A 133,101-nucleotide genomic window follows, 5' to 3' on the forward strand; every position below is an offset into this window, starting at 1 on the left:
AACCTCCTCGGCCTCCCAAAGTGCTGGGATTACAGGCTTGAGCCACTGCGCCCGGCCTTTTGTTTTTAAGAGATGAGATCTTGCCAGATGCGGTGGCTCAAGCCTGTAATCCCAGCACTTTGGGAGGCCGAGGCGGGTGGATCACAAGGTCAAGAGATCGAGACCATACTGGTCAACATGGTGAAACCCCGTCTTTACTAAAAATACAAAAAATTAGCTGGGCATGGTGGTGTGTGCCTGTAATCCCAGCTACTCAGGAGGCTGAGGCAGGAGAATTGCCCGAACCCAGGAGGTGGAGGTTGCGGTGAGCCCAGATCACGCCACTGCACTCCAGCCTGGGCAACAAGAGTGAAACTTCGTCTCAAAAAAAAAAAAAAAAAAAAAACGAGCATTGAGGAATCTACATGGTGACGCTAGATGCTGAGGGCAGGGCTTGATGTCAAGTGCGGAGTGGTGATGTAGTTTTCAGGCGTGCAGAGGCATGGGTGTGTTGGAGCTCCTGTCGACCAGCCTTACAATATATATCTATTGTTATCATATTTTTTTTTTTCTTGAGGCGGAGTTTCGCTCGTTACCCAGGCTGGAGTGCAATGGCGTGATCTCGGCTCACCACCACCTCCACCTCCTGGGTTCAGGCAATTCTGCCGCAGCCTCCTGAGTAGCTGGGATTACAGGCATGCGCCACCATGCCCAGCTAATTTTTTGTATTTTTAGTAGAGACGGCGTTTCACCGTGTTGACCAGGATGGTCTCGATCTTTTGACCTTGTGATCCACCGGCCTCAGCCTCCCAAAGTGCTGGGATTACAGGCTTGAGTCACCGGGCCCGGCCCATCTTACTGTTTTTCTAAACAGAGACAGGGTTTCTTTCAGCATCTTGGCCAGGCTCCTCTCGATGTCCTGACCTCAGGTGATATACTGGGCTCAAGCTCCCAATGGGCGGATGATTGAAAGCATGAGCCACCAAGCAAGGCTATGTATTTATTGATTTATTTACCTATTAATTGATTTATTTAGAGGCAGACTCGCATTTGTTTATTTACTGACGTACTTATTGTAAGGGTTATTGCCGAGTTTAAAATGAGGAAAGTGAGGCCAGTAGAAAATTAAATGCCAGTTTATTCAGCTCCTGGGTGAGGTTCTATGGTCTGGGAAAGGGGCCAGAGAAGTCGCGTTGACTTCTTGGGGTATGGGGTTTTTAGGGCTATGAGTAAGGAGCAACAGCTGGGTGCTCTGATTGGCTCCAGGGGAGCGGGATTGGGAAGGGGCGGGCTTTTCTAATACAAGAGCCGGCCAGGGTTGCATCAGCTGGGGCTTTCCAGGGGAACTGTGTGCTGAGCCAGGTGCTGGGAGCAGAGGCCAGTGCCAAGTGCAGAGGTGGGTGCCGGGTCCGGAGTCAGGTACCGAGTGCAGAATGGGTGGGCGTGTCCGGTCTCCCGGCGAGGCAACCGGCCTTACATTCGGTCCCTTTTGATGATACAAGACGTCGCTTCTTTCTGGCTACTTCCTGCTGAATAGGGGCGGAGTGAGGGAGAAGGGTCAGTTGGCTGGTGCCTCCGTTGTTATTTTTTATTAATTGGAAGAGATCCACCTCTTTATTTTGGCTGTGCTCCTACCCAAACTCTCATCTTGCTTTGGGATCTCCATAGTGTTCACCTGTGAAGCCAGAGACCAGGTGGTGGTAATAATGAAATCACTGGCGCAGTTTCCGTATGCGAGGGAGTTCTCGCGAGATCTGATGGGTATGTAAGTGTTCGCTGGTTCCTCCCTCATTCAGTCTTCCTCCGACAGCCTTGGGAGGTGGTGTCTGGCTCTCCGTCCCCTTTATCAGTCCCTGTGAATGCTGGCCTCCGGAGGCTTCCCCAGTCGTGCAGAATGCTGAGTCAGTTAAATTTTTTTCCTCTGCGTCCTGGGTTAAAGCGAATCTTCCTGCTCAGCTTCCTGAGTATGTGGTCGCCTGCCGGGTTAATATTTTCGTGTTTTTAGTAGAGACGGGGTTTCATCGCGTTGGCCGGGTTGTTGTCGATCACTTGAACTCATGAACTCATGATACTTCGGTTTCAGCCTCCGAAAGTGCTGGGGGTACAGGCTTGAGCCGCCATGTGTAGCCTTTATTTATTTATTTATCGTAACGGTTATTGCTGAGTTTAAAATGAGGAAAGTGAGGCCAGTATGAGAACAATTAAATGCGAATTTATTCAGCTACTGGGCGAGGTTCTGTGGTCCGGGAAAGAGGGGCCAGAGAAGTCACCCTTGACTTCCCCAGTCGTGCGGTTTTTACAGCGAGTGAGGGTGTCTTGATTGGTTATGAGGGAATAGGATGTGGACCGGGCAAGCTGCTGTTGTTGGTAGTCGGGATTTCTGGTGACCGGGCTGCCCAGGGGGAGCTGGACGGGGCAAAATGCTATTGGGCTGCTTTTGGCGGTGCTTCTTTCAAATTTTGGCAGGCTTTTCTATTGGTGGGTTAGGTGCCGAGTGCAGCGTCTGGTGTTGAGTGCAGATTGGGGTGCGGAGTGCCCAATCGGGCGTTGGGGAAGCTACGTGGCCGGGCTAGATGCTGAGTGCAGGGCTTGATGGCGAGCGCGGCGTGGTGATGTTTTCAGGTGTGGAGAGGGATGGGTGTGTCCGAGCTGGCAGGGACCGGCCTTACAATATGTATCTATTGTTTCCATTTGATTGTTTTTCTAAAGAGAGACAGGGTTTCTTTCACCATCTTGGACAGGCTTCTCTCGGTGTCCTGACCTCAGGTGATATAATGGGCTCAAGCTCTCAATGGGTGGATGATTAAAAGCATGAGCCTCCAAGCGAGGCTATGTATTTATTGAGTTATTTATCTATTAATCGATTTATTTAGAGGCAGACTCGAATTTGTTTATTTACTGACGTACTTACTGTCTGTAGTCCCAGCTACTTGGGAGGCTGAGGCAGGAAAATTGCTCAAACATGGGAGGCAGAGGTTGCAATGAGCCGAGATCATGCCATTTCACTCCAGCCTGGGTGACAGCAAAACTCCATCTCAAGAGAAAAACAAAAGAAAGAAAAGAAAATGAATTTGTGGGCAGCTGAGAAAAATCGAGGAGACACAGAGACTAAAGATGACAGGCAGCCAACTGGACAGCCACCGCCTCCTCAAGCCCGAACATGCAGAGGCTGGCCTAGGGGGGTGACACAGAAATGGCCAGGCATGGTGGCTCATGCCTGTAATTCCAGCTTTTTAAGAGACCTAGGAGAGCAGATCACTTGAGACCAGGAGTTCAAGACCAGCCTGACCAATGCGGTGAAACCGTTTCCACTAAAAATACAAAATTAGCCAGGCATGGTTGCAGGTGCCTGTAACTCCAGCTACTTGGGAGGTTGAGGCAGGAGAACTGCTTAAGCCTGGGAGGTGGAGGTTGCAGTGAGCTGAGATCACACCATTGGACTACAGTCTGATCAACAGAGTGGCTCTTTCTCAAAAAAAAAAAAAAAAGAAAGAAAAGAAAGAGAAAAAAAAAAGACACATAGATTCAATTTTTTTTTCTTTTTCTTTTTTTTTTTTTTTTTTTTTTTGAGACAGAGTTTCGCTCTTGTTACCCAGGCTGGAGTGCAATGGCGCAATCTCGGCTCACCGCAACCTCTGCCTCCTGGGTTCAGGCAATTCTCCTGCCTCAGCCTCCTGAGTAGCTGGGATTACAGGCACACGCCACCATGCCCAGCTAATTTTTTGTATTTTTAGTAGAGACGGGGTTTCACCATGTTGACCAGGATGGTCTTGATCTCTTGACCTCGTGATCCACCCGCCTCAGCCTCCCAAAGTGCTGGGATTACAGGCTTGAGCCACTGCGCCCGGCTAGATTCAATTTCTATGCAGAATTTGTGAGTGAGTGTCTCTCCTTTTGGGGGCAATGTCAGGGGATTTCCGGGATCTGAGAGTGGCCACTGAGCATGTGGCTGAGAATCCTGGACAGCTGCAACATCCAGATGTACTTAGCAGAGGAATCCGGGATGTGCCTGACTGGGGTATCAAAAAAGCTGTCAATTCCAGCTGGCTGTGGATGTTGATGCTATACATCCTGTATATGAATTCTCCCATCAGAAGCTCTATCTAGTTAGAAAGGCAAAGAAGAAAGAAAATCATGCTCCCGTTCCCCAAAGGAAAGGGCAAGGAGGCGGGAAGGTGGAAGGGAACTTCCTCGTGCTGCGGCCTGAATCTCTGCTTGTGCTGCTGTCTTCCCCACTAGACTGTGTACTTTCAGAAGGGGCTGGAGATGGGCGCAATGCCAGCCCCTCCCTTCTATCCAGAAGTGTTCCGCAACCCTGACATTCACAGTAATTACTTCTTTCTGTTCGTCTTTTTTTTGAGGCAGGTTCTTGCTCAGTCACCCAGGCTGGAGTGCAGTGGTGTGGTCATGGCTCACTGCAGCCTTGACCTCTTGGGCTCAAGTGATTGTCTCCCCTCAGCCTCCTGAGTAGCCGGGACTATAGTCGTGTGCCACCATTCCTGGTTAATTTTAAAAAAAACTTTTTTTTTTTTTTTCCTGTAGAGACAGGGTCTTACTATGTTGCCAGGCTGGTCCCAAACTCCTGGGCACAAGCGATCCTCCCTTCTCGGCCTCCCAAAATGTTTGGCGTTACAGGTGTGAGCCACCACACCTGGCGTCTTTGTGTTTCTTTAGAGTAGAGCCGTCCTAGTATGCATCTCTAGCCCATAACTGTTCCCCAGCATTGTTATGTCTTTTAAACCTCTTTAAATCTCCCAAGTTTGTTGGCTGGGTGAGTCCTCACACCTGTAATCCTGATGTGATAGGATCATTTAAGTTCAGAGGTTTGAAACCAACCTGGACAACACAGGGAGACTTCTATCTCTACAAAACCTAATTTTCTTCTTCTTTTTTTTACCCTACCCAGGCTGCAGTGCAGTGGTGTGATCTCACCTCACTGCAACCTTCGCCTCCTGGGTTCAAGTCATTCTTCTGTTTCATCCTCCCAAGTAGCTGAGATTACAGGCACGTGGAACCATGCCCAGCTAATTTTTGTACTTTTAATAGAGCCGGGGTTTCACCATGTTGGCCTGGCTGTCCTCAAACTCCTGACCTCAGGTGATCTGCCCACCTCAGTCTCTCAAAGTGCAAAGATTGGGATCACAGGTGTGAACAACCATGCTTGGCCAAAAACTAAAATTTTTAAAAAGACAAAATCTACAAGTTTCTCCTCTATTCCTTTTCCTTTTTTTTTTTTTTTTTTGAAACAGAGTCTTGCTCTGTCACCCAGGCCAGAGTGCAATGGCACAATCTCAGTTCACTGCAACCTCCGACTCCCAGGTTCAAGTGATTCTCTTGCTTCAGCCTCCTGAATAGCTGGAATTACAGGCATGTGCTACCACACCTGGCTAATTTTGGTATTTTTGGTAGAGATGGGGTTTCTCCATGTTGTCTGGCTGGTCTCAAACTCCTGACCTTGTGATCTGCCCACCTCGGCCTCCCAATGTGCTGGGATTACAGGCGTGAGCCTCCTTGCCTGGCCTATCCCTTTTCTTTTCTATGAATTTTGGAAGACTCCACACTGTTGGGCCTGTAACATTTCTCAAAGTCTGGATTTCCCTGGTGCAGGTGAACCCATTTCTGTCTTTTGTATTTGTGGCGTATTTGCAGCTGGATTTATGCTCACCCCATTAGATTAGAGTTTGATCGTGTTGGCAAGATTCAGTGGGTGATGTGATTGATCTCTTATTGGTGATGAATACTATCCTATTTTCTCTCTTACTTTGTTAATTTTTTAAATGAGTTTTTTAGAAATAGGGGTCTCATTTTGTCACTGTCTGGAGTGCAGTGACTCCAACATAGCTCCCTGAAGCCTCAAATTTCTGGGCTCAAGTGGTCTGCACACTGCAGCCTCCTAAGTAGCTGAGACCACACACCACCACACCCAACTTTTTTTCTTTTTTGAGATGAAGTCTTGCTCTGTCGCCCAGGCTGGAGTACAGTGGCATGATCTCAGCTCATTGCAAACTCTGCCTCCCAGGTTAATGCAATTCTCCTGCCTCAGCATTCTGAGTAGGTGGAATTATAGGCAACTGCCACCACACCCAGCTAATATTCATATTTTTAGTAGAGATGGGCTTTCACCATGTAGGTCAGGCTGGTCTGGAACTCCTGACCTCAAGTGATCTGCCTGCCACAGCCTCCCCAACTGCTAGGATTACAGATGTGTGCCATCGCACTGTACCTGGCCAATGCCCAGCATTTTCTTTTTTTAGACTGAGTGTTGTTTTGTCACCCAGGCTGGAGTGCAGTGGCGCCATCTCGGCTCACTGCAATCTCCACCTCCTGCGTTGAAGCGATTCTGTTGTCTCAGCCTCCTGAGTAGCTAGAATTACAAGCACCCACCACCAGGCCCAGCTAATTTTTGTATTTTTAGTAGAGACGGGGTTTTGCCATATTGGCCAGGCTGGTCTTGAACTGATCTAGTGATCCACCCACCTCAGCCTCCCAAAGTGCTGGGATTCCAGGCTTGAGCCACCACGCCTGGTACCTAATTCCTATTCACTGGTCATGGATGGGAGCTATGGAACCTTTCCCCAGAATACATGCTGGCCCCATCAGAACTTCAGGGTTCGGTCTCCTAAGAGATGTTCCTCTGTTTGTGCTACACACCCAAATAATCCATCTCAGTCCACTGTCAGACAACTTCCAGGAATGACAGTGGCTGTAGTCTAGCTGAAGAAACACTGAAGTAGGAGTCAGCAGACCCCAGGACTCTTTTGACTCAGCTGCTAACAACTTAATGTGGCCTTGGGGAAAAAAAAAAAGTTGGAGCGACCATGCCTGTCATCCCAGCACCTTGGGAGGTTGATGTGGGAGGATTGCTTGAGCCCAGGAGTTTGAGAGCAGCCTGGGCAACATAGCAAGACCCCATCTCTACAAAAAATTTCAAAAATTTTTCCAGATGTGGCAGTGTCCCCCTGTAGTCCCAGCTACTCAGGAGGCTAAAGTGGGAGGGTCACTTGAGTCCCGGAGGTCAAGACTGCAGTGAGCCAAGGTCATGCCACTGCACTCAAGCTTGGGCTTCAAAGTGAGACACTCTCAGAAAAAAAAAGCTGGAGCTTTTGTTTCACATTTGTAAAAGGTAAATGTTATTATCTCCCTCATGGAGTTACTGTGAGGATGGAAATACAATTATTTTTCTTCCCTCTCCTTTTAGAAATACAATGAGATAGGCATAGTGGCCAGCTGAGGTGGTTCATGCCTGTAATCCCAGCACTTTGGGAGGCTGAGGCGGGTGGATCACCTGAGGTCAGGACTTCAAGACAAGCCTGGCCAACATGGTGAAACTCTCACTCCACTAAAACTACAAAAATTAGCCCAGTGTGGTGGCATGTGCCTACAGTCTCAGCTACTCGGGAAGCGGAGGCAGGAGAATTGCTTGAACCCGGGAGATGGAGGTTGTAGTGAGCCGAGATCATCCCACTGCACTCCAGCCTAGGAGACAGAGCAAGACTCCATCTCAAAAAACAAACAAAAACCAAAACCCGGTGTGGTAGCTCATCCCTGTAATCTCAGCACTTTGGGAGGCCGAGTTGAATGGATCACCCGAGGTCAGGAGTTCAAGACCAGCCTGACCAACATGCAGAAATCCCACCTCTACTAAAAAGACAAAATTAGGCAAGCATGGTGGCATGTGCCTGTAATTGCAGCTACTTGGGAGGCTGAGACAGAAGAATTGGTTCAACCTGGGAAGCAGAGGTTGCAGTGAGCTGAGATTGCACTCCAGCATGGACAATGAGAAGTAAACTCTGTTTCAAAAATAATAATAGTAATTAGATAGGCATAGGCCCTGCGCGTCGGTGGGATTCGAACCCCTGCACCTCGGGCGGGGGAGACACTTGGAGAGAAAAGCTGAGTCCCACGCTTCGGGACCTCGGGAGACTGAAACCTGTCCCGCGGGTTATTGGGCCAGGTTGGGGAAGCAGTGCCCGGAGGCCTCCCGCCAGGGTCCCGGAAACAAAGGCCAAGTGTTTGCTCTGTGGCTGAAGGGACAATGGCGTCGCGGATCTGTCACCGCGGGGGGGTGGCCAGGGGTGCGCTCCTCCCCAGCGCGTTTCCTGGTTCTCTGGCCAAGCACTCTGAACTCCGAAGTAGACCCTTGTTGGGGCCCAGGGGACAGCACGAGGTCCCCGTGGGGTGTCTGCCAGCCCTGGGTGCCATGTCCAGTGGGGTGTCTGCCAGCCCTGGGTGCCATGTCCTGTGGGGTGTCTGCCAGCCCTGGGCGCCATGTCCTGTGGGGAGTCTGCCAGCCCTGGGTGCCATGTCCTGTGGGGTGTCTGCCAGCCCTGGGTGCCATGTCCTGTGGGGTGTCTGCCAGGCCTGGGTGCCATGTCCTGTGGGGTGTCTGCCAGCCCTGGGCGCCATGTCCTGTGGGGAGTCTGCCAGCCCTGGGTGCCATGTCCTGTGGGGTGTCTGCCAGCCCTGGGTACCATGTCCTGTGGGGTGTCTGCCAGGCCTGGGTGCCATGTCCTGTGGGGTGTCTGCCAGCCCTGGGTGCCATGTCCTGTAAGGTGTCTGCCAGCCCTGGGCGCCATGTCCTGTGGGGAGTCTGCCAGCCCTGGGTGCCATGTCCTGTGGGGTGTCTGCCAGCCCTGGGCGCCATGTCCTGTGGGGTGTCTGCCAGCCCTGGGTGCCATGTCCTGTGGGGTGTCTGCCAGCCCTGGGTGCCATGTCCTGAGCAGCTGTGCTGTCAGTTACTTAAACGTGTGTGGCACTTTCTGGTTGCCAGGCCCTCAGCAGCATGCAGATAAACCTAAACGGTTCCGTAAACGGCCTGTGAGGGAGGGGCAGCCGCGCGGAGTCGCCTGCTGGAGGCCGCACAGCCAGGAGGTGCCGCCGGGGTGGGGTTGGGTGTGGCTGCTGCGTGCCAGGGGTGGCGGCCAGGCCGAGGGCACCTCCATCTGGAAGCTGCCGCCCGTCACAGTGCAGTCCACAGGTTCCAGACAGGGCTGTGGGGGCAGCGTGAGGGCGAGAAGGCTCCCGGGGGTCAAAGGAAGAGAAGGTGCCTGTTCCGGGGACCCCAGAGTGAGCTTTCCAGGCAGAGGGAAGCCCGGGGCCGGTTGTCATGGGGGTGTCTGAATCTCTAGCTGGAGTTACTGGGGCAGGGAGGTCGGAAACGGAGGCCAACCGGTGTGAGCCTCCGCCTGCTGAGAGCCCCTGGGAGGGGCTGGTGTCCTGTGACCCTGACCTTCCACCGCGGGGCAATTGCAGGAGCCTCCTCCCTGGTCTCTGCCGTCACTCACAGCAGCGCCAGCCGCCCTTGTGCCCCAGCAGAAGCTGGGCTCTTACAAGGCATCCCGCTCTGCCCCAGCGCTCGCCTCTCCAGGCACCGTCCCGGCTCTGGGCCCCTGCACTGCCCGTTCTGTTCTGCATTCCCTCCGCCTTTTCTGCCCTGTGAGGCAGACCTCTGCTGTCTTCACTGCTTTATTTCCCCAGACTCAGCCAGCATCGAAGGCGTGCCGTGTCCTAGGACCCTTGCAGCTGGCATGCAGGGAGGAGTGTGAGGCTCCCTGTCCCTCCTCAGGCTCTCAGAATTCAGAAAAGCCACGCTTTTTTGTTCTTACCCTGCTGGGCCAAAGACGCCCTGCCTTCGTTATTCTCTGGGGTAGACACCCTGCGCTTTTGTTGTGCACCTGCCGTGTGGAACAGGGAGCTGCCCCGGGCCCTGCCCTCTGTAGCTGACTACGGCTTCCCTGCCCACCCTGAGCCCAGCAGGGCCCCGGGAGCCCCAGTGCTGTGTGACACCTTCCGCAAGTGTGGAATTGACAAGAATGTGCTTTTCGTCCCTGAGTTACCATGTGGCTGGCTTGTGCCCTGGCACGAGGGTCAGTGGTGGGCAGGGGCCAGCAGGAAGGCACCTCCGCTGTGCCCCTGCTTTTGCCTTTTCCTGACTTCTCTGGCCAGCTCTTAGGTTGAAATAAGTCCTGCCTGTTTTAACAGATGTTTATTAAACATCTGCGCTGGCCAGGCTCTGAGCAGCCTCCAGGGTCTCTGTCCTGAATACAATAGGCCCCTCCTGGTGCTGGCGGGTGGAGGCGAGGAGATTAAGTCCAGTGTCCCACAGGTGACTGCGTAATTCCACATGGGGCAATAGGGAGAAAGAGCAGACCTTCCCTTTTATTTTTATTTATTTATTTATTTATTTATTTTCTTTTAATAAATTGAGACAGAGTCTCGCCCTGTTGCCAGGCTGGAGTGTAGTGGCACGACCAGCTCACTGCAACTTCCATTTTCCGGTTTCAAGCAATTTTTCTGCCTCAGCCTCCCGAGTAGCTGGATTACAGGCACACGCCACCACGCATGGCTAAACAGACCTTTCCTTTTGTGAGAGGGATGCTGGTGGGGACAGCCGGGAGGGGAGATGAAACTGAGCGGAAGTGAGAGTCACTTTGGTGCCCAGCACGTTGTCTCACACCTGTAATCTCAGCACTTTGGGAGGCTGAGGCTGGGGGGTCGCTCTAGCCTGGGAGTTTGTGACGGGCCTGGTCAGCATCAGACCGCAGTCTCTACTTTTAAAAATAAAAATAAGATATTCTGGGCAGAGAGAAGTCCCTGTGCAAAGGACCAGAGGTGAGTGTTTGCCCGTTTTTTTTTGTTTGTTTGTTTGTTTTTGGGGCCGGAGTTTTGCTCTTGATACCCAGGCTAGAGTGCAATGGCAGGGTCTCCGCTCACTGTAACCTCCGCCTCCTCGGTTCAGGCAATTCTTCTGCCTCAGCCTGCAGAGTAGCTGGGATTACAGGCACGCACCATCATGCCCAGCTGATTTTTTTGTGTTTTTAGTAGAGACGGGGTTTCACCATGTTGACCAGGATGGTCTCGATCTCTTGACCTCGTGATCCACCCGCCTCAGCCTCCCAAAGTGCTGGGATTACAGGCTTGAGCCACGGTGCCCGTCCTTGCCCGGTTTTTCAAGGAGCAGAGGGAGGGTGTGACGGGGAGAGGGCCTGGGGAGTTCGTGCTCATCTGAGGGTGATGGGAAAGGAGTGTCGCTTGGGCCTCCCACGTGCTGTGAGAAAAGCTCTTCCTTGTTGGTGGGAGCAGGCCTCGAGGCCAAGGCGGGTGTGGGGGCCCCATGGCCCAGCTGGTTTGAGAACCTCACAGCTCCCAGGCCCTTCTCCCCCTCCAGCCTCCCTGTCCTTCGCTGTTCTGTGTCGCTGGTGAACACCCCGTATAACCGAGGATTTGACTGTGGGGATGACTCCATCCGGTACCCCTACCGTCCAGACACCATCACCCTTGGGCTTATGGCCGGGGTCACCATCACAGCCACTGTCATTCTTGTAAGACAGGAGGGATTCAGAGGGACAGGGAGGGGGCGGGATGGGGTACAGCCTAACCCTGGGTTCCTGATGGAGGTGGCCTGGAGGTCTGTGGGGGGCTGGGGGACACAGCCTTGCCCCGAGTGGTACTTGTGGGTAATAGGAACCCCCTTTTGGCCGGGCACGGTGGCTCAAGCCTGTAATCCCAGCACTTTGGGAGGCCGAGGCGGGTGGATCACGAGGTCGAGAGATCGAGACCATCCTGGTCAACATGGTGAAACCCCGTCTCTACTAAAAACACAAAAAATTAGCTGGGCATGTTGGTGCGTGCCTGTAATCCCAGCTACTCAGGAGGCTGAGGCAGGAGAATTGCCTGAACCCAGGAGGCGGAGGTTGCGGTGAGCCGAGATCGTGCCATTGCACTCCAGTCTGGGTAACAAGATCGAAACTCCCTCTCAAAAAAATAAAAATAAAAATAAATAAATAAAAAACACAAAAAACAACAACAACAAAATAGGAGGAACCCCCTTTTGTCTTTTGAGATGGAGTTTTGCTCTTGTTGCCCAGGCTGGAGTGCAATGGCAGGATCTCCGCTCACTGTAACCTCCGCCTCCTGGGTTCAAGTGATTCTCTTGCCTCAGTCTCCCCAGTAGCTGGGATTACAGGCATGTTAATTTTTGTATTTTTAGTAGAGACAGGTTTCATCATGTTGGTCAGGCTGGTCTTGAATGCCCGACCTCAGGTGATCCTCCCGCCTCAGCCTCCCACAGTGTTGGGCTGGCAGGCGTGAGCCACCGAGCCCAGCTTGGGCACCTTTAGAGTCTCCAGCTCTCCAGCAGCCTTGGGGAGGCCCGTGGGGAGGACTGAGGCCCACTAAGGGCCTATGGGCTGACCAGGACCCCCTCTGGTCACCGCGGCTGCCCCACACGCAGGTCTCGGCAGGAGAAGCCTACCTGGTGCTCACAGACCGGCTCTATTCCTGCTCTGACTTCAATAATTACGTGGCTGCCGTGTACAAGGTGCTGGAGACCTTCCTCTTCGGGGCGGCTGTGAGCCAGTCTCTGACGGACCTGGCCAAGTACACGATCGGCCACCTGCACCCCAGCTTCCTGGCCATCTGTGACCCCGAGTGGAGCTGGGTCAACTGCTCGGTCTATGTGCAGCTGGAGAGCGTGTGCAGGGGAAAAGCTGCTGACGTCACCGAGGCCAGGTGGGTGTGGACGAGCAGCCTTCACTCTGAGGGCAGTGGGAGCTGAAGAAGCCGCAGAAGCCAGATGGTTAGCAGCCAGCAGGCGGGGGGTCAGGCAGGAGCGGGGCCTCAGGGCTCCAGGCGCCCCACAGACAGCAGGAGGCCGCGGGGAGCGTGCTGTCTCCCTTGACTCCCTTGAGTCTCAGCCCTGCCCTCTTCTGCACTGTCTTTTTTTCTTTTTAAAGATAAGGTTTCACCATGGTGGCCAGGCTGGTCTTGAATTCCTGACTGCAGGTGATCCACCCACCTTGGCCTCCCAAAGTGCTAGGATTACAGGCGTGAGCCACTGCACCCAGCCATGCGCTGTCTTCTTACCATTTCTACTGATAGGCCCTTAAACATTTCAACTCATCATTGTCCTTTTTAAAAAAATCAAAATATTGACTGACAAGCCTAGGGTAATGTCGGACCAGAATAAATAAATAAATAAATAAATAAATAAAAATAAAATTTGTATAAGTCACCATTTCTTCCATTTTAATGTGTACAGTTCATTTTTAGTACATTCACAATGCTGTACACCATCTCCTCTACCTAATTCCAGAATATTTTCATCTCATCAGAAGGAAACCCCGCAGCATAGGTAACATGGCAAAACCCCGTCTCTACGACAAATCAAAAAATTAGGCCGAGCTAGGTGGCTCATGCCTATAATCCCCACACTTTGGGAGGCTGAGGCTGGCAGATTACCTGAGGTTGGGAGTTCGAGACCAGCCTGGCCAACGTGGAGAAATCCTGTCTGTACTAAAAATACAAAATTAGCCAGGCATGGTGGCACACACTTATAATCCCAGCGAATACCACACCATGAGCAAGAGAACCCTGCAGTGCTCTAGTTGCCATCACGGGAGTGTTGCCAGGACGCTATGGGCAAGAGGGTCTTGCAGTGCCCCAGCGGCCAGCAGGGGGCGTGACCCCACTCCACCGAGAGTAAGAGTGCCCAGCAGCACAGGCACCACACTGTGAGCAAGAGGATGTAGCACTGCCCTGTTTGCCAGCAGCGGGCATATTGCCACTACACTGAGCAAGAGGGCCCTGCAGTGCTCCAGCTGCCAGCAGGTGATGCCAGTCACCACACTGTCAGAGGGCCCTGCAGTGGATCTAGCCAGAAGGGGGCGTGGGCACAGCATCGTGAGCAAGAGGGCCCTGCAGTGAAGGCCCCCAGTAGGGGCCCCCACACCCACCTTTCAGATTCTTGAGGCTCCTCCACCCATGTACATCCTGTCACATCACCAGCGTGCATTGAGTCACAGCGGTCTGCAGAGTTGCGTTCTCCTCCTTACAGAACTGGGGGGCATTGTGAGGGTGGAACTGCGTCCTCCTCAGCACAGACCTTAGGGTGGGGTTCTTACTCCAAGAGGGGCTTGCAGTGGCCCCAGCTGCCATCAGGAGGGGTGCAGACACAGGACCATAAGCAAGAGGGCCCCCACCGCCTGACCACCAGCAGGGGGCGCCCGAGCGTGCATCGCATCGCTTCAGGGCAATCTGCGGAGCTGCGTTCTCCACGGCACAGATGTAGCGGGCACAGCCTCGGTTTGGGACAACTCTGGGCCGTGTCCACGGTGAGTAAAATCCTTCCTGTTTGCATTCCTGACTGCTGAGGGTCAGAGACTAGTACGAAGAGCTCTGTGTGGGAAACTGGACACGAAAAGCCCCTCTGAACCTTGCGCACCTGGGTTCTCCCGCCCAAGGCCAGGCGGCTGCAGTGTGAGGTGCACCCAGCAGCCTCAGAAGACAAATGGAGCGTTCCTGAGGCAGAGATGGCCTCTGAAATACGGATACAATAAGCCCAGTGCTCAGGTAGGAAACACCTAATGCTAATGCAAGGCCTCAGTCCAAACATGTTACTATAAAATCCGCACTAGTCATGTGGCCCTGCCAGTACCGCAGTTTCAATACTCAACACGGACATATCAGTGCAAACGTAGAAACTAACGTATGGTTAGGGTTTAGGGTGAGGATTAGGGCTAGCGGATAGGGTTAGCGTTCGGGGTTACCAGTTAGGGGTTAGGATACAGGGGTTAGAAAAATTTTAGGCAAACTTGAAGGAAGGAATGATGCATGAATCATGCCTGAAGCACCAGAACGGAAAACAGGGCTTGGGGCTTCAAGCTCTTAGCGGTGGCAGCTGAGTGAGGTTTCTCATGGGCTCCAGCTGGGTGACCGCCGGTTGTGGGGATGGTTCCCTCAGTGTCAATAGTCATACAGCCAGCTGGCAGCTGGGCTTTTTGTCATTAACTAATTGGTTTATTCATGTTTTTAAGTCAGTTTGCACGCCTCGAAGTTCGGTTTCCGTTTGCCTAGGCAAGACCTCAGGCTAACGGCTTCCTCGTTTTTTGCTTTAACATATCAAAATCATAATTCATTTTCATTTTATTTTCCTGGCATTAGAAAAGTAAGTTCACATTTTTGTTGTCATTCAGAAAGTCAGTTTAATTGGCAGCCTATTTGTGATTTGCGTAAAATAATGTCTGTTAATTATTAGCATCTTAGATTAGATGAAATGTTTATTAAGCTTTGCTATTAAACCATAACAGGAGTTCAGTTGCTTTTTTTTCCTCCTAGGCTTTAACCAATTAAAATACACTCAAGCATCTCCTAACAATGTGGATACTGTCTGAGAAATGTGTCCTTAGTGATTTCATCTTTGTGCAAACACCATCGAGTGTCCTTATAAAACCTGGATGGTGTAGCCCCCTTCACACGTAAGTGATATGGTATAGCTTCTTGATTTCAGGCTACATACCATACCTGTATAGCTCATCTCTGTACTGAATGCTGTAGTCAAATGTCACACCATGGTGATTGTGGATTGTGATCCCAAAATATCTGAGTCAGGTCTCAGTCAAGTAGAAAGCTTATTTCGCCAAGGTTAAGGACATGCTCGTGACACAGCCTCAGGAGGTCCTGACAACATGGGCCCAAGGTCGTCAGGGTAGAGCTTGCTTTTATATATTTTAGAGAGACAGGAGACACCAATCAATATGTGTAAGATGTAAAGTCATTGGTTCAGTGAGGTGGAACAACTAGAAGTAGGAAGGCGGGGTAGGGGGTGGTTTTAGGTCAGAAGTAGATAAAACAAAAGTTGCATTCTTCTCAATTTTTTGATCAGCCTTCCACTGAATACAATTTAGTCTGGTTCAGTGAAGTTGCATTTTTACATAGACAGTAGGGCAGAGGAATGGTGTGATCTTGGCCTAGCGTACCCGCCTCTGCCCTGGTTTAAGCCATTGTCTTGTCGCATCCTCCCCAGTAGCTGGGATTACAGGCATGCACCACCAAGCCTGGGTAATTTTTGCATTTTTAGTAGAGATGGGGTTTCTCCGTGTTTGTCAGGTGGGTCTTGAGCTCCTGACCTCTGGTGATCCGCCTGCTTTGGCCTCTCAAAGTCTTGGGATTACAGGCATGAGCCACCATGCCTGGTCAGGAAGCTTATTTTGATTCTGATATTGTCAACTATATTTCAGGTATAACTTGTTTTCCTTGGAGCGTTAAATACTGCGTTGGTATTGTATTACACAAATAAAACAGAGATCCCTTTTTATCACATTCATTGCTAGTGATATTGACAACTAAATTTAGATACATTCCAGAGTCTGGGCTTCCAGTAATTCTTGGCGATCCTCTGAAGGTAAATTACTTTTTCTCACAAGACACAGTGACATCTAAAGTCGCATTGATTGTCCTGCCACTTTTGTTTCTCTAGTTTCATCGATTACTTCAAAGCATCTTTGGGGGAATAACTTTGACTATCCCTTTAAACTTTTCAGTGTTAGAAAGCATCGTCATGAAACATTGAATAATTGTGGTCACAAATTCCCTTTACAGTCTTCCTTTGAATATTTTTTCCAATGGCAAATATTTGCTTTTGTTGTATTGTAGCTAAAAGGAATGCTGGGAAACAAAACAAAGACAAGCATTCATTATAATAAGTGATTCAGTCACAATCAATTGCTATTTTAATTTTTTTTAAAAAAGTTATATTTTTGAAAATGTCCCGCTGTAAATTGAAATAGTCTCCAAAATCTGAAGTCTTTCCTTGGTTCTAAGGTGACCAGATTTCCTAGAGAGTGAACCACACCACAAGAAAAAAGATATGATAAATATGTTTACATGGATGTGTTATTTTAACATAAATCTTGTAAAATAGGCATTTCATTGAAATTATATATGTTTGCATAAATTACTTTGCAGCATAATAAATGCCCTTGTTTTGAAAAGTAGTAGTTAGTGTCAATTACTACTTATTAGTACAAATAAGTAAGCAGATATTTTTAAAAATTTATAATTTTTAAATAAAGGTTTTATTTTAAATTGGTTTTAGATTCACACTGAAATTGGGAGGAAAATGCAGATTTCCTGTGTAGACCCAAACTAGTTTCCCCTCGTATTAACATATCAACATGTGTCAGATACGTTATTAACAATTTTTTTTTTTTTGAGATGGAGTCTTTCTTGCTCTGTAACCTAGGTTGGAGTGCAATGGCAGGATGCTGGCTCATTGCACCCTCTACCTCCCATGTTTAAGTGGTTCTCCTGCTTCAGCCTCCCAAGTAGCTGGGATTACAGGTGCCCACCAGCACGCTTGGCTAATTTTTGTATTTTTAGTAGAGATGGGGTTTCGCCATGTTGGCCAGGCTGGTCTGGAACTCCTGACCTAGATTATTTACCCGTCTAAGCCTTCGAAAGTTGTGGGATGACAGACATGAGCCACCATGCCCAGCCTACTATCAGTATATTTGCTTTGGTTAGGTATCTGTTCAGATATTTACCCAGTTTTAAAATCACGTATGTATTTTGTAATTATCTTCTCACATCTCTCTTGTCTTTTTGTTCTCTGCATACAGTTTTGCACAGTAGAATACTTAGTTTTATAAAGTCTGTGTTATCAATATTTTCATGAATTGGCATTTGATGTTTTGTGTTACAAGTCAACACCAAACTCAATGTCATATAGATTTTCTTTTAGATTTTTTATAATTTTGCATTTAAAATTACCGTCTCTGGACTATTTTGAGTAGGTTTTTGTTTTTCTTAATTTCTGTATTTATTCATTTTATTCTACATGGCTTCCAAAGTCTTCCATCACCATCTTCGGGAAGGAATGGCTACAGTGGGCTTCATTTTGGTTTGAATTTCTAAAATTATTACATTGAGTAAACTCAATATTGAATTTTATAGGTATTTCAGGACAGCCAGGCGGGGTTGCACATCCACCTAGAAACTCAGCAAGAGTGTCTGTGCTGAGCTCTGGCATCACCAGAGGGTGCATGAACCCACCCCTGACCAACTTCCCTCTGAGGTGCCAGAAGCGGCAAGGAGCTTTATCTTCCTCAGGGCAGCATGAAGGTCATGTCAACTTGGTGGTGTTCATTGGTGAGTAACAAACTTCTGTCCAAAGCCCTGAGTGCAGAGGAGAGAGTCTTTAGAGAGTACTCAGCAGAGGAAGGAATTCAGCTAGACAAAGGAAACCCTCACATCCACTGTTTTGACTACACTCTGATCTTGTCAGTGTCCAAGACACAGCGGCTGCTAATAAGTATTCTCACAAGTATTCTCACAGTGGTCTGTAATATAGTAATCACACCGTGCCCTAACACCAGTATAATATTCACACCATGTCCTAACACTAAGATCCATATCATGCCATAACACTAACATATCCACACAGTAGCTTCTAATACTGGTAAATACAGTAGTATCTACTAAGTGAACTCTGTTGACATGGAGACTTTTATAAGGATTTCACAGCTTTGGTTGAACTATAGCCTCTATAATGGATTTTGATGAGGTCTTTGCTTTCCTGGCATGGTATTGATATGGTTGTTCTAAAAAGTAGTTTGTTTCCAATAATGTCATACTTCTAAGAATCTTCCAATAGCAGTACAAAGTATAACCTCTTTCTTCTCTTAGATTTGCAGCAGTTGTTGCTGTACCAGATTTACAATGTCCCAGAAAATACTTCAGTATATTTTGCCCAAAGTACACTCTCCCAGGTAACCACCACATAACCCCTAGATCAGGAAATTAGCATGGTTCCTACATGATAATTCAGTCTACAAACTCATTTCACTTTTACCTTCTGCACCACCTGGAAGTATGATGTGTTTTTTCATTGTTCTGATCCAGTTTTCTTTTCCTGGCACTGTTCCCCAGACTTTCCTGCATATTTATCACCTTGACACACTTAAAGAGCATACAAGTTTTTGTTTGAACACCTGTCTTCAGTTCTTTACAGTATACGCCGAGGAATGGAATCATTGAGTCATATGGCAAATCTATTTGCACGTGTTTGAAGAAACACCAAATGATTTTACACATAGGCTGGACCGTTTAATACTGTCAGAAGCAGTGTTTAAGGGTTCAAGTTTCTGCACATCTTTGTCAACTCTTTTTTGTTTGTTTTTTAGTATAACTATTCTAGTGTGAAATTATTTGAATTTTTTTTTTTTTTTTTTGAGACAGAGTCTTTCTCTGTCACCCAGGCTGGAGTGCAGTAGCACCACCTCAGCTCACTGCAAACTTCACCTCCCAGGTTGAAGTGATCTTCCTACCTCATCCAGCTAAGGAGCTGGGATTACAGGCACATGCCACTATGCCCAGCTAATTTTTGTATTTTCCATAGAGACAGGTGTTCTTCATGTTGGTCAGGCTGGTCTTGAACTGCTAACGTCAGGTGCTCTGCTCGCCGCAGCCTCCCAAATTGCTGGGATTACAGGAGTGAGCCACTACACCCTGCCACTCCCAGACATTTTGGTTTTCTTTCTTTTTTTCTTTTCCAGATGGAATCTTGCCGTTTCAGCCAGGCTGGTGTGCAGTGGCTTGATATCAGCTTACTGCAGCCTCCACCTTTTGGATTCAAGCAGTTCTCCTGCCTCAGCCTCCCAAGTAGCTAGGATTCCATGTGCATGCTAGCAGGCCCGGGTAATTTTTGTATTTTTAGTAGAGATGGGGTTTTGTCATATTGGCCAAGCTGGTCTAGAACTCCTAACCTCATGTGATCTGTCTGCCTCAGCTTCTGAGGCGAGTGGATCATGGGGTCGAGAGATCGAGACCATCCTGGTCAACATGGTGAAAGCCCGTCTCTACTAAAAATACAAAAAATTAGCTGGGCATGGTGGCACCTGCCTGTAATCCCAGCTACTCAGGAGGCTGAGGCAGAAAAATTGCCTGAACCCAGGAGGCGGAGGTTGCGGTGAGCCGAGATCGCGCCATTGCACTCCAGCCTGGGTAACAAGAGCGAAACTCTGTCTCAAAAAAAAAAAAAAATTGAATATAACTTAATTCTTTGTTACTAAAAGAATGCTCAACTCAAGGGGACACAAATCACTCATTTTGACTTCATGAGCTATGGCACTTAGAGACAAATTTTTGAAAATACACAGCTTAAACTGTCCGTGCTTTAAGTGCTAGACAAGTTTTTTTTTTTTTTTGAGGCGGAGTTTCGCTCTTGTTACCCAGGCTGGAGTGCAATGGCGCGATCTCGGCTCACTGCAACCTCCGCCCCCTGGGTTCAGGCAATTCTCCTGCCTCAGCCTCCTGAGTAGCTGGGATTACAGGCAGGTGCCACCATGCCCAGCTAATTTTTTGTATTATTAGTAGAGACGGGGTTTCACCATGTTGACCAGGATGGTCTCGATCTCTCGACCTCGTGATCCACCGGCCTCGGCCTCCCAAAGTGCTGGGATTACAGGCTTGAGCCACCGCGCCCGGCTGTTTTTAAGAATACACAGCTAAAATAGCTAAAATGGTCCCCGCTTTAAGTGATTTAGGAAAATGGATTTCAGGCAAGGCCAGGCACATCGATTTCAGAAAAGTCGATTTCAGACAAGGCACATCAATTCCAGAGGAACTGATTTCAGGCAAGGCCAAACAAGTCGATTCCAGAAAAATAGATTTGGGCAATGCCAGGCAAGTCGATTTCAGAAAAGTCGATTTCAGACCAGAAAAGTCAATTTGAGAACAGGCCTGGCAAGTCCATTTCAGAAAAATTGATTTCAGACAAGGCAAGTCGATTCTAGAAAAGTCGATTCAAAAAAAAATGGCAAGACAAGTTGAATCCAGGAAAAGCGATTTCAGGCAACGCCTGGCAAGTCGATTCCAGAAAAATAGATTTCAGGCAAGGAAAGTTGATTCCAGAAAAATGGATTGCAGACAAAGCAGGTCGATTCCAAAAAAGGAAAGGCAAGTTGAATCCAGGAAAACATGTTTTAGGCAAGGCCAAATTGATTTCAGAAAAATCGATTTCAAACAAGGCCAAATAAGTTGATTCCAGAAAAGTCGATTTCAGAAATGTCGATTTGAGAAAAGGCCAGGCAGGTCGATTCCAGAAAAGTCGATTTAAGAAAAGGCAACGTAAGTCGATTCCAGAAAAGTCGACTACAGACAAGGCCAAACAAGTTGTTTCCAGAAAAGTCAATTTGAGAAAAGGGTTAGGGTTAGGGTTCAGGTTTGGCATTAGGGTTAGGTTTAGCGCTAGGGCTAGGGCTATAGCACTTAAATCAAGGACAGTTTTAGCTGTGTATTTTGGAAAAGTTGTGTGCTCTACAAAGAAAAAGCAACTTTTGTTCTTTTTGGTCCCCAGGAGAAATGGGAGTCTTTTTCAGAGAGCACAGGAGACACATGAGTCCTTTGCAGTCCTCTTGTCTGCCTCTAAGGGTGAAATGAGAGTGTGAAGCACTTTGGGAGGTGGCCAGGCACACAGCTTGGATGGCTGCAGAGCAGAGCTTCTCCCTGGAGGCGTGGTCCCAGTCATCATGAGCCATGTCTGAAAGAATCACGTTTTATATGCAAGCATGCTTTCCATTTGACTGTGCTGTTATTTTAAATGAGAGCATCATCGACAATGCTTTATCCTGATAGCCCTGCCTAATTTTGTTCTACTTAGTAATGCGTGGGCTTGAGGAGAAGGCAGCATTGGGGGATAAGGAGGGAGAATGGACATGTGAATTAGGGAAAGGTGTCTCTTCCTTTGGAGCATGAATGACTTCAAAGCCCTCCTCATACTGCTAAGTATCTGGCTGGACACTACCAGTTGTGTGTTTAGACTGTTTGTGTGTGTGTGTGTGTGTGTCTGTGTATCTGTGTGTCTGTCTTCAGGCGTGAACAGCATCTCCTTCCTGTGGTAGCATGTTACTCAGAATCTTGGATAACCCCCAGCCTTCTGAAAAACACAATACATGTATGTTTTAAGAAATTTTATCTTGATGATTAGTCAGAGGGTGGTGATTGAAACCAGCTCATTTCCTATTGACCACTGAGGTCAGCTCACCTTTGCTGAAAATGGTTCTTGACTCTTACTTTGTAGCAGGAACTCCTAAGTTAATCAATCCTTTTCAAGAGTTTCAGGCTGAAAGTCCAGATCTCTCAGGTTAGACCCAGTGTTAAAATATTACCTGGGCAAATTCTCGTTAGAGACAAGGGGCCAAAGACTGTTCCGATGTCTTTTAATGTTGACTTCAATCGAGTAAAGCCCTTGTTAAGCTATTTACCTGTGAAACTGGGCCTTGGGGAGGCAGTGCACCCTTTGAAATTAGAGGTCAGGAGATTTGGATTTGATTTCCAGCCCTCTGCCAGTCAGTCAGCCACTCACTTTCAAGTGACAAGCCTTAGGCGAGTCCCTTTCTGTCTCTGTTTCTCGATTTCTGCACAGGGATTTATGTGGGCCTTAAGGCCCACTGGGAAAAGATCCCTCTTCCAGCTCAGTGCCTGGTTTGTTGAGTATACTTGTCAATCTGGACTTTAATACACCTATGGTTTTGGATTAACTATATTACCTCTGCTAGAAATTAACACAGAAAATTCACAGTTGATTGACAAGAATGAGAGTCAGTTCTAAAGAATTCAAATAGAACTTAATCCTTTATTACTAAAAGAAAGCTCAACTCAAGTAGACACAGATCACTCATTCTAATTTCATCAGCTATAGCACTTAGAGACAACTTTTTCAAAATACACAGCTAAAACTGTAGCAGTCCCCCAGGGCACCCTGGCTGCTAGGGACTCCTTGGCTAGGAGGCTGTGCCCACACACAGCCCCTGGCCCACCCTGGCTACTAGGGACTCCTGGCTAGGAGGCTGTGCCCAGACCCCTCGCCAGAGGGCCCATAGCAGCCCCCGGCCCATCCTGGCTATTAGGGACCTCCTGGCTAGGGGGCTGTGCACACAACCCCATCCAGAGTGCCTACAGCAGCCCCCCAGCTCACCCTGGCTGCTAGGACCCCCTCGGCTATGGGGCTGTGCCGACAGACCCCAGTAGAGGGCCTGTAGCAGCCCCCCGGCCCACCCTGGCTCCTAGGGACCATCTGTTTTGAAAATGTTGTGTAATATGATACTTAGAACCATATCATAGGGCGATCATAATGTTATTCTGGTTTTTTTTATATTAAGCACAATAACACTAGTTCTAGTTACATGTCTTTGATATTGACAAAAATGTCATCCTTACCTTCCTTGACATTAGGATTGAAAGCACAGGGGGTTTTCACCCCTTGCAATGTTTAATTCAATATAATTTTGTGTGTGTGTGTGTGTGTGTGTGTGTACATTAGTGACCATATGAGAGCTTGATGTACACCTCTTGCCATACTGAGAGTAATTCCCTATGGGCAGTAACATCATCCTCTCCTTCCCTGGATATTAGGAACAACATCACAGGACGGGTGTACAGCCCCAGTCAGATTGTGAGTATTATTATCTGTAATCCCTTAGTTATTAGGAACAATATCACTGGGGGTTTGTGTACTTCCTGAGATACTTGGAGTAACATCCTCTCCGTTTTTGGATGTGTTAGAAACAATATTACAGTGGTGGTGTACACTTCCTGCGATATTCAGGGTACTCTCCCCAGGATATTAGTAACCACATCACAGAAGCGTTGTACACCGCCTGTGATAATGGAACAGTCACGGAGTGTACACTTGCTTTCACAGTGAGAGTAATACTTACTTAGGATATGATGGATAATATCACAAGATATACACACATGGGTGTATACCCACCCTGATATTAGGAATAATTTTTATCTAATATACTAAAAATAATATCCCAGAATATACTCATAATGTGTACATTTATTGGGATATTACAACAAATGTATATAATATGTACCATATGTACCTTTGCTGTGATGTACATATGTGTACGCAATACATATGTACAATAAATGTACATAATCCATACAATATGTACATTTATGTGCACATGTGTATGATATATACATTATTGTAATATCACAATGATATATGTAATTACAATTATATATATACAATATGTAATATGGTAAATATACAGATTGTACACATTATGTACTTTTAATTTATTTTGGTATTACAATGTGTAACCATGTACATAATGTACATATGTACTATATGTACATGTGTACATATTTGTGCACATTATGTACATTATGTACAGCTGTACAAAATATACACGTTTACATAATGTGCACATTATGTAAGGATGTACAGTATGTACACAGGATGGTTGCTCAAATAGCCAGACAAGGACTGGGAAAGGAACAGCCCCACAGGTGCTCTTACAGTCCTGGAGCAGGAAAGCTCGTCTCCATCTGAGGCTCGCCGTTCCTCAAAGATGAGGGCTGGGCCCTAACCAATGTCATGTCTCCTTTCTTGCACTCAAAGAATAAACCTCACCATGTCCCAGGGCTGTTTCCTGCCTTTAGTCAGTCCAGTGGGGACAGGGAAGTCCTCCCTGCTGTCCATCCTCTTTGGGGCGCTGTCAAAGGTGGAAGGGTTTGTGAGCATCCAAGTAAGGCCACCCCCTTCCTGTGTGCTAGGATGTCCCTATCATCCTGAAAGTCCCCCTTCCTCACTGCCTTTCCACCCCTCCCAATCTCAGCCAAGCTCACTTTCATTCTCTCAACCACGCACCCACCCACCCACCCAGAGCCCGGCTCCCACTGCTCCTCAAAACCTGTCATACGTCTTTCCCCATCATCCTTCTGTGACCAAAGTAAGTCGTGTTTTAGTGTTCAGTGGCCTACATGCTCCAGGAGGCCTGGGTAAAGAACACCTCTGTGGTGGAGAAAGTGTGCCTCAGGCAGTAGCTGGACCCAGCCTGGCTTGGGAGAGTCCTAGAGGCCTGTGCCCTGTGGGCCAGATGTGGATAATTTTCCTGGCGGAGTCCACACTTCAATTAGGGAGAAGGTGAGAGTCTCAGGGTCTTTTGGGTCAGGGAGGCATTGCAGTTGGGGGTCATTTGGGTCTCTGACTCATCATGGGCACCGTGATGGAGAAATGCAGGGAGTGGTCAGGGAAGTGAGGAAGAAGAAGGGCTGAGCTCATGGTCAAGCACATACTAGGTGCTCAATGAATAATCACTAATCAATAAATAGAAATGGACACAAAGAGAGACTCAAGGAGTCATGGTAGGGATTGGCTGTGAGGGTCTGTTCGACAACTGAGAATGAGGTGACTAGAGTCCTGTCTTACTCTGCCCTGCCTTGTTGGGTGATGTTGATCTAATTGCTTCCCCTCTCTGGGCCTCACCAAAGGGTCTGTACAGAGATGTCCAAGACACAGAATATATGCATCTGGAGCTATGGCTTGGGCAGGAGCTTGCAAACTGTGACCCCCAGGCCAAATCCAGTCCTCCACTTTTGTGTGTGCGTGTGTGTGTGTGTGTGTGTGTGTGTGTGTGTGTTTGAGATGGAATCTCACTCTGTTGCACAGGCTGGGGTGGTGCAATCTTGGCTCACTGCAACCTCCCCCTCCAACATTCAAGAAATTCTCCTGTCTCAGCTTCCTGAGTAGCTGGGATTATAGGGACATGCCACCACACTTGGCTAATTTTTACATTTTTAGTAGAGACAGTGTTTCACCATGTTGGCCAGGCTCATCTCGATCTCCTGACCTCAGGTCATCTTCCCATTTTCCTCAGAGTCAAAGCCCAAGTTGTGATGATCCCTGGCAAGGTCACTGTCACCTTGCTCTGGTATCTGTCATCCCCATCTTCCTTCATCATCTCCTGGCTTCACTCCAGCCTCCAGAGTCTGTGATGTTCCCTGATCCCCTGCAGCACACTCTGTCCCCAGGGCCTTTAAAACTGCTGTTCCCACTGTGGGAAATCTCTCCCCAGGAGTTCCCAGGGCTCATCCCTCACTTCTGTCACATTCGCAGAGAAGGCTTCCCAGATTACCTTATCCACCTCCACCACTGCAACCCTGCTCATGCTAGTGCGCCTTACACCCACACCTGCTTTGCCTTTCCTTTCCTTTCCTTTCCTTTTTCCTTTCCTTTTCTCTTTCCTTTCCTTTTTCCTTTCCTTTCCTTTCCTTTCCTTTCCTTTCCTTTCCTTTCCTTTCCTTTCCTTTCCTTTCCTTCCTTTCTTCTTGAGACAGTCTTGCTGTGTTCCCCAGGCTGGAGTGCAGTTGTGCAATCTCGGCTCACTGCAACCTCCGCCTCTCAAGTTCAAGCAATACTCCCGCCTGAGTAGCTACGATTAAAGGCAGGTGCCACCAGTTTTGTACTTTTAGTAAAAATGGGGTTTCACCATGTTGGTCAGGCTGATCTCGAAGTCCTAATCTCAAGCGATCCACTCACCTTGGCCTCCCAAGGTGCTGAGATTACAGGCGTGAGCCACCGCACCTGGCTGTACCTACTTTAGTATTTATTCTTCATAGCACTTTCCACCTAATGTGCTGTCTGTGTTACTGGTTTGTTTGTGCATTGCCTGTATTTCTCCCTCTCATTAGAGTGATGGATCCATTCAGATAGCAGAAACTGTTTCGTTCACTGCTGTTTCCCCAAAGACTAGAACCCTGACAGGGATATGATAACCAGGCAGTAGTTCTTAATGGAATAAATTAATGTAAGAATGAATGAATGTGTCATCTGAGTCTAGATTACAGAGAGAAAAAAAAAAGAATGAATGAATGGCCGGGTACAGTGGATCATGCCTGTAATACTTGGGGAGGCTGAGGCGGGCAGATTGCTTGAAGTCAGGAGTTCAAGACCAGCCTGACCATCTCTACTAAAAATACAAAAATTGGCCAGGCATGGTGGCACACCTGTAATCCCAGCTACACAGGAGGCTGAGGCAGGAGAATCGATTGAACCCTGGAGGTGGAGGTTGGAGTGAGTTGAGATCATGCCACTGCACTCCAGCATGGATGGAAGAGCGAGACTGTCTCAAAAATAAATAAAAATAATTTTAAAAAGGAATGCATGAAAGACAAGAAGTCCTAGATAGAAGGAATAAGTGATAGTAATCAATACTACACAAGGGAAATCATAGTGAATGAGAATTTATTTGTAAATTTCAAGACAGCTAGAAGACAAGGATTGTGGTGTACTCAATACAAAAGATAAATATTTGAGGTGCTGACTATCTCAGTTACCCTGATATAATCATTACATACTCTCTACATCAGGGGTCCCCACACCCTCTGGCCATGAATCAGTACCAGTCTGAGGCCGGTTAGGAACTGGTCAGGCAGCACAGCAGTTGAGTAGGGGGCAGGTGTATGAGGCTTCATCTGTGTTTACAGCCACTCCTTATTGTTTGCATCACCACTTAAGCTCCACCTCTAGATCAATGGCAGTGTTAGATTCTCATAAGAGCACAAACCCTAGTGTAAAGAGCACATGTGAGGAATCTCAGCTGCCTGCTTCTTCTTCTTCTTTTTTTTTTTTTTTTTTTTTCTTTTTTTTGAGATGCAGTCTCACTCTTTGCCAGGCTAGAGTACAGTGGCACATGCTTGGCTCACTGCAACCTCTGCTTTTTGGGTTCAAGCCATTCTCCTGCGTCAGTCTCCTGAGTAGCTGGGATTACAGATACATACCACCACACATGGCTAATTTTTATATTTTTTTAGTAGAGACAGGTTTTCACCATGTTGGCCAGGCTGGTATCAAACTACTGACCTTGTGATCCACCCACTTTGGCCTCCCAAAGTGCTGGGATTACAGGCATGAGCCACCATGCCCTGCAACTGCATGCTTCTTATAAAAATCTAATGCCTGATAATCTATCACAATCTCCCAGTCTCCCATTGCCCCCAGAGGGACCATCTAGTTTCAGCAAAACTAGCTGAGGCTCTCAATGATTTTACATTATGGTGAGTTGTGTAAGTATTTTGTCATATTTTACAATGTAATAATAATAGGAGCAGGCCAGGCACAATGGCTTATGCCTATCATCCCAGCACTTTGCGGTGTGAGGCAGGAGATAATCTGAGGTCAGGAGTTCGAGACCAGCCTGGCCAACATGGCGAAATGCCATCTCTACTAAAAATACAAAAAATCAGCCAGATGTGGCGGCAGGCACCTGTAATCCCAGCTACTTTGGAGGCTGAGGCAGGAGAATTGCTTGAACTCAGCAGGCAGAGGTTGCAGTGAGCCCAGATCATGCCATTCCACTCTAGCCTGGGTGAGGAGAGCAAAAATCCATCTCAATTAATAATAATAATAATAATAGAAGTAAAGTGCACAATAAATGTAATGTGCTTGAATCATCCTGAGAGCACCCCCCTGCCCCCAGGCCCATGGAAAAGTTGTCTTCTACAAAACCGATCCCTGGTGCCAAAAAGGTTGGGGACCACTGCTTTACAGGTCTCGAAATATCACCTGTGCCCCTCAAATAGGTACAACTATTACATATCAATAGAAACTAAAAGAAATCTATTAAAATTTAAAATAAAAATAAGTAGGACTGAAAAGTTACCACTGGATCATCGAATAGGGAAATGAATGGTGTCCTCATTAAAGGTGGTCTCAGTGGAGAAAGGGAACAGAAGTTGGACTCAAATGGATACAGAGAGTGAGTAGGAGACAGAGTAGCTTGGGAAGCACAGGTAAGCCAGGAAGTGTGCTGGGAAGGGAAGAAGCGAGGCCGGTAAGAATGTAGGGAATGCTGGCTTGGGAGTGAGTGCCTTTGAAGCTGAGCATGTCCCCAGGGGAGAGACATGGGGAGCTACACCTCACCCTGATGGGCAGTTGCACCCCAACCTGCTTCTGCGTGGGCTCCCCAGTTTCACCCTGTAGATGTCCCTTTTGTGGCCACAGGACATGAATCTCTCAGGGGCCCGAAGCAGCAGCTGAGCCTCGCCCAGGCTGTGTACAGAAAGGCAACTGTGTACCTGCTGGATGACCCCCTGGTGGGCTTGGATGCCCACCTCACTTAGCACATCTTTAACCAGGTCATCAGGCCTGGCGGGCTACTCCAGGGAACAGTAAGTTTGGGAACATGTGTCAGAGGGCACAGGGCAAAGGCAGAGGAAGCCCTCAGCATTCTGTCCTAACCCAAGTTTCTCTCACCGCCACCTTCCACTTGAGTCCAATTTTCCTCTTTATTGGTCAGCTTTTGCTGTGATGATGCGACATAACAAACAACCTGTCAGATTCCATCAGCTTACAACATCTGTTTCTTGCTTATGCATCTGTGGTTTAACTACTACAGCTCTGCCTTGGATGATTGTCCTGGGTCAGATGGACTCCTTGTTTTCTTGAGGTAGGCTGAAGGAGTCCCCTCTGTTTCTCTATTTGGAAATGCTATTTTCAAGAAAGATAGCAGGAGCACAAGGAGGGGAGCTCTCCCAACTCGGAGTCCAGGGACAATACTCCCACCCCTACCCCCTGCTCCAGAGGTTGGCCAAGCACATGTTTATGACTTTTCTTTTCTTACTTTCTTTCCCCTTCCCTTCATTCCTCTTTCCCTTCCTCTCTCTCCCTCTTTCTCTCTCTTCCTCTCTCCTCTCTCCCTCCCTTCCTTCCTTTCTTTTTGATGGAATCTTGCTCCATCACCTAGGGTGGAATGCGGTGGTGCAATTTCAGCTCACTGCAACCTCCACCTCCTAGTTTCAAGTGATTCTCATGCCTCTGTTTCCCAAGTAGCTGTGACTACAGGTGTGTGCCACCATACCAAGCTCATTTTAGTATTTTTAGTAGATACAGGGCTTAGCCACAGTGACCTGACTGGTCTTGAACTCTTGGCCTCAAGTGATCCACCTGCCTTGGCCTCTCAAAGTGCTGGGATTACAGGCATCAGCCATGGAACGTGACCACATGTGTGTTAACTCCTAACCCTTCCCTGCCCAGACACAGACTCTTGTGACCCATGCACTCCACATCCTGCCCCAGGCTGATTGGATTGTGGTGCTGGTGGGTGGGGCCATTGTAGAGATGGGTTCCAACTAGGAGATTCTTCACAAGAAGGGGGCCTTCACAAGTCTTCTGGATCAAGCCAGACAGCTAGGAGATAGAGGAGAAGGAGGTACTAGGTGTGCTCTGCTGATTCTCTGTGACTGGCTCTTGCCAACCTTCAGGAAAAAGACTCAAAGGGTCCTACTGGCAAGAGTGGATTGCTCTGGTCACACCCTCCCTGCAAACTGATGCCCAGAAGCAGATGGCTCTCCAATAGGTCACCTCTCTCCAAGAAGAGCCAATAACACCATCTATGAGCCAGGGGCTGTGCTAAGTACTTCTGTAAAAAATACACTATTTGCATTTGATTCTCACCATACCCTCAGAGGCATGTGAAATTACTGCTATCATTTTATGAGCAAAGAGAGTTAAATCAGTTGCCCAAGGTCACCAGATTAGAACTTGAGTGTGTCCGACTCAAGTCTATGCTTGCAGTTGCTATGGAGACAGCACAAGAAGGTTTTGGTGCCTAGAAAGCTACAACATGCCAGCTAGAGTTTCTAGTAATCCAAAGAACACGAATTGCGCTGGATACATGACAAGGTTCTAGAAGTAAAGTTGCCAAGCCAAGCTCACCCACAATGACTGAAAAGTAGCGACTCATAGCACATCACATAAATTAGCTTACTGAATCAACTTAATGCCCTCGTGAGGCTGGTACTTGAATCATTTCCATTTCACAGATGAGGAAACTGAGGCCCAAAAGTTAAGAAACTAGTACCAGGTTACATAGCTTATAAGTGGCAGCACTGGGATTTGCACCCAAGCAACTTGATTCCAGAGAATGTGTTTTTTAATCAATAGACTTTTTACTACCCCTGCATGACAAAGCAAAGACTCACACCCAGGTCTCTCTCAATCTCAGATGTTGTCTCTTCTGAGAACATCTGCTTAGCATTGGCCCACCCTGCCTAAAAACACTAAGCGTTGATTCACTGTGTCCCAGTCCTGAAACTTGAAGCTAGAATTTGCCTGTTTGTATTGGTCAGCTTTTGCTGCAATGATGCTTTGTAACAAATAGCCCCCCAACTCTCAACAGCTTACACTACCAGCTATTTCTTGCTTACAGGCCTGTAGTTAAACTTCTATAGGTCTGCCTTCAGTTATTGGCCATATCTGGGGGATAGTGGTGGGCAGGTGCCCTTCCTGGCAGAGATGGTACCTGAGGGTTGGTGGGAGTTAGCCAGAAAAGAGCATTCCAGACACAAGGAACTGCTTGAGCAATGCTGTCAGGAGAAACAGAGATAACGTTATACAGTGTTCACTACTGTTTTTCCAACCTCAAGTTCACAGCAGGTGCTCCATTATATTCACTGATTGAAAAATTGAATGAGTGAGTGAATAGCCTGAATGATGTTCCTGGAAGAACTCAGAGTGGGATGTTGAGGTTGCTGGAGAGGTGGCAGGAGGCAAGACAGGGAAAATGGATGGTCAGAGCAGTTAAGGCCACATGGTCAGTGGGTGTCAAAGTGAGTATCTGAACCATGTTGTGTGACAGGACTCTCTTGACCTTTTATCAGATTGTGAAAACAATCTGGTAAAAAGAGATGACAAGATAAAAATTTAAAGTGATATGCAGAAAGAAATCAGCATGAGGCAATTTAGTTGGGAAGGCCTAAGCCTTAGATTTTTGGATATGGACTGATTCAAAAGAAATATGCAACTACCCTTTCACCCCAAATTCCTCAAACATATGGTTGACAGTAATTGATTTTCACTCATTTCTCTTTAATATGGCTCCTAGTCCTTGTACTTTACTGTAAATGTCTTTCCTGAGCTTATCAGTGACTTCTTTCTTGCCAAATTTAAGAGACTTTTTTTTTCAGTCTTCCTATTGCCCAATCATTTAATTATATTTTGGAAGGGTTATCTTACATTTCTCTCATTTTACTTTTGGTGTTATAAATATTCCAAAGGTAATATGTGTTATTTGCAGTGAAATAGAACATACAGATTTGTTGATTTGTGATAATCCAGCCTAAGGTGTTAGTAGAATTTTTCCTGGCTTTTAAGTACATTTTTATATGTTGTATATGTATTCTAAATAAAGTCAATTGAGAACAGAGACAGGAATCATTATTACATTAATACTCAGATGTCAGTGGCTTTTGCTCCACGTGCTTGCAGATGACATTAGCTACTTCTACAATGTTTCTCAAGTTTTTCTAGGGATCCCTGGAGGTGTATCTTGTTTACTTATAAATAAGTCTTGTCTTAAGGGTACTGTTACTGCTCTGTCAAATATCTACCTCCACCAGACATCATAGACACTGCTCAACACCAGCACTAGCTCTCTAGAGCCCGTTAATTGTAAAGGCAAGGTTGATCTCTCAAAGCAAAAAGGTGGGGAAAAGATATACCAGCAAAATTAAAAGAATGTCATGTTAGTTATATTTACGTCAGGTAACACTGACAACCAAAAAGCATTACTAAAGATAAAGAGATTATTACATAATAATTAAAAAGTTCATTTCACCAGCATTTAAACCTTGTTTCCTTCTATCACATTTTCGTTCTTAGATGTACATTTTTTTTCACATTTTATTATATCTGAAGTCAGAAAGCATCTTATAGTCAGGTAAGCAGCAAAAGTAATATCATCATTGCTTGAACATTTACATCAAAACTTGTAGAATGGGTGTTAGAGGCATGGAAGAAAATTCTGGAGAAAATAGTGATGCACTTTTAATAAAGGCTGAACAACAGTTGATGATACAGGAAACTACTGTATGAAGAAGGGTGGACATGGATGACTCAGTCAAAAAATGACTCAAGTAAGTCAAACTGAATTCAAGGAAGATTGAGGAATAATTTAGCCAATTCACTTTTCCCTAGTTTGATTGAGGAATAATTTCCATGCAATAAAATTTACGTATTTTAAATGTAACATTTAGTAAGCTTTGGAGTTTACACACAGTCATGTATCCATGACCATAATCAAGATATAAATCATTGCCAGAAGTTCCTTATGGCCCTTTGCAGTGAGTGCCTTCCTCCAATTCCCAGTTCTAGGCAGCCATCTATCTAGTTTCAGTCACTATGGTTTTACCTTTTCCAGAATTTAGTATTAGTGAAATAATACAGTATATGGTCTTTTGTGTTTGTCACAGTCTTCCATTTGTTTGGGTAATTACCTGGATTGCTGTGTTGTACTGTAAGTATATGCCTATTAGAAAGTGTCAAATTACTTTCTATATGGTGTGATATATGGATCAAGATTAGCTTTTTAAAAATATGGATTTACTATAAAAAACTAGCTGGGCGTGGTGGCGCATGCCTGTAATCCCAGCTACTCAGGAGGCTGAGGCAGGAGAATTGCCTGAGCCCAGGAGGCAGAGGTTGCTGTGAGCCGAGATCGCGCCATTGCACTCCAGCCTGGGTAACAAGAGCAAAACTCCGTCTCAAACAAAACGAAACAAAACAAACAAACAAAAGAAATATGGATTTACAATTATCCCAGCAATATTTGTAAAAAAAACTATTCTTTCTCCATTTCATTACATTAAAATGTTGGGGTCTACATCTGGACTGCCTCTGATTTATCTGTCTGCATTTTTTTTTTAATCAGCAGTACACTGTCTTAAATACAGTACTATTGAAATTGGATATTGTGAATTCTTCAACATTGCTATTATTATTCTTTCTGGAAATTCTTTTGGCTAGTTTTAATCTATTGTCTTTCCACCTAATTTTGGAATCAGCTGATAAATTTCTACAAAAATTTTGCTCAGATATTGATTGGAGAGAACCGACATCTTAAGAATATTGAGTTCACCAATCCATGAACACAGTATATCTTTCTGTTTATTTAGTTATCTGTGATATTTTCTGATAAGTTTTGCAGTTTTCAGCATACAGATTTTGTACATGTTTTGATTGATTTATACTTAAGCATTTCATATTTTGGTGCTATTGTAAATAGTGCTTCATGTTAAAATTTGATTTCCAATTGCTCATACTAATTATGAATGTACTAATTATGAACAATTGGAAATCAGATTTTATAGTATATAAAGCTACAATTAATTTTATAGAACAGAATTTTATAGTATAGTATATAGAACTATAATTAATTTTTGTATATTGACCTTGCATCCTAAAACTTTGCTAAACTCAACAAATAGTTTCATTCATTTTTTGCAGAGTCTTTGGTATTTTCCAAGTACAAATCATGTCATCTATGAAGAGAATGTTTTATTTCTTCATTTCCAAGATTATTTATTGAATGATTGACCTCATTATACAAGGTGGAACCTTCAGTTCTTCAGTATAATTATAAATTCTGGTGACAGTGGAAATGCCTGTCTTGTTTCTGACATTAAGAGAAAAGCATTTGATTTTTTTATCATTAAATATGATGTTTGATATAGGGTTTTTTGAGATGCCCTTTATTAGGTTGAAGAAGTTCTCTTCTGTTATAAGGTGGATGAGAATCCAATATTTTAGTCTTCCTTTTTGATAAACTCCACAAACTAGACATTATTATTAGTAGGACTTTTAGAGAAAAATTTTTTCCTTTTTTTATTGCATTTTAGGTTTTGGGGTACATGTGAAGAACATGCAATATTGTTGCATAGGTACACACATGGCAGTGTGATTTGCTGCCTTCCTCCCCATCACCTATATCTGGCATTTCTCCCCATGCTATCCCTCCCAACTCCCCAATCCCCACTGTTCCTCCTCTATTTGTGCTGACAGACCTCAATATGTGATGCTTCCCTCCCTGTGTTCATGTGTTCTCATTGTTCAACACCTGCCTATGAATGAGAACAGGTGGTGTTTGATTTTTTGTTCTTGTGTCAGCTTGCTGAGAATTATGTTTTCCAGGTTCATCCATGTCCCTGCAAAGGACACGAACTCATCATTTTTAATGGCTGCATAGTATTCCATGGTGTATATGTGCCACATTTTCTTTGTTCAGTCTATCATCGATGGGTGTTTGGGTTGGTTCCAGGTCTTTGTTATTGTAAACAGTGCTGCAATGAACATCGGTGTGCATGTGTTCTTATAGTAGAACGATTTATAATCCTTTGGATATATACCTGGTAATCGGATTGCTGAATCAAATGAAATTTCTATTTCTAGGTCCTTGAGGAATCACCACACTGTCTTCCACAGTGGTTGAACTAATTGACACTCCCACCAACAGTGTAAAAGTGTTCCTATTTCTCCACATCCTCTCCAGCATCTGTAGTCTCCAGATTTTTAAAAAAATTTTATTACATTTTAGGTTTTGTGGTACATGTGAAGAACATGCAATATTGTTGCATAGGTACACACATGGGAGTGTGATTTGCTGCCTTCCTCCCTATCACCTATATCTGGCATTTCTCCCCATGTTATCTCTCCCCAATTACCCACCCCATGCTGTCCCTCCTCTTTTCCCCTGAACAGACCCCAGTGTGTAATGCTCCCCTCCCTGTGTCCATGTGTTCTCATTGTTCAACACCAGCCTATGAGTGAGAACTTGCGGTGTTTGACTTTCTGCTCTTGTGTCAGTTTGCTGAGAATGATGGTTTCCAGGTTCATCCACGTCCCTACAAAGGACACGAACTCATCGTTTTTGATGGCTGCATAATATTCCATGGTGTATATGTGCCATATTTTTCCTGTCCAGTCTATCATTGATGGGCATTTGGGTTGGCTCCAGGTCTTTGCTATTGTAAACAGTGCTGCAATGAACATTCGTGTGCATGTGTCCTTATAGTAGAATGATTTATAATCCTTTCGCTATATACCCAGCAATGGGATTGCTGGGTCAAAGGGAATTTCTATGTCTAGGTCCTTGAGGAATCGCCACACTGTCTTCCACAGTGGTTGAACTAGTTTACACTCCCACCAATAGTGTAAAAGTGTTCCTATTTCTCAACATCCTCTCCAGCATCTGTTGTCTCCAGATTTTTTAATGATCGCCATTCTAACTGGCGTGAGATGGAATCTCAATGTAGTTTTGATTTGCATTTCTCTAATGACCAGTGATGATGAGCATTTTTTCATCTTTTTGTTGGCCTCCTGTTTGTCTTCTTTTGAAAAGAGTCTGTTCATATCATTCACCCACTTTTGAATTGGCTTGTTTTTTTCTTGTGAATCTGTTTTAGTTCTTTGTAGATTCTGGATATTAGCCCTTTGTCAGATGGGTAGATTGCAAAATTTTTTTCCCATTCTGTTGGTTGCCGATTCACTCTAATGACTGTTTCTTCTGCCGTGCAGAAGCTGTGGAGTTTGATTGGGTCCCATTTATCTGTTTTGGCTTTTGTTGCAAATGCTTTTGGTGTTTTTGTCATGAAGTCCTTGCCTACGCCTATGTCCTGGATGGTTTTGCCTAGATTTTCTTCCACGGTTTTTATGGTATGAGGTCTTCTGTTTAAGTCTTTAATCCATCTGGAGTTAATATTAGTGTAAGCTGTCAGGAAGGGGTCCAGTTTCTGCTTTCTGCACATGGCTAGCTAGTTTTCCCAATACCATTTATTAAACAGGGAATCTTTTCCCCATTGCTTGTTTTTGTCAGGTTTGTCAAAGATTGGATGGTTGTAGATATGTTGTGTTGCCTCCGAGGCCTCTGTTCTGTTCCGTTGTTCTATATCTCTGTTTTGGTACCAGTACCATGCTGTTTTGATTACTATAGCCTCATAGTATAGTTTGAAGTCTGGTACTGTGATGCCTCCTGCTTTGTTCTTTTTGCTTAGAATTGACTTGGCTATGCGGGCTCTCTTTTGGTTCCATATGAAGTTTAAGGTGGTTTTTTCCAGTTCTGTGAAGAAGGTCACTGGTAGCTTGATGGGGATAGCACTGAATCTATAAATTACTTTGGGCAGTATGGCCATTTTCATGATTTTGATTCTTCCTAACCATGAATATGGAATGTTTCTCCATCTGTTTGTGTCCTCTCTTATTTCATTGAGCAGTGGCTTGTAGTTCTCCTTGAAGAGGTCCTTTATGTTCCTCGTTAGTTATATTCCTAGGTATTTTATTCTCTTTGTAGCAATTGTGAATGGCAGTTTGTTCTTTTTTTTATTTTTTATTTTTTTAATGAGACGGAGTTTCGCTCTTGTTACCCAGGCTGGAGTGCAATGGCACAATCTCGGCTCACCGCAACCTCCGTCTCCTGGGCTCAGGCAATTCTCCTGCCTCAGCCTCCTAAGTAGCTGGGATTACAGGCACGCGCCACCACACACAGCTAGTTTTTTGTATTATTAGTATAGACGGACCACGTTGACCAGGATGGTCTCTATCTCTCGACCTCGTGATCCACCCGCCTCGGCCTCCAAAGTGCTGGGATTACAGGCTTGAGCCACCGCGCCCAGTGGCAGTTCGTTCTTGATTTGGCTCTCTTTCAGTCTGTTATTGGTGTATAGGAATGCTTGTGATTTATGCTCATTAATTTTGTTTCCTGAGATTTTGCTGAAGTTGCTTATCAGTTTCAGGAGATTTTGGGCTGAGACGATGGGGTCTTCTAGATATACAATCGTGTCGTCTGCAAATAGAGACAATTTGACTTCCTCCTTTCCTATTTGAATACGCTTTATTTCTTTTTCTTGCCTGATTGCTCTGGCTAGAACTTCCAATACTATATTGAATAGGAGTGGTGAGAGAGGGCATCCTTGTCTAGTGCCAAATTTCAAAGGGAATGCTTCCAGTTTTTGCCCATTTGGTATGATATTGGCTGTTGGTTTGTCATCAATAGCTTTGATTATTTTGAGATACATTCCATCAATACCTAGTTTATTCAGAGTTTTTAGCATAAAGTCCTGTTGAATTTTGTTAAAAGGCTTTTTCTGCATCAATTGAGATAATCATGTGGTTTTTGTCTTGGTTCTGTTTATGTGGTAAATTATGTTTATAGACTTGCATATATTGAATCAGCCTTGCATCCCCAGGATGAATACTACTTGATCATGGTGGATAAGCTTTTTGATGTGCTGTTGCAATTGGTTTGCCAGTATTTTATTGAAGATTTTTGCATCTATGTTCATCATGGATATTGGCCTGAAGTTTTCTTTCTTTTCTTTCTTTTTTTTTGAGACGGAGTTTCGCTCTTGTTACCCAGGCTGGAGTGCAATGGCGTGATCTCGGCTTACCGCAACCTCTGCCTCCCGGGTTTAGGCAATTCTCCTGCTTCAGCCTTCTGAGTAGCTGGGATTACAGGCATGTGCCACCATGCCCAGCTTATTTTTTGTATTTTTAGTAGAGACGGGGTTTCACCATGTTGACCAGGATGGTCTTGATCTCTTGACCTCCTGATCCACCCGCCTCGGCCTCCCAAAGTGCTGGAATTACATGAAGTTTTCTTTTCTTGCTGAGTCTCTGCTGGGTTTTGGTATCAGGATGATGTTGGTCTCATAAAATGATTTGGGAAGGATTCCCTCTTTTTGCATAGCTTGGAATAGTTTCAGAAGGAATGATACCAGCTTCTCTTTGTATGTCTGATAGAATTCATCTGTGAATCCATCTGGACCTGGACTTTTTTTGGGTTGTAGGCTCTTAATTGCTGCTTCAACTTCAGATCTTGTTATTGGTCTCTTCAGGGTTTTGACTTCTTTCTGCTTTAGGCTTGGGAGGATGCAAGTGTCCAGGAATTTATCCATTTCTTCCAGGTTTACTAGTTTTTGTGCATAGAGTTGTTTGTAATAATCTCTGATGATGGCTTGTATTTCTGTGGAATCTGTGATAATATCCCCTTTATCGTTTGTTATTGAATTTATTTGATTATTCTCTCTTTTCTTTTTTATTAATCTGGCTAGTGGTCTATTTTGCTGATATTTTCGAGAAACCAACTCCTAGATTTGTTGATTTTATGAAAGGTTTTTTGTGTCTCTATCTCCGGTTCTGCTCTGATCTTAGTCATTTCTTGTCTTCTGCTAGGTTTTGAGGTTTTTTTTGAGCTCGCTCCTCTAGCTTTTTCAATTTTGACCATAGGGTGTCGATTTTAGATCTCTCCTTGCTTCTCATATGGGCACTTATTGCTATATATTTTCCTCTAGAGACTGCTTTAAATGTGTCCCAGAGATTCTGGTATGTTGTGTCTTTGTTCTCATTGGTTTCAAAGAACATCTTTATTTCTACTTTCATTTCTTTGTTTATCCAGTCAACATTCAAGAGCCAGTTTTTCAGTTTCCATGAAGCTGTGTGGTTCTGTTAGTTTCTGCATTCTGGGTTCTAACTTGATTGCACTGTGATCTGAGAGACTGTTTGTTATGATTTCCGTTCTTTTGCATTTGCTGAGGGTGATTTACTTCCGATTATTTGGTCAATTTTAGAGTAGGTGCAATGTGGTGCTGAGAAGAATGTATATTTTTTGGATTTGGGGTGGAGCATTCTGTAAATGTCTATTAGGTTTGCTTGGTCCAGGTCTGAGTTCAAGTCCTGGATATCCTTATTAATTTTCTGTCTCGTTGATCTGTCTAATATTGACAATGGGGTCTTAAAGTCTCCCACTATCATAGTGTGGAAGTCTAAGTCTCTTTGTAAGTCTTTAACAACTTGCCTTATGTATCTGGGTGCTCCTTTATTGGGTGCATATATATTTAGTATCATTAGCTCTTCTTGTTGCATTGATCCTTTTACCATTATGTAATGTCCTTCTTTGTCTCTTTTGATTTTTGTTGGTTTAAAACCTATTTTATCAGAAATGAGAATTGCAACTGCTGCTCTGTTTTTTGCTCTCCATTTGCTTGGTAAATATTCTGCTGTCCCTTTATTTTGAGACTTTGTTTATCATTACATGTGAGATTGGTTTCCTGGATACAGCACACCAATGGGTTTTGGCTTTTTATCCAGTTTACCAGTCTGTGTCTTTTGATTGGAGCATTTAGCCCCTTTACATTTAGGGTTAATATTGTTATGTGTGAATTTGATCCTGCCATTTTGATGCTAGCTGTCTGTTTTGCCTGTTAGTTGATGCAGATTCTTCATTGTGTTGATGCTCTCTACTCTTTGGTATGTTTTTGGAGTGGCTGGTACTGGTTGTTCTTTTCTATGTTCAGTGCCTCCTTCAGGACCTCTTGTAAAGCAGGCCTGGTGGTGATGAAATCTCTGAGTACTTGCTTGTTCACAAAGGATTTTATTTTTTCTTCACTTACGAAGCTTAGTTTGGCTGGATATCAAATTCTGGGTTGAAAGTTCTTTTCTTTAAGGATGTTGAATATTGGCCCCCACTCTTTTCTGGCTTGTAGGGTTTCTGCTGAGAGATCTGCTGTGAGTCTGATGGGCTTCCCTTTGTGTGTAACCCGACCTTTCTATCTGGCTGCCCTTAGCATTTTCTCCTTCATTTCAGCCCTTGTGAATCTGATGATTATGTGCCTCGGGGTTGCTCTTCTTGAGGAATATCTTTGTGGTGTTCTATATTTCCTGGATTTGGATATTGGCCTGCCTTGCTAGGTTGGGGAAGTTTTCCTGGATAATATCCTGAAGAGTATTTTCCAGCTTGGATTCATTCTCTCCATCACATTCAGGTAAACCTATCAAATGTAGATTAGGTCTTTTCACATAGTCCCATATTTTTTGTGGTCAATTCGGCTGTTGAAACTTGTGTATGCTTCATGACATTCTCTTGTTGTGTTTTTCAGCTCCATCTATTCACTTATATTCCTCTCTAAGTTGTTTATTCTTGTTAGCATTTCATCAAATCTTTTTTAAAAGTTCTTAGTTTCTTTGCGTTGAGTTAGAACATGTTCTTTTAGCTCACAGAACTTTCTAATTACCCACCTTCTGAAGCCTGAGTCTGTCAATTCATCATATGTATTCTCCTCATCCAGCCTTGTTCCCTTGCTGGTGAGGAATTGTGATCCCTTGTAGGAGGAGAGGCATTCTGGTTTTGGGTGTTTTCATTCTTTTTGCACTGCCTTCTTCCCATCTTTGTGGATATATCCACCAGTTGTCTTTGTAGCTGTTGACTATCAGATTGAGTCTCTGAGTGGATGTCCCATTTGTTGATAATGAAGTTATTTCTTTCTGTTTCTTAGTTTTCCTTCTAACAGTCTGGCTTCTCTGCTGTAGGACTGCTGAGGTCCACTCCAGGCCCTGCTTGCCTGGGGGTCACCTGCAGCAGCTGCAGAACAGTAAGGGTTGCTGCCAGTTTCTTTTTCTGCTATCTTTGTCCCAGAAGGATACTTGCCAGATGTCAGTTTTATCTCTCCTTTGTGAGGTGAATCTTGGCATATACCGGGGTCAGAGAGCTGCTTGAGGAGACAGTCTGTCCTTTATAGGAACTCAAGTGCTGAGCTGTGAGCTCCACTGTTCATTCAGAGCTGCTAGGCAGGTACATTTAAGTCTGCTGCAGCAGAACTCATAAACCACACCCTTTTTTTTTCTTCCCAGGTTCTTTGTCCCAAGGAGTTAGGGCTTTATTTATGAGTTTCTGTTGTGCTGCTGGCTTTTTTTCAGGGCTGCCCTACCCAGGGAGGAGGCAGCCTTGTCACTGTCTGCCTGCCGAGGCTTTGCTGAGCTGCTGTGGGCTCTGCCCAGCTGCCATGTGAACTTCCCTGCAGTCCTGTTTCTATGGGTGTAGTTAGAACTTCCTTGGCATTGGTGGCCCACCTCTATAATGGCCGACTCTCTCTGTAATGGTGGACTGCCTCAGGAATGGCAAACTACCTCTGTAGTGGTGGACTGCCTCAGTAATGGCAGATGCCCCTCCCCCCCAGAGTTGGGCCTTCCCAGGTTCAGCTGTGCTTGCTGTGAAACTCTCAATACAGAGTGTTTCGGGTTGCTTTTTTTTTTTGTGGAGGTGGGACCAGCTGAGACTGATCACCTGGCTCCCTGCCTCAGAGCCCCTTAAAATAAATTATTTTTCTTTCATTAACGGTAGACTGTCTCCCAGGTGTTCCAGTCACCTGTTGAAAAGGCGCCGGGATCTGTGTGATTTCCCATGCGGTGACCCACTGTGCCAGCTGAAACAGCAGCACTGAGATTCGTGGTGCTTTTTTGCCTGAGACTCTCCTGGTCTGGCTCCCTGTTTCAGTACCCTTTTTAATCAGATGAATGGGCGACTTTGCCTTCCCAGAGCTCCAGTCACCGGCTAAAATGGCATCCGGACCTGTGTATTTTGTATGGAGAACCGCCATGCTGGGGCACCAGCAAAACAGTTGCACTGGCAAAAACAGCCATGCAGGGCAAAACAACTGCGGGGGCCAAGACAGGCATGTTGGCCACCCATGGGGCTCCTCCGCTTGGGAATCTCCTGGTCTGTGAGCAATAAAAATACATCTGGAAATGCAGCATCCACTCACCCTCCATGCTTTTCCTGAGAGCTGCAATCCTGAGCTGCTCCTAATTGGCCATCTTGGATGCCCTCTCTAGATAATAGTCGAGAAGAGATTTGATTGTTTACCCTTGGGTAGATGAAGCGTTACTGAAACATACTGTCATTCACTCCAAGTTTCAAAACCTCTTTGTAGTGCTTCAGTTTCTTGTCATGAAGGAGGTTCAATAAGTTTTTATTAAGAATTAGGTTTGAGGCTGGGCGCGGTGGCTCAAGCCTGTAATCCCAGTACTTTGGGAGGCCGAGGTGGGTGGACCATGAGGTCAAGAGATCAAGACCATCCTGGTCAGCATGGTGAAACCCCGTCTCTACTAAAAATACAAAATAATTAGCTGGACATGGTGGCACGTGCCTGTGGTCCCAGCTACTCAGGACACTGAGGCAGGAGAATTGCCTGAACCCAGGAGGCGGAGGTTGCAGTGAGCTGAGGTCATGCCCTTGCACTGCAGCCTGGGTAACAAGAGTGAAACTCCGTCTCAAAAAAAAAAAAAAAAAAAAGAATTAGGTTTGATATGAATAATGCACTAATACAAAGGTGAGATTTAACTTTTCCCTGTGAACAAGATTTTCATGTATTATTTTAAAAATGAAAAATTTTTGCCTGACCTTTTGAATAAACTGGAACAACAGGAAAGGGAAAAATATATATTATTTGGAAAGTGAAGTCATCCCTCTATTAATGAGTAAAGGTTTTTGTCTTTTTAGAATTTTTGAGTTATCACTTTGGTTAATGAGTGACTTAAGATAACCTGGGATTTGATATCTGAGAAACTTGTAAAAATCAAATTATAAATCACTTGTTTTTCTTACATACATATCTTTTAGATATTATATCCCCTAAAGTACATAAATGACATTTGGCTTATTTGGTATAAAAACCATAGAGGAAGAATTGTCAGAAAGCATTGTCAGGTCAGATACAGTGGCTCCCATCTGTAATCCCAGCACTTTGGGAGGCGAGGGAGGGTGGATCATCTGATGTCAGGAGTTAGAGATCAGCTTGGCCAATATGGTGAAACCCCATCTCTACTAAAAATACTAAAAGTTAGCCAGGTATTGTGGCAAGCACCTATAATCCCAGCTACTCAGGAAGCTGAGGCCGGAGAATCACTTGAACCCAGGAGGTGAAGGTTTCAGTGAACAGAGATTGCAGCATTGCACTCCAGTCTGGGCAACAAGAACAAAACTCTATCTCAGGAAAAAAAAGAAAGCATTGCCAAATGTGAAATGGTGTTTCATTTTCCTTGGACTGTATTTGCATAAATATGTTATCCTAAGACTTCTTTGTCATCCACAGACATTTGTTGTCTTGTTTTAATCCTCTTTGAAAGGTGACTTATAATCTGCTATAGGACATTGGCAGGTGCTCCTAAATGCAGGTTTCTGATAACTTTGGAAATTTTGTCATTAGCATAAAGAAAAAACTTTCAGGACTCTCATGGAGACCTGAAATGTTCAAGAATATAAAGCAGAACAGGAGATAACTGCACGGAGTGAACTAATATAGACTGAAGTAATCTTTTTGGCTTTGCTTAAAATATTACTGATCCTTTGTTTTGTTTTTCAGAGTTCAGGAAGCTTATTTTGAGCTATTTACAGCTTTTAGCAATTGAGTAAAATATACTCCAATTGAGTAAACAAAATTAGAAGCATATTTGTTTCTCTCTATTTGTTTACTCCAGAATTTAGAATCTATTTGTGAATAGATTCTTAACTTATGGAAATATAATTTGCATAACTGCAAAAGAATGTTTTCTTCTGCAACAGGTCACAATTGGAGAAATTAGTTATTTTGGCAAGGCTTTGACTGGAATGGCATGCTTTCCCTAAGGAATCAAACTTGATGTATAGAGTCAATAAAAACCCTTTGGGAAAACTGGCTTCATACCTTGTCTACACATTCCCTGTAAGTAACTTGTGGTAAGTAAATAATGTCACTTCCTGACAGGCTTATGAGACCCAAGTTATCCTGTGACCTCAAAAGAGAAATTTATGCAACTCATGTAGTTATTTGAGGGGACAGACCCATAGCTGGGCTCAGCTTTAAAAAGTCTTATCTGAGATTCACTTTATGAAACCAAGTTTTATGAAATCCGATTTTGAAAACATATTAAAAATAATTATTCTTGCTATACTTTATACAAATATTCAGGCCAGGTATAATAGAGACATTTGGTCATATCATGATTTTTCCTTAGTAAAAATGGGAGACTGGAGAGAGAAAAAAATTATACTTTAAGAACTAAGGGCCGGTAGCGGTGGCTCACGCCTGTAATCCCAGCACTTTGGGAAGCTGAGGTGGGCGGATCACAAGGTCAGGAGATTGAGATCCTTCTGGCCAATATGGGGAAACCCCATCTCTCCTAAAAATACAAAAAAATTAGCTGGATATGGTGGCATACACCTGTAGTCCCAGCTACACTGGCGGCTGACGCAGGAAAATCACTTGAACCCAGGAGGTGGAGATTTCAGTGAGCCAGGATTGCACCACTGACAGTGTGGGACTCCGTCTAAAAAAAAAGAGGTCCAGGTTCAACCTCCAAGGGTTGGCCTCTGTCTGCAGGAAACCTGGAACCCCCATCTAACAGAGGAGGCCCCAGGCTGGAGTCAGGAAGCCTTCAGAGTCACCAGGTGAGTAGATCAGAGCTGGAAACATAGAGCAGGTGGAAGCCCTGGACTCTTCTAGTGAGGGCTGAGAAGCTGGGGTAGGAACACATTCCATGGGCAAATGCACACAAGGGGTCCCTGGGCCCCTTCCCCTGCCCAGTGACTGCCAAGTTCCTAAGGAACTTCTGAGGCCTGAGACCCAGGGACATACTACCTGATCATCACCCCCACACCTTTCTGCCAAGATGAGACAATGCCCAGTGCAGGCAGGTGATCTGGGATTGGGGTCTGGGGTGGGGTGCATGTTCCTAACTAGCAGGTGCCCTTACATAAAGCTGCCTGAGCTGGTTGCACCATCACTTGTTAGTCTGCCTATGTGTGGCCTAGATTCAAAGGCCCAGTTGTCCATTCTGGCTATGCCATTCCCTGGATCCTCTGCCAGACCCAATAGTGTATAAGGAGTTTGAATAACTTTGCTTTTAGATCCTGAATAAGAAGCTTTATTGTTACTAGATTTTATCTGTAAAAACATTTTCTGCATTTTCAATGAGATTTGACTTACTAATTTTGGATAAAATCCAATTGGTTAATTTTAAAAATTGAAAAATTTTTGTTTTTTAGGTAATGATTTTCTAAAGTGCCCACAGAACTTGGCAAATAGGCTTGCCATGTTACACTATTAGTATAGGCTTGCTGAATTTGAATTTTTGTAAGAGGCACTATTATTCTTATGGTATTAAATCCATGCACTTTTACAACTTGAGACCTCCCCATTCCAATCAAAGTTGCAATTCAGTCCAAATACAGAGTGTGAGTGCTATTATGAAGTAAAAACAGCCACTCCACTAAATCCTGATTTTTGAATAATAACTCCTAAGAGATTATTACTAAGAGAGTGTAAGATAGTGTTAAATAGAGAAAATTAATAATGTTAAAGGCTTGTTATGATTAATTTTACTTACTTGAGCCTTATGAATTTTTTTCTTCAATTACTTGCAATTCCATTTTAGCTTTTTAAGTTAATTCTTGAGGACTATGCAGACTGGAATCTTCTCAAAGAATAGAAAACAAATTACTCATAGCATAAGTTGAAATGGCTAAAGTAGGTCTTACCTAATTGATATTTCAAAGTAACTTCTGGAAATTATTTAGAGTTTTTAAATTATCTCTTCTGATGAACACCTTTTGAAGTGACATAGTGGGGGGTTTTTTGTCGTTTTTTTTTTTTTTTTTTTTTTTTTTTTTTTTTTTTTTTTACCAACATGCACAAATACGAATAAGGTGTTGTAGTTTGAATTTTATCTGGAGCTACTATTAACCTAGTACATTGAATGGATTTCTTTTTTTAAATGGTTATAGCATTGTATAAGTAACTCTTTATTTGGTGCAGTACAAAGAATATTATATAATGAATAATATAGCACTGAGGACATTTTTTTCTAGTGGGCTTAATAGCTGTGTCCACATAAGTTTGACAAACTGTGGAACTGTTTAACATCCCTTGGGGAAGCACTTTTCAATAATATTTTTAGGCAGGTTTTTGATTAGTATAATAGGAAAAGTGAAGGCAAATTGCTTACAGTTCTTTTCTGCCAAAGGAATCGTAAAAAAAAAAAAGAAAAGAAAAGAAAAAAAAGAAAGTCCTTCAAATCAATAATAGTAGTAGACAATTTTTTTGAATCATAGTGGGTAAAAGTAGTATAGCTGCATTAATTGCTCTGAGATCTGTTAACATTTTTTATTTTTTAGATTTCCTTTTTATTACAAAAATAGGACAGTTTTAAGCTAAAAATGTGGGAACTATATGTTCTTTTTCTAATTGTTTAGCAACTACATTTAAAAAAATCTCCAGTTTTTGTACGTGGCCATTGTTCTATCAAAATTGGTTTATTATCTAACCATTTTCAAGCTATTGGTTTTGGAGGTTTAACAATGGCTGTCATTAAAAATGATATTCTAACCATGTTGAGAACTTTGTCCCTTAACTTCTAATGATTCTTTTAGACCCTGTAAATTTTTTTCTATTCCCATTTCAGGCACATAGCCCATGGCCTCCATTATTTGTTGATTTTGGGAGCTATACGATTGTTCAGGTATTAAGACTTTGGTTCCCCACTGCTGTAATAAGTTTCTTCCCCACAAGTTAATAGGAATCTGAATTACAATAGACTGAATGGGGCCCTTTGCATGGTAAGATAAGACTGCTTTGATAAACTTCTGAGGCCTACCCCACTCTGACTATATTAGAGTGAGCATTTTATACAGGCCAAGAAAAGGGTCAGTGCTGAACAGAAATAATTGAGATATTTGTGCTAGTATTAACTAAACGTTTAAAATTTTTTTCTATGAATAGTGACTTTACATGCTGGGTGTTTATCTGTAATTTGATATATCCAGTATGCAGCTTTGCCCTGCTTATTTGTACTTCCAAATCCTCCAATTCTTTCATCTTTGCTTTGACTTAATTTGATGTAAGGTAAAAGTAAGATTTGTGTTATGCGTTTTTTAGGTTTAGCACTGCAAGTATTGGAAAATGACATACAATTTGCATTCCCCCTGTAAAATTACTATTAATAGCTTCTGTATGAAATTTTATCCCTTTAGTATTAAGGCTAGGTTTTTCTAAAAGCAAAACCACTGTTTCTGTAGGTAAGGGCTTACAAACTCCTGCTGGTATTTTTTCGTGGAGGCTCCCCAGGTAAAATATTTACTTTCTGAGTGCTACACAAATTTGCTGCTGCGCTTTTATTGGTGGCAGGGGACAAACATTGTACAGAGATAAGAGAGTAACTTAAGCAGGATAGGACCCAGTTGGAATCGGGTTCCCTTCCTTATTAAATTTTGAATGACATTGATTAGCCCAATTATTTTTCTTTATTTTTTTACACTTAGGGCAAATATCTGGTTTAGTATTTTTTGTTGTTACCCTCAGCTGAGGTCCTGTTCTTAGATTTTGTCTGCAGTCCTTTTGGTGTGTTCCTTTTTTCCAGAATGGAAACAAGCTCCAGGAAATGCAGCAGTCCCATTGTTTACCCTCAATCCTGCCATAGTTGGCACTAATAATGTAGCCTTAGGTAAATTTCCTCCATTGCCATCATGAGCCTTAATATAGTCCATTAAATGAGCTATCCCTTTAAAAGGCTGCTTAGCAACATGACATTTTGTATTAGCATTATTGATTGCTTGTTTAAGTTTCTTTAGAAATTTAAATGGCATTTAAATGGAAAAGGCTTCAATGTTACCTAAAACTGTCCCTGCTCATTTTGGGGTGCATTATAACTGGAAACTGCTATCCCTCTAAATTTTCATCTTTACCAGCCTGCTGAATCCCAGCCTGAATAGACAATTACTGCTGTGGAAGGCCGGTATAGAGCCACTGGAGCAGCAAGCTTTGCTTTTTGAACAACGTTTAAGTTTTCCAACAGGGAAATATCAGGTAGGTTTGGCCATTTTACTTTTTGAGAATGGGCTTAACAGTTTTACTTTTTAACTTAACTGATATTACTTCCATTTGGTTTAAAGCTTTTCTTTAAAGGGTGTAGTTTTACATGCTTAGCTTCTACTTGCTTTTTAACTAATTTATGGGCTAGATGTAATTTCTTCCCCTTTAGAAGCTACTGCTTTAATTAAATCAGATTTTAAAAGAGTTATCTCAGAGATAACAAAGAAATTATTATTAGAATTTAAATGTTACTTAAACCTTAGCGGAGAATTACAATTTTGGATGTTACTTGTTTACAAAGAACACACAAAATTTTGCTGTGGAACACCTGCGGAGAGCAGCACGCAGCTATTTGGACCTGGCCCCACATGGCTGCTGCTTGCTGCGTTCTGCTTGTGTTCTGCTTGTGGTACTCACTACTGAGCCTGGGCCACAGTTGTGGCCTTGGGCTGAGTCTGTTCGCTTGAACGCTGCTTTGACCTTTCTTTGCTGCTGAGCTGTTACCATTTTTTTCTTTTTCTTCCCTGCCTTCCCCACCCCTGTAATGCTATTAAAGTTAGAAATACCTGTAATGCTATTAAGGTTAGAAATCTAGCAAATGAAAATCTGTTGATTCTTAAAAATGTATTTTAAATTTCTGGGCTTAAATGTGTAACAACATAAACATTTGACTAATTCTGCTGCCATAATTAATATGGAAGCTTCAGTTTAATACAGTTACACAGATCTGAAAAAACAATTGCTCTAAAGCTAACAACAGCAATGAGAAAATTATCAGAATAATTACCGTCGCGTTAATATCTGCACACAAAATGTTTAGAATAGTAAGCTAGGATTTGAACCTAGGCAATTTGGTCTCAGAGAGAAAAAGTGTTCTGTTCCCAGTGAGTTCATAGTCAAATAGGTGCTGGGAGAGGAGGAAAACGAAAATGAAGTCACACAGATGAATGCATGCTGTAATTCTGGACAATTTTAGGAAGGAGTGGTATATGCTACTAAAAAAGCCTGAGGTTGCAAGATTTGACTTATCTAGAGGAAGATGAAGGCTTGGCTGTTGCCTGACTTGTGAAGAATGCATAGGCCTTTTTAACTAGATAAAGCTGTAGGGTGGGGGCCTGGAAGAGCTTTCCAAGCAGAAGACTGAGCTTCTGCAAATGGCCTGTGGCAATCTGTTTGCTTAGCCTGTATGAACAGAGAGAAAGAAGGCTATCCTGGCCAGATGACAGGAAGTAAAGGGAGCTGAGTCCTGAATGAGGTGGGAAAAGGTGGAAGCCAGACCAAGGTGTGAACGTTTTGTACTGTATTTCCATAAGAGCTCTGGGCAATATGTTAAGCTCTGGGTGACTTGGTAAGATTGATGTTCCAAATGATAAGTCTGGCTCTAATGGAGAAAACAAGTTGGAGTAAGGCAAGAGTAGAAGCCAGTGACCTGGTGTGAGAATAAGATACTGGAGTAGACTGAGGTTTGTTGTTAGGCTCTTAGGTGACAGGTGTGATGAGGGGTAATGGAGGTAAGTCGAGATATTTCACATGTATTTAGGAGATAAAGGTTTTAAAAACGATGCTGCATTGAATGTTGGTATGAGAAGGCAGGAGATTGAAAGACCCCAATGTGTCTATATATTCTTTATCTTTTCCAGCCTCTGGGATTGATTATAATGTCTTTGGAGTCTTGTGAAATAGTGCTTCTTAAACTGAAGCTCTTGATTCTCCTTACTTCTGTGGAGATCCTGACTCAGGAGGTTTTGCTTGAGGATCTAAAATTTGGAAATTTAGAGCCATTAGTCTTCTTTTGGATTTTTGAGGTATCTTGTTTGAACATTCTTACGTTCAAGCACATTTGGAAAATGCTGATATAGACAGTGTGTAAGATAGTCAGTGATTCTCAATATTGGCTACACATTAGAGTTGCCAGGGATGCTTTTAAGAATATGTATGCCAGGGCCCTACCTGAAACAATTAAATCAGAATCTGTGAGTTGAGCCTGGATGTTGATATTTTAACAGGTGATTGGGATATGCAGCCAGTATGAACCTCTGAGTTAAATTATAATTTTAGAAAGCATGTGGAAAAAAAACTGGGATAATATGAAGATAGAAGCATGCCAGGCATATATTAAAAATGATTTGTAAAGCACAACATGGACAAATTACTCAAAATAAAATCAATAAAGTAGTAAAGGTACTGAATTATGCTGTGTCCACTGGGATATTTTCAACCTTTTCCAAATGACTATATAAAATTATTCTTCCATCTTCCTGCAGGAATTATTAAATAGTGTATATAGTACTTGATATACTTCTCTAAATTGGACATAAAGCAAATGTCTTAAATTGAGAGAAACTCTTCATGAAAAGAATCAAAGTATTCAAATGAAGATAAAGTAACTTTGGCCATTTAGCATGATCTGAGGTTATTTATAAAATAAACCAGGCAGAACTATAATTTCTGTACTCGTAAGCTTTGTATTTTTACTTCTCAGTAAATTTTATGTTAAAAGACATTAATACTTGCTGTTTGTTATTGGATACTTATGTCCATTGTTGAGAATGCTTTGCATTTAAAGCAAAGCACAAATAAAAATATAACTACAAAAATGATTTCTATAATTAAGTTAAAAAATTAGAATGCCCGAGACCTAAAAGTTATTCTCATTCGCAGGTGATATAAAGAGAACAACTTAGTTAGGTGACCCAAGCTTTAGAAATGCAAAGGTCTCTAGAGGGATTCCTGGCTTTACATTTCTATCAGTCAATCAATCTGGCTATCATTCATCTATCAATCAAGTTATACTCAATCCTCAAAAACTGCATATTTAAAAGTTAAATATATATATTTAAATCATAGAATGTAATGTTTTGACATATTTATAAACTTGTGAACCCCTTGCAACAAAAATAATGAACATATCCTTCAGCTCCCAGAGTTTACTCATGTATCTCTGCAATCCTTTGCTCCCACATTTCCTCATTCCCCATTCTTCATACATACAGAATATACTCCTTTTTTGTCCTGTTTTTTGTTTCATCCAGAAAAAATATTTTGAGATTCATCCATATTGTTGCTTATACTGATAATTCATTTCTTGTTATTGCTAAGTAGTAGTCCATTACATATAATCACCTCAGATTTTCTATATTTCTTGATGGATATTCAAAGCATTCCTAGTTTTTGGCTATTACAAATAAAACGGCTATGAACATCCATATACAACGTTACATACAAGGTTAAAGGAGAGCAGTATCAGAAAGAATATTTTCTTTCAGAACTTTGGAGTAGAATGGCTGAATCAAATGGTAAGTGTATGTTTGACTATTTAAGAAAATACCAAAATATTTCATGAAGCAGCTGTATCATTGCACATTCCCACCAATGTTTTTCCCATAGACAAACCCTCCAAAGGCCTGGATGGATAAACCTGTCTGTAAATATTTCAGAATTCATGTGAGGGAGGGAGACTGGATCTGGTACTCTCAGTAAACCCAGTTTCTAGCATGGCACCTCACTTCAGCTTTTACTGTGCCTCCACAACCTGGATTCTGACACTCTTTGACCCAGTTTCTACAGAGAATAAATTAATTATCTCCTGAGACATAAAAAAGAGGAAATTACTTGGTTGCATGAAGTCAGAGAAAGAGACACAGAATCCAGTTGTCCTTTTACAGACACCTAGGCAATGCTTCATTTTCAGTGTCATGATCCTTAAGCCCCTATAACTTCAGAAATACCTGGCATCTTCGATGTCTAAAATTTTCCAGGATTCTAAAAGATAAGTTAGCTTATTTCTCATTGGAATCTTGCTTAGCTTCCACTTAGGCAACACCTTTCTCCTTTCTGTAAAGTCAGCTATCACCTAGCAATTTTTCCTCTTCCAAAAGTTGGTTAACATCTCTTGCTCTGTCACTTAATATGGTATTATATTTCTCTTATTGCTTAGCTGACACTTCAGCAATGTTTGGAGAGGGAGCAGACATAAACAACTGTATTGTTACATCTATGCAAAGTAAAACAGCGAAAACCTTTCATGCATGTTGGTTATTAGACTTGGCTACTCCAAGTCTCCTGCCCCTTCTAAGATCTCTGAATGTCTCCCATGATTTAGCAACGAATGAGGTAATGTCTTATGCAATAGGGGGGCTTCTAGGCCCCTGATCTAGCACTTAGCTGTTTATTTTGATTGGGTGGCATGTGTTCTGATTGATCTGTAAGTTTTCTTGAGTAGTTGGCATCTGGTTCTGATTGATCCTGTCCATAATATACTCTGCTAAATAATTTTGATATCACTCTTGAATAAAGGAACTCTAACCCATATCATCTGAGGAGGAATTGAATGAAATGAAGTATGAGGTTAAGAGAGTAGAGTTAGGAAGGATATTTTAATTATTTAAAAATACAGTAGGACTTAGTGACATGTTCAAAATAAACCATAGATTTAGATGTAGGGAAGAATTAATTTCAATATGAACATGAAACTTCTAAAGGTTAAACCTTATCAAAGTTCAAATGAGCAGTTCTATTTTTTCCCTAACTTTGGGAAGAATAATGTAGCTACAATTATATCTATCTCTAATATGTTATATACAACATAATACATGATTTTAAAATATAACATATATTCTACGTTTAGACTATAAGAGCAATGCAGCCTTTTACAGCAGCACGTGCTGAAAAACTTAGCATAGGAAAGTCTGAATAAGAGGCTGGGCATGGTGGCTTATGCCTGTAATCCCAGCACTTTGGGAAGCTGAGGTGGGTAGATTACTTTAGCCCATGATTTTGAGTGGGCAACATGGTAAATCCCCATCTCTACTAAAATACAAAATAATAATAATAATGATAATTAATAACAAGTAGCTGGGCGTGGCAGCCTGCACCTATAATCAGAGCTACTCAGGAGGCTGAGGTACAAGAATTGCTTGAGCCTGGGAGGTGGAGGTTGCAGTGAGCTGAGATCATGCCACTGCACTCCAGCCTGGGCGACAGAGTGAGACTGTCTCTCAAACAACAACAACCAAAAAAAAAAAAAAAAAGGAAAGAAAGAAAGAAAGAAAAAAAAAGTAGGAATAAGAAAACAGAAAACTCTGTCATTTTATAACTGAGAAATGATGATGATATATTATTTCCATGTAATTAATTTTTTTAGTAAAATAAATAAATTTGTCCTTTGAGGTTTTCCTACCTTATGTATTTGACATTTGAGACCTTATTTAAAATATCTACCTTAAAATGATTTTCGATCACAGGAGGCAGTCCATTCTTTTATCCAAGAAAATTCTGGAAATCCCTAAAATGTATGTATACAATATGCATAACATGTACTGCAAATTGACCCATTGGCTGTGTTTGGGAGTTGTTTTGTTGGATTGTATTCTGATTTTGTTTTAAATCTGTGGAATTCTTAGAGTACTTCACTAAATCCAGTGGTTTCTCTGCATCATACTCTTCCTCCATCAGTTTACTTACAGGATGAATATAAACCCCTCATTTAATTTCCCCAAATTATATTTCAGGTGAGGCTATGCTGTGTCATAGAACTTGAGTAAATGCAGATACATAGAGCAAAATAGAGGAAGTATATTGCACTGCTATTAGAAATAGTTTCTCTTAGTGTGTAGATACTAAAGAAACCAGAGAGTTCATGCCTTCCTCCTGGTAGGTTGCTGCTCAGTCAGGGACATCTCAGCTCCATCAGAAAGTAACTTCTGCCATCTGGTACCACGTATACCAGGAGACAATCTTCCTGGATGCCAGAAAGAATAGCAGGTCCCCTCCCCTGTTGTCCAAGGAAGTCGTGCTTATTTAATGATCTCGTATGTTTGACAGTGATAGTAGCCATTCCTTCATAAAAACCGCATACCCCACCTATGATGATGTGGTTAGACTTTCCTGACCCAAGAAACACATTCACGATAGTCGCTATACATTTCTAAAAGATAAAACTATTTAGTCTTAACTTCATATGTAATACCAACATACGACTAAACATAGTTCATACTATGTTTAGTTTGGACTGAATATATTTATGTGGGGATGGGGGGAAAAGGATCTAACTTTCCAAAGGCAAGTGATCCTAAAAGTAAGAATACTCAATTTACATTCACATACAGGATATATAATATTTCCACCTGCAGCTTCTGCACTGAAAATTGTTGAGATTCCATAGTTTTTCAAAGTCCATATACTTGCTTTATATTTGTGTAACTAAAGAATCTAGTCCTGTGAGTGTTTTTTTTTTCTAAAACACTCCATTACAGAAGTAAATTAAAGTTTTTTCCAAGGAAAAGAAAGCTGCTAGAAATGTGTTTTTTTTATTTTTATTTTTAAATATGTTTATTGAGTTATAATTCATATATCATGCAATTAATTCATTTAAAGCATACAGTAATAGCTTCTAGTGTATTAATAGATGTGTAGAACTATCACTACAGTCAACTGTAGTTTTCATAATCTGAAAAAAGTTTCCATGCCCTTTATTTATACACTCCCATTGCCCAATGCCTCCATCCCTAAGCAATCCCTGATATATTCTCTGTCTCTGTAGAATTGTCTATGCCAAACATTTCAGTAAAAATGTTGTATAGTGATGTATATTAGTTCATTCTCACATCTCTATAAAGAACTGCTCAAGACTGGGTCATTTATAAAGGAAAGATTTAATTGACTCACAGCTCTGCATGGCTTGGGGGGGCCTCAGGAAACTTAGAATCACGGTTGAAGGGGAAGTAAACACGTGCTTCTTCACACGATAGCAGGAAAAAGACTTGTCAAGCAAAAGGTGGAAAAGCTCCTTATAAAACCTTTGGATCTCACGAGAATTCACTCACTATCACTAGGACAGCATGAGAGTAACCACCCTCATGATTAAATTACCTCCCACCAGATCCCTCCCACCACAGAGAGGGATTATAAGAACTACAATTTAAAATGAGATTTGGGTGGGGACACAGCCAAACCATATCACAATGTAAGGTCTACTTGAGTGACTCCTTTCACTTGGCATTATGTTTTCAAGGTTAAATTTGGTGTGTATCACTACTTTTTTACGGATGATAACCATTGTATGGCTACCACATTTTAAAATTCATCAAGGTGACATGTGGAGGGTTTCTACCTTTTGACTACTGTTAGTAATATTGCTATATAAATGTAGGTACATATATTTGTGTGATCACAGATTTTTATTCCTTTGGGTACATACATAGGAGTGAAATTTCTGGGTCATATGTAAGTGGTAGCATAAGTTTCATTTTTCTTAAAGGTAAAATTATGATATGTACTTTGGTGCCAATTTTATACGTATGTATATATACACACATGTATCTCACATGAGATATATGCTATTTATAGTTAAAGAGAAAAGAGAGAAAAGGATAGAGATAAAAAGCACTGATAAGCCTACCATTTTGTAAAATATACTTTCAGCTCTTTCAGGTGTACATATCAATAATACATCCAAGTTTCTGTCATAATGTAGATAGTTTTAGATGCTTCCTTCGATGCTTAACATGATCATGGAAAATGGATTCATTATTACATCATGCAAATGTATCATAGTTTATTTAACTGATTTCCTACTACTGGACATTGTGGTCATTTCAAAACCTGGTATTATTAATACTTATTTTAATATATAGAGTTGGTGCATACATTTTGGTCCTTGGAATAAATTCTCAACAGTGGGATTGGTGGATCAAAGATGAACATATTGCTACATATTGCCCATTTGAATCACACAATTTTAAGGTCTTGTAAAACAAGGTCTTGTAAAACAATTTTTTGTTTGTTTGTTTGTTTTTTGTTTGTTTTTTGTTTTTTTGAGACGGAGTTTCGCTCTTGTTACCCAAGCTGGAGTGCAATGGCACTATCTCGGCTCACCGCAACCTCCGCCTCCTGGGTTCAGGCAATTCTCCTGCCTCAGACTCCTGAGTAGCTGGGATTACAGGCACGCGCCACCATGCCCAGCTAATTTTTTGTATTTTAGTAGAGACGGAGTTTCACCGTATTGACCAGGATGGTCTCGACCTCTTGACCTCGTGATCCACCCGCCTCGGCCTCCCAAAGTGCTGGGATTACAGGCCTTGAGCCACCGCGCCCGGCATAAAACAAGTTTTTATAAAACCTGAATGAGAAAACATATGAAAGGGCACTATCTAAACCAGGGTAGTCCTCATGTAATTATTTGAGCAATTCGAGTTGTGGCGAGAGAGTGATATTGTGATAGAAATTTAAAAAAAGAAAAGAAAAGAAACGATGTGAAGCATCAAAGAGAAATGGTGAATAATGGAAGCAATGCTGATAGTTTGACTCAGAATGGTAGAAACTAAATGGCAAGAGAGATGATGTGGAGTTGGCTGTAGTAATCTTTTTCTAATCTTGGTTTTCTAACAAAACATCTGTGCTATTTTTAATATAAGCCACATTTAATTAAGTACATGTAAATACAAAAACATATAGCAACTGTTCTTTAGCAAATGATGGTGGCTCTGTTGGGTTGTCCACAGAGAAAATATGTCTACCCTTTCAGTTTATGGAGAAAATACAGCTAAATCTTACCCTAATGAACCAAGGTAATTGGAAAGGAAGTCAAACAAAAAGTAACAAAGTCTTTATTTATTTATTTATTTATTTATTTTTGGCGAAGATGTGTGTGAAACAAGAGAAAATTCTCATACAGAAGACAATAATTTAAAAACCAGTAAGCATTGCTTCAAGTCCTAAGAAGCAAAACCTAAAATATGGAGGAGAACGTAGATCTTATATCTATGTTCTAGATCTTAGACCTATGTTATTATAGATCTGTGTTCTCCTTAGATCTCAATACTATTGCAATATTTCCTAAAGTTCTGAAGAAGTTGGTTCAACAGAAGGAATGTAGCAAAAACATTAAAGTTCGTCAATGTTTTGTTTTGGAAGTGGGTAGCCTTCACAACTTTTATTTGCATTATCTATGTTTGTCTCACTTGTGAATGTATATATTCAATGACATTTTTATTGCTTACTTTTTTTAACTTCTATGTTATGAGAACTGAAATTTTTCAGACATGCTTTTCCACACCTTTTTTTTAGAAATACAATTTCTGTGTTTGAAGACGTCTGTGTTGGAGAAGACTTCCCAGAGGCAGGACGGACGTAAGTTGGTTTTAAGGATGCATTTGCTTCCCTAGCCTAAAAATCAAACGATACATGAAGTAAACCAAAGCTCTGTTCTCAGATTTGGAACACAGCACTTCTGGGACTGTTTCTTGGCAGCCTCTATAAATACATATAAGCTCACATTATAGTGTGGCATAGCAGGAAATTCTAGAAGTCAGTGGTCAGAATTAAGAGAAAGAGCCAGATGCAGTGTTATGAACCTGTAGTCCCAGCTACTCAGGAGGCTTGAGGTGGGAGAATGGCTTTAGCCCTGGAAGTTGGAGGCAAGCCTGAGAATTTGAGACAATCCTGGACAATACAGTGAGACCCTATCTCTTAAAAAAAATTAATAAAATGAAACAAGAAGAGGATCTAATGTAGGTGAATATTGAGAAAGTGCAGAATACGCAGAGCCCAAAAGGGGAGATATTTTACATAGGCAAGTGACTCGAGGCATTTTCTGATTGGTCTTCTCCATGCTCCTTGCCCAGCAATCTCCATGGCATTCACCTGAAAGCCACCATGTCAGTGAGTAGTTATGGGTGAAAGGCATTCTGGAGGTCTTGGGGAACATGGCTAAAATGGGCTTATGACATTCTCCCAATTCATGTCACTTACTTCTCCTAAATCCATTTTCTGTTGTTGGTACCACTTATATTACTTCTTCACTAAGTGTCTGCATTCATAAAGTTCCTACCATAAAAATAGGAATCTGTTTTCTTTAGAAGATCACAGATTCTCAAGGAACAAAACAATGTAACAGTGATTAAAAGTTCATATTCAAAAGGCAGTTACTGGATATTTCTTTTCTCAGCTAAATGTAATGTTCACTTATCTTGACTTTTAAGTAGCAAAGAGTAGGGATCCTTAACATAAATCTCAATGTCTAATCTCTAAATTAAATGTATTTAACCAGATTGTCAATAAAATTAATTTTAGCTGCAAATTCTGATGATCTTGTGTGATTTCCTAAAACAAACACAGGATTATTCAAGTATTGAACTCTGATAAAAAAAATGTGCACTGGCTTCCAATTGCCCTGGTTTTAGACTGGCATTTAAATCTATTTGACTGATTTGCCCCCAGTCTTCTATTCTAGCTTGCTTCCTACCATTTCTCAATATAAATCCTCCACTGACTCAGTCAGTCTCCTAGTTATTCTACAAACATAACTTTTCTTCTCTTTTCATCCTGTGTGCTTTCTCCTTCCTGTAACACTCATTTTCTTATCCAAATACTACTATTTTTATTCTAGAGCCATATTAATCTCTTCTTTGCTCTTTGGGAAGACTGGGACCTTGGAATGAGAGGATCTTTAGTAGTGTAACCACTTTGGACCAGTTATTTAAACTTCTGTAGGCTTTAATTTTTTCATTTGAAAAAAAAGGGGCTCATAAAAGTACCTGGCTCATAAACGTTTTGTGAGATTTCCTTGAAAACACTTAACTTGTTGGCACACAGTAAACATTCAGTGGATGATGATGTTGAGAAAGATGATGAATCTTGGCTTATGTAATTGTGTATTTGGTCTTTGTCAGGATAGACATGCCTTATGTTTTAATTCATATCAGTATGAAAGATCAGGGGGTCTCACTGTATTGTTAAATTTTTCTTTCTATACACCAGTATGTGATTTTTTTAAAATTTTCCGAATATCCCCTTCCACCTTTGTGAAAAAAATAAGCTAATCTCTATGAGAAAGAAAGTCTCTCAGTGTTTGACAGAAAGCAGCCAATTTCAGAACTACAACTTCTCTGGCTGTCTCCTTAGCTGTGCTTTATTTCTCAGAGTTCTGAGCCCATTCCACTTTCTCTTCAATCCTCCCTGGCTCACAGTAGTAAACTGAAGCATGATTTATTAAAGTGGAATGAAATAATTATATCATGCTTCTTGCCTGCAAGCACGTGAGTTTTGATGCCTTTCAAGATGTATTAGACGGGCAGGTGGTTGGTAATCATCCTACTCTGCCTCATCGGGTGACATTTAAATAATCACACTCAAATCTGCAGTAACTACAGAGGAGCTTTTCAAGTGAATTATTATTTACTTCATACTACAGTTTATTAGGCATACAGATAAATAAGGGAACATTTTCATGACATCCATGCTATTGAATGCAGTGAACATCGAGAAAGCAACTTGATTTCTAAAAATTCTTACAGTTACCAGTGAACAAAAAGAATACAACTGAATGGGGAAATTTTCAATTCTTTTCCAGGTTCAGGTTGTCTGGCAGCTTATTTTTAGAGATGCCTAGGACACTGAAATAACCGATGATTCATAGGCAGATTCTTTTTTGACTTGCAATTATGTCCACAAAAAATATAGAGTTAAAAAAAAATTAACCTGGACTACTAGAATATTTTCCCTGAAGATCTCTCAGTAGAATGGGGAAGACATTTTTATTTTCAGTAATTATTTATGTGGGTTCTATTACTATTCACCATGTTAAAAATTAATACTGAGAAATGCTTAAAATATGTGTACAGTTATCTTAATATAATTTATATTTTAAGTGTCTATGAAAAATAATTTTATTTTTCAGTAATAATGATGAGTAATATTTTTATTGTATAAATGTAAGGTGTACAACATGTTTCCATATACATCTGCATGGTGAAGTGCTTTTAACAGTCAAATACTTTAATAAATTACCACATTATCTTCCATAGTCACCTTTCCTTTTGACGTGTGTGTATGTGCGTGTGTGGTAAGAGTATCTAAAATTTATTGTTTTAACAAATTTCCAGAGTATACAATGTAATATCATCAACTATGATGCTTATGCTGTATGCTAGTTCTCTACCCATATTCATCCTGTGTAAATAAAAAATTCATACCCTTTGGCCCACATCTCCCATTTCTCCTGTACCTTTCCCAACTACCATTCTACTCTGCTGCTTTGTGTTTATGATTATGTTTTTAAGATTCCACATATAAGTGAGTTCGTGTAGTATTTGTCTTCCTATATCTAGCTTATTTTACTGAACATAATTCATCCATGTTGCTGAAAACGGCAGGATCTCCTTTTTAAGGCCAGATAGTAATCTGTTGTATATGTATACCATGGTTTCTTTATCCATTCCTCTATCAGTAGATGCTTAGCTCATTTCCCTACTTTGGCTTTGAGAATAATTCTACAATAAGCATGGACACACAGATATCCTTATAAGGTGGTGATTTCATTTCCTTTGGGGATATATCCAGAAGTGGGATTACTATGGTAATTCTACATGAATTGCTATATGGTAGTTCTACGTTGAATTTCTTTTAGGAAGCTCTGTAAAGTTTTCCAAAGTGGCTACCTAAATCTCCATTCCTACCAACAGTTTGTAAGTGTTTCCTTTTCTCTACACCCTCAGCACCACTTACCTCTTGTCTTTTTCATAATAAGCGTCCCAACAGATGTGAGGGGATAAATCATTGTGGTTTTGATTTGTATTTCCCGAAAGGCTAGTGATGTTGAGCACGTTTTCATATACTTGTTGGCCATTTTTATGTCTTCTCTGGAGATAAGTCTGTTCAGGTCCTTTACCTATTTTTTAATCAGGTTATTATTTTGTTTTGCTATTGGGTTGTTTGAATTCCTTACATATTTTAGGTGTTAACTTTTTAAGAGAGACTATGGTTGGTAAGTCTATACTCCCAGTGTTTAAGTTGTCTCTTTAGCTTCTTTACCATGGTTTCATGATAAAAACAGTGTTGAGACAGACATATATCCAACATGGTCATTGTGTGTAATTTCTTTGATGTGTTCTTGAGTTCATTTTGTGTGTGTTCTCTTGATGGTTTTACCATCTATGTTCCTCTTAGTGGCCTGTAGTTTCCTTATTGTGTCTAGCTTTGACATAGGAATGATGCTGGCCCAAAAAATGGGTTTGACAGTATTCCCTCTAGTTCTAAGCTTTAGAAAAATTTAAGAAGAATTTGAGTTATGTTCTATGAATATCTCGTTCATTGCACGTTTTTAACATGATGGGATGTTAAATTTTATCAAAGGCTTTTTCTGCATGTATTGAGATAATCATTTGATTTTACTCCTTGGTTCTGTTTATATGGTATGTTTATTGATTTGCATATGTTGAACCAGCCTTGGATCCCAAGGATGAAGCCAACTTGATTGTGGTGGATAAGCTTTTTGATGTGCTGCTGGATTCAGTTTGCCAATATTTTATTGAGGATTTTCACATTGATGTTCATCAGTGATATTGTCCTGAAGTTTTGTATTTTTTGTTGTGTGTCTGCCACATTTTGTTATCAGGATGATGTTGGCCTCATATAATGAGTTAGAAAGAAGCCTCTCCTTTTCCATTGTTAGGAATAGTTTCAGAAGGAATGGTACAGGCTCCTCTTTGTACCTCTGGTAGAATTGGTCAGTGAATTTGTCTGGTCCTTGGTTTTTTTTTTTTTTTTTTTTTTTTTTTTTTTTTTTTTTTTTGGTTGGTAGGCTATTAATTACTGCCTCAATTTCAGAACTTGTTATTAGTCTATTCAGCGATTTGACTTTTTCCTGGTTTACATAGAGGTAATATAGTATTCTCTAAGTTTGTACTTCTGTGGCGTCAGTGGTGATATCTCCTTTAATAACATTTTACTGTGTCCGTCTGATTCTTCTCTCTTTTCTTCTTTATTATTGTAGCTAGGGTTTATCTATTTTGTTAATTTTTTTCAAAAAATGAACTCTTGGATTCATTGATATTTTGGGGGTGTTTTTATGTCTCTGTCTCCTTCAGTTCTTGTCTGATCTTAGTTATTTCTTGTCTCCTGCTATCTTTTGGATTAATTTGCTCTTGCCTCTCTAGTTCTTTAAGTTGTGATGTTAGGTTGTCGATTTGAGATCTTTCTAACTTTCTCATATGGGCATTTGGTGCTATAAATTTCCCTCTTAACACTGCTTTAGCTGTATCCCAGAGATTTTGGTATGTTGTCTCTTTGTTCTTGTTGGTTTCAAAGAACTTCTTTATTTCTGCCTTACTTTCATCCTTTACCCAGGAGTCATTCTGGAACAAGTTGTTCAATATTCATGAAATTGTGTGGTTTTGAGTGAGTTTCTTAATCCTAGTTCTAATTTGATGGCACTGTGGTCTGAGAGACTGTTTGTTATGATTTCAGTTCTTTTGCATTTGCTGAGGAGTGGTTTAATTCAATTATGTGGTTGATCTTAGAATAAGTGTCATGTGGCACTGAGAAGAAGGTATATTCTGTTGATTTGGGGTAGAGAGTTCTGTAGACATCTACTAGGTCCACGCGATCCAGAGCTGAGTTTAGTCCTGAATATCCTTGTTAATTTTCTGTCTCATTGATCTGTCTAATCTTGACAGTGGGGTGTTGAAGTTTCCCACTGTTATTGTATGGGAGCCTAAGTGTGTGTGTGTAGGTCTTAGGCTCAAGAACCTGTTTTATGAAACTAGGTGCTTCTGTTGTGGGTGTATATATATTCAGAATAGTTAGCTATTGTCGTTGAATTGTTTCCTTTAGCATATGTAATGCCTTTCTTTGTCTTTTTGACCTGTGTTTAAAGTCTGTTTTCTCAGAGACTAGGAATTGCAACCCCTAATTAATTTTTTTTTTTTTTTGGCTTTCTAGTTGCTTTGTAAATTTTCCTTCATCCCTTGGTTTAGAGCCTTTGTGTGTCTTTGCATGGAACATATCTCAAAATATTAAGAGCTATTTATGAGAAACCTACGGCCAAAATCATATTCAATGGGCAAAAGCTGAAAGCATTTCTTTTGAAAACTGGTACAAGACAAGGATGCCCTCTCTTACCACTCCTATTCAACATAGTATTGGAAGTTCTGTCCAGGGCAATCAGGGAAGAGAAAGAAATAAAGGATATTTAAATAGGAAGAGAGGAAGTCAAGTTGTCTCTCTTTGCAGATGACATGATTTTATATTTAGAAAACTTCATTGTCTCAGCCCCAAAACTTCTTGATCTGATAAACAACTTCAGCAAAGTCTCAGGATACAAAATCAATGTACAAAAATCACAAGCCTTCCTTTACACCAATGATAGGCAAGCAAAGAGGCAAATCTTGAATGAACACCCATTCATAATAGCTACAAAGAGAATACCTAGGAATACAGCTCACTAGGGATGTGAAGGACCTCTTCAAGGACAATGACAAATGGCTGCTCAAGGAAATAAGAGAGGACACCAACAAAGAAACATTCTATCCTTATGAATAGGAGAAATCAATATCATAAAAATGCCACACTGCTTAAAGTAATTTTTGGATTCAATGCTATTCCCATCAAACTACCGTATATATTTTTCACAGAATCAGAAAAAAAAAAAAAAAAAAAAAACTATTTCAAATTTCATATAGAACCAAAGAAGATCCTGTATACTCAAGATAATCTTAAGCACAAAGAACAAATCTGGAGGTATCATGCTACCTGACTTGACACTGTACTGCAAGGCTACAGTAACCAAAAGAGCATGGTACTCTTGCCAGAATAGACCCACTGACTAATGGAGAAGAGAGGCCTCGGAAATAACACCGCACATCTACAACCATCTGATCTTTGACAATCCTGAAAAAAACAAGCAATGATGAAAGGATCTCCTAATCAGTAAATGGTTGCTACTTCAACTTTTTTTGTTAATGGTTTGTTGAACCTTTTTGTTTCTTCTTGATTTGATCTTACTAGGTTGTGTGTTGCTAGAAACTTATGCATTTTCTCTAGGTTATTTAATGTTGGCATATGACTGTTTATAATAGCCCCTTATGATTCTTTTCATTTCTGAGGCATCTATTGTAAGGTCTCCTCTCTAATCTGTGATTTCTTTTCTTTTCTTTTCTTTTTTTTCTGAGACAGAGTCTCGCTTTGTTGCCCAAGTTGGTGTGCAGTGGTGCCATCTCGGCTCACTGCAACCTCCACCTCCCAGATTCAGGCAATTCTCCTGCCTCACCATCCTGAGTAGCTTGAACTACAGGGGTGTGCCACTACCCCTGGCTAACTTTTTTTAATTTTTAGTAGAGGTGGGGTTTCGCCATGTTAGCCAAGGTGGTCTTGGTCTCCTGACCTCATTATCGCCCACCTCCGCCTCCCAAAGTGTTGGGATTACAGGCGTGAGACACAGCGCCTGGACTGTGATTTCATTTATTTGAATCTTCTGTCTGCCTTAGTTGGTGTAGCTAAAGATTTTTCACTTTTGTTTATTTTTGCAAAAAAAAAAAAATTTTAAAAACCCACTTCTTTGTTTTATTGATATTTTTCCCATACTTTTTCTATTCTCATTTGATATATTTCTGCACCGATCCTTATTGTTTCCTTCCTTCTGCTATGTTTGGGCTTAGTTTGTTCTTCTTTTTCTAGTATCTTTTGGTGTAATGTTGAGGTGATCTTTGTTCTTTTAGATGTACATGTTTATTGCTATAAATTTTGCTTTTACAGCCGCTTCTGCTGTGTCTCGTAAGTTTTGGTATGCTTTGTTTCCATTTTTATCTCTGTATATTTATAAATTTTCCTTGTAATTTCTTTTTTTTTTTCCTTTGGCACATTGGCTGTTCAGATGCATGGTTTTTGATTTCTTATATTGAGAATATTCCAGGTCTTTTTTTCCTGTTATTAATTTCTACTTTTATACCATTATAATCAGAAAAGATTTTGATATATTTTTAATCTTAAATTCGTTAATCTTGTTTTGTGATCTAACATATGATATATCCCGGAGAATGTTTCATTTGGGCGTGAGGAGAATATGTATCCTGCGAATGTTCTACATATATCTCTTAGGTCCATTTGATTGAAAGTATAGGTGAACAAAAAAAGTATAGGTGAAGTCCAACATTTTCTTTTTTTTTTTTTTTTGAGATGGAGTTTCACTCTTGTTACCCAGGCTGGAGTGCAATGGCGTGATGTTGGCTCACCACAACTTCCGCCTCCTGGGTTCAGGCAATTCTCCTGCCTCAACCTCCTGAGTAGCTGGGATTACAGGCACGTGACACCATGCCCAGCTAATTTTTTGTATTTTTAGTAGAGACGGGGTTTCACCATGTTGACCAGGATGGTCTCGATCTCTTGACCTCGTGATCCACCCGCCTCGGCCTCCTAAAGTGCTGGGATTACAGGCTTGAGCCACCGCGCCCAGCCCAACATTTTCTTATTAATTTTCTCCTTAATCATCTTCCTATTGCTGAAAGTGTAATACTGAAATCTGTCCCGACCTGCAGGACAACAACAGGAGCTCGAAGGGAGGGAGTGGGGATGGATGGGCAGGAGACACGAAGAATGGAGACAAGACAGGAGTCTGATCAAGTCTCATTTATTGTTGCTAAGCTCACAGCTTAAATAGGCTCAGGCAGAGAGGCGGGGCAAAGGAAGCTTGCAGTTGGGAGATTCCGGCCTTCATAAGTTTCAAAACTGAAACTTACCAGCAGGAAACAGAAACTGAAACATTCAGTGGAGAAACAGAAACTGAAACATTACTGAAACTTATCTGCGGGGGGGGGAGGAACAAAGACTGAAACTTGTCAACAGGAAACATTAAACTGAAACTTGCCGGCAGGAAACATTAAACTGAAACTTATCAGCAGGAAAACAGGAACTGAAACTGAAATTGTGCAAACTGCAACAGATCACAAAATGGCGGCTATTGCTGCCCAAGAAATCTCCTTCAATTATTGTATTGCTGTCTATCTCTCCCTTCATATCTGTTAATATTTGCTTTATACTTTAGGTGCTCTGATGTTGGGTGGTGCATATGTATTTATAATTGTTATATTTTCTTTTCTTACAGTTTTGAATATAAAGCCTATTTTATCTGATAAATAGCTACTCCTGCTCTATTTTGATTTCCATTTGTATGGGAATTGTTATATTTTCTTTTTTTACAGTTTTGAATATACAGCTATTTTATCTGGTAAACAGCTACTCCTCTATTTTGATTTCCATTTGTATGGGATATCTATTTTCATAATTTCATTTTCAGTCTACGTGTTTCTTTACAAGTGAAATGAGTCTCTTTTAGGCAGCATGTAGTTGGGTCTGTTTTAAATTTATGTAGCTGCACTGTATATTTTATTAATTTTAGACCATTTACACTTAAAGTAATTATTGATTGGTAGAGATTTACTATAGATATTTTATTTATTGTTGTCTGGATATTTTATAGATTATTTCTTTCTTCTTGCAGTTTTTCTTTGTAATTATGCAATTTTCTGTAGTAGTATGCTTTGATTATTTTTTTCTCTATTTTGTATCTACTATAGATGTTTGCCTTGGGGTTACCATGAGGCTTATGTGAAACATCTCATCGTTATATCCAACTTAACTGCACTCACATAGAAGAGGTGGAAATTTCTAAATGAAGCTTACAACTGGGAGTTCAGGTGTTTATGTTTTAGGAACCTTCAAAATTTATGAGATCTCTAGAGCTGTAGTTGCCACTGTAATGAGCTGCAAGGATTCATTTCCTGCCAAAGGGTAGCTTAACCACCTCTCTTATGGAACCCAACAGTGACTCAGACATTCAATCATTTCTCTGGTCATTCATTTACAAAAGATTGATTAAACTACTCGGGGTCAGACACTGCTTCATGGCTTAGTGATACCAGTGTAAACAAAGCGCATTTGCTCCATTGTAGCAGTTGTATGGTGGTATAAAAGCTAAACATGATATTGGAAGCTTTTCAGAATTAAAATTGTGACCTTGGGCAAATCTAAACCTCTCTGATATTAGTATCTTCAACTATAAATTGGGATAATATCTGTCCAAATAAATTGTCTTTAGATAATCAGATATGCTAAGGTATGCTAATGCATGTGAGAATACTTTTTAATGTTTTAATGGGCTTTTTTTTTTTTAATTTGCTTTAAAAAAAAACAAAAACAAAAAACACAGACAACTGGTTAAGTAGCATTTCTTTTCAAGTGTCCAACGTGGTAAAGAAACATGATGACCAGAATGTCAAAGGGTTGAGCATGTCTTACGTGTTTTAAAACTAGATTTATCACTAGAACTGTTCCCAAAAGAAAGCACATTGACAATAATGAATTTGAGATCTGTCAAAACACAAGTGATAGAAATTCATTTTCACATTTTTAATGCTCTTATTAGGAACTTTTATTTTTCCCAAATGAAACATGGCTTTACCTTTTTGTAGCTGTTCCAACATGTTTTTTTTGTTTTGTTTTGTTTTTGTTTTTGTTTTTGTTTTGAGACAGAGTTTTGCTCTTGTTACCCACGCTGGAGTGCAATGGCACGATCTCGGCTCACCGCAACGTCCGCCTCCTGGGTTCAGGCAATTCTCCTGCCTCAGACTCCTGAGTAGCTGGGATTACATGCACCCGCCACCATGCCCAGCTAATTTTTTGTATTTTTAGTAGAGACGGGGTTTCACCATGTTGACCAGGATGGTCTCGATCTCTCGACCTCGTGATCCACCCGCCTCGGCCTCCCAAAGTCCTGGGATTACAGGCTTGAGCCACCGCGCCCGGCCAGCTGTTCCAACTTTTAAAATTATCCAGCATGTTCCTGAATTTAACAGGTTTTAATTTCTAAGTTACTCTCTACTTTTCCATGCATTGCAACCTGGAAACAAATATGAAATCCATGAATACACAGTAATATTTTCAGCCATTTATTTGTTTACTGACTAACTTGTTCTCTGATTGGTAACATATTAAAGTAATATATTTAAAAATACTTGTACAGTTTGGTAAATGAATTAGTATGAATATATCTGACCCCAGGGATATTGTTACAAACGTCCAGTAGGCTAGGAAGAAATATGCTGAGAGAAAAGTATGCCGGTATAAGTTATCTGGTTATGATTTATTACAACTTTCTTGTCTGGATTAATTATTGTGTGAACAAATTTTAAAATGTCACATAAGTAATGTATCATGATGAAACTGTATAATTAAAATATGGTTTACCAGTTCCTTTTCTCAGATTATAAATTACTGACCTTGTGATTGTATTAGTGCAGCTTTGTTAATTTTTCTCATGTTTAATGTCTGCCCAGAGGAATAGATTTGCTTATAATATTAATCAACCAAAAGATGGATGGTGAGAGTTCATTGCCATGGTTGATCTGATTTGTAAAAGGCTAATACAGTTATGTGAATTCAATGTTATGTTTATTTCTCTATTCTGTATCATCATCTAGTAGCTAAACAGATTGGAAGTCCCTTTTGGGGTCATCGCTCACATAGAATAGCAAAGCTGAAAATCAGTCGTGCAGTGACATTAAAATGGAGTGGTTAGGAACATGAAAGTGGGGGAAAATATGTGAACAGAAAGAGTATGAAAGAGTGGAAACAGAGTTAGTCACATGAAAGTAGTTCTGGAGGAAGGGTTCAGGAAGATATGGCATTTGCATAGGTCAGGTCCTGCCACTTCCCAGGGTTAGTCAATCTCATAGTTATCATATCCATGCCTAACTGACTGGGTTGTGTTGTATGTGTGTTTTTAATTCATAAGAATTAAAGTATAAATGGCCAACAGGTCTATACAAATATTCTCAGCATCACTAATAATCAGGGTTGTCATCTTCCCCAGTTAGGAGCGCTATTATTAAAAAGACCATAAATTCTTGCAAGGATGCTGAGAAAAGGGAACTCTTACATACTGTTGATGGGAGTGTAATTTAGTACAGCTATGAAGGTAAACAGTACAGAGATTTCTCAAACAACTAAAAATGGAACAACCATATGATCCAGAAATCCTGTGGTTATAACTCCTGGTTATTTCTCCAAAGAAAAGGGAATCAGTGTATCAAAGGGAGACCTGCAACCCCACGTTTATTGCAGCACTGTTCACAATAGCTAGAATATCGAGTCAACCTGCGTGTCCATCAACAGATGAATGGTAAAGAAAATGTAGTATATATACACAAGGGAATTCCATTCAGCCATAAGAGAGAATAAAAATCTTTTCATCTGTAGCAACATGGATGACACTGGAGGCCATTAAAGTAAGAGAAACATTAGTTAGAAGAAATAAATACCTGTGTTCGATAGCACAGTAGGGTGACTATAATTAACAATATGTATTTCAAAATAGCTAGAAGATTTGAAATGTTCCCGACATAAATAAATGATAAATATTTGAGGTGATGAATATCCTAAATACTTGATCATAACCTGATTTGATCCATTATACATTCCATGAGTATATCAAGGTATCACGTGTATGCCATAAAAATATACAAATATTATTGGTAAATAAACTACAAAGTATTATGTATAATAACCAACAAAAATAAAAGATCAAGGAAAAGTAATACTTTAAATCATGCAGGGAAATCTTCCAGTGAGTTCCTTCAATGAACAGGAACGGCCTTTCCCTCATGCCTTTTAAAATGTCAGCATCTTGCTAAGCTAAGTGGAACTTTTGTATTTAAACGCAGCACTGATTTGAATAATGTATTACCTTAAATGAAAACCAAACATTTCATAGTGATTGATTCAAATGCTGGGAAAAAAAACAGCAATGAGGCATTTTTGAGATATATTTCCTTTTTTCTTATCTGATAAGATTTGCAAGAGTATTATCAGTGTCCTACATTTTTTTCTTCACCTAATAGACTAATGTTAGAACCTAACCCAGGAGTAAGCTGTGACTCCATTGCATTCTCCATTAAGAAAAAATAAAATTTACCCAGGCCAAGGAGTCCAAGGCAGATACTGGACACTGCTAGATACTTCAGGACTAGGCAGCAGCTGCCTCAATTCAGCAGATAGCTAATAAAAGGTCAGGCACATCCAGGATGGTAGACAGGTTTCAGAGACAAATAACAGTGGGTGGGAAAGTACAGCTACTGGGATTTCAGGCTTAAAAACATTTCAGAGATAAAGAGATGAGCAAATAAAGGGAGAAGAAAATGAGAAAGAAAGCCTAGTAAATGGTACTACAATCTGATCAGAGTGTAGAAGTCACTTGATTTCTGATATATTGGATGAGTCTCAGGTTATATGCCAATTAAGTACAATTAACACTTTAGCCATTTCTTTGCTTCAAATACCCAATTTTTTTTTTTTTTTTTTTTTTTTTTTTTTTTGAGACGGGGTTTTGCTCTTGTTACCCAGGCTGGAGTGCAATGGCGCGATCTCGGCTCACCGCAACCTCCGCCTCCTGGGTTCAAGCAATTCTCCTGCCTCAGCCTCCCTAGTAGCTGGGACTACAGGCACGTGCCACCATGCCCAGCTAATTTTTGTATTTTTAGTAGAGACAGGGTTTCACCATGTTGACCAGGATGGTCTCGATCGCTTGACCTCGTGATCCACCCGCCTCGGCCTCCCAAAGTGCTGGGATTACAGGCTTGAGCCACCGCACCCGGCCTAAATACCCAAATATTTTATTCCATAATCAAATTTTCTTTTTTCCTGTTTGTCTTAACATTGTTTGGCCATGTTAAACATGTATTTATATTGGAGGAATCAAAGGTATCTTATATATTTAAAAATAATTCTGTATAGTACAGCTCTTGTTAGGGTATAAACACATTTGATTGAAGAATTCTCTTTGCTTTTAGATGACACTAAGAGAAAAAATACTGCAAAGTGATAAAAAAAATTATGGTGCAAGTAAAATAGCAATATTAACTTTTTGCTGTTAGTATGCCAGGGTTACTTAAAGTTTGTTGTAGATTGACTACAACAGAAAACAGACTCAGATGGAAATGAGTGTAAAGGATGTTTCTTAGGGAGTGGTCTTGGGCTCAGCACTTGGGGTGTGGGGAAAGAAAGAATTAGGGTTGGGCAGAGGAAGAATTGGAGCTGTGATGCATTGCAACAGGGATGCAGCTGACTCCAAAGGGAGCCCTGAAGCTTGGGTAGCCTCGCAGAGTTGTTCCTCTTTGGGCAGAGGAGCTTATTGTTTATCTCCAGTACTTGGGTAGGGATTCACTGGAGAAGAGGTAATCTCTTTCAGCGAGGTCATACCCAGCTCGGGGTACATGTCCTTGAGTCTTGAAGGAAATAGGGCAGAGAGATCTGGGCACTGCAGTATTTATGACAATTCCTCCGTATTTCTATGGCCGTTTGTTTCATATAATTTCTCAGGGTGGCTCGTTTAGGACTCTGGTGGGACTTTCTCTTTGAAGAAACTTGTAAGGTTATAAGGGAAAAAGGTTAGTAGGAGAAATTGCAGCCCTAGCTGCTACTGGGGAGGCAGAGTTCTAGGCTAAACTCTCTGATTCATTCTAGAGCCCTTCACCTTAGTTCTTATAATGGTAGAAGGATGCTAACTTTGTGGGTAGCCCACAACTTCCTTCCTGTGGGGACCAAGTTCATGTTTACTTTTCTTAGGCTATGGCTATGGCAATTATGGGTTTATTATTAAAATTAGATGATGAAATACTAATGTCTGCGAACCACCTTGGTATTAAGCTGATTGCTCACTTCTCAAATGTGTAATAGCAGCTTTCCTCCTGACGACTAGGCCATGTACCGTTTCCCGGATGGCAATTATCCCTATTCTGTTTGTTGTTGTTGTTGTTGGCCCTAAACACAAAGTGCCCAAAATGTTAAAGGGGCAGCTGTATTTTCTATCTGCTGGTGGAAGAGTTCTCTACACCTGTGGTGCCCAGAATTGTGGAAATGGGAAGCACGCATTCCAGAAGTGGGTTACTGGGGGTGATAGTAACAGAGCCATTGTGGCTTCCATGCCTTAATTCTGAGACCCATATATTTTTTCTTTGTGGGATCGTGCATCAAATAATGGTCATTGATTTAGCATGCACATTGTATACTGGAGGATGGGGCCCTATTGTTAATTTATAATAATGTTTAGAAATTTTACAAATGTTTCTAAACATTATTAGAAATTAATGTCAATGCCACTCAGAGTTTGTGAACACTGCTCTGTGTACATATCGTCTAATGGAAGAATGCTAGGAAAAACTCCCGGGAGCATAAACATCTTAAACAGAACTTGCCGTTGTGTATCAAAGACTCTGCTAATGATGCAGTCTCCCAGTACAAACAATACGTATGACTTGTCCTCAGCTTCTCAATCTGGGTTTGCTCTATAGCAGAACTAGAATTTAAAACACCATGTCAGCCAACTCAGTGAAGTTCAATTGTGGGTAGAATTTCTGCTTCTGAATTCTTATAGTTTAAATGATGGCCGGTGTGTTGTAAGCTCCAGAAACTTCTTTGAAAACGTGTGGGCAAAAAAAAAATCTTTCTCTAATAGCTGTGGAAAGAATGCAGTCTCACTAAAGAGAATTAGAATAGGGGATATAGATTTAATTTCATTCACTTTGATTTAAAGCAAAATATGGTAAGAATTTGATAAATTTATGAACCCAAACTAATCAGAATCTTCAACTTAATTTTTGTTGTTGTTGCTACACTCATATTTCATGAGAAGGAGAAAAAGAGTAGAAACTAGTTCACACTCGAGATTTATGTCCCTCCAAAAATCACCTTCCAGGGATGCATGAATCCTGTACAGATTCAATCCAGTGTTCACATCCCATATTTACAATCCCTATTCAGAGGTAATAATGTTTAAAATAATGACTCAGAAATATTATAAAATGTAAAATGATCAAAGGAAGATTCAGTAACGTTCTGGAGACTGTGCCTATTTAGGAAAGAAAATTTGCCTATGTACTTAAAAAATCACACACCACACAACTGAACAGATTGACAAATGTTCTAAATTAACTCTGAGTTAATCTAATAATCAATTTCCAAAGCATTCTACTCACCTATGGTCTTACTCTGCTTGATTTAACCCATACCTCACTTGGTGGCATCTATGTCCTCAGTAGTTTAGGCAATTTTTTCTCAAAGCCCCATGTCATCAGCAGTGCAAGGTTAGAGGTATCCTGGTTCATTCATGTGTGTGTCTTTCCACACGTCAGACTTCTATTGAAGAAGAACTCATCCTAATTCTCTTAGTTCTCCAGAGAATTTCTAATCACAAAAGCCACGAGCTACAAGGAGTTCCCAAGGAGACAGTTCTCCTTAGCACTTCCCATTCAGTCCATAGTTAGAGCCATGGGGAACACAGACTCAATCCATTCGACAAGTCAGTCTATATTGCATACCACACATAATAGTATATTTAACCAATATATAAATATTATAGGTTAAATATTCCACAACAAACAAGGTAGCACTTAACATCAAGAGGACAAAGAGATAGGAGAAAGGGTAAAAGAGCAAGTCCCAGTGGGAGTGAAGAAGACAAAAGGATTCCTGGTCTGGTCCATTGGTCTCCCAAGGAGGAGACTTTGATGTGGAAGAGCCATTAGAGATGCCATATATAGCACCTCTAAAGTTTAGAGTTCTGCTTTGGAAGCAGAGCTGAAGCCATCACTCTGGTCTTCCTCCTCTTAGGCCAATGCCCCTATCTACATGTGTCATTTTTTGCTTCATTCCAGATTGGCAAGATTGTAATAATGAAAGATGACAGGGTTGCTTATGCACCTTGTATTCTTGTCTATTATAACTATAAACCTGAGTATATGTTTCCCAGAATAGTTAATCATCTAGTAGAAGAAGATAGTGTGATTTCTTGTCCTGTAAATCATGAAAACACACCTCCTGTACCTTCTCTTAATGTTTGCCATATTGTTTTTCAGGCTACAAGGAATTGGTCTCAGTGTCATTGTGTATAAATACTGCCCATTGCTCTCTCCTTATTAGTAGATGCTGACTAACATTACAAGGTAATAATTGGTTATACTGTATGAGGAGAATAACAGTTTATAACAATATTACTTGCAATAAACTTCATACTTTCTTTTCCTATTCAGTGAAGCAATTGTTTGGCTTTATGGCTTCACAGACAGTTTTTCTTTCATAGCTAAGTTTATTTTGTCATAAGGCAATCAGGTGGCACAAAAGTATTAACAACTACAGGAAACCAACATCTAGCAAAGAAATTTGAGAATCATGCTCACCCTGAATAAACAGGTGCCTTAAAAAAAAATTCTTCCGACTTTTAACATCAAACAGAAAAGTTGAAAAAGAAGTACTGTAAAGACACATGCGCCCTTTATTTAGATTCACAGATTAACATTTTCTGGGATTGGCTTTGTGTGTCTCTTTGTCTCTTTTCTTCTTCACATACACACTCATTTTCTCTCTCTTACATACACGTACATATAGATGCACACACACATTTTGGGGAACTCTGAACTGCTTGAAAGCAAATTGTAGACATCAAGATTATACAAAAATACTTAAGGGATTCTTCCCAAAATTAGCACATTCTTTTATATTACTAAAATAACAATCACAAGACATTTGCTACTGATAATTAATATTATGTAGTATACAGTCTAAATTTAAATGTCTCCACTTGCTCTCAAATATTCTTTATATTAGTCAGGGATCTTATATTGGATTTTTTGGTCATGTTTATTATTTTCATCAGTCTAGAATATTGCTTTCCCTCCACCCTTTTCCCTCATCTTTTACAGCCTTGACATTTTTGAAGAGTCCAGACCAATTGTCTCATAGAATATTTCTCAAACTGCATTCATCTAACTGTTCTTCTGGATTAGACAAAATGTTTAGGCAAATATTATGTTTCCCATTGCATTGTATTGGGAAGTTTATAATGTCACTTTATCTCAATATTTGTGAAGCTAAGTTTCATCTCTTCGATTTAAATTGCATACTTAATAAACATTTGATGGATAATAGAGATATATGAATGTCCTTTTCCTAACAATATGTTAGTGTATAGTGCTAGGAGTAATTTCATGCCAGAATCTCATATTACCTTGATGGTATTTGCAAAATGGTATTTTTAAAATTCAGACATTTTTCTAGATCAGGAGCCAGTAGATTTTTCCAGTAAAGAGCAACATTCTAAGTCTTTTAGGCTTTGTGGGCCACATATGGTCTCTGTTACATATTCTATTTCTTCTTTAGCTGTGTAAAAATTATTAGCTCATGGACTGCAGGAAAATGGTCTGCAGCAGGATTCGGGCCATGAGTAGTAGTTTGTCAAAGTCCTGTTCTGTGTTATAAAGAAGAGCTTTCCTTTTCCTTGTAACACCTGTGTGCGCGTGTGTGTGTGTGTGTGTGTGTGTGTGTCTGTGTCTCTCTTTGTGTGTGTCTGTGTCTGTGTCTCTGTGTGTGTGTGTCTCTCTGTGTGTGTGTGTGTGTGTGTCAGAGGGAGAGAATGAGATTCTTTAATAACTTTATTTCTTTTATAGAGTTGGTCTTTAAGTTTTTTGTTTTTTAAATAAATACTGTTTGGATTTAACTTAGGTAAATAACACTGTCTTAAGAAAATTTCAATTTCATTTTCTTCTATGCTTTCTGATACAATAGCCACTAGCTGCATGAGACTGTTCAAATTTAAACTAATTATAATAAAATTATAATTAGAAATTAAATAAATTAATAATTAGAAAAAATTTAGTTTCTCAGTCACATGAGCCACATTTAAGTGTACAAGTATTCACTCAACACATGTAGCTAGTGGCTACATATTGAACAGTGCAGATGTAGGATATTTTTATAATTTAGAAGTTGAATTGGATAGTAATAAATGCAGATTTCAAATGTATTTGCACAGAGTTGTGCAAAATAGTCCCTCATAATTAGAGATAACATAATTTTTTTCTTTTCTTTTTTTGCTTTTATGCTTATTTCCCTTCTTACTAATTTGTCTATTTCCTTTTTTTAAGGTACCAAAGTATTTATTATATCCACTATTTTTTTGTTTTTATCTCACATTTTCCTTTCCTTATGCTTCCTTTGATTTAGTTTATCAGTTTTTTTTTTTTTTTAACTTTTATTTTAGGTTCAGAGGTACCTGTGCAGGTTTATTATATAAGTGTCACTGGGGATTGTAGTACAGATTATCTAGTCACCTATGTGGTAGGCACTGTACCTCATAGGTAGTTTTTTAGTCCTGACCCTCCTCTTTTCTTCATCCTCAAATAAGTCCCAGTGTCTATTGTGTCCATGTGTACTTAATGTTGAGCTTCTACTTGTGAGAACATGTAGTATGTGGTTTTCTGTTCCTCTGTTAGTTCATGTGAGATAATGGCTTTTACCTTCATCACTGTTGCTGCAAAGGACATGACCTCATTCTGTTTTATGGCTCCATTATATTCCATGGTGTGTATGTACCACATTTTCTTTATCAGTCTACCATCAATGGGCATTTAAGTTGGTTTCATGTCTTTGCTATTGGGAATCATGCTGCAATGAGCATACGCACGCATGTATCTTTTTCTTTTCTCTGTTATCTTTCTTCCCTCCCTCCCTCCCTCCCTTTCTTCTTTCCTTCCTTCCTCTCTTTTCTCTCTCTCCCTTTGCTTTTCTCTTTCTCTTCCTCTGTTTCTTTCTCTTATCTTCTTTCCTGTCTTTCTCTCTTTCTCTTTCTTTTTTCTTTCTTCCTCCCTCCCTCCCCCCTCTCCTTCTTTCCCTCCTTCCCTCCCTCCCTCCCTCCTTCTCTCTGCTTCTGTCACCCCAGCTGGAGCACCATCTTGCCACATTGCAAGCTCCACATCCCAGGTTCAAATAATTCTCCTTCCTTAGCCTCCCAAGTAGCTGGGACCACAAGCATCAGCCACCAGATCCAGCTAATTTTTGTATTTTTTATTAGAGGCTGGGTTTCTCCATGTTGCTTAGGTTATCAGGCTGGTCTTGAACTCCTGACCTAAGGTTATCTTCCCACCTTGGCCTCCCAAAGTGCTGAGATTGCAGGTGTGAGCCACACACCCAGCCTTCACCACTCCCTTTTGTATCCCCCAACTCACACCTTGCCCATGCCACTCGTGCATACCCCCTGCCTTTCATCAAGGTCATTTGTGAGTCCTGCACTAAATGGCCTTCAGTCCAGAGACCAGACATCAGACAGCAATCTGGACCTCTTCCTTGATGGGAGGTGAAACCTCCAAAAGAGGAAATGCTTCTATGGAGCCTGCAGGCTAAACACAATGACTCTACAGGCAAACAGCTAGAACCGTACTGAGTAAAATCTCCAGCTAGAAAGAAAACTTCCCAATCAACTCTTCCCTGATCCCATTTTACAGATGGAAACATTAAAGCTCAGAGGAGAGGAGGCAGAGCAGGCATTGGAACCATAGTCTCCTGGCTCCAAAGCCAAGTTCTGTCCACCCAGCCAGGCTCTATCCTTCCTTCTATAAATGTTTATAACAGTATGTGCTGGGCACTCTCGTTAGGCCCTTTTACACATATCACTCAGTCTGCTTTTCCCATTCATTTGACAAGTGTTTACTGAGCTCCTACTGTGTGTCGGAGCTGGACTCGATACTAGGGACATATTGGTAAAAAAGTCAGGCAAAGTCTACCCACCTGGGGTTCTTACAAGACAAAGAGAGGGTTGGTGTCATGGGAAAGGCTGTGAATGTAAAGAACAAAATGGTGGGGTCAGACAGAAAGGGTGGTCAGGGATGCTCTCTGCATGGAAGGGGCATCTTCTTGGCTTTGAGACCCAAATGCCAAAATACCTGTGAGCAGCAGGCCATGCCCATTCAGTAACAGAGCTGAGCCACAACCCTCCATAGATGCCAAACCAAACACCAGATCAGGTCAGCAATGAGGGACAAAGACCATGGCCAGCAAGGGTCTTGCCACCTGAGCTCACAAGGGGATTTTTGTTATGCTTCTTTTATTATTATTATGATGGTGGGGTTGGGGGTCCTTAGTGCACAAGACACACTCTAGGAACCATAAGTCAGGATCGAGGCTGCAATCCCTGCTCTGCCCTTGCTGTGTGACCTCGGGCTGCTATCGCCACCTCTCAGAGCCTGCTTCCTTCCCCTTCTGTAAAATGGAGAGTCTAATAATACCCACCTGGCAAGGGGGTCCAGGGAAGTCAGTGAGCTCCTTCATGTAAATAGGCGATGTCTGCACGTGGCCCCGGGTCAGAGATTTGTAATGGGGATTGAAATTACTGATAAGTGGCCAGGCATGTTGGCTCACACCCTTAATCCCAGCACTTTGGGAGGCCAAGGCAGGTGGACCACCTGAGGTCAGGAGTTTAAGATTAGCCTGGCCAACGTGGTGAAACCCCATCACTACTAAAAATACAAAAATTAATCAGGCATGGGGGTGTGTCCCAGCTACTTGAGAGGCTGAGGCAGGGGAATTGCTGGAACCCAAGAGGTGGAGATTGCAGTTAGCTTAGATCATGCCACTTCACTCCAGCCTGAGCAACAAGAGTGAAACTTGGTCTCAAAAGAGCAAGCAAACAAGAAATTACTGATAACCTTACAGGTTGTCAGAGGTACACAAGGGACTCAGAGCGGGGGACCACACTCATCCTCTCACACACAGAGAGGGGAGCAGTCTACCTCCCCAAGACCACACAGTGACCGGCTGTCAGCAACTGCATCACCCCAAGCTCTCCATTATGGCCCAGGGTTTCTGATGTGCTCTGGAGGGGCCCTTGGGCCTCCCCACCACCTCCTCTTCATTCCTCACTTTAGCTCTTCTCTGTGGCCCCTGGTTATGGCCAAAGGCTGGGGATCTTAAGAGTTTGAGGCAGCCTGAGCATCTGTCTGTGCTTTCACCCAGAGCCAGAGCACCAGGCCCCATGCACATCAGCTGTGATTCTCCACCAGTTCAAAACCACCTAAGGGCTGGCTGGTTGTGCATGTGGAAGAGGGGGTGCTGTTCTTCCTCCAGGATGACAACATGATAGATTGAAAAGCACATGGGAGCCTGGGTGCAGTGGCTCAGGCCTGTAATTTCAGCACTTTGGGAGGCTGAGGCTGGTGGATCACCTGAGGTAGGAGTTCAAAACCAGCCTGACCAACGTAGTGAAACCCCATCTCCTAATCATACAAAAATTAGCTGGGTGTGGTGGCATTTGCCTACAATCCCAGCTCCTTGGGAGGCTGAGGTGAGAGAATCACTTGAATCCAGGAAGCAGAGGTTGCAGTGAGCTGAGATCACACCCCTGCACTGAAGCCTGGGTGACAGAGTGAGATTTCATCTCAAAAAAAAAAAAAAGAAAAGAAAAGTACATGGGCTCTGGAGGCAGAGAGATGGAATTGAATCCCAGCTTTTACTTCTCAGCTGTGTGCCCTTGGACAAGTTCACTTCTCTGAGCTTCAGTTTTCTCATCTGTGAAAAGGGAACAACATTTGGCTTGCTAGGGGTCTTAGGATGACTGGGAAGTGTCTGGCACGTAGTAGGTGCTCAACATGTGTGTTTTCCCATGGCCATCTAAGAGTCCTCAGGGCTGCCCTCCTGCCCTTCTCCCACAAATCCTGTGCCTGCATCTTAAATGGGTGCTCAGGGTGATAAGAAGGCACAGGGAGGGAGCCAGGCTGGATCCACACCCACGCATGCCCATTGTTAGGAAAACAAGCTTTTAATGCCTGGTCCTGCGGCTGGTGGCTGAGTATAAAATGGGACCCAGAGCCAGCCTCTCCCTTCCTCTAAAGCACACCAAGGCAATAGTGTTTAAAAGGAAAGGAGTCAGTGGCATGGAGGCTCCAGAGACTGAGCCATTCCTATGGAAGAAGGGAGGCAGTGGGGCCCACTGCTGAGGGCCATCTGGCAGGTGTTCCATTCTACCTTCCTGCTGGGACCCACAGCCTCTTCATCAGTGATGTCTTCAGGTTCACTGTCCCCAAGCTGCTTAGGTGAGTCCAGACTTCAGGAGCTCTGCTAAGTCTGGTGGTCTCTTAATGGCATCCCTCCAGAGTCAGAGGGCTTCAGCTCTCATGCCTCTGCCTATAGATCTGGTGCTCAGGTCACTGGAGGGTGGGTGAGAAGGATACTGAAAAAGGGAAATGATTAATGAGAAAGTGACTGTGCCCCAGAAGGGCAAATAAGCTAGCTCTTACATGACCGTGTCAATTAGCTTTTGTTGTAAAATGCCCCAAGAGTGGCTTAAAATGATAAGTGGCTTCATTTATTTAGTTCATGGTAATGTGGGTCAGTAAGGTGGACTGGGCTCAGCTGGGTGGTGCTTCTTTTCTTGGCTGGGTTTTCTCATGTGCCTGCAGTTGGGTGTCTGAATCTGGGATGGCTTTCTGTTCCATGTGGGTTCCCATCCTCCAAAAAGCTAGCTCAGACTTGTTCATGTGGCTGCTTCGGAGGCTTCTAAGCAATAGGCCAAAAGCCACTCTACCCTGTTGGTCAAAGGTGGTTTTGTGGCCAGCCCAGATTCATGTGGTGTCTGCTCAGCTGCTGTAACAGCATCACAGACTGAGTAGCTTCAACAACAGAAATGTATTTTTCTCATGATTCTGGAGGCTGGAAATTCCAGATCAGGTATCCACAAGTTGGTTCCATCTGAGGCCTCTGCGTTTGGCGTGCAGTTGGCCACCTCTTCCCTGTGTCCTCATATGGTCTTTCCTCTGTGTGTGCCCTGGTGTCTCCCTGTGTGTCTACATTTTCTCCTCTTGTAAGGACCCCAGTCAGACTGGATGAGGGCCCAGCCTAATGACCTCGCTTTAACTTTATTGCCTCTTTAAAGGCCCTATTTCCAAATACAGTCACATTCAGACATACCGGGGGTTGGGGCTTCGACATACAAATTTTGCGAGGACACAATTTAGCCCATAACAAGGTGGAAGAAAAACACCATCTCTTGACCTTGAGGAGCTGCAGTAAGATTGAGAAGAAGCATGGACAGTGGGGGACATAACCGAGATCATGATTGTGAAAAAGTTGACTCATCCCCCACACCTGGCCTGGTTTTAGCAAAAACAACACACATGGGCACCTCCTCTCACCAGCTGTACCTTCTCCCTCCTTCCCCTGCAAGCCTTTTCCTGGAGTTTATTGGTGATCCCAAGCCTCCGGCCTGGAAGTGCTACCTCCTCGCAGTGCTGATGTTCCTCTCGGCCTGCCTGCAAACTCTGTTTAAGCAGCAGAACACGTACTGGCTCAAGGTGCTGCAGATGAGGCTGCAGTCGGCCATCGCTTGTCTGGTGTACAGAAAGGTGAGCCCTGGGGGACAAGTGCAGGTCTTCCCAGCTGGGAAAAGGAACATAACTGAACTGGTTGGTAGTAATGCTATCAGCAGCTGAGAACGCTTTCAGTCCTTACTTATTAGAGTCACTCACGATATATTCTCACTTCCTTTGTTATTTCTCTTTATTTGTATGTATTTATTTTTTCAGGACAGAGTCTCTACCCACCGTGACTTCCCAGAGTTCTGGGATTACAGGCGTGAGCCACCTTGCCCGGCCTCCCTCCCTTCTTAAGTCTGAGTCATATTCTGCTGTTCGGATGGATCACACTGTGTTTATCTTTTCATCTAATGGTGGACCCGTCAGTTGATTTTGCCTTTTGGCTGTTGTGAATAGCACTGCTGTGAGCACAGGTGTGCAAATACCTCTCTGAGTTCCTGCTTTCTATTCTTTTGGAATGGATGGCAGTGGCTTTGTTAGAGCAAATGGTAATTCTGTGTGTAAGTGTTTTGAGGGACCACCATTTGTAAAGTGTTTTGTCATTGTTGTCGATATGGAATCTCACTGTGTTGCCCAGGCTAGAGTGCAGTGGCATGATCAGGCCTCACTGCAACCTCCTCCTCCCAGGTTCAAGCCATTCTCATGCCTCAGCCTCCTGAGTAGCTGAGATTACAGGCACTGGCCACCACACATGGCTCATTTTTGTATTTTTAGTAGAGACAGGGTTTTACCATGTTGGCCAGGCTGGTTGCAAACTCCTGGCCTCAGGTGATCCACCCACCTCAGTCTCCCAGAGTGCTGGGATTACAGGTGCGAGCCCCCTCACCTGGCTCTTGTAAAGTGTTTTAATCATCCTGTTTTACTGTTCTTCAGCTGGGGTTGTGATCTCAGCCCTGTTTCTCTCTGCTCCTGCTAAACAACTTCCCATAGGCAGCCCAGTCCCCACCTCTGTCCAGGAGTCAGCATAGCTGGAAGTAAAGTTGGGTCGGTCCTGCCTCAGTGCTGCTTCTGTTTTAGGTAAATATCCTGTGGGGTCAGGAGAGAAAATCCCAAGTGCACCTGGGGAACACCATGGGCATCCCCCAACTCAGGACTGTGGGAGAGATGGGGTGTTGGAGGAGAGGTAAACCTGGAAGCCACTTAGCCCCACTCTGTCCCTTGCCCCTACTTTTTTTTTTTTGAGATGGAGTCTTGCTCTGTCACTCAGGCCTGGAGTGCAGTGATGCAATCTTGGCTCACTGCAATCTCCACCTCCCAGGTTCAAGAGATTCTTCTGTTTCATCCGCCTGAGTAGCTGGGACCACAGGTGAGTGCTGCCACATCTGGCTTATTTTTGTATTTTTAGTAGAGCTGGGGTTTCAACATGTTGGACAGGCTGGTCTCCAACTCCTGACCCTAGGCCATCCACGCACCTTGGCCTCCCAAAGTGCTGGGATTCCAAGTGTGAGCCACTGCGCTCAGCCAAGCCCTGCTCCATTCTAATCCCACTGCCTGTGAAAGGCTTCTGGAAGCTCACAGAAACAATGGCCCCAGTATGATGGCTCCCACTCACTTGCTCCCAGAGTTCTTGGGACACACAGTGAGGAGTGATTGTTTTTCTCACTTATCTAGATGTGATGAGCCTGGTCAAAGAAGTTTGCTGTTGCTGACTTGCAGCTGGTTAGGCCCCTGCCCCGTGGAAATTGCCCCCACTAAATCCTTATGCTTCAGTTTGCTAACTCAGATCTCCATCCCTGCCTTAGGCTGGGTTAGGCTCCTCCCTGTCATGCCATGCAGGAATCTCCCATGTGATACTTACTTACTTATTTGATTGATTGATTGATTGATTGAGATGGGATCTTACTCTATCACCCAGGCTGGAGTGCAGTGGTACAATCTCAGCTCACTGCAACCTCTGCCTCCCGGGTTCAAGTGATTCTCCTACCTCAGCCTATTGAGTAGCTGGGATTATAGGCACATGCCACCACGGCCTGCTGATTTTTTTTTATTTTTAGTAGAGACGGGGTTTCTCCATGTTGGTCAGGTGGATCCCAAACTCTTGACCTTGTGATCCACCTGCCTCAGCCTCCCAAAGTGCTGGGGTTACAGGCTCCCACATGCCTGACCTGTGTGACTCTTCAATGAAGTAAGGTGTGTAGGTGTTGGCTGCCTGATGATCTTCCCACCACAGGGCAGGGCTAGGGGCTGTGTTGTCTGGAAATTCCTCAGCTCTTTATGCTGGTAAGGGAAGAAGGAAGAGAAATCCCTCGGGAGACATGCGGCGAGGTTTGGTGGGGACATAGGTCACCCGATTGTACTTGCTGTTCCCATGTAACTTGTAACGGCTCTCATGGGAGGTGGCCTAGATCCTCAGGGAGTGGGGGTTGCTCACTATCACCTAGGGGTTGGGGGAAGAGAAGCTGAGGCTGTACAGAGCCAGCAGGCAGGGCAGAGAAACTAGGGCCAGGTGCGGTGGCTCATACCTGTAATTCCAGCAGTTTGGGAGGTGGAGGCAGGTGGACCATTTGAGGTCAGGAGTTTGAGAACAGCTGGACAACATGGTGAAACCATCTCTACTAAAAATACAAAATTAGCGAGGCTTGCTAATGCATGCCTGTAATCCCGGTTACTCAGGAGGGTGATGCAGGAGAATCACTTGAATATGGGATGCTGAGATTGCAGTGAGCCGAGGTCATGCCATTGCACTCCAGCCTGGGCAACAAGAGTGAAACTTCATCTCAAAAAAAAAAAAAAAAAAAAAAAAAAAAAGAAAAGAAAGAAAGAAAAAAGAAAACGAACTTGCTCTGCCATTGTGGCTACAGGTGTAACCCCTGATGTGTCCCTCCTACCCTGCTCCTGCTCCAACATCATCCACAACCCCCAGCTGTGGATTTGAAGTCCTGCAGTGCAGACAACGTGGATTTGCAGAGCTGCAAGCCTGATGTCTGCCCTGCAGCAGGAGACAAAGAGGAGGGAGCCCTGAGTTTGAGGCAGAGGCAGTCTATGGTGTCCCCCTGCAGGCCCTGGTTCCATTGTGTTTTGACACTCCCCCATATCCTCACACAAGCCACCCCCATTTTCAGCATGATTAGAGATGCTCCTTGACTCATGACGGGGTCATGTCCCCATAAATCTATTATAAATTGGTAATAGCAGCCAAATGCAGTAGCTCATGTCTGTAATCCCAGCACTTTGGGAGGTCAATGTCAAAAGATTGCTTGATCCCAGGAGTTCAAGACCAGCCTGGGCAACACAGAGAGATCCTGTCTCTGAAAAAAAAAAAAAAAAAAAAGTGAAAATATCCTAAGTTGAAAATGCATTCATTTATTTTTTGAGACAGAGTCTCACACTGTCATCCAGGCTGGAGTGCAGTGGTGCAGTCTTGGCTCACTGCAACCTCTGCCTATCACGTTCCAGTGATTCTCCTGCCTCAGCCTCCAGAGTGGCTGGCATTACAGGCATGAGCACTGGGTAAATTTTGTATTTTTAGTAGAGATTGGGTTTCACCATGTTGTCCAGGCTGGTCGCGACCTTTTGACCTCAGGTAGTCTGCCTATATCAGTCTCCTAAAGTGCTGGGATTACAGGCATGAGCCACCGTACTTGTCCTATTTATTTTTATTTTTATTTTTGGAGGTGGAGTCTGGCTCTGTTGACCAGGCTGCAGTGCAGTGATTCCAAATTGGCTCACTGCCTGCAACCTCTGCCTCCCAGGTTCAAGCGATTCTCCTCCCTCAGCCTACCGGGTAGCTGGGACTACAGGCACCCTACCACACCTAGCTAATTTTTGTATTTTTAGTAGAGACAGGGTTTCACCATGTTGCCCAGGCTGGTCTTGAGCTCCTGAGCTTAGGCAATCTGCCCACCTCAGCCTCCCAAAGTGTAGGGATTACATGTGTGAGCCACCATACTCGTCCCGCAAATGCACGTAATACGCCTACCCTACCAAGCATTGGATGTTAGCCCAGCTGACGTTAGGTTGAGAACAAACCGAGCAGTACTAAAAGGAGAACAAAACCCACTCACCCTTCCCCACCTTGGATCATGACTTTGACATTTCAGAGGTCCAGCCTTCATGAATGTTTGTAGAATTAGATAATAAACTTGGATAAATGTACCACCTTTAAGTGTACAATTCAATGGCATTTGGTAGCTTCACAATATGGTGCAACAATCACTACCATCTGTTTCTATACTTTCTCATCATCCCAAACAGAAATGCTGTCCTCATGAAGCAATAGTTTACCTACTTTTAAATTTTTATTTATTTAATTATTTATTATGAGACCGAGTCTTTCTCTGTCTCCCAGGCTAGAGTACAATGGTGCAATCTCGGCTCACTGCTACTTCCACCTCCCAGGTTCTAAGCAATTCTCCTGCCTTATCCTCCAGAGTTGGGATATTACAGGTGCATGCCACTACACCCAGCTAACTTTTGTATTTTTTGTAGAGATGGGGTTTCACCGTGTTGGTCATGCTGTTCTTCAACTCCTGACCTCGTCGCGATCCAGCCACCTCAGCCTCCCAAAGTGCTGGGATTACAGGCATAAGCCAAAATTTTTTATTTTTTAAGAGATGAGGTCCTGCTCTGTTACCCAGGCTGGAGTGCAGTGGCATAACTATAGTTCACTGCAGCCTCAATCTCCTGGGCTCAAGTGATCCCTCCTGCCTCGGCCTCCCAAGTAGATGGGACTACAGGTGCACACAATTTCATGTGGCTAATTTTTATCTTTTCTATAGAGACAGGGTGCCACTATGTTCCCAGGCTGGTCTCAAACTCCTGGGTTCCAGCGATCCTCCCACCTCAGCCTCCGGAAGTACTGGGATCAAGGGCATGAGCCACTGTGCCTGGCCCTCATGCAATTTACTGAATACTATGCCAACAGTGAAAAACAGACAGATTGTATCGGTACTGGAAGCAGAGTTTCTACTGAATGTGATCATTTTTGTGCCATTGTAAAGTCAAAAAGTTGTGTGACCATCTGCACTTGGAACTACTGGTAGGCTTAGACACTTGGATTTTAGATCCAGAAACATCTAAACACCTCCTGCTGGGTGGCAGAAGGCTGTAGGGGTCAGAGCTCTTAGCTTCTAGTGAGAGAAACCCACTCGGGCTGAGTTTAAAAACTGAGGCCGGGCACTATGGCTTATGCCTGTAATCCCAGCACTTTGGGAGGTCAAGGTGGGTGGATTGCCTGAGGTCAGGAGTTTGAGACCAGCCTGACCAACATGATGAAACCCTATGTTACTAAAAATACAAAACTTAGCCCAGCATGGTGGCACGTGTCTGTAGTCCCAGCTACTTGGGAGGCTGAGGCAGGAAAATTGCTCGACCATGGGAGGCAGAGGTTGCAATGAGCCGAGATCATGCCATTGCACTCCAGCCTGGGTGACAGAGCAAAAGTCCATCTCAAGAAAAAAACAAAAGAAAGAAAAAAGAAAATTATGAGGAGTTGAGAAGAATCGAGGAGACACAGAGACTAAAGATGACAGGCAGCCAGCTGGGCAGCCACAGTCTCATCAAGCCCAAACATGCAGAGGCTGGCCTAGGTGGGTGACAGATAAATGGCCGGGCATGGTGTCTCATGCCTGTAATTCCAGCATTTTAGGAGACCTAGGAGAGCAGATTACTTGAGACTAGGAGTTCAAGACCAGCCTGACTAATATGGTGAAACCATTTCCACAAAAAACACAAAATTGAGGCCGGGCGTGGTGGCTCAAGCCTGTAATCCCGGCACTTTGGGAGGCCAACGCGGGTGGATCACGAGGTCGAGATCGATACCATCCTGGTCAACATAGTGAAACCCCGTCTCTACTAAAAATACAAAAAATTAGCTGGGCGTGGTTGCGCGTGCCTGCAATCCCAGCTACTCAGGAGGCTGAGGCAGGAGAATTGCCTGAGCCCAGGAGGTGGAGGTTGCTGTGAGCCGAGATCGCGCCATTGCCTGGGTAACAAGAGCGAAAGTCCGTCTCAAACAAACAAACAAACAAACAAAAAACACACAAAATTAACCAGGCATGGTTGCAGGTGCCTGTAACTTCAGCTACTTGGGAGGTTGAGGCAGGAGAACTGCTTGAGCCTGGGAGGTGGAGGTTGCAGTGAGCTGAGATCACACCATTGGACTACAGTCTGATTAACAGAGTAGCTCTTTCTCAAAAAAAAAAAAAAAAAAAAAAAGGAGAAAAAAAAGACACATAGAGACAATTTCTATGCAGAATTGTGAGTGAGTGTCTCTCCATTTGGGGGCAATGTCAGGGGATGTCCAAGATCTGGGACTGGGCACTGAGCATGTGGCTGAGAATCCTGGACAGCTGCAACATCCAGATGTACTTAGCAGAGGAATCCAGGATGTGCCTGACTGGGGTATCAAAAAAGCTGTCAATTCCAGCTGGCTGTGGATGTTGATGCTATACATCCTGTATCTGAATTCTCCCATCAGAAGCTCTATCTAGTTAGAAAGGCAAAGAAGAAAGAAAATCATGGTCCCGTTCCCCAAAGGAAAGGGCAAGGAGGTGGGAAGGTGGAAGGGAACTTCCTGGTGCTGTGGCCTGAATCTCTGCTTGTGCTGCTGTCTTCCCCACTAGACTCTGTACTTCGAGAAGGGGCTGGAGATGGGCACAATGCCAGCCCCTCCCTTCTATCCAGAAGTGTTCCGCAACCCTGACATTCACAGTAATTGCTTCTTTCTGCTCGTCTTCTTTTTGAGGGAGGTTCTTGCTCAGTCACCCAGGCTGGAGTGCAGTGGTGTGATCACGGCTCACTGCAGTCTTGACCTCTTGGGCTCAAGTGATTGTCTCCCCTCAGCCTCCTGAGTAGCCGGGACTATAGGCGTGCACCACTATTCCTGGTTAATTTAAAAAAAAACTTTTTTTTTTTTTTTCCTGTAGAGACAGGGTCTTACTATGTTGCCAGGCTGGTCCCAAACTCCTGGGCACAAGCGATCCTCCCTTCTCGGCCTCCCAAAGTGTTTGGCATTACAGGGGTGAGCCACCACACTTGGCCTCTTTGTGTTTCTTTAGAGTAGAGCCGTCCTAGTATGCATCTCTAGCCCATAACTGTTCGCCAGCATTGTTATGTCTTTTAAGCCTCTTTAAATCTCTCAAGTTTGTTGGCTGGGTGAGTCCTCACACCTGTAATCCTGATGTGATAGGATCATTTAAGTTCAGAGGTTTGAAACCAACCTGGACAACACAGGGAGACTTCTGTCTCTACAAAACCTAATTTTTTTTCTTTTTTTTAAACTCTACCCAGGCTGCAGTGCAGTGGTGTGATCTCACCTCACTGCAACCTTCACCTCCTGGGTTCAAGTCATTCTTCTGTTTCATCCTCCCAAGTAGGCTGAGATTACAGGCACATGGGATCATGCCCAGCTAATTTTTGTACTTTTAATAGAGCTGGGGTTTCAGCATGTTGGCCTGGCTGTCCTCAAACTCCTGACCTCAGGTGATCTGCCCACCTCAGTCTCTCAAAGTGCAAAGATTGGGATCACAGGTGTGAACAACCGTGCTTGGCCAAAAAACTAAAATTTTAAAAAAGACAAAATCTCAAGTTTCTCCTCTATTCCTTTTCCTTTTTTTTTTTTTTTTTTTTTTTTTTTTTTTTTTTTTTTTTTTTTTTTGTAGACAGTCTTGCTCTGTCACGCAGGCCAGAGTGCAATGGCACAATCTCAGTTCACTGCAACCTTCGACTCCCAGGTTCAAGTGATTCTCTTGCTTCAGCCTCCTGAATAGCTGGAATTACAGGCATGTGCTACCACACCTGGCTAATTTTGGTATTTTTGGTAGAGATGGGGTTTCTCCATGTTGTCTGGCTGGTCTCAAACTCCTGACCTTGTGATCTGCCCACCTCAGCCTCCCAATGTGCTGGGATTACAGGCGTGAGCCTCCTTGCCTGCCTATCCCTTTTCTTTTCTATGGATATTGGAAGACTCCACACTGTTGGGCCTGCAGCATTTCTCAAAGTCTGGATTTCCCTGGTACAGGTGAACCCATTCTCTGTCTTTTGAATTTGTGGCGTATTTGCAGCTGGATTTATGCTCACCCCATTAGATTAGAGTTTGAGCTTGTTGGCAAGATTCAGTGGGTGATGTGATTGATCTCTTATTGGTGATGAATACTATCATATTGTCTCTCTTATTTTGTTAATTTTTTAAATTAGATTTTTAGAAATAGGGGTCTCATTTTGTCACCCAGTCTGGAGTGCAGCGACTCTACCATAGCTCCCTGAAGCCTCAAATTTCTGGGCTCAAGTGGTCTGCACACTGCAGCCTCCTAAGTAGCTGAGACCACACACCACCACACCCAACTTTTTTTCTTTTTTGAGATGAAGTCTTGCTCTGTCGCCCAGGCTGGAGTACAGTGGCATGATCTCAGCTCATTGCAAACTCCGCCTCCCAGGTTAATGCAATTCTCCTGCCTCAGCACTCTGAGTAGGTGGAATTATAGGCAACTGCCACCACACCCAGCTAATATTCATATTTTTAGTAGAGATGGGCTTTCACCATGTAGGTCAGGCTGGTCTGGAACTCCTGACCTCAAGTGATCTGCCTGCCACAGCCTCCCCAACTGCTAGGATTACAGATGTGTGCCATCACACTGTACCTGGCCAATGTCCAGCATTTTCTTTTTTTAGACTGAGTGTTGTTTTGTCACCCAGGCTGGAGTGCAGTGGCGCAATCTCGGCTCACTGCAATCTCCACCTCCTGCGTTGAAGCAATTCTGTTTTCTCAGCCTCCTGAGTAGCTGGAATTACAAGCACCCACCACCAGGCCCAGCTAATTTTTGTATTTTTAGTAGAGACGGGGTTTTGCCATATTGGCCAGGCTGGTCTTGAACTGATCTAGCGATCCACCCACCTCAGCCTCTCAAAGTGCTGGGATTCCAGGCTTGAGTCACCATGCCTGGTACCTAATTCCTATTCACTGGTCATGGATGGGAGCTATGGAACCTTTCCCCAGAATACATGCTGGCCCCATCAGAACTTCAGGGTTCGGTCTCCTAAGAGATGTTCCTCTGTTTGTGCTACACACCCAAATAATCCATCTCAGTCCACTGTCAGACAACTTCCAGGAATGACAGTGGCTGTAGTCTAGCTGAAGAAACACTGAAGTAGGAGTCAGCAGACCTCAGGACTCTTTTGACTCAGCCACTAACAACTTAATGTGGCCTTGGGAAAAAAAAAAAAGCTGGAGCGACCATGCCTGTAATCCCAGCACCTTGGGAGGTCGATGTGGGAGGATTGCTTGAGCCCAGGTGTTCGAGAGCAGCCTGGGTAACATAGCAAGACCCCATCTCTACAAAAAATTTCAAAAATCCTCATATAACCGAGGATTTGACTGTGGGGATGACTCCATCCGGTACCCCTATCGTCCAGACACCCTTGGGCTCATGGCCGGGGTCACTGTCACAGCCACCGTCATTCTTGTAAGGCAGGAGGGGTTCAGAGAGACAGGGAGGGGGGCAGGATGGGGTACAGCCTAACCCTGGGTTCCTGATGGGGGTGGCCTGGAGGTCTGTGGGGGTCTGGGGGACACAACCTTGCCCCGAGTGGTAATTGTGGGTAATAGGAACCCCCTTTTGTGTTTTCAGATGGAGTTTTGCTCCTGTTGCCCAGGCTGGAGTGCAATGGCAGTATCTCTGTTCACTGTAACCTCCGCCTCCTGGGTTCAAGTGATTCTCTTGCCTCAGTCTCCCTAGTAGCTGGGACTACAGGCGTGCTAATTTTTGTATTTTTAGTAGACAGGTTTCACCATGTTGCTCAGGCTGGTCTTGAACGCCCGACCTCAGGTGATCCTCCTCCCGCCTCAGCCTCCCACAGTGCTGGGCTGGCAGGCGTGAGCCACCGAGCCCAGCTAGGGCACCTTTAGAGTCCCCAGCTCTGCAGCAGCCTTGGGGAGGCCCATGGGGAGGACTGAGGCCCACTAAGGGCCCATGGGCTGACCAGGACCTCCGCTGGTCGCTGCGGCTGCCCCACACGCAGGTCTCGGCGGGAGAAGCCTACGTGGTGCCCACAGACCAGCTCTATTCCTGCTCTGACTTCAATAATTATGTGGCTGCCGTGTACAAGGTGCTGGGGACCTTCCTCTTCGGGGCGGCTGTGAGCCAGTTCTGCCCGCCTATGTTTTCGCTGTGGCCTGGGACTTCACTGAAGGGGTCTATCTCAGAAGCCACCAAATGCCATCGCTTCCTGAGGGCACCCCAGCTCACCTAAGCAGGTTAGGACTGGTTGGGGCTTGGACGGCAAAAAGCCTGAGGAGGTAAGGGCCTGGAAGCTGTCGGCTTCCCACTCTTTTCCAAGTTCTGCTTGTCATAAAGTTTCCCAACAGACCCCTGACTCTCTGGTCCCTTCATTCTTATCCCCGTGCAACCATGCTGCAGCTCGGGACCTCCCCGTGGGGTCATTTTCAACAGGTGCCGGGCTCCATAGCAGCCTGAGGGCTCCCCAGCGCAGAAGCTAAGCAGGGTCAGGCCTTGCTGCACCTTGTGTCAAGGACCCCCTGGAGAGAACGGGCGCGGGACGCTTTTGGCTTCCGGCTCTGTTTCCACTCTCCCCGCTTGCCGAAGGGCTTCCCAACCGCCCCCTTACATTCTGGCCTTCAGTTTCCCGCCCGGATTCGGCCCGCCATGGAGCCTCCCTTTGGGGCTCCGTCTAGGCAGCCCACGAGCACCACAGCAGTCTGAGAGTCGGGGTGGTGAGAACCGTGCGACCACGGGGAAAAAGGGAAAAGGGCAGGAAGCCAGGAGCCGCCAGGGCTGGCCTTCCCAGGCAGTTCCCCATCCAAGCACAGCCAGGCGCGACCCTGCTTAGCTTCCAGGCTGGGAAGGCCTCAGGCTGCGGCGGTGACCGGGGGCTGCCAGGGCGGGGGCGCGGGCGGGCAGGGAAGGGGCTGAAGAGAGTCGGGGCAGGCGGGACGCGGGCAGGAGGCCCTGAGCCTGCAGCCCCCGCGCGGCCCCTCGTCTAAGCCCCGGCCACGCTCTCGCCATCTGGGCGTCAGTGCTGGGCGCCCTCAGGCTGCTGTGCTGACCCGGGTCCGCCAAACGGACCCGCGGAGACCTCCTCCTCCACGTTGGAGGTGCAGGTAGGCGGGATACGGGGTCCAGAGAGCGCGGTGGTTACGAAGTGTTGGGACACGTGGGAGAAAACAGGAAAACAGCGGGAAGCCAAGAGCCTCCGGGCCTGCATCACTGTGGCTTCCCGCCGGCCCGGGCGCCCGCGGACTGCTGCGGCCCACGGAACCTTCCAGAAGAAACTCCCACAAAAAGACCCCGGGCTGCAGCAAGAACACGGGCGGGCAGAGCCGGGCGCTGCGTGGGGTCGAGCCTGGAGCGTCTGGGGCCGGGCGCTTCGTCTTTCCGTGTCCTTCAAGCTGCCCCGCACCCGGCCCAGCACTTCCCAGTCACCCCGACTCTTCCCGGTCACCCCGACTCTCTGTCCTCTCTTTCGCCCCCGCCGGGTTTGTCTCGGCGCCCTTGGTCGCCAGAGCAGCTCTCGGGCCCGCGCCCGTAGGAGGCTGAGCCCAGTCAGGCCTGGCTGCGGCCTGAAAGGGGGCTGCGCGGAGGGACTGGGGACCGGAGGGTTTCGGCTTTCCGCCGCGTTCCCGCTGTCAAAACAGTTTTCAACACCATCCGAGTCTGCTCCGCTTTCCCGCTCCTGCCGCGGCCAGGGACCTCCCTGGAGGGGTCTGTCTCCGCCGACCTCTGGCGCCCCAGTTCGGGAGCTAAGCAGAGTGGGGCCCGGCTAGGGCTTGGATGGGGGACCGCCTGGAGAGTCCCTGGCTGGTGGCTTTTGGCTTTTGGCTCCCTTCCTGCTTTCCCCCACTGGTTACAGTGCTTTTCAGCCACCCCCTGACTCTTTGGAACCCCTTGGTCCTGCACACCTGCCACCTTGGACCTCCTGCTGGGGGTCGAACCCAGAAGCCCGAAGTCATCATAGCAGCCTGATGAGCAAAGCAATGTCGGGTTTGGATAAAGCTTAAAATGAGGACCACCTGGAAAGTCCAGCGGCTGGAGGTGTTTGGCTTTCTCCTTCCTCACCGTTTCTCCTTGCTTTTGGAATCGCTTCCCTGGTGCCCCTGACTCTCTGGTTTCCCCCTCCTTTTTTTTTTTTTTTTTTTTTAAATTTTACTTTAGGTGTATACTATATCCAGCATTTCTCCCCATGTTATCCCTCCCCACCCTCCCCATCCCCCACTGTCCCTCCCCTACCCCCACCCCACAACTGCCCCCAGTTGTGATGCTCCTCTCCCTGAGTCCATGTGTTCTCATTGTTCAACACCCAGCTAGGAGTGAGCACATGTGGTGTTTGGTTTGGAGAAAGCGCGGTTTTCCTTTATTATCTGACTGCTCCTTTGCCGGGATCCAGGGCCTCCACTTGGAATTCCATTTTGGCAGCCAAGGGTGGCCATAGCAGCCTGATAGTATCCTAGCTGGAAATTAAGCAGGATCAGGCCTGGCAGGGGCTTGGATGGCAGACCACGTGCGGAGAGTAGGGGATGAAGGCTCCTGGCTTTCCGCTCCATTCGCGCTTTTCCCCAGTTGTAGCAACGCTTCCCAACAGCCCCTGACTCTGGCTGATCCTTTTTTGCCCCTATGGCTGTGGGGGAACCACTCTTGTGGAGCCACCCCAGCAGCCCTTGGGGCCGTAGCAGCCTGAGGGTGCCTCAGTTTTGAAAGTAAGCAGAGCTGGGCCTTCCTGGGGCTTGTATGAGGTCCGTCTGGGGAGACGGGGTGCTTGAGGCTTTTGTCTTCTCGCTCCCTTTCCGCTTTCCACCGCTTATTGCAACGCTTTCCAACTGCCCCCTGACTCTCTGGCCCACTTTTCTGCCAACTTGCGCCCCAACAGCAGCCCAGGTTCTGCTGTTCTTTTTGGGGTCTGCCTGGCAGCCCTTGGGTGTTGTAGCAGCCTGAGGGCACCTCTGGCTGGAAGGTAAGCAGGGTCAGATCTGACTGGGGCTGGGATGGTAGACCACCTGGGGAAACTGGGGGCTGCAAGCTTCCGGCTTCCTGCTTCCTTCCCACTTTTCACTGCTTGACACGATGCTTCCTAACTGCCCACTGACTTTCTGTCGCACACTTGCCCACCTGCACCCCAACCACAGCTTGGGGCCTTTTTATGGGGGTCTGCCCAGCAGCTCCCGGGCACCATAGAAGCCTAAGGCACCCCTGCTCCCAAGCTAAGCAGGGTCAAGCCTGGCAGGTTCTTGAATGAAAGACCACTTGGGAAGGTGGGGGGCTGGAGGGTTTTGTCTTCCTGCTTTCCCCCACTTGTCAATGCTTTCCAACCCCCGCTGAGTTTCTGTCCCCCATTTCTAGCCTGAATGCTTCACCACCATGGACAGGGACCTCCCCGTGGATATCTGTCCCGGCAGCACCCTGGCACCATAGCAGCCTGAGGGCGCCCCAGTCCGGAAGCCAAGCGGTGTTTGGCCTGGCGGAGACATGGATGGCAAATCACCTGGGGAGACCGGGAGCTGGAGGCTCATGGAATTCTGTTACCTTCTTGCTCTCTGCTGCTTCTTACAGTGCTTTCTAACTGAGACCTGACTCTGGCTACATTTCCCGCCGCCCTGCCACAGCCTGAAAATTTCCCATGTGGGTCAATTCCAGCAGCCCATGGGCCCATGGCAATCTGAGGACTCCCAGGCCAAAACGCTGAGGAGGGTTGTGTCTGGCTGGGGCTCGGATGGAGGACTGCAGGAAGACTGGGGACTGAAAACTTTTGGCTTCCTGCTTCTTTCCCACCTTTCCCTGCTGGTCATGATGCTTCCTGACCATCCGCTGACTGTGCCCCTCCCCTTTCTGGCCTGCCTTCACCCATGCTGCTGCGACCCAGGACCTTACCACGAATGTCTGTCCAGGCAGTCCTCCGTCACGCTAGCAGCCGGAGGGCCCTCAAGCCTGGAAGCTAAGCAGGGTCTGGCCTGGCTGGGGCTTAGATGGGGGATGGTCTGGGAAAACAGGCGCTGGAGGATTTTGGCATCCTCTTTCTTCTGCTTTGCGCCACTTTCCCCAACACTTTACAATGGCCCCCTGACTCACTGGCCCCGTTTCCACTGGCCTGTGCTCCCACGGCAGCCTGGGATGTTCCTGTAGGGGTTCGCCTGGCAGCCCTTGGATGCCATAGCACCCTGAGGGGGCCCCAGCATGGAAGCTAAGCAAGGTCGAGTCTGGTTGGGGCTTGGATAGAGAGCTGTCTGGGGAGCCTGGGGGCGGGAGGCTTTTTCCTTCCCTTTCACTTTTCGCTTTGCCTGCCCACCTCTGCCACTCCGCAGCCCCTGACCTTTTCTTAGGGATCTCTTGTGGCAGCTCCCAAGTGGCATAGCAGCCTGAGGGCCACCCATTCCTAAGGCTAAACAGGTCTGGACCTGGCTGAGGCTTGGATGAAAGACCACCTCGGGGAAAAGAAGGCTGGAAACTTTGGCTTCCCTCTCTTTTTCTGTGTTCTTCTGCTTGTCACAGCGCTTCCCAACCTCCTCCCCACTCTCTGGTCCCCTCTTTTGTACCAGCCTGCACGTGACCTCCCTGTGGGATTCGTGCCAGCAGCCCCTGGTGCCATAGCAGCCTCAGGGCACCCCAGCCCAGAAGCAAAGTAGGGATGGGCCTGGCTGGAGCTTGATGGGGGACAGCCTTGAGAGACCCAGGGCTGGAGGCTTTGGGGTCGCGCTCCCTTCCTGCTTTCCCGCGCTTGTCACACTGCTTCCAAACCTCCCCGACTCCCTAGCTATCCCTTTCCCCCATGCCTGGCTCATACCAGATACCTCCCTGTGGTGGGCCATCCTGGCAGCCTTTGAGTGCCATAGCAGCCTGAATGTGCCCCTTCCTGGAAGCTAAGCACGGTCAATTCTAAGACTTGGATTGGCCGGGCGCGGTGGCTCAGCCTGTAATCCCAGCACTTTGGGAGGCCGAGGTGGGTGGATCACGAGGTCAAGATATCGAGACCATCCCGGTCAACACGGTGAAACCCCGTCTCTACTAAAAATACAAAAAAATTAGCTGGGCATGGTGGCGTGTGCCTGTAATCCCAGCTACTCAGGAGGCTGAGGCAGGAGAATTGCCTGAACCGAGGAGGCGGAGGTTGCGGTGAGCCGAGATCGCGCCATTGCACTCCAGCCTGGGGTAACAAGAGCGAAACTCCGTCTCAAAAAAAAAAAAAAAAAAAAAAAAAAAAAGACTTGGATTGGGGACTGCATGGGGAGACCGGAGGCTGTAGTATTTTGGCTTCCTACTCTTTTCCTGCTTTCTGCCGTATGTTGCAATGCTTTCCATCAGCCCCCTTATTTTTTGGCCATCCGTTTCTGATTCCCCTGCTCCCCCATTTTCACAGGGGCCTCCTGTGGAAGTCTGATGCAGCAGCTTTCAGACGCCATAGCAGCCTGAGGGTGCCCCAGCATGGAAGCTAACCTGGGTCAGGCCTAGCTTGGGGTTGAATGGGGGATTACCTGGAAAGACCGGGGGCTGGAGGTTTTGTACTTTCTGTTGCCCTCCTGCGTTCCCCCATAGCAAACACAGGTCCCAGTGGGTCAAAAAATCTGCATGAGGAAAGGAGGCTGAAATAATGTGGGACACCAGGGGGGGACTGTAGCAAACTGCAAGGTATTCACTTCAAAGATTTTTCAATACTGTGATGGGCAAACCAAACACAGAAACGGGAAGCCCAGTTCAGTCACTAGCAGCCAATGTGGGATATCTGACGTACATGCTACAGAGCAAACTGCGTGGGATGAACGATCTGGTCTCCACCAACCTGTTCTTCAAGTCCAGACACTCCTGCGCAAGTCCCCACACTCTAGTGGGGACAGACACCTTTGCTTGTTGAGTCTTCTTGTTACCCTTTATTTTTTTAACCCAAAAAATATTTTTTTTTTTCATTTTTTCTCCTTGTTTTGAGACAGAGTCCACCTCTGTCACACAGACTTTGGAGTACAGTGAATTACGAATCATTGCAGCTTCTATCATTTGGGCTCAAGTGATCTTCCCACCTCAGCCTCCCAAGTAGTTGAGATTACAGTCATGTGCCACCATACCCAGCTAAGTTTATTATTATTATTATTAAGACAGAGTCTCACTCTATCGCTGAGTCTGGAGTGCCTTGCAACGTTGGCTCACTGCAACCTCTGACTGCTGGGTTCAAGCATTTCTCCTGCCTCAGCCTCCCAAGTAGCTGGGGTTACAGGTGTGCACCATCAAGCCCAGGTAATTTTTGTATTTTTAGTAGAAACAGGGTTTGACCATGTTGTCCAGAATGGTCTCAATCTCTTGACCTCATGATCTGCCCACCTTGGCCTTCCAAAATTCTGGGATTACAGGTGTAAGCCACCATGCCTGGCCAACCTTTTTTCTTTATAAGCTACCCAGCCTGATGTGTTTTCTTATAGCAATGCAAAATGGATCAATATAGGAATCATACGCCAATACTTACCATACTGTGATGAGCACAATGACAGAAGTACACAGTGGGGTGGAAACACTCCCAAGAGGCTTCTTGTTGTATCATAGAGAGTGAGGTCAGACATCTCAGCTGAGGCTAAAGAGGAACAAAGATGAGAATGAAAGAGTGATGATGAGGGTAGGGGAGTGTTTCCTGAAAGACCAGTAAAGTCCCCCAAGAAAACTGACATTTCATGTGACTGGAGGGTAGGGATATGGGGAGGGTAGCACAGAATAAAACTCAGAAAGTGAGCCAAGGCCAGCTCTTACCAGGCCCCACGGCCAAATTCATTTGGACTCTATCTTAAAGACATTAAGCAGTCACCAACAGGTTTTAGTCAAGGACCATTTCGACCCAAATTTGCCTTTTAGAAAAATTCCTCTGGCTTCATTGAACAGGTTGAAGTGAGCAAGCCTAGAAGTCAGGAAGACAGTTGGGGGTCCTCACAATAAATCAGTGTAAAAGAAAATAGGGCCAGGAATGGTGGCTTCTGCGTGTAATCTCAAAACTTTAGAAGTCCAAGGTGGGCAGATGGTTTGAGCCCAGAAGTGTGAGACTAGCCGAAGCAATGTGGTGAAACCACATCTCTCCAAAAACACAAAATATTATCTGGGTGTGGTGGCTCGTACTTGTGGTCCCAGCTACCCCAGAGGCTGAGGTGGGAGGATGGCTTGAGCCTGGGAGGTTGAGACTGCAAGTGAGCCAAGATCACACCACTGTGCTCCAGCCTGGGCAACAGAGGGAGACTGCCTTAAAAAAAAAAAAAAAAAAAAAAAAAAAAAATCCCGTTCTTACCTATAGTACCCTAATGTTCTCATGAGAACCTTGGTGGCACAGTGAATCCAACTGTTATAATTCAGCAACCCACACATTTAAGTTTGTGTTTCATTTTCTTTTCTTTCTTTCTTTTTTTTTTTTTTTTTTTTTTTTTTTTTGAGACGGAGTTTCGCTCTTGTTACCCAGGCTGGAGTGCAATGGCGTGGTCTCGGCTCACCGCAACCTCCACCTCCTGGGTTCAGGCAATTCTCCTGCCTCAGCCTCCTGAGTAGCTGGGATTACAGGCACGTGCCACCATGCCCAGCTAATTTTTTTGTATCTTTAGTAGAGGCGGGGTTTCACCATGTTGACCAGGGTGGTCTCGATCTCTTGACCTTGTGATCCACCCGCCTCAGCCTCCCAAAGTGCTGGGATGACAGGCTTGAGCCACCGCGCCCGGCCTGTGTTTCATTTTCAATAATATCAGCCCTGTCGATACAAGAAATAAGGAATTGTGTTTGGGCTATCATGGAAGCTCTCCGGATCTTAGACCATGACTTATGCTGAGACGTAAGGACTTGAGTTTTTTGTATTTCTCTCTGTAAGTGCTCAAGTGCAGTGGTCCCCAATATTTTTTGCACCAGGGACCAATTTTGTAGAAGACAATTTTTCCACAGACTTGGGGCAGGGGATCAGTTCTGGGATATTTCATGCACATTAAATTCATTATGCACTTTGTTATTATTACATTGTAGCATGTAATGAAATAATTATATAACTCACCATGAAGTGGAATCAGCGGGAGTCCTGAGCTTGTTTTCCTGCAACTAGACCGTCCAGTCTGGGGGTGATGGAAGACAGTGACAGATTATCAGGCATTAGATTCTCCTAAGGACAGACTAATGTAGATTCCTTGCATGCACTGTTACACAATAGGGTTTGTGTTCCTATGAGCATCTAATGCTGCAACTGACCTGGTGGGAGGTGGATATCAGGCAGTGATGAGGGGAGTAGCTGTAAATACAGATGAAGATTTGCTCTCCCACCTGGTGCTCACTTCCTGCTGTGTGGCCAAGTACGGGCCTGTGACCCAGGGATTAGAGGCCCCTGCTCAAGTGCATCCAAAAGAACTCTTCCCACACCCGTCTTTATACTGGTCAAGTGCAGAAGCCACTTAGCTCCCAAGGCATGTGCCTCAGCTGGTATTTCATCACAATTAACAGTAAGGGGTAGCTTACTGTTACCAGTTTTTATTCAACCACTAATCAGTTTATGACCATTATGGGTTTGTTTTATATTTTGGCTATTATGAATAATCCTGCTATAAACATTTGTATGTATACTTTTTGTGTGCATTATGTTTTTATTTTGCTTGCATGTATACTTAGTGGTGGTTGCTGGATTATGTTGTAACTGTATAAACTATTGAAGAATGGCTAGACCATTTTTCACAGGGGCTGTGCAATTTTCATATTCCTACTAACAGTTTATGAGGGTTTGAGTTTCTCTGCATCCTTCTCTACACTTGTTATTGTCCATCTTTTTATTTATATATGTATTTATTTGGGATGGTCTCCCTCTGTCACCAGGCTGGAGTGCAGTGGTGTGATCTCTGCTCACTGCAACCTCTACCTTCTGGGTTCAAGTGATTCTCCTGCCTCAGGCTCCTGAGTAGCCGGGATTACAGGCATGTGCCACCATGCCCAGCTAGTTTTTCATATTTTTAGTAGAGACTGGGTTTCGCTACATTGGTCAGCCTGGTCTTAAACCCCTGACCTCGAGTGATCCACCTGCCTTTGCCTCTCAAAGTGCTGGGATTACAGGTGTGCCACTGCACCTGGCTGTCCATCCTTTTGGATGGCCATTTTAGTGGGTGTCAAGTGGGATTTAATTTTGGTTTTAATTTTCATTTCCTTGAAGACTAACAATATTGAGCATCTTTTCATTTTCTTTTTGGCTATTTCTATATGTTCTTTGGATAAATTCCTATTTAAGATTCTTTGCCTTTTTTTTTTTTTTTTTTTTTTTTTTTTTTTTTTTGTGAGACGGAGTTTCGCTCTTGTTACCCAGGATGGAGTACAGTGGCGCGATCTCGGCTCACAGCAACCTCTGCCTCCTGGGTTCAGGCAATTCTCCTGCCTCAGCCTCCTGAGTAGCTGGGATTACAGGCACACGCCACCATGCCCAGCTGATTTTTTGTATTTTTAGTAGAGTCGGGGTTTCACCATGTTGACCTGGATGGTCGCGATCTCTTGACTTTGTGATCCACCCGCCTCAGCCTCCCAAAGTGCTGGGATTACAGGCGTGAGCCACCGCGCCTGACCTCTTTGCCCGTTTTTTAACATGGGTTGTCTTTTTTATGTTATTTATTTATTTTGAGAAAAGGTCTCAGTCTCACCTAGGCTTGTGTGCAGTGGTGTGACCATGGCTTTCTGCAGCCTTGATCTCCCAGACTCAAGTGATCCTCCTATCTCAGTCTCCTGAGTAGTTGGGACTATAAGCATGTACCAATAGACCCAGCTAATTTTTATTATCTATTTCTTTCTTTCTTTCTTTTTTTTATAGAGATGTGGTCTCGCTCTGTTACCTTGACTGGTCTGGAACTTCTGGGCACGCGCCACCATACCGAGCTAATGCTTTGTATTTTTAGTAGAGATGGGGTTTCACCACGTTGACCAGGATGGTCTCGATCTCTTGACCTCATGATCCACCCACCTCGGCCTCCCAAAGTGTTGGGATTACAGGCTTGAGCCACCGCGCCCGGCCTCACCAACAGTTTCTTTGAAGAGCTTTAGAGTTTTAGCTCCTAAGTTTAGGTCTTTGAGCCATTTTAATTTTGTATGTGATGTGAGGTAAGGATGTAGCTGCGTTCTTTTGCACTAGGATATCCAGTTGTCTCCCCTCTGTTGAAGATGATTCTTTTCCCATTGAATGGTCTTGCACCCCTACTAAAGATCAGTTGACCATACACACATGAAGGTTTATTTCTGGACGTCCATTTTATTCCAAAACAATTGGAATTATTAACTGCTTACGTGTTTCAGGCATGATCGTAAGCACAAATTCATTTGCTTCTCACAATAACTGTAAAGTGGGCACTATTCTCATTCCCATTTGACAGATGAAGTGGCCAAGATGCGGAGTGTTTTGCCCAAGGCCACATAAGTAACTACTAAGTGGCAGTGCCAGTGTAAGAATTTAGGTTGAATAACTTGAGAGCCTGAGATCTTCGCCGTGCGTGCTGTAAACAAAAGTTAGAAATCAGAACTTCAGAATTCCACTGAAGAGTTCACTTTAAGCTAATGGAGTGAGTGTCAGATTAGCCACTAAGGGTTTGTAAAGCAAAACAGGGAGGGTCTTCCTCCCCAGCTGGCTTTCTGCGGAGCAGCGGCAATGAACCTGCCTTTTTTGGTTGAAACTCCTACATTCCCCCCCGCCCCCGCCTCAGGCTGATAATTTGCACTTAATTACCGGGGCAGTGCTGAGTGGAGCGAGCTAAGGTGGGGCCCGCTGCAAAGGCCTCGCACGGCTCCGCACAGACCCTGGGAGTGGGAAGGCCCAAGGCCAGGAAACCCTCCTGGGAAGGTGCCTGGTTGCCGCGGTGACCACGTGCTGAGGCTGGCAGGGCGAGGTCGGGCTCAGTCAGTTCAACTCCCGGCACCTGGGGAGCGTCTGGGCTCCGGCCATCGGGATGCCCAACCTCCTTCATCTTCGGGTCCCAAACGCTCTGCCTCCTGCAGAGAAGCAGCGTTCCAGGGACCCCGCGCCTGCCGCCGGTTCAGCGACCCGCCCTCCTCGCTTTGGAGGAAGAAAGTAAGTCCGAAATCCAGCAGCCGAGCCCTCCTTCCTTCTTTCTTCTAAGTGAGGCTGCTTAGAAGTCCTTTTTCTGAAGGCTGGCTGCATCTTCAGGCGCATCCCCTCCTTGTCAGCTCGTTCACTCCCCGTTGATTCTTTCTCTTCCACCTGAGTAGTTAGCCCGCGTCTTCGAAGATATTTGAACTGGGCGAAAATTTAGCCCAAGTAAACAGCAGTAGGATTTTGGAAGTTATTTGAGCAGCAGGAATTGGCACGAATAGTTCAGTTTCTAGTTTAGGCCATTTCGCTTAGTAGCAAGTTTATAGAGTTTACCTTGTGTACATTCCCTTTACATTGGTTTCTAAATTGAAAGCATGCCTCCCAGTGCAGTCGGAATTACCTTTCTCCTTCAAATTTTCCTGATCTGGTCTCAGTGTAATTACAAGTATCTTGACAAAGTTTCATTCTTGGCCCATTCCACTCATCATCCCAAAGTTTTCACACAGCAGCCAATGTAATCTTTTAAGTTGATCGTGTAATTCCTCTGCTTAAAACTCTGCAGTGATTTCCTGTTGCACTTTAAAAGCTCCTCCTGTCCCCTTTTCACTTGATCTTCTGCGCACTCCCATTTCCCCACCTAAACTCTTCAGCTTAACTGGACTTTTAGTCTGAAAACTCCTTCAGGTTTTCTGTCTCAGGAAAAAGACCGTTCACACACGCCTTCAGCCTGTATTGTCAGTGGCCTTCCTTGACCATGCTAAGTAGGCTCCCTTGTTGGTCTTTTTCATCGTCTTAGCGATTTTCCTTTCTAATTAGCATAATTTGTTACAATAAATTTGTTAATTTCTTTTTTTTTTCCTGTCTTTTCCACTGGACTGTAAGTTTCAAGGGCAGAGACCATGTCTGTTTTATTTGCCATTGTGCATACCCTTATAAAAAAGTGTCTTTTAACAGCTCCCTTTCTTTTTATTTATTTTATTTATTTATTTATTTATTTATTTTTTGAGACGGAGTTTCACTCTTGTTACCCAGGCTGGAGTGCAGTGGCACGATCTCGGATCACCGCAATCTCCGCCTCCTGGGCTCAGGCAATTCTCCTGCCTCAGCCTCCTGAGTAGCTGGGATTACAGGCACGCACCACCATGCCCAGCTAATTTTTTGTGTTTTTAGTAGAGACTGGGTTTCACCATGTTGACCAGGATGGTCTCGATCTTTTGACCTTGTGATCCACCCGCCTCGGCCTCCCAAAGTGCTGGGATTACAGGCTTGAGTCACTGCGCCCGGCCTCTTTTTAATTTAATATAAAATAACTAGTTTAAAATTTGGAAATCGTTGGGAGTTTACATCAGAGGGTTAAACAAGAGTTACTGTATGATCTACATATGATGTATATTTAAAATTAAAGCATATTTGGAATTAAAACTGAAGAGTACTATGTTTAGATGAAACATACACCAATTTACCACAGCAAGTAGGAAGATAATCGTATCTTCTTCTGTCTGATCAAATGGGCCCATTATCTCAGTTCACAAGTGTACTTAAACAACTTAATCTGTTGTCTATATATACTTATCAGCTGTGTGTGAATCAAAACGGTTTTCATATTATTATACATATAGTATTAAATACCTGGATTAGGTTTGTCAGTCATTTGAGAGTATATTTTGCACCTGGCTCTGGTGCATCGTTAGGGATATAGTCCTGCTTAAAATAAGAAATATACAGGGACTATTATTCTAGAATGAGTTGTTTTATAAAGCGAGATGGCTAAACAGTATTACATGGTGTCCAGTTGTTACTTGTTCTGTTGTCTGTACTCTGAGTTGTGCACATGTGAAGCGTATGAATGGAGTAACTTTTTTTTTTTTTTTTTTTTTGAGACGGAGTTTCGCCCTTGTTACCCAGGCTGGAGTGCAATGGCACGATCTCGGCTCACCGCAACCTCCGCCTCCTGGGTTCAGGCAATTCTCCTGCCTCAGCCTCCTGAGTAGCTGGGATTACAGGCACACACCACCATGCCCAGCTAATTTTTTGTATTTTTAGTAGAGACGGGGTTTCACCATGTTGACCAGGATGGTCTCGATCTCTTGACCTCATGATCCACCCGCCTAGGCCTCCCAAAGTGCTGGGATTACAGGCTTGAGCCACCGCGCCCAGCCTTGAATGGAGTAACTCTTTACCTGAATCTTGTAGAGTACTTCTGTGTCAGAAGAGTAAATTGTCTGGCCATCTCTATAAGCAAGAATATGAGATTATAACAGTATGGTATCTATTTTGCCACCTGTTGTCTTGGCATTAGTCTTTAGAATGCTACTTCCCAGGAAACTGAATCCAAAACCTTTTGCAATTCTGCTCCTGTTGGCGGAAAAATCACTATTTGAGAGGATAGACTAAGGAAGATGCTAATCACTCAAGTGCAGGTGTCCCCAAACTACAGCCCATGGGCCGCATGCGGCCCCCTGAGGCCATTTATCCCTCCCCGCTGCACTTCAGGAAGGGACACCTCTTTCATTGGTGGTCAGTGAAAGGAGCACAGTATGTGGCGGCCCTCCAACGGTCTGAGGGACAGTGAACTGGCCCCCAGTGTAAAAAGTTTGGGGACGCCTGCTCAAGTGGATAGATTTCTCAAGCTTCATTCCTGTATTATAATACCAATATTAAACAATAAGATTACATGATAACTGGTCCGGCAAGCCCCCTCATAAATCCCAGTTACATTGGATTTGCAGATTAATTTGCAGATAACGGACTTATTTATGCTGTTGAATCTTCCATGAATAAGATACTTCTCCATTTACAGGGTTTTTAACTTAACGTTTAATAGTGTTTTGTTTTACTACATAAAATTCTTGCATATATAATTTGCTTCAAGATGCTGAATAGTTTTTGTTTCTATGGAATCAGTGGACTTTATTTGCTAATTGGTTATAAATGTAGGATTTTTAGATGTTGGAGCTACATCTGTATTTACATACACACACAGATCTTAGTCCTGCTGAACTCTCTTATTCATTCAATGAAGTCCCTTGGATATTTGATGAAAGACAGTTATACGCAAATTATGATCATTTGTTTCTCCTGATAATTCTCCTGCATTCTCTCTTTTTCTCTGTTTAGGACTTCCCATGTGATATGGAATAGAAAAAAGTGATGGTGAGCTTCCTTACCTTGTTTATGATTTTGAGAAGCCCACTTTTAATAATTACTGCATTTGAAGTTTGCTCTAGGGTTTTGGTAGACTCTTTTTTATGTTTAAAATCTTCTCCTTAATTCCTAATTTGAATGAGTGTTTAATATATCAAAACTTTTTTCCCCAATTAATTCAGGTGGTGGTATGTTCTCTTTCCTTCCTTTAATGCTTTAACATACTGAGCTGCAAGGGCAGCTTTCTCGTTTTCCTTTAAAGACTGCTAGATTTTTGGCCGGGCGCGGTGGCTCAAGCCTGTAATCCCAGCACTTTGGGAGGCCGAGGCGGGTGGATCACGAGGTCGAGAGATCGAGAGCATCCTGGTCAACATGGTGAAACCCCGTCTCTACTAAAAATACAAAAAATTAGCTGGGCATGGTGGCGCGTGCCTGTAATCCCAGCTACTCAGGAGGCTGAGGCGGGAGAATTGTCTGAACCCAGGAGGCGGAGGTTGCGGTGAGCCGAGATCGCGCCATTGCACTCTAGCCTGGGTAACAAGAGCAAAACTCCGTCTCAAAAAAAAAAAAAAAAAAAAAAAAAAAAAAGACTGCTAGATTTGATTGGCATAATTTTTTATGTAGGTTTTTGCATCTATGAACAAAAGTGAAATAGGTGTTACACTTTTTTAAATTTTTTGTCTTTTCTGTTTTTGATATCAGTATTATTCTGGCTAGATGAAATAAGCAAAATAGTTTTCTTGTTTTGTTTCTTTTTGAGGCGTTTTAAAATTAGAGATTTTTTGCCCTTTAATTAAAATTGTGCAACTGTGTCAGTCTAGTGTTCTTTTGTCAAGGAGACTCTTTTTGTCTATGAATTTAGATTCTTTAATAATTACTTATCTATTTAGATGTTCTACTTCTAGAATAATTTTTGGTTCTAGAAAAGTGTGCATGTGTGTTTTAAAATATATTAGCATAAACTGACTCTATGGTTGTATGTTTGAAATCTTGACTATCTATAACCATGTACACCCCTCCTTTTGGTAGCTTTCCAATGTTGTTTATTTTTGTCTTTTTCTATCAAGGTTCCTGGGAGATTTATCTCTTTTATTGGTCTTTTCAGAGAACCAATAAATTTTCTTGGTAATCTGTGCTATTGTAAAATTTCATTAACCTTTATAGAAAAAAAGAAAGACAGATGATCTAACTGGGGTGGATTATTATTATTATTTTTTAGTTTCTTGACTTCAGTTATTGTTTTCTTATTTTTTAATAAATATATTTAAAGCTTTAAATTTCTTTCCAGTTTATTCCAGGACTTCTTTTGATGTATATTTCTCTTATGGTTATTAAGTTCTAAATATATGTGGTTTTCATAGTGATTATTTAGAAGTGTGTTTTTTAGTTTGCAAGCACATAGAGTTGTTTATTGTTGTCTGCTTTTTACTTTTCTAAGTATGTATGTGACAGGGTCCTGGTCTGCTGCCCAGGCTGAAGTGCAGTGGTGCAATTACGGCTCACTGCAGCTTTGACCTCCTGGGCTCAAGGGGTTTTTCCACCTCAGCCTCCCAAGGAGCTGGGACTACAGGCACATGCCACCATGCCAGGCTAACTTTTTTTTTTTTTTTTTTTTGAGGCAGGGTTTCACTGTGTTGCACAGACTGGAGTGCAATGGTGTGATCTCAGCCCACTGCAATTGTCACCTCCCAGGCTCCTGAGTAGCTGGGTCTACAGACATTTGCTAGCACACATGACTAATTTTTGTATTACATTTTTTGTAGAGAGGGTGTTTTGCCATGTTGCCCAGGCTGGTCTTTAACTCCTGGACTCAAGGGATCTGCCTGCCTCAGCCTCCCAAAGTATTATTATTCTGATTTAGATTACAGGCATGAGCCACCACGCCTGGCCTGGCTTATTTTAAATTGCATTATGATTAGAGAATTGATCAGATACAAAGTTTTTGAAATGTATTGAGACTTATTTGTGGCCAAGTGCATGTTTACTTTTTGTAGAAGTTCTGTGATTTTTTTTTTTTTTTTTTTTTTTGAGACGGAGTTTCGCTCTTGTTACCCAGGCTGGAGTGCAATGGTGCGATCTCGGCTCACCGCAACCTCCGCCGCCTGGGCTCAGGCAATTCTCCTGCCTCAGCCTCCTAAGTAGCTGGGATTACAGGCAAGCGCCACCACGCCCAGCTAGTTTTTTGTATTTTTAGTAGAGTCGGGGTTTCACCATGTTGACCAGGATGGTCTCGATCTCTCGACCTCGTGAACCACCCGCCTCGGCCTCCCAAAGTGCTGGAATTACAGGCTCGAGCCACCGCGCCCAGACCTGGGAGTATCTTATTTGACTTATATAAATCTTCTTGATTCCTTTCATTCTTATGGGGTGTCTGTTACAGCTTTCTTCATCCTTTATTTTCAAACTTTGTGTGTCATTTATCAATAAGAGCATTCTTTTTATAAGCAGTCTGATAATTTCTGCCTGTTAATAAGTGAATTTAACTTATTTACATTATTACATAACTTGAAGTTATCTTAGCCACCTTATTTTTTATGTTTTCTATCTATTATATCTTGTCTTTGGTTTTTGTCTGTCTGCTGCTGGATTGAATGGGTTTTCATTATGTCTTTATTGTTACTGGTTTAGAAAGATGCTGAAATGCTTTAACTTGGTTTCTTCTATTTTTTAAGCTAGATAATATTTTACTTTGTTGTTTTGAATACACCGACACCCAGTTAATCATCAGTGTTATTTTTATAGTCTGTACTAATTTAGGTTTAGCATGTTTTTCAATATCGTCGTGATTCTTTTTTTCTAGATTCAGTTTTCCTGCTTCCTGAAGTGTAGATGCTTCATCACTTCTTTTTTTTTTTTTTTAAATTGCATTTTATGTTTTGGGGTACATGTGAAGAACATGCAGGATTGTTGCATAGGTACACACATGGCAGTGTGATTTGCTGCCTTCCTCCCCATCACCTGGATCTGGCATTTTTCCCCATGTTCTCTCTCCCCAACTCTCCACCTCTCGCTGTCCCTCCCCTAGTTCCCCCAACAGACCCCAGTGTGTGACGCTCCCCTCCCTGTGCCCATGTGTTCTCATTGTTCAACACCTGCCTGGGAGTGAGAACATGCGGTGTTTGATTTTCTGTTCTTGTGTCAGTTTGCTGAGAATGATGGTTTCCAGGTTCATCCATGTCCCTACAAAGGACACAAACTCATCGTTTTTTATGCTGCATAGTATTTCAAGGTGTATATGTGCCACATTTTCCCTGTCCGGTCTATCATCGATGGGCATTTGGGTTGGTTCCAAGTCTTTGCTATTGTAAACAGTGTTGCAATGAACATTTGTGTGCATGTGTCCTTATAGTAGAAAAATTTATAATCCTTTGGATATATACCCAGTAATGGGATTGCTGGGTCAAGTGGAATTTCTATTTCTAGGTCCTCGAAGAATTGCCACACTGTCTTCTACAATGGTTGAACTAATTTACGCTCCCATCAAACTAATTTACACTCCCACAGTGTAAAAGTGTTCCTATTTCTCCACATCCTCCTCACCATCTGTTGTCTCCAGATTTTTTAATGATTGCCATTCTAACTACTTTTTTATGGCTGATAACCCTTGTATGGCTACCACATTTTGAAATTCATCAAGTAGACATGTGGATTGTTTCCACCTTTTGACTATTGTTAGTAATGCTGCTATGTAAATTTATGTACAAATATTTGTGTGATCATAGATTTTTATTCTTTTGGGTACATACATAGGATTGAAATTTCTGGGTCATATGTAAGTACCCTTTTCAAGAAAATAGTGAGATAATGAATTCACTGATTGAAAGTTAGTGTCATAACAGTGAAGTTAAAAGATACCTAGAAGGTGAAAGAGATACTATAAGATATCTAAGAGAATCTAACAAATTAATAGACCTTCCAGAGGATTACAACAGCCTCATTAATCAAGCATTCAATTTCTCGTGCCCCAAATCAGGTGGTGATAAGAGCAGAGCCCCAACTCTGTTTCTTGTGTGTGGATCACTGCTGTGCTCCCAGAGTTACTGCTGCCAGACTGAACTGGAGGGGTAGGATGTAGGAGCCTGCACAGCTCACACCTACTCCTGCGGCTCTGGGGTGGGCATCTTCCTGAGAGTATGGGAATGTCAGTTGGCTGTTTTTAGCTGGCAAAACCAAAGGCTGTTTTTATTATCCTCCTTACCTTGATGGCTATGGGGAGACCGACCAGGGACTCAGATGGGGAAATCCTTTACATTTATGCAACGAGCGATTCAAGAAGATTCAGAAGCTCTGGCACCAACACAGTGTCACCGAGGAAATTGGACGTGCACAGGAAGCCAATCAGACACTGGCTGGCATTGACTGGCAACATTTATAATTATTGTACCACCAAAAAACACAATCTTGGATTTTTTTAACCCAGTTGGCTTTTTGAGAAAGAAAGAAGTTCTGGCCGGGTGTAGAGGTTCATGCCTGTAATCCCAGCCCTTTGGGAGGCCAAGGCAGGCGGATCATGAGGTGTCAGGAGTTTGAGACCAGCCTGATCAACATGGTGAAACCCCATCTCTAGTAAAAATACAAAATTAAGCTGGGCGTGGTGGTGTGTGCCTGTAATCCCAGCTACACAGGAGCCTGAGGCAGGAGAATCCCTTGAACCCGGGAGGCAGAGGTTGCAGTGAGCCGAGACTGTGGCACTGCACTCCAGCCTGGGAGACAGAATGAGACTCTGTCTCAAAAACCAACAAACAAACAAAAAAGTTCTGCTTAATTTGGAAATAAATTCTTTATTTAAACTTTCAACAACAACAAAAAATAAGTGTCATTTTTCTTAAAAGTAAAATTATGATAAGTACTTTCCTAGAAATTTTATACATATGTCAAACAAAAAGTAACAAAACCTTTATTTTTTTTGGTGAAGATGTGTGTGAAACAAGAGAAAATTCTCATACAAAAGACAATAATTTAAAAACCAGTAAGTGTTGTTTCAAGTCCTTTCTAAGAAGCAAAACATAAAATATGGCGAACATAGATCTTACATCTTATATCTGTGTTCTAGATCTCAGACCTATGTTATTATTGATCTGTCTTCTCCTTAGATCTCAATACTATTGCAATATTTCTTTTCTTTTCTTTTTTGAGACGGAGTTTCGCTCTTGTTACCCAGGCTGGAGTGCAATGGCGCGATCTCAGCTCACCGCAACCTCCGCCTCCTGGGTTCAGGCAATTCTCCTGCCTCAGCCTCCTGAGTAGCTGGGATTACAGGTACGCGCCACCATGCCCGGCTAATTTTATGTATTTTTAGTAGAGACGGGGTTTTACCATGTTGACCAGGATGGTCTCGATCTCTTGATCTCGTGATCCACCCGCCTCGGCCTCCCAAAGTGCTGGGATTACAGGCTTGAGCCACTGTGCCCGGCTGTGCAATATTTCTTAAAGATCTGAAGAAGCTGGTTCAGAAGAAGGAATGTAGCAAAAATGTTAAGGTTCGTCAATGTTTTATTTTGAAAGTGGGTAGCCTTCACAACTTTTGCGTTATCTATGTTTGTCTCACATGTGAATGCCTATATTCAATGACATTATCATTGCTTACTTTTTCTTAACTCCTGTTATGAGAACTGAAATTTATCAGACATGGCTTTTCCACCCATTTTTTTTTAGAAATATAATTTCTGTGTTTGAAGAAGTCTGTGTTGGTGAAGCCTTCCCAGAGGTGGGACGGACATAAGTTGGTTTTAAGGATGCATTTGCTTCCCTAGCCTAAAAACCAAACGATACATGAAGTAAACCAAAGTTCTGCTCTCAGATTTGGAACACAGCACTTCTGGGACTGTTTCTTGGCAGCCTCTATAAATACATATAAGCTCACATTATAGTGTGGCATAGCAGGAAATTCTAGAAGTCAGTGGTCAGAGTTAAGAGAAAGAGCCAGATGCAGTGTTATGAACCTGTAGTCCCAGCTACTCAGGAGGCTTGAGGTGGGAGAATGGCTTTAGCTCTGGAAGTTTGAGGTAAGCCTGAGAATTTCAGGCAATCCTGGACAATACAGCGAGACCCTATCTTTAAAAAAAAAAAAATGAAATGAAACAAGAAGAGGATCTGATGTAGCTGAATATTGAGAAATTGTAGAATGCAAAGAGGCTGAAAGGGGAGATATTTTACATAGGCAGGTGACTCGAGACGTTTTCTGATTGGTCTTCTCCATGCTCCTTGCCCAGCAAGCTCCATGGCATTCACCTGAAAGCCACCATGTCAGTGAGTAGTTATGGGTGAAGGGCATTCTGGGGGTCTTGGGGAACGTGGCTAAAATGGGCCTGTGACCTTCCCCCAATTCATGTCACTTCTCCTAAATCCATTTTCTGTTGTTGGTACCACTAATATTACTTTTTCATTAAGTGTCTATATTTGTAAAGTTCCTACCATAAAAATAGGAATATTTTCTTTAGAAGATCACAGATTCTCAAGGAACAAAACAATGTTAACAGTTCATATTCAAAAGGCAGTTACTGGATGTTTCTTTTCTCAGCTAAATGTAATGTTCACTTATCTTGACTTTTAAGTAGCAAAGAGTAGGGATCCTTAACATAAATCTCAGTATCTAATCTCTAAATTAAAGGTATTTAACTAGATTGTCAATAAAATTAATTTTAGCTGTAAATTCTGATGATCTTGTGTGATTTCCTAAAACAAGCACAGGATTATTCAGGTATTGGATGCTGATAAAAAATGTGCACTGGCTTCCAGTTGCCCTGGGTTTTAGACTGGAATTTAAATCCATTTGACTGATTTGCCCCAGTCTTCTGTTCTAGCTTGCTTCCTACCATTTCTCAATACAAATACTCCACTGACTCAGTCAGTCTCCTGGTTATACCACAAACATAACTCATTTTGTTCTCTTTCCATCCTGTGTGATTTCTCCTTCCCGTAATGCTCATTTTCTTATCCAAATACTACAGAGTATTTTTATTCTAGAGCCACATTAATCTTCTTTGCTCTTTGGGAAGACTGGGACTTTGGAGTGAGAAGATCTTTAGTAACTTAGCCACTTTGGACCAGTTGTTTACAACTTCTGTAGGCTTTAATTTCTTCATTTGAAAAAAAGGGGCTCATAAAAGTACCTGGCTCATAAAGGTTTTGTGAGGTTGCTTCGAAGGCACTTAACTTGTTGGCACACAGTAAACATTCTGTGGATGATGATGTTGAGAAGATGATGAATCTTGGCTTATATAATTGTGTGTTTGGTCTTTGTCAGGATAGACATGCCTTAGGTTTTAATTCATATCAGTGTGAAAGATCCAGGGGTCTCACTGTATTGTTAAATTTTTCTTCCTATACACCAGAGTGTGATATTAAAAAAAAAAAATTCCACATGTCCCCTTCCACCTTTGTGAGAAAAATAAGCTAATCTCTTTGAGAAACAAAGTCTCTCAGTGAAAGAAAGCAGCCAGTTTCAGAACTGCAACTTCTCTGGCTGTCTCCTTAGCTGTGCTTTATTTCTCAGAGTTTTTAGTCCATTCCACTTTCTCTTCACTCCTCCTGGGCTCACAGTAGTAAACTGAAGCATACTTTATTAAGATAAAATGAAATAATTATATCATGCTTCTTACCTGCAAGCACATGAATTTTGATGCCTTTCAAGAGGAATGTATTAGATGGGCAGGTGGTTGGCAATCATCCTACTCTGTCTCATTGGGTGACATTTAAATAATCACACTCAATTCTGCAGTAACTAGAGAGGAGCATTTCAAGTGAATTATTGAGTATTTACTTTATACTACAGTTTAATGATTAGGCATACAGATAAATAAGGGAACATTTTCATGACATCCATACTATTGAATGCAGTGAACATCGAGAATTCAACTTGATTTCTAAAAATTTCTACAGTTACCAGTGAACAAAAAGAATGAATCTGAATGGGGAAATTTTCAGTTCTTTTCCAGGTTCGGGTTGTCTGGCAGCCTATTTTTAGAGATGCCTAGGACACCGAAATAACCGATGATTCATAGGCAAATTCTTCTTTGACTTGGTAATTATGTCCACAAAAACTATTTATAGAGTTAAAAAAATTAACCTGGACTGCTAGAATATTTTCCCTGAAGATCTCTCAGTAGAATGTGGCAGACGTTATTATTTTTAGTAATAACTTATGTGGGTTCTATTAATATTCACCATGTTAAAAATTAATACTGAGAAACGCTTAAAACAGGTATACAGTTATCTTAATATAATTTATATTTTAACAGTTTCTATGAAAAATAATTTTATTTTTCAGTAATAATAATGAGTAATATTTTTATTGTATAAATGTAAGGTGTACAACATGTGTTCATGTACATCTGCATGGTGAAGTGCTTATAACTGTCAAATACATTAATTACTACATTATCTTCCATAGTTACCTTTCCTTTTTGCATGTATGTGTGTGTGTGTGGGGGGTGGTAAGAGCATCTAAAATTTATTGTTTTAACAAAGTTCCAGTGTATACAATGCAATATCATCAACTATGGTGCTTATGCTGCATGCTGGTTCTCTACCCGTATTCATCCTGTGTAAATAAAAAATTCGTACCCTTTGGCCCACATCTCCCATTTCTCCTGTACCTTTCCCAACTACCATTCCACTCTGCTGCGTTGTGTTTATGATTATGTTTTCAAGTTTCCATATATAAGGGAGTTCATGTAGTATTTGTCTTCCTATATCTGGCTTATTTTACTGAACATAATGTCATCTAGGTTCATCCGTGTTGCTGAAAATGGCAGGATCTCCTTATTTAAGGCCAGATAGTATTCTGTTGTATATGTATACCCTGGTTTCTTTATCCATTCCTTTATCAGTGGACACTTAGGTCGTTTCCTTATCTTGGCTATTGAGAATAATTTTACAAAAAGCATGGACACACAGATATCCTTATAAGGTGGTGATTTCATTTCCTTTGGGGATATATCCAGAAGAGGAATTACTATGGTAATTCTGCATGAATTACTATATGGTAGTTCTACATTGAATTTCTTTTAGGAAGCTCTGTGAAATTTTCCAAGGTGGCCACCTAAATCTGCATTCCTACCAACAGTTTACAAGTCTTTCCTTTTCTCTACACCTTCAGCACCACCTATCTCTTGTCTTTTTCATAATAAGCATCCCAGCAGATGTTAGGGGATAAATCAGTGTGGTTTTGATTTGTATTTCCCTGATGACCAGTGATGTTGAGCATCCTTTCATATACTTGGCCATTTTTATGTCTTCTCTGGAGATAAGTCTGTTCAGGTCCTTTACCTATTTTTTAATCAGGTTATCATATTGTTTTGCTATTGGGTTGTTTGAATTCTTTACATATTTTAGGTATTAACCTTTTAAGAGAGACTATGGTTGGTAAATCTATTCTCCCAGTATTTAAGTTGTCTCTTTAGCCTCCTTACCATTGTTGTATGGTAAAAACAGTGTTGAGACAGGGATAAATCCAACTTGGTCACTATGTGTAATTTCTTTGATGTGTTCTTAAGTTCATTTTGCTGGTGTTTGCTTGATTTTTCCATCTATGTTCATCTTAGATAGTGGTCTTTAGTTTTCTTATTGTGTCTGACTTTGACATAGGAATGATGCTGGCCCCAAAAATGGGTTTGAAAGTATTCCCTCTAGTTCTCAACTTTAGAAAAGTTTAGGCCGGACGTGGTGGCTCAAGCCTGTAATCCCAGCCCTTTGGGAGGCCGAGGCAGGCGGATCAAGAGGTCAAGAGATCGAGAACATCCTGGCCAACATGGTGAAACCCCGTCTCTACTGAAAATACAAAAATTAGCTGGGTGTGGTGGCGCGCGCCTGTAGTCCTAGCTACTTGGGAGGCTGAGGCGGAAGAATTGCTTGAAACCAGGAGGCCGAGGTTGCAGTGAGCCGAGATTGTGTGTCACTGCACTCCAGCCTGGCGCCTGGCAACAGAGTGAGACTCTGTCTCAAAAAAAAAAAAAAAAAAGTTGAAGAAGAATTTGAGATGTTCCATGGATATCTAGTTCATTGTGCGTTTTTAACATGAAGGGGTGTTAAATTTTATCAAAGGCTTTTTCCGCATGTATTGAGATAATCATGTGGTTTTTCTCCTTGGTTCTGTTTAGGTGGTTTGTTTATTGATTTGCATATGTTGAACCAGCCTTAGATCCCAGGGATGAAGCCAACTTGATCGTAGTGGATAAACTTTTTGATGTGCTGCTGGATTCAGTTTTCCAATATCTTATTGAGGATTTTCACATTGATGTTCATTAGGGATATTGGCCTGAAGTTTTCTATTTTTTGTCTGTCTGCGACGTATTTGTATCAGGATGATGTTGGCATCATAGAATGAGTTAGAAAGAAGTCTCTCCTTTTCAGCTGTTTGGAATAGTTTCAGAAGGAATGGTACAGGCTCCTCTTTGTACCTCTGGTAGAATTGGTCTTTGAATCTGTCTGGTCCTGGGTTTCTTTTTTGGTAGGTAGGCTATTAATTACTCCCTCAATGTCAGAACTTGTTATTGGTCTATTCAAGGATTTGACTTTTTCCCAGTTTATTCTTGGGAAGATGTACGTGTCCAGGAATTTATCCATTTCTGGTAAATTTTCTAATTTATTGGCATAGATGTAATATAGTATTGTCTGAGTTTGTATTTCTGTGGGGTCAGTTGTGATATCTCCTTTAATAACTTTTTACTCTGTCTGTTTGATTCTTCTCTTTTTTTCTTCATTAGTCTAGCTAGGGTTTATCTATTTTGTTATTTTTTTCAAAAAACCAGCTCCTGGATTCATTGATTGTTTTGGAGGGTTTTTTATGTCTCTATCTCCTTCAATTCTTGTCTGATCTTAGTTATTTCTTGTCTTCTGCTAGCTTTTGGATTAGTTTGCTCTTGCCCATCTAGTTCTTTTAGTTGTGATGTTAGGTTGTCAATTTGAGATCTTTCTAACTTTCTTACATGGGCATTTAGTGCTATAAATTTCCCTCTTAACACTACTGTAGCTGTATCCCAGAGATTCTGGTATGTTGTCTCTTTGTTGTTGTTTTCAAAGAACTTTTACAAGGAGAATAATTGGTTATACTGTATTAGGAGAATAACAGTTTGTAACAATATTACTTGGAATGAACTCCATACTTTCTTTCTTTTTTTTTTTTTTGAGACAGAGTTTCTCTCTTGTTACCCAGGCTGGAGTGCAATGGCGCGATCTCGGCTCACCGCAACCTCCGCCTCCTGGGTTCAAGCAATTCTCCTGCCTCAGCCTCCCGGGTAGCTGGGATTACAGGCACGCGCCAGCATGCCCAGCTAATTTGTTTGTATTTTTAGTAGAGACGGGGTTTCACCATGTTGACCAGGATGGTCTTGATCTCTCGACCTCGTGATCCACCCGCCTCAGCCTCCCAAAGTGCTGGGATTACAGGCTTGAGCCACCGCGCCCGTCTCATACTTTCTTTTACTATTCAGTGAAGCAATTGTTTGGCTTTATGGCTACACAGGCAGTTTTTCTTTCATAGCTAAGTTAATTTCGTCATAAGGCAATCAGGTGGCACAAAAGTATTAACAACTACAGGAAACCAACATCTGGCAAAGACATTTGAAGATCATGTTCACCCTGAATAAACAGGTGCCTTTAAAAAAAATTCTTCCAACTTTTAACGTCAAACAGAAAAGTTGAAAAAGAAGTACCGTAAAGACACATGCACCCTTTATTTAGATTCACAAATTAACATTTTCTGGGATTGGCTTTGTGTGTGTCTCTGTGTCTTTTCCTCTTCACATACACACTCATTTTCTCTCTCTTACACACGCGTACATATGCATGCACACACTCACATTTTGGGGAGTTCTGAACTGCTTGAAAACAAATTGCAGACATTAAGATTATTTAAAAATACTTAAGGGATTTTTTCCCAAAATTAGCAAATTCTTTTATATTGCCACTATAACAATTACAAGACATTAGCTACTGATAATTAATATTATGTAGTATACAGTCTAAATGTCTCCACTTGCTCTCAGATATTCTCTATATCAGTCAGGGATCTTATATTGGAATTTTTGTCATGTTTCTTATTTTCATCAGTCTTGAATATTGCTTCCCCTCCACCGTTTTTTCTCATCTTTTACAACCTTGATATTTTTGAAGAGTCCAGATTAATTGTCTTATAGAATGTTTCTTAAACTGGATTTATCTAACTGTTCTTCTGGATTAGGCAAAATGTTTAGGCAAGTATTGTTTCCCATTGCATTGCATCGGGAAGTTTATAATGTCACTTTATCTCAATATTTGTGAAGCTAAGTTTCATCTCTTCGATTTAAATTCCATGCTTAATAAACATTTGATGGGTAATAGAGATATATGAATGTCCTTTTCCTAACAATATGTTTGTATATAGTGTTAGGAGTAATTTCATGCCAGAATCTTATATTACCTTGGTGGTATTTGCAAAACGGTGATTTTAAAATTCAGGCATTTTTCTAGCTCAGGGGCCGGTAGATTTTTCCAGTAAAGAGCCACATTCTAAGTCTTTTAGGCTTTGTGGGCCACATATGGTCTCTGTTACATATTCTATTTCTTCTTTAGTGGTGTAAAATTATTAGCTCATGGACTGCAGGAAAATGGTCTGCAGCAGGATTTGAGCCATGAGTAGTAGTTTGTCGAAGTCCTGTTTGTGTTATAAAGAAAAGCTTTCCTTTTCCTTGTAACACCTGTGTGTGTGTGTGTGTGTGTGTGTGTGTGTGTGTGAGAGAGAGAGAGAGAGAGAATGAGATTGTTTTTGAGACGGAGTTTCGCTCTTGTTACCCAGGCTGGAGTGCAATGGCACGATCTCGGCTCACCGCAACCTCCACCTCCTGGATTCAGGCAATTCTCCTGCCTCAGCCTCCTGAGTAGCTGGGATTACAGGCACGTGCCACCATGCCCAGCTAATGTTTTGTATTTTTAGTAGAGGCGGGGTTTCACCATGTTGACCAGGATGGTCTCGATCTCTTGACCTCGTGATCCACCTGCCTCGGCCTCCCAAAGTGCTGGGATTACAAGCTTGAGCCACCGCGCCTGGGAGAATGAGATTCTTTAGTAACTTTATGTCTTTTGTAGAGTTGGTCTGTTTAAACTTTTTTAAAAAATAAATACTCTTGGATTTAACTTTGGTAAATAATATTGTCTTCAGAAAATTTCAATTTCATATTCTGTGCTTTCTGATACAATACCACTAGCTGCATGAGACTATTCAAATTTAAACTAATTATAATGCAGTTATAATTAAAAATTAAGTAAATTAATCATCAGAAAAATTCAATTTTTCAGTCACATGAGCCACATTTAAGTGTACAAGTATTCACTCAACACACGTAGCTAGTGGCTACATATTCAACAGTGCAGATGTAGGACATTTTTATGATTTAGAAGTTGTATTGGATAGTAATCAATGCAGATTTCAAATATATTTGTATATTTGAAAGTTGTGTAAAATAGTCCCTTATAATTAGAGTTAACTTATAATGTTTTCCTTGCCTTTTTTTTGCTTTTATGCTTATTTCCTTTCTTACTAATTTGTCTATTTCTCTTTTTTCAAGGCACCAAACTATCATGTCTACTATTTTTTTGGTTTTTGTCTCACATTTTCCTTTCCTTATGCTTTCTTTTGATTTAGTTTATCCGTTATTCTTGAAATTTTGGGTTCAGAGGTACTGTGCAGGTTTATTATATGGGTGTCACTGGGGATTTGTGTACAGATTATTTATTCACCTATGTGGTAGGCACTGTACCTCATAGGTAGTTTGTCAGTCCTGACCCTCCTCCTTCCCTCCATCCTCAAATAAGTCCCAGTGTCTGTGTGTCCATGTGTACTCAATGTTGAGCTTCTACTTATGAGAACATGTAGTATGTGGTTTTCTGTTCCTCTGTTAGTTCATGTAAGATAATGGCTTTTACCTTCATCGATGTTGCTGCAAAGGACATGACCTCATTCTGTTTTATGGCTCCATCATGTTCCATGGTGTATATGTAGCACATTTTCTTTATCAGTCTACCATTGATGGGCATTTAAGTTGGTTTTGGTTCTTTGCTATTGGGAATCAGGCTGCAATAAGCATATGCGTCCATGTATCTTTTTCTTTTCTCTATTTCCCTCCCTCCATCCCTCCCTCCCTCCTTCCTTCCTTCGTTTCTCTTTTCTCTCTTCCTTTCTTTTTCTCTTTCCTTCTCTTTTTCTCTCTCTTCCTTTCTTTCTCTCTTGTTTCTTGCTTGCTTGCTTGCTTTCTTGCTTGCTTCTTTTTTTCTCTTAACTTCCTTCCTTTCTCTCTTTCTTTTTCTCTCTCTTTCTTTCTCTCTTTCTCTTTCTGTCTTTTTTCTTTCTCTTTTCCTCCCTCCTTCTCTCCCCCGCTTTCTCCCTCCTTCCCTCCCTCCCTCCTTCTCTCTGCTTCTGTCACCCAGGTTGGAGTGCAGTGGCACCATCTTGCCTCATTGCAAGCTCCACATCCCAGGTTCAAATGATTCTCCTTTCTTAGCCTCCCAAGTAGCTGGGACCACAAGTGCCCGCCACCAGATCCAGCTAAGTTTTGTATTTTTTATTAGATGCTGGGTTTCTCCATGTTGTTCAGGTTATCAGGCTGGTCTTGAACTCCTGATCTAAGGTTATCTGCCCACCTCGGCCTCCCAAAGTGCTGGGATTATAGGTGTGAGCCACTGCACCCAGCCCTCACTACTACTCCCTTTTGTATCCCCCAACTCACACCTTGCCCATGCCACTCATGCATACCCCGTCTTTCCCCACGGTCATTTGTGAGTCCTGCACTAAATGGCCTTCAGTCCAGAGACCAGACATCAGACAGCAATCTGGATCTCTTCCTTGATGGGAGATGAGACCTCCAGAAGAGGAAAATGCCTGCTGTGGAGCCTGCAGGCTGAACACAGTGACTCTCCAGGCAAACAGCTAGAACCGAACTGAGTAAAATCTCCAGCCAGAAAGAAAACTTCCCAGTCAGCTCTTCCCTGACCCCATTTTACAGATGGAAACATTAAGGCTCAGAGGAGAGGAGACAGAGCAGGCATTGGAACCATAGTCTCCTGGCTCCAAAGCCAAGTTCTGTCCTCCCAGCCAGGCTGCATCCTTCCTTCTATAAATGTTTATAACAGTATGTGCTGGGCACTCTCGTTAGGCCCTTTTATACATATTGCTCAGTCTGTTTTTCCCATTCATTTGACAAGTGTTTATTGAGCTCCTACTGTGTGCAGATGCTGGACTCAATCCTAGGGACATCTTGGTAAAAAACTCAGGCAAAGTCTACCCACCTGGGGCTCTAACAAGACAAAGTGAGGGTTGGCACCATGGGCAAGGCTGTGAAGGCAATGAATGAAACTGTGGGGTCAGACAGAAAGGGTGGTCAGGGATGCTCTCTGCATGGAAGGGGCATCTTCTTGGCTTTGAGACCCAAATGCCAAAATACCTGTGAGCAGCAGGCCATGCCCACTTGGTAACAGAGCTGAGCCACAACCCTCCATAGATGCCAAACCAAACACCAGATCAGGTCAGCAATGAGGGACAAAGATCATGGCCGGCAAGGGTCTTACCACCTGAGCTCACAAGGGGATTTTTGTTATGCTTCTTTTATTATTATTATGATGGTGGGGTTGGGGGTCCTTAGTGCACAAGACACACTCTAGGAACCATAAGTCAAGATCGAGGCTGCAATCCCTGCTCTGCCCTTGCTGTGTGACCTCGGGCTGCTATCGCCACCTCTCAGAGCCTGCTTCCTTCCCCTTCTGTAAAATGGAGAGTCTAATAATACCCACCTGGCAAGGGGGTCCAGGGAAGTCAGTGAGCTCCTTCATGGAAGGAGCTGATGTCTGCACGTGGCCCCGGGTCAGAGATTTGTAATGGGGATTGAAATTACTGATAAGTGGCCAGGCATGTTGGCTCACACCCTTAATCCCAGCACTTTGGGAGGCCAAGGCAGGTAGACCACCTGAGGTCAGAAGTTTAAGACCAGCCTGGCCAACGTGGTGAAACCCCATTACTACTAAAAATACAAAAATTAGTTGGGCATGGTGGTGTGTCCTAGCTACTTGGGAGGCTGAGGCAGGAGAATCACTGGAACCCGAGAGATGGAGGTTGCAGTGTGCTTAGATCATGCCACTGCACTCTGGCCTGAGCAACAAGAGGGAAACTTTGTCTCAAAAGAGAAAGCAAGCAAGCAAGCAATTACTGATAACTTTACAGATTGTCAGAGGCACACAAGGGACTCAGATGGGGGACCACACCCATCCTCTCACGCACAGAGAGGGCAGCCCAATACCACACAGTGACTGGCTGCTGATGCATCGTTCCAGCCTCTCCATTATGGCCCAAGGCTTCTGACCTGCCCTGCAGGGGCCCTTGGGCTTCCCCTTATCACCTCCCTTCCCTTTCTCACTTTAGCTCTTCTCTGTGCCCCTGTTTATGGCCAAAGGCTGGGGATCTTATGAGTTGGAGGCAGCCTGAGCATTTGTCTGTGCTTTCACCCAGAGCCAGAGCACCACACTCCATGCACATCAGCTGTGATTCTCCACCCGTTCAAAACCACCTAAGGGCTGGCTGGTTGTGAGTGTGGAAGAGGGGGTGCTGTTCTTCCTCCAGGATGACAACATGATAGATTGAAAAATACATGGGAGGCTGGGTGCAGTGGCTCAGGCCTGTAATTTCAGCACTTTGGGAGGCTGAGGCTGGTGGATCACCTGAGGTAGGAGTTCAAAACCAGCCTGACCAACATGATGAAACCCCAATTCCTAAACATACAAAAATTAGCTGGATATGGTGGCATTTGCCTGTAATCCCAGCTACTCAGGAGGCTGAGGTGGGAGAATCATTTGAATCCAGGAAGCAGAGGTTGCAGTAAGCCGAGATCTTACCACTGCACTGCAGCCTGTGCATGGGCTCTGGAGGCAGAGAGATGGAATTGAATTCCAGCTTTTACTTCTCAGCTGTGTGCCCTTGGACAAGTTCACTTCTCTGAGCTTCAGGTTTCTCATCTGTGAAATGGGAACATTTGGCTTGCCGGAGGTCTTAGGATGACTAGGGAGTGTCTGGCACATACTAGGTGCTCAATGTGTTTGCTTTCCCATGGTCATCTAAGAGTCCTCAGGGCTGCCCTCCTGCCCTTCCGCCACAACACCTGTGACTGCCTCTTAAATGGGTACTCAGGGTGATAAGGAGGCACAGGTGAGAGAGCCAGGCTGGATCCACACCCACCCATGCCCATTGTTAGGAAAGCAAGCTTTTGATGCCTGGCCCTGCTGCTGGTGGCTGAGAGTATAAAATGGGACCCAGAGCCAGCCTCTCCCTTCCTCTAAGGCACACCAAGGCAATAGTGTTTAAAAGGAAAGGAGGGCCGGGCGCAGTGGCTCAAGCCTGTAATCCCAGCACTTTGGGAGGCCGAGGCGGGTGGATCACGAGGTCAAGAGATCGAGACCATCCTGGTCAACATGGTGAAACCCCGTCTCTACTAAAAATACAAAAAATTAGCTGGGCATGGTGGCGCGTGCCTATAATCCCAGGTACTCAGGAGGCTGAGGCAGGAGAATTGCCTGAACCCAGGAGGCGGAGGTTGCGGTGAGCCGAGATCGTGCCATTGCACTCCAGCCTGGGTAACAAGAGTGAAACTCCATCTCAAAAAAAAAAAAAAAAAAAAAAAAAAGGAAAGGAGGCAGTGGCATGGAGGCTCCAGAGACTGAGCCATTCCTATGGAAAAAGGGAGGCAGTGGGGCCCACTGCTGAGGACCGTCTGGCGGGTGTTCCATTCTACCTTCCTCCTGGGACCCACAGCCTCTTCATCAGTGATGTCTTCAGGTTCACTGTCCCCAAGCTGCTTAGGTGAGTCCAGACTTCAGGAGCTCTGCTAAGGCTGGTGGTCTCTTAATAGCATCCCTCCAGGGCAGGCATCCCCAGACTTTTTACACAGGGGGCCTCAGACCGTTGGAGGGCCGCCACATACTGTGCTCCTCTCACTGACCACCAATGAAAGAGGTGCCCCTTCCTGAAGTGCGGCGGGGGGCCGGATAAATGGCCTCAGGGGGCCGCAGGTTGGGGACGCCTGCTCCAGAGTCAGAGGGCTTCAGCTCTCATGCCTCTGCCTATAGATCTGGTGCTTGGGACACTGGAGGGTGGGTGAGAAGGATACTGAAAACGGGAAATGATTAATGAGAAAGTGACTGTCCCTTACAAGGGCAAATAAGCAAGCTTTTACCTGACTGTATAAATTAGCTTTTGTTGTAAAATGCTAAAAAGTGAGTGGCTTAAAAATTATAAGCACTTATTTATTTTGTTCCCAGTCATGTGGGTCAGTAATGTGGACTGGGCACAGATGGGTGGTTCTTCTTTTCTTGGCTGGGTTTTCTCATGAGCCTGCAGCTGTGTGTCTGAAGCTGGGATGGCTTTCTGTTCCATATGGGTTCCCATTCTCCAAAGAGCTAGTTCTGACTTGTTCATGTGGCTGCTTGGGAGGGTTCTAAGCAATAGGCCAAAAGCCACATTTTCTCTTGAGGCTCACAGCCGGCATAGCTTTACCTCCACTCTACCCTGTTGGTCAAAGGTGGTTTTGTGGCCAGCCCAGATTCAAGTGGTGTCTGCTCAGCTGCCGTAACAGAGCATCACAGACTGAGTAGCTTCAACAACAGAAATGTGTCTTCCTCATGATTCTGGAGGCTGGAAGTTCCAGATCAGGCATCCACAAGTTGGTTCCATCTGAGGCCTCCGTCCTTGGTGTGCAGTTGGCCACCTCCTCCCTGTGTCCTCATGTGGTCTTTCCTCTGTGTCCACCCTGGTGTCTCTCCGTGTGTCTACATTTTCTCTTATCAGGACTCCAGACTGGATGCAGGCCCAGCCTAATGACCTCATTTTAACTTTATTGCCTCTTTAAAGGCCCTATTGCCAAATACAGTCACATTCAGAGGTACAGGGGGTTGGGGCTTCAACATATAAATTTTGTGAGGACACAATTTAGCCCAGAACAAGGGGGTAGAAAAACCCCATCTCTTGATCTTGAGGAGGTGCAGTAAGATTGAAAAGAAGCATGGACAGTGGGGGAAATAACCGAGATCATGATTGTGAAAAAGTCAACCACGCTGACTGATCCCCCGCGCCTGGCCTGGTTTGGGCTAAGGCAGCATACATGGGCACCTCTCACCAGCTGTCCCTTCTCCCTCCTTCCCCTGCAAGCCTTTTCCTGGAGTTTATTGGTGATCCCAAGCCTCTGGCCTGGAAGGGCTACCTCCTCGTGGTGCTGATGTTCCTCTCGGCCTGCCTGCAAACGCTGTTTAAGCAGCAGAACACATACTGGCTCAAGGTGCTGCAGATGAGGCCGCAGTCGGCCATCGCTGGCCTGGTGTACAGAAAGGTGATCCCCGGGGGACAAGTGCAGGTCTTCCCAGCTGGGAAAAGGAAGATCACTGAACTGGTTGGTAGCAATGCTGTCAGCAGCTGAGAATGCTTTTGTGACCTCCCAGAGTGCTGGGATTACAGGCGTGAGCCACCTCGCCCGGCCTCCCTCCCTTCTTAAGTCTGAGTCATATTCTGCTGTGCGGATGGATCACACTGTGTTTATCTTTTCATCCGATGGTGGACGCGTCGGTTGATTTTGCCTTTTGGTTGTTGTGAATCGCGCTGCTGTGAGCAGAGGTGTGCAAATACCTCTCTGTGTTCCTGCTTTCTATTCATTTGGGATGGATGGCAGTGGCTTTGTTAGAGCAAATGGTAATGCTATGTGTAAGTGTTTTGAGTGACCACCATTTGTAAAGTGTTTTGTTGCTGTTGTTGCTGAGGTGGAGTCTCACTGTGTCGCCCAGGCCGGAGTGCAGTGGCATGATCTGGCCTCACTGCAACCTCTTCCTCCCAGGCTCAAGCCATTCTCTCGTGCCTCGGCCTCTTGAGTAGCTGAGATTACAGGCACTGGCCACCACACCTGGCTCATTTTTGTATTTTTAGTAGAGACAGGGTTTCACAATGTTGGCCGGGCTGGTCTCGAACTCCTGGACTCAGGTGACCTGCCCACCTCAGCTTCCCAGAGTGCTGGGATTAGAGGTGTAAGCCACCTCACCTGGCTCTTGTAAAGTGTTTTAATCATCGTGTTTTACTGTTCTTCAGCTGGGATTGTGATCTCAGCCCTGCTTCTCTCTGCTCCTGCTAAGGGAATTCCCATAGGCAGCCCAGTCCCCACCTCTGTCCAGGAGACAGCATAGCTGGAAGTGATGTTGGATCGGTCCTGCCTCAGTGCTGCTTCTGTTTTAGGTAAATATTCTGTGGGGTCAGGAGAGAAAAATCCCAAGTGCACCTGTGGAACACCATGGGCATCCCCCAACTCAGGAATGTGGGAGAGATGGGGTGTTGGAGGAGAGGTAAACCTGGAAGCTGTTTAGCCCCACTCTGTCCCCTGCCCTGACCTTTTGTGTGTTTTTTTGTTTGTTTGTTTGTTTGTTTGTTTGTTTTTGAGATGGAGTCTTGCTGTGTCACCCAGGCCTGGAGTGCAGTGATGCAATCTTGGCTCACTGCAACCTCCACCTCCCAGGTTCGAGACTCTTCTGCTTCATCCACCTGAGTAGCTGGGACCACAGGTGAGTGCTACTACACCTGGCTCATTTTTGTATTTTTAGTAGAGCTGGGGTTTCACCATGTTGGCCAGATTGGTCTCCAACTCCTTACCCTAGGCAATCCACCCACCTCGGCCTCCCGAAGTGCTGGGATTCCAGGCGTGAGCCACTGCCCTCAGCCAAGCCCTGCTCTGTTCTAATCCCACTGCCTGTGTAAGGCTTCTAGAAGCTCACAGATACAACGGCCCCAGTATGATGGCTCCCACTCACTTGCTCCCAGAGTTCTGGGGACCCACAGTGAGGAGTGATTGTTTTTCTCACTCATCTAGAGGTGATGAGCCTGGTCAAAGAAGTTTGCTCTTGCTGACTTCTAGCTGGTCAGGCCCCTGCCCTGTGGAAATTGCCCCCACTAAATCCTTATGCCTCAGTTTACTCAGCTAACTCAGATCTCCAGCCCTGCCTGAGGCTGGGTTAGGCTCCTCCCTGTCATGCCATGCGGGAATCTCCCATGTGATATTTTATTTATTTATTTATTGAGATGGGGTCTTACTCTATCACCCAGGCTGGAGAGCAGTGGTACAATCTCAGCTCACTGCAACCTCTGCCTCATGGGTTCAAGTGATTCTCCTACCTCAGCCTATTGAGTAGCGGGGATTATAGGCACGTGCCACCATGGCCTGCTAATTTTTTTCATTTTTATTAGAGACGGGGTTTCTCCATGTTGGTCAGGTGGGTCCCAAACTCTTGACCTTGTGATCCACCTGCCTCAGCCTCCCAAAGTGCTGGGGTTACAAGCTCTCACACGCCTGACTCGTATGACACTTTAATGAAGAGAGGTGTGTAGGTGATGGCTGCCCGATGATCTTCCCACCACGGGGCAGGGATAGGGGCTGTGTTGTCTGGAAATTCCTCAGCTCTTTAAGCTGTTAAGGGAAGAAGAAAGAGGGAGCTCTCGGGAGACATGCGGTGAGGTTTGGTGGGGACATGGCTCACCAGATTGTACTTGATGTTCCCATGTAACTTGTAACAGCTCTCATGGAAGGTGGCCTAGAACCTCAGGGAGTGGGGGTTGCTCATCATCACCTAGGGGTCGGGGGAAGAGAAGCTGAGGCTGTACAGAGCCAGCAGGGAGGACAGGGAAACCAGGGCCAGGTGCGGTGGCTCACGCCTGTAATTCCAGCAGTTTGGGAGGTGGAGGCAGGTGGACCATTCGAGGTCAGGAATTTGAGGCCAGCTGGCCAACATGGTGAAAACCCATCTCTACTAAAAATACAAAATCAGCCAGGCGTGCTAGTTCATGCCTGTAATCCCGGCTACTCAGGAGGGTGATGGGGGAGAATCCCTTGAATATGGGACGCTGAGGTTTCGGTGAGCCGAGGTCATGCCATTGCAATCGGCCTTGGCAACAAGAGCGAACCTCCATTTCAAAAAAAACAAAAACAAAAACAAAAACGAACTTGCTCTGCCAATATGACTGCAGGTGCAACCCCTGATGTGTCCCCCCTGCCCTGCTCCTGCTCCAACATCACCCACAACCCCCAGCTGTGGATTTGAAGTCCTGCAGTGCAGACAGTGTGGATTTGCAGAGCTGTGAGCCTGGGGTCTGTCCTGCAGCAGGAGACACAGAGAAGGGAGCCCTGGGTTTGAGCCAGAGGCAGCCTGTGGTGTCCCCCTGCAGGCCCTGGTCCCCTTTTGTGACACTCCCCCATATCATCACACAAGCTACCCCCATTTTCAGCATGATTACAGATGCTCCTTGACTCATGATGGGGTCATGTACCCATAAATATATTATAAATTGGTAATAGCAGCCAAGTGCAGTAGCTCACGTCTGTAATCCCAGCACTTTGGGAGGTCAATGTGGGAAGATTGCTTGATCCCAGGAGTTCAAGATCAGCCTGGGCAACACAGAGATCCTGTCTCTGGTTGGGGATGGGGGAAGTGAAAATATACTAAGTTGAAAATGCATTTATTTATTTTTTGAGACAGAGTCTCACACTGTCATCCAGGCTGGAGTGCAGTGGTGCAGTCTTGGCTCACTGCAACCTCTGCCTATCACGTTCCAGTGATTCTCCTGCCTCAGCCTCCCGAGTGGCTGGTATTACAGGCATGAGCACTGGGTAAATTTTGTATTTTTAGTAGAGATTGGGTTTCACCATGTTGTCCAGGCTGGTCACGACTTTTTGACCTCAGGTAGTCTGCCTATATCAGTCTCCGAAAGTGCTGAGATTACAGGTGTGAGCCACCGTACTTGTCCTATTTATTTTTATTTTTATTTTTGGAGGTGGAGTCTGGCTCTGTTGACCAGGCTGCAGTGCAGTGATTCCATCTTGGCTCACTGCCTGCAACCTCTGCCTCCCGAGTTCAAGCGATTCTCCTGCCTCAGCTTACCGGGTAGCTCGGACTACAGGCACCCTGCCACACCTAGCTAATTTTTGTATTTTTAGTAGAGACAGGGTTTCACCATGTTGCCCAGGCTGGTCTTGAGCTCCTGAGCTTAGGCAATCTGCCCACCTCAGCCTCCCAAAGTGCAGGGATTACATGTGTGAGCCACCATACCCGGCCCGCAAATGCATGTAATACACCTACCCTACCAAGCATTGGATGTTAGCCCAGCCGACTTTAGGTTGAGAACAAACCGAGCAGTACTAAAAGGAGAACAAAACCCACTCACCCTTCCCCGCCTTGGATCATGTCTTTGACATTTCGGGAGTCCATCCTTTGTGAATGTTTGTAGAAATAGATAATAAACTTGGATAAATGTACCACCTTTAAGTGTACAATTCAATGGCGTTTGGTAGATTCACAATATTGTGCAACCATCACCACCATCTGTTTCTAAATTTTCTCATCATCCCAAACAGAAATGCTGTCCTCATGAAGCAATAGTTTACCTACTTTTAAATTTTTATTTAATTATTTATTATGAGACCGAGTCTTTCTCTGTCTCCCAGGCTAGAGTACAATGGTGCAATCTCGGCTCACCGCTACTTCTACCTCCCAGGTTCTAAGCAATTCTCCTGCCTCAGCCTCCAGAGTTGGGATTACAGGTGCATGCCACCACACCCAGCTAATTTTTGTATTTTGAGTAGAGATGGGGTTTCACCGTGTTGGTCATGCTGGTCTTGAGCTCCTGACCTCGTCGTGATCCATCCACCTCAGCCTCCCAAAGTGCTGTGATTATAGGCATAAGCCACCATGCCTGGCCTAAATTTTTTATTTTTTTATTTTCTTTTTCTTTTTTTATTTTTTTGAGACGGAGTTTCGCTCTTGTTACCCAGGCTGGAGTGCAATGGCGCGATCTCGGCTCACCGCAACCTCCGCCTCATGGGCTCAGGCAATTCTCCTGCCTCAGCCTCCTAAGTAGCTGGGATTACAGGCACGCGCCACCATGCCCAGCTAGTTGTTTTGTATTTTTAGTAGAGACGGGGTTTCACCATGTTGACCAGGATGGTCTCCATCTCTTGACCTCGTGATCCACCCGCCTCGGCCTCCCAAAGTGCTGGGATTACAGGCTTGAGCCACCACGCCCGGCCTAAATTTTTTAGTTTTTAAGAGATGAGGTCCTGCTTTGTTACCCAGGCTGGAGTGCAATGGCATGATTATAGCTCACTGCAGCCTCAATCTCCTGGACTCAAGTGATCCCTCCTGCCTCGGCCTCCCAAGTAGATGGGACTACAGGTGCACACAATAGCACGTGGCTAATTTTTATCTTTTTTATAGAGACAGGGTGTCACTATGTTCCCAGGCTGCTCTCAAACTCCTGGGTTCGAGCGATCCTCCCACCTCAGGCTTCTGAAGTACTGGGATTAAGGGCATGAGCCACTGCACCTGGCCCTCATGCAGTGTATTGAACACTATGCTAACAGTGAAAGACAGATTGTATCGGTACTGGAAGCATAGTTTCTACTGAATGTGATCATTTTTGTGCCATTGTAAAGTCAAAAAGTTGTGTGACCATCTGCACTTGCAACTACTGGTAGGCTTAGACACTTGAATTTTAGATCCAGAAACATCCAAACAGTTCCTGCTGGGTGGGAGAAGGCCGTAGGAGTCAGAGCTCTTAGCTGCTAGTGAGAGAAGCCCACTCAGGCTGAATTTAAAAACTGAGGCCGGGCACTGTGGCTTATGCCTGTAATCCCAGCACTTTGGGAGGTTGAGGCGGGTAGATCACCGAGGTCAGGAGTTTGAGACCAGCCTGACCAACATGATGAAACCCTATCTTAATAAAAATACAAAAATTAGCCCAGCTTGGTGGCACGTGTCTGTAGTCCCAGCTACTTGGGCGGCTGAGGCAGGAAAATTGCTCGAACATGGGAGGCGGAGGTTGCAATGAGCCGAGATCATGCCGTTGCATTCCAGTCTGGGTGACAGAGCAAAACTTCATCTCAAGAAAAAAAAAAAGAAAGAAAATGAATGTATGGGCAGCTGAGAAGGATCGAGGAGACACAGAGACTAAAGATGACAGGCAGCCAGCTGGACAGCCGCAGCCTCATCAAGCCCAAACATGCAGAGGCTGGCCTACGGGGTGACACAGAAATAGCCAGGCCTGGTGGCTCATGCCTGTAATTCCAGCATTTCAGGAGCCCAGGTGAGCAGATCACTTGAGACCAGGAGTTCAAGACCAGTCTGACCAATATGGTGAAATCCTGTCTCCACTAAAAATACAAAATTAGCCAGGCATGGTTGCAGGTGCCTGTAACTCCAGCTACTTGGGAGGCTGAGGCAGGAGCTCTGCATAGAGACAATATCAATGCAGAATTGTGAATGAGTGTCTCTCCCTTTGGGGGCAATGTCAGGGGATTTCTAGAATCTAGGAGCGGGCACCGAGCATGTGGCTGATAATCCTGGTCAGCAGCAACATCCAGATGTACTTACCAGAGGAATCAGGGATGTGCCTGGCTGGGGTATCAACAAAGCCATCAATTCTAGCTGGCTGTTGGTGTTGATGCTATACATCCTGTATATGAATTCTCCCATCAGAAACTCGATCTAGTTACAAAGGCAAAGAACGACAATCATGCTCCTGTTCCCCAAAGGAAAGGGCAAGGAGGCAGGAAGGTGGAAGGGAACTTCCTGGTGTTGTGGCCTGAATCTCCACTTGTGCTGCTGTCTTCCCCACTAGACTCTGTACTTCGAGAAGGGGCTGGAGATGGGCACAAAGTGAGCCCCTCCCTTCTCTCCAGAAGTGTTCCCCAACCCTGACGTTCACAGTAATTGCTTCTTTCTGTTCATCTTTTTTTTGAGGCAGGTTCTTGCTCAGTCACCCAGGCTGGAGTGCAGTGGTCTGATCATGGCTCACTGCAGCCTTGACCTCTTGGGCTCAAGTGATCATTTCCCCTCAGCCTCCTGAGTAGCTGGGACTATAGGTGTGCACCACCATTCTGGGCTAATTTAAAAAAAGTTTGTTTTTTCCTGTAGAGACAGGGTCTTACTATGTTGCCAGGCTGGTCCCAAACTCCTGGGCACAAGCTATCCTCCCTTCTCGGCCTCCCAAAGTGTTTGGTGTTACAGGGTGAGCCACCACACCTGGCCTCTTTGTGTTTCTTTAGAGTAGAGCCGTCCTAGTATGCATCTCTAGCCCATAACTGTTCCCCAGCATTGTTATGTCTTTGAAGCCTCTTTCACTCTCCAAGTTTGTTGGCTGGGTGAGTGCTCACACCTGTAATCCTGATGTGATAGGATCATTTAAGTTCAGAGGTTTGAAACCAACCTGGACAACACAGGGAGACTCCTGTCTCTACAAAACCTAATTTTCTTCTTTTTTTTAAACTCTACCCAGGCTGCAGTGCAGTGGTGTGATCTCACCTCACTGCAACCTTCGCCTCCTGGGTTCAAGCCATTCTTCTGTCTCATCCTCCCAAGTAGCTGAGATTACAGGCACATGGGACCGTGCCCAGCTAATTTTAGTACTTTTAATAGAGCCGGGGTTTCACCATGTTGGCCTGGCTGTCCTCAAACTCCTGACCTCAGGTGATCTGCCCACCTCAGTCTCTCAAAGTGCAAAGATTGGAATCACAGGTGTGAACAACCATGCCCGGCCAAAAACTAAAATTTAAAAAAAGACACAATTTATAAGTTTCTCCTGTATTCCTTCTTCTTTTTCTTTCTTTCTTTTTTCTTTTTTTCTTTTTTTTTTTGTGAAACGGAGTTTTGCCCTTGTTACCTAGGCTGGAGTGCAATGGCGCCATCTCGGCTCACCGCAACCTCTGCTCCCTGGGTTCAGGGAATTCTCCTGCCTCAGCCTCCTGAGTATCTGGGATTACAGGCATGCGCCACCGTGCCGAGCTAATTTTTTGTATTTTTAGTAGAGATGGGGTTTCACCGTGTTGACCAGGATGGTCTCGATCTCTTGACCTTGTGATCCACCCACCTCGGCCTCCCAAAGTGCTGAGATTACAGGCTTGAGCCACCGCGCCTGGCCCTTTTCCATTTTTTGCTGTTGTTGTTGTTGTTGTTGTTGTTGTTGTTGTTGTTGTTGTTGAGACAGAGTATTGCTCTGTCACCCAGGCCAGAGTACAATGGCACAATCTCAGTCCACTGCAACCTCGGACTCCCAGGTTCAAGCGATTCTCTTGCTTCAGCCTCCTGAATAGCTGGAATTACAGGCATGTGCTACAACACCTGGCTAATTTTGGTATTTTTGGTAGAGATGGGGTTTCTCCATGTTGGTCAGGCTGGTCTCAAACTCCTGACCTTGTGATCTGCCCACCTTGGCCTCCCAATGTGCTGGGATTACAGGCCTGAGCCACCTTGCCTGGCCTCTCCCTTTTCCTTTCGATGGATTTTGGAAGACTCCACACTGTTGGGCCTGCAGCATTTCTCAAAGTCTGGATTTCCCTGGTGCAGGTGAACCCATTCTCTGTCTTTTGTATTTGTGGCATATTTGCAGCTGGATTTGTGCTCACCCCATTAGAGTTTGATGATGTTGGCAAGATTCAGTGGGTGATGTGATTGATCTCTTATTGGTGATGAATACTATCATATTGTCTCTCTTATTTTGTTAACTTTTTAAATTAGTTTTTTAGAAATAGGGGTCTCATTTGGTTACCCAGGCTGGAGTGCAGTGACTCCACCATAGCTCCCTAAAGCCTCAAACTCTTGGGCTCAAGTGATCCGCACACCTCAGCCTCCTGAGTAGCTGAGACTACATACACCTCACTCAACTTTTTTTTCTTTTTTGAGATGAAGACTGTCTCTGTCGCCCAGGCTGGAGTACAGTGGTGTGATCTCAGCTCATTGTAAACTCCGCCTCCCAAGTTAATGCAATTCTCCTGCCTCAGCACTCTGAGTAGGTGGAGTTATAGGCACCTGCCACCACACCCAGCTAATATTCATATTTTTAGTAGAGATGGGCTTTCACCATGTAGGTCAGGCTGGTCTGGAACTCCTGACCTCAAGTGATCTGCCTGCCACAGCCTCCCCAAGTGCTGAGATTACAGATGTGCCATTGCACCGCACCTGGCCAATGTCCAGCATTTTCTTTTTATAGACTGAGTGTTTTTTTTTCACCCAG

The 133,101-nt window shown here is 43.8% G+C and overlaps 1 long non-coding RNA gene and 2 pseudogenes across 2 annotated transcripts; all 3 read left to right on the plus strand.

Annotated features, from left to right (window-relative positions):
• The first annotated feature begins 8,014 nt into the window (after positions 1–8,014).
• Positions 8,015–13,831, plus strand: LOC141582007 (phospholipid phosphatase 2-like; annotated as a pseudogene).
• A 240-nt stretch (positions 13,832–14,071) lies between these two features.
• LOC141582039 (uncharacterized) lies at positions 14,072–73,721 on the plus strand. Of its 2 annotated transcripts, XR_012514889.1 has the most exons (4): positions 14,072–14,328; positions 43,716–43,854; positions 47,874–47,991; positions 73,677–73,721. It is a non-coding gene; the product is annotated as an uncharacterized LOC141582039 (long non-coding RNA). The 2 variants fall into 2 exon arrangements; XR_012514890.1 differs by lacking the exons at positions 47,874–47,991; positions 73,677–73,721 and adding an exon at positions 44,512–44,579.
• A 32,305-nt stretch (positions 73,722–106,026) lies between these two features.
• On the plus strand, positions 106,027–109,447 carry LOC141582008 (E3 ubiquitin-protein ligase UBR2 pseudogene; annotated as a pseudogene).
• The last annotated feature ends 23,654 nt before the right edge of the window (positions 109,448–133,101 follow it).

Source organism: Saimiri boliviensis, chromosome 18 (genome assembly GCF_048565385.1).
Source record: "Saimiri boliviensis isolate mSaiBol1 chromosome 18, mSaiBol1.pri, whole genome shotgun sequence".
Classification (NCBI taxonomy): Eukaryota; Metazoa; Chordata; class Mammalia; order Primates; family Cebidae; genus Saimiri; species Saimiri boliviensis.